The sequence below is a fragment of the Pseudophryne corroboree genome, chromosome 12 (genome assembly GCF_028390025.1).
Source record: "Pseudophryne corroboree isolate aPseCor3 chromosome 12, aPseCor3.hap2, whole genome shotgun sequence".
NCBI lineage: Eukaryota > Metazoa > Chordata > Amphibia > Anura > Myobatrachidae > Pseudophryne > Pseudophryne corroboree.
In genome coordinates, this window is record NC_086455.1 from 125,615,834 (window position 1) to 125,737,729 (window position 121,896).

The 121,896-nt window shown below is 45.7% G+C and overlaps 1 protein-coding gene and 1 long non-coding RNA gene across 2 annotated transcripts; one reads left to right on the top strand and one right to left on the bottom strand.

The window, feature by feature from the left end:
• Positions 1 to 29,542: 29,542 nt before the first annotated feature.
• CCDC198 (coiled-coil domain containing 198) lies at positions 29,543 to 114,468 on the bottom strand. The gene is made up of 6 exons (XM_063947279.1): positions 114,158 to 114,468; positions 101,747 to 101,832; positions 81,782 to 81,868; positions 61,713 to 61,811; positions 57,323 to 57,479; positions 29,543 to 30,906 (listed from the first exon to the last, which is right to left on the bottom strand). The coding sequence occupies exons 1-6, from the start codon at positions 114,360 to 114,362 to the stop codon at positions 30,662 to 30,664; spliced, it is 879 nt and encodes a 292-aa protein (XP_063803349.1). The 5' UTR covers positions 114,363 to 114,468; the 3' UTR covers positions 29,543 to 30,661.
• Positions 97,404 to 115,074, top strand: LOC134980444 (uncharacterized). The gene is made up of 2 exons (XR_010190397.1): positions 97,404 to 97,619; positions 114,180 to 115,074. It is a non-coding gene; the product is annotated as an uncharacterized LOC134980444 (long non-coding RNA).
• The last annotated feature ends 6,822 nt before the right edge of the window (positions 115,075 to 121,896 follow it).

The following is a 121,896-nucleotide window of genomic DNA, read 5'->3' on the forward strand; positions in this document are numbered from 1 at the left end:
TGAGTAAAAGTCAATGATATTTATTTATGACAAACTCCATGCATCACAGTAGCAGTAAAAAGTAACATAAAAATCAGCAGAGAAATAATAATACAGTTCCTGGGTACTACAGGGTGGCAGGGGCCACAGAGCTCTGGTGGTATGAGACAGTTCTTATTATCTGCAAGTTGGAAAGTCCTTACCAGGCTCAACTGTAGCAATGAGGAAAGCCCAGGGTCGTACCAGCTGGTGTTCCAGGGAAAGCTGGACTGCTGTAGATAAAATGCTGCTGTGGGTACTGGTTAGAACCAGACAGGTGTTGGCACGGAGTGGATACTGGCTGGAACCAGTTAAATAATAAATAAAGCTTGAGAGCGATGCAATGTAGATGAAATGTAGAATTTGAGAGCGGAGAAATAATAATACCGGTGGAGAGTGGTAAACTGCAGAAAGGACACCGGCCCTTTAAGAGAAGCTGTACACTGCTGGAAGCTGAGCTGGAAGCAGGTGATGTTGTAGCTGGAAACAGGTGAGTCCAGAATGGATCGGAGAGTCAGGCTACACCGCAGATGGAATGCTGGTGCGGGTCTCTATAGCAGAAGTCTGGAGACAGGAGCTGGAACCTGGAAGACATTCACAGAAGAGAGACAAACGAACTAGGTTTGACAACCAAAGCACTGACGCCTTCCTTGCTCAGGCACAACCTATTTATACCTGCAGCAAGGAAGGCATTGGCTAGGCAATTATGCAAATTAATAATACTGACAACGGATTGGTAGGAATGATCAGCTGACAGAATCCAAGATGGCTGCGCCCATGCAGACACTTGGAGGGAAGTTTGGATTGTAATCCATGTGGTCTGGAAAACAGTAATGGCGGCGCCGGCCACCGGAGACAGGAGACGCCAGGCTGACAGATGCACATCCGACCACGCGGACACAGCGGAGGCCGCGGCTGACGCAATCGCCACTCTGAATGCAGAAGCTCAGGGACGGCGGCGGAGGCCGCGGGAGACGCCATGCCAGATGTATAAGGCGTCACTGTGACTGCGTCCAGAGAGACAGGAGAGGATGCGGGAATGTGCACATCAGGATAACAGATGGGATCCGGTCCTGGAGCGCTGAGCCAGCCTTAGGAGGCATCTGATAGGTAAGAAATGGCGTCCAGATGCCCGGATCGTGACAGCACCCCCCCCTTTAGGAGTGGCCCCAGGACACTTCTTTGGCTTTTGAGGAAACTTGGAATGGAATCTCCGGACCAAGGCAGGAGCATGGACATCAGAAGCATTGGTCCATGAACGTTCCTCAGGGCCATAACCCTTCCAGTCAATAAGATACTGAAGTTGACCGTAACGGTGACGTGAGTCCAGGATCTTGGCTACTTCATACTCATTGCCTCGTTGAGTTTGGACTTTCGGAGATGGAGGAAGTGAGGAATGAAACCGATTCAAGATTAGCGGTTTCAACAGGGAAACATGGAATGTCCTGGGTATCTTTAAGAAGGGAGGCAACTGGAGTCTGTAAGCAACAGGATAAATGACTTGATCAATTTTAAAAGGACCGATGTAGCGAGGTGCAAACTTCATACTGGGAACTCTTAACCTCAAATTCTTCGTGGATAACCATACCCGATCACCCACCTTGAGAGCAGGAACTGCTCGACGCTTCTTATCCGCAAACTTCTTGTACCTGAACGATGCCTTGAGCAGAGCTGATCGTACGCTCTTCCAGATATTGGCAAACTGATGCAAGGTGATATCCACTGCGGGAACAGAAGTTGCTGGAAGCGGTTGGAACTCAGGGACTTTAGGGTGGAATCCAAAGTTGGTGAAGAATGGTGTTGAAGAAGATGAAGAATGATACTGGTTGTTATGACAGAACTCGGCCCAGGGAAGTAATTGAACCCAGTCATCTTGAGAGGAGGACACATAGATGCGGAGGAAGGACTCCAAGTCCTGATTCACCCTCTCAGTTTGACCATTGGTCTGAGGATGGTAAGCCGTGGAAAACTTTAGCTTGACTTGGAGGGCTTGACATAAACTTCGCCAGAATTTGGCTGTGAATTGAACTCCTCGATCTGAGATAATTTCTTCTGGATGACCGTGGAGTCGAAAGATCTCTTGTATGAATACTTGAGCCAACTTGGAAGCTGACGGAAGACCGGTGAGAGGAATGAAGTGTGCCATCTTGGTGAACCGGTCAACTACCACCCAGATGGTATTAAACTTGTTGCACATGGGCAAATCTGTAATAAAATCCATCGACAAATGGGTCCATGGTCGACGGGGAACAGATAGTGGAACCAGTTGCCCCGCAGGCGACTGGCGGGATACTTTATGTTGAGCACACTTTGGGCAAGATGCAATAAACTCCAAAACGTCCTTTTTCAGAGTTGGCCACCAATAGGACCTAGAGATAAACTCCAGGGTTTTTTGTATACCTGTATGTCCGGCAAAGCGGGAAGCATGGGCCCAATGCATGAGCTTCTTCCTTAGTGTCGGCTTCACAAAACTTTTCCCTGATGGGGGCGTAGAGTCCATCCCTACCGTGGAGAATGCCAACGGACTTATAATAGGATGCTTGTCTGAAGACTCTGACTCATTTTCTTGCTCCCATGAGCGGGAAAGGGCATCGGCCTTGCGATTCTGAGAGCCCGGACAGAACTGGAGTTTAAAGTCGAACCTGGAAAAGAAAAGTGCCCATCTGGCCTGACGAGGGTTGAGACATTGTGTGCCTTTCAGATATAGAAGGTTCTTGTGGTCTGTAAGGATGGTGATTGAATGAGAAGCTCCCTCCAACAGATATCTCCACTCCTCTAGAGCGAGCTTGATGGCTAGCAATTCCTGGTCGCCAATGGCATAGTTGCGCTCCGCTGGAGAGAACTTCCGTGAGAAGAAACTGCAAGGATGTAAATGGCCATCTTTAGCCCTCTGAGATAACACCGCTCCTACTCCAACGGAGGAGGCATCCACCTCTAGGATGAAAGGAGAGTCGATGTCAGGCTGTTTCAGGACAGGCGCAGAGATGAACCTCTGTTTTAAAAGATGAAAAGCTTGCATGGCTTCTTCAGACCACTTGGACGGGTTAGCACCCTTCTTGTTGAAAGCAGTAATATGCGCCACAATGGTGGAAAAGTCTCGTATAAACTTTCGGTAATAATTGGCGAACCCTAAGAACCTCTGGACCCCTTTGAGGGTTAAGGGTACCGGCCAATTCTGGATTGCTTGTAGTTTCTCAGGATCCATTTCTAGTCCGGAACCGGACACAATGTACCCTAGAAACGGAATGGACTTGACTTCAAAGACGCATTTCTCTAATTTGCAATAGAGATGATTGACACGGAGACGGGACAGAACCTCCTTTACCCAAAAACGATGTTCCTCTAAATTGTTGGCAAAAATGAGGATATCATCTAGATAGACCACGACATGACGGTATAGAATGTCTCTGAAGATCTCATTGACGAAATGCTGGAAGACAGCTGGAGCATTACTCAATCCGAAGGGCATGACGAGGTACTCATAATGTCCGTCACGGGTGTTAAATGCGGTCTTCCACTCGTCACCCTCACGGATCCGGATGAGATTGTATGCACCTCTCAAGTCCAGCTTTGTAAAGATGGTAGCTCCGCTAACTCTGTCAAAGAGCTCAGTAATCAGGGGTAAAGGATAGCGGTTCTTGATGGTAATGTCGTTCAAACCTCTGTAGTCGATGCACGGCCGCAGACCACCATCTTTCTTTTTTACAAAAAAGAAGCCTGCGCCGGCTGGAGAAGAAGAAGGTCGAATGAACCCCTTTGCTAGGTTCTCTTTAATGTATTCCTCCATAGAATGCGTCTCGGGCAGAGACAACGGATAAGTTCGGCCTCGAGGTGGAACCTTCCCTGGAACGAGATCAATCGGGCAGTCCCATTCTCTATGAGGAGGAAGGATATCAGCAGAAGCTTTACTGAACACATCCGTGAAATCTTGATATGGAGGAGGTGGAACATCAGACGACCTGGGGGAGGAAGAACAGACAGGCAACACTTTAAACAAACATGTCTCAGCACAGGAGGAACCCCATGCCAGGATTTGCGTAGTCGTCCAATCAATTGTAGGATTGTGAAGACGGAGCCATGGAAGGCCCAGGACCACAGGATGTGTGGCTCTTGGAATCACTAAAAGTGAAATAAGTTCGGAATGAAGAACTCCCACTCTCAGACGAACTGGTAGAGTCCTAAGAGCAATAACTGTATCAAAACTTTTACTGCCATCCACGGCAGTTAAGGAAAAGGAGGAAGGAAGTCTCTCGGTGGGTAGGGACCACCGTTTAACATAGGCTTCGGTAATAAAGTTCCCAGCTGCTCCGGAATCCAGGAGGGCAATGACGTTCTGATAACGTTGAGCAACTTGAAGCGAGACTGGGAGATTACAATCTTGAGGAGATGGAGAGGAGATCATTACTCCTAGCCGGCCCTCTCCTTGGCGAGCTAGGATTTGAAGTTTCCCGGACGTTTGGGACAGGCATGAATAGTGTGAGACGGGGCTGCACAATACAGACAGAGAGACTCAGAGAGACGTCTTCGGCGCTCAGCAGGAGTTAAACGGGAACGGACAATTTGCATGGGTTCATCTTTAGTTGGTGACAGTTGGCGAGGAGGAGGAGCAGAAGATTTTGGAGCAGATGATCTTCCACGCTCAGTTGCTCTCTCTCTGAAACGTAAGTCAACTTTTGTACAAAGTGAGATTAGCTCATCTAACTTGGAGGGTAAGTCTCTGGTAGCTAACTCATCTTTAATACGCTCGGATAAACCATGCCAGAATGCAGCATACAGGGCCTCGTTGTTCCATGCCAGTTCAGATGCCAGGATCTGGAACTGTATAAGATATTGTCCTACAGTATGTGATCCCTGGCGTAAACGGAGAATCTCAGACGAAGCTGAAGTTACCCGGCCTGGCTCGTCGAAGATGCGCCTGAATGTTGACACGAATGCAGTGTAAGAAGATAGCAGGGTGTCGGACCTCTCCCATAACGGTGATGCCCAGTCAAGGGCTGAGCCACTGAGAAGTGAGATGATGTAGGCAATTTTTGTACGGTCACTGGGAAAATTGCCAGGTTGTAGCTCAAACTGAATCTCACACTGGTTGAGAAATCCCCTGCAGAATCTTGGAGATCCGTCAAATTTTGCTGGCGTTGGAAGATGAAGACGTGGAGCAGAAATGGGTAAGGTGGGTGGGGTTATAACTGGAGTCACTGTGGTTGACGCACCAGAAGCGCCTGATCCACGGAGAGTTGTCTGAATCCCATCCAGCCGAGTAGAGAGATCCTGGAGACAGCGGATGATGTGGCCCTGTGCAGCCTCATGATGTTCTAGTCGGGCTGCCAGTTCTTGCATCGGCCTGGCCGCTTGATCCTGGTCTCCGGCTGGATTCATTAGGTCAGTGCTTACTGTCACAACTGAGGGCCTGAGCTGACGGAAGGCAGCCTCAGTTGTAGGGGCTGAGATGTACCGGAACCTGGGAGGTTGTATCAGACCCCTGGACATGTAAGTAACATGAAGAGAAACCGCCCGAAGGCGTGACCACGACAACTTGAGTAAAAGTCAATGATATTTATTTATGACAAACTCCATGCATCACAGTAGCAGTAAAAAGTAACATAAAAATCAGCAGAGAAATAATAATACAGTTCCTGGGTACTACAGGGTGGCAGGGGCCACAGAGCTCTGGTGGTATGAGACAGTTCTTATTATCTGCAAGTTGGAAAGTCCTTACCAGGCTCAACTGTAGCAATGAGGAAAGCCCAGGGTCGTACCAGCTGGTGTTCCAGGGAAAGCTGGACTGCTGTAGATAAAATGCTGCTGTGGGTACTGGTTAGAACCAGACAGGTGTTGGCACGGAGTGGATACTGGCTGGAACCAGTTAAATAATAAATAAAGCTTGAGAGCGATGCAATGTAGATGAAATGTAGAATTTGAGAGCGGAGAAATAATAATACCGGTGGAGAGTGGTAAACTGCAGAAAGGACACCGGCCCTTTAAGAGAAGCTGTACACTGCTGGAAGCTGAGCTGGAAGCAGGTGATGTTGTAGCTGGAAACAGGTGAGTCCAGAATGGATCGGAGAGTCAGGCTACACCGCAGATGGAATGCTGGTGAGGGTCTCTATGGCAGAAGTCTGGAGACAGGAGCTGGAACCTGGAAGACATTCACAGAAGAGAGACAAACTGGAACTAGGTTTGACAACCAAAGCACTGACGCCTTCCTTGCTCAGGCACAACCTATTTATACCTGCAGCAAGGAAGGCATTGGCTAGGCAATTATGCAAATTAATAATACTGACAACGGATTGGTAGGAATGATCAGCTGACAGAATCCAAGATGGCTGCGCCCATGCAGACACTTGGAGGGAAGTTTGGATTGTAATCCATGTGGTCTGGAAAACAGTAATGGCGGCGCCGGCCACCGGAGACAGGAGACGCCAGGCTGACAGATGCACATCCGACCACGCGGACACAGCGGAGGCCGCGGCTGACGCAATCGCCACTCTGAATGCAGAAGCTCAGGGACGGCGGCGGAGGCCGCGGGAGACGCCATGCCAGATGTATAAGGCGTCACTGTGACTGCGTCCAGAGAGACAGGAGAGGATGCGGGAATGTGCACATCAGGATAACAGATGGGATCCGGTCCTGGAGCGCTGAGCCAGCCTTAGGAGGCATCTGATAGGTAAGAAATGGCGTCCAGATACCCGGATCGTGACACAGGCATTAGTTTAGGGTTGGGCATACACACATGCCCGTGTAAGACCAATGTATATTATCTTCTCCTTGGTGGATGAAAAATACATCAACATGGCGGTGCAGCGTGCTAACCACTGAAGCCAAGTATCCCTGTCCCCCAGTGTCCACCATAAAGAAGTCTATGAACTCAGTTGCCAGTTCATCCGGCTGTGCCCTGGGAGAGACGGCTCAAGAGAGGAGAGAGAAAGTGAGTTGATACCTCTTTTCCACCAAACAAATAACCCGCATCAGCAATTGGTGTAAATGGGTCTCTGAAAAATAACCCAGGTCCAGTTATCCAGGTAGCTACCAAGGTCAAACCCGGAAAAGATCTGGGTGGCCTGCGGTGAAAATGGGTGACCTGAGCCATCTGACCTGGGTCACGCTGAAAGCCTACGGAGAGCCAGCTCACCGGCACTTCAAGGTGATGTCATCTCCAAGCGCCAGCAGAGGGAAGACCCAACACCAACCTGAAAAAAGAGAAAACTAGAAAAGCGCTGACAGACTGACAATGCTAAAATACAATTGATTTTTATTATAATAAAACGACTGTCCATAACCACTTATACTAGCTGGATTAAAATACAGCAATCAATGTATCCTGATTGTTCCCTGTCTTAATTCTATTGCAGGCAAGTATTAAATTACACCTCTCAAGACTTTCAATGTACGTGATTTTAACAGAAAAATAATAGTTGCAACTGGATGCAAAAAAATCAATACTTCACTGTAACAAGATGTTATTTGTACTTAATAAGCAACAAAGTATATAGACCGTTCCTTAAATGAATATACTGTTGCAATAATATGTCCTGTAACACAGATGATGATAAGCTTAAAGAATCGTCTCCACAGGATGTAATCAATGTCCCAATGGCTGGTTATTAGTTTGCCAAGCGAGAGAGATTTTTATGCATGCATAATTAAGATAGTATTGCAGGGTTATACTTAGCAATTGCTGTTGAGCATGGCCATGCTGTTATAAGCAGATATTTAACCGCGTCCTCCCTCTGGGCAGTTGGTTCCTATCTACTCCCGGCTCTGGTGCTCCACAACCTTGTCACAAGCCTTATCCGGAGATATAAAAGGTCCCAGTAATCAGGAGAAAAATCACATGGTGCATAGAAATTCCGCCAGTATGGGTCTCCTGTAGCAGTCGATAAGAGACGCGTTTCCCCGCCTTGCAGCAAATCAGCACATCGGCAGCTTCATTTGTACCTTTTCTATTTGTGTTTTCTTTACCAACACCAACCTGTTTACAGCCTACAGTGTGAATGGGTATTCAAGCCGCTGTGACACAACTTGAAACCGTGTTCAGTTACCCAGATCAGATCTAGGTTTTTGGTGGAAAAGGGTGGAGTGGTGGCCCTGGAGAGGGGAGATCAGAAGGTAGGTAGCTAGGACAGAGAGAGAGAGAGAGAGAGGGGAGGCCCATCAGAAGACATTGAGAGAGAGATCGTGCCAGGCCCCCGGGCCACCATAAGGGAGGGAGAAATAAGAACCCACACATAAAAGCTAACACGCAGACCATATTGGGTGCAGCACCTAGTTAGCTTATATTAATCCATGTGCGGCCAGCACAGTAAGTATTGCCATTTAAATGCAGTCATTGCAATTCTTGTTGTTACACGCTTGTTAATTAATCCAGTGATCTGGTGACCATAGGACTTTATTACCTATGCAGAAGGTAACAAAATTCTGGGCAAATGTCTACTGTATGACTGCGTAAATATTATACATGAGGCTGGTTTTATTATGAGAAGGGGTTGGTATATGCGGTGAATGCTGTGGGGACAATCATGCAAGCACTTTCCAGACGCCAGTTTTCCCGATAGTGGTGTTCAGGAAAATGAGCGATGTTCAACTGCCGTGATTCATGGGGAAAGTGCAAATTGCTGATGACTGAATTTCTCCCTCAATGGGGGTCATTCCGACCTGATCGCACGCTGCCGTTTTTCGCAGCGTAGAGATCAGGTCACTACTGCGTATGCACTGCAATGCACAGGCGCGTCGTACAGTTACAAAGCGGATCGTTGCTGGGTGATGGATTTAATGAAGAATCCATTCGCACAGCCGATCGCAAGAAGATTGACAGGAAGAGGGCGTTTATGGGTGTCAATTGACCCTTTTCAGGGAGTGGTTGGGGAAATGCAGGCATGTCCAAGCATTTGCAGGGCGGGTGTCTGACGTCAATTCCGGGACCGGACAGGCTGAAGTGATTGCAGCGTCTGTGTAAGTTCAGACCTACTCAGAAACTGCACAAACTATTTTTGTAGTACTCGACTGCACATGCGATTGCACATTGCAAAGCGAAAATGCACTCCACAGTGGGTGGCGACTATGAGTTTGCACGGTTGCAAAAGGTAGCTAGCGAGCGATCTACTCAGAACGACCCCCCATGTTTCTTCTCATTTTCCTGTATTTATCAAGCTGCATCATTGGAGCTTCCCTTGAAGAAGTAGAAGACGATGAAAAAGAAGAAGAGAACCAGTCAGCTGAAGAGGATGCAGTGAACACTAAACAGAATCAGGGTCTCTTCCAGGTAGTAGGGACTCTTTCCAATCCTCTTGGCCAGAAGCTGAATTTTCCTGTGGAAACTTACACGGTAAAGCTTTTCTTTGTTGTTGCTTTCTAGTAACTCTCCTTTTACACTGCACTTTGCGCCGGCTCGCTGTAGAGCCTGAACCAGCAGCGATGACGGGTTGGGATCGGGGAACTGGCGGTCGGGATCCCAGCATTCAGCATACCGACGCCGGGATCCCAGCCGCCAGAATGCGTGGACACCCACAAGTGGGAATAGTCCTGCACCCCCCCCCCCCCCTGCCGGGATCATAACTACATGCCCTGATGACATTCACTGTAACGTCTCTCAGCAATGATTCATCTAAACGGGATAGGTACGAATAAACTGTGCTCCAGGTCTCATATCCTGCAACAGTCGTCCCAGCAAGAGCAATTAGCAGAGATTTCATATAGTGAGCTAAACAGTGACATATCTTTAATGGGTGCAGGGTGTGCCATGCACATGGGCCCCTGGGTCCATGGGCCCATGTACATTCTAGCATTCATTCTAGCACCCTGCACCTTTCAAAACAAGTGCAGTTCCTCTTTCCTGCCTGGGGTGTCGCTCTCTGCTCTGGTGCTTCTCAGCACACTGGTCTGTATTTTAGTGTTGTGATACAGAGCAGAGTGTTCTGAGAAGCACCAAAGCAGAGAGTGACACCCCTGTCAGGAATGAGGAACTGCATGTGTTTTGAAAGGAGTAGGGTGCTAGAATGAACACTATATTATACTCTGCTCTCCGGAGTCCCACAGCGGCCTTGGGAAAGCAGCGCAGCAGGCATTTTCCTTGTGATTTGTGCATGCGCAGTAGAGAAATCACTGGGAACATGGCGAGGGGCGCTATGTTCCAAGAGACCTGCGGCTGTGCTGTATACTTCTGCAGAGTGCCAGAGTGTACTCAAGTAAATAAAGACCACCTTTCTGTCAAAGTGACAGGTACCACACCCCCTTTCTCCTAGGTAACGCCTCCTTTAATATTAAATTATAGTGTTTGATATCGCTTTTATATAAAATTGAATATAAAATTGATAGAGTTTGATATTAAACCGTATTAAAAGATAATGGCTTTGAAAAGAGTGTCACGTAACACCAGTCGCAGAATACGCCATAAAGCTGTATCACAAAACAGCTTGTGATGAAAAAATTCACTATTTTGACTTTACCAGCTTGTACCCTTTTGTTAACAAAATCAAAACCTTACACAGTGTTATAGTTCTCACATTCCAGCAGTTGAAACTTCATGCATGGCACATATGGTACTATTTAAAAATCATACTATGTCACACATGGTACTGGTTTAAAAAGCATATTGATTTTAATGACCGTGTCCATTTTCTTAGATGCACGGAAGCGTCACACATGGCACGGATTTAAAAAGCATATTGATTTTAATGACCATGCATGACTAATGATGACAGCGCAATTTCAAAAGCCTTAGATGTACGGACTAGCCAAGCGTGTAACAAAAGCATCTGTTTATTATTAATGTACACAACGTGTTAATCTCTGCAAAAGAACATTAGCACCACCTACGGGTCTATGTATTGACTCAAAATGACATCTTAAATTTAAGCAGTGCTGTAACAAACCAGTGTGTGATTTTATATATATATATATATATATATGTATGTATGTATGTGTATATATATATATATTTTTTTTTTTATTTAAAAGCACAATAGTTTAAATAGAAACAGCAACATGAATGTTGGGAATACAGGGCATAAGATGTTGGGGAAAAAACATGACAAACATTACACATAAGAGTTCATACTGCACATTACAACTGAACAATAGGCTCGACATATTACACATATTATGCATGTATGCCTAAAAACGAAATATATATATCTTTTTTATTTAAAAGCACAATAGTTTAAATAGAAACAGCAACATGAATGTTGGGAATACAGGGCATAAGAAGTTGGGGAAAAAACGTGACAAACATTACACATAAGAGTTCATACTGCACATTACAACTGAACAATAGGCTCGACATATTAGACATATTATGCATGTATGCCTAAAAACGAAGGCTGCAATGGAACATAATACAGCTGTGTAAATTATAAGTATTTGGTATATTTTTGAAGTGCTGAGTACAACGTTTAAGAATCCGCTAACAGATTATATTTTCATTGTAACTGAAAAGACTTATCACACTTAATAAATTATACATCCAAAGTTTATATGTTTAAAAACCCTGCCCCTGCATCTTGAAAATGTGGGACGGCATATCACAGGTTGGTGGGGGCCATTTGGCTCACATCCATGACTATAAGAATGGGACACAGCTCTGAAGTGGGACACAGCTCTGAGAAGGAATTTCAACTGAAGTTACATTGCTATACACACACACAGCATCATGGTAAGTGTTATTATTATTACGCTAACTGGGGCGTGTTGTGTGCAATGCCTTGTAATTATTATTATTATTATCATTATGGATCTAATGCTTGGGTTGTGAGGAGGTAAAATTATTATTATTATTATTATTATTATCATCATTATGGCTCTAATGATTATGTTGTGAGGGAGGCAGTGCAGATGCAATATGCTGTCTCATATTATACAAACGTTATATTTTTTATTTTACAAATATGGCTGTGAATTAGGTATAATTGTTTGTGGCTTACTGAAGGATGTTTAAATATGTGGTAATAGTGCCATCTAGCGGCACATTTTGGAAATGCATTTAAATATATATATATATATATTTTTTTTTATTAAATGCATTTCCAAAATGCGCCGGCGCTGTGTTATTTCTAGAGATGAGCGCCGGAAATTTTTCGGGTTTTGTGTTTTGGTTTTGGGTTCGGTTCCGCGGCCGTGTTTTGGGTTCGACCGCGTTTTGGCAAAACCTCACCGAATTTTTTTTGTCGGATTCGGGTGTGTTTTGGATTCGGGTGTTTTTTTAAAAAAACCCTAAAAAACAGCTTAAATCATAGAATTTGGGGGTAATTTTGATCCCAAAGTATTATTAACCTCAAAAAACATAATTTACACTCATTTTCAGCCTATTCTGAACACATCACACCTCACAATATTATTTTTAGTCCTAAAATTTGCACCGAGGTCGCTGTGTGAGTAAGATAAGCGACCCTAGTGGCCGACACAAACACCGGGCCCATCTAGGAGTGGCACTGCAGTGTCACGCAGGATGGCCCTTCCAAAAAACCCTCCCCAAACAGCACATGACGCAAAGAAAAAAAGAGGCGCAATGAGGTAGCTGACTGTGTGAGTAAGATTAGCGACCCTAGTGGCCGACACAAACACCGGGCACATCTAGGAGTGGCACTGCAGTGTCACGCAGGATGTCCCTTCCAAAAAACCCTCCCCAAACAGCACATGACGCAAAGAAAAAAAGAGGCGCAATGAGGTAGCTGTGTGAGTAAGATTAGCGACCCTAGTGGCCGACACAAACACCGGGCCCATCTAGGAGTGGCACTGCAGTGTCACGCAGGATGTCCCTTCCAAAAAACCCTCCCCAATCAGCACATGATGCAAAGAAAAAGAAAAGAAAAAAGAGGTGCAAGATGGAATTATCCTTGGGCCCTCCCACCCACCCTTATGTTGTATAAACAAAACAGGACATGCACACTTTAACCAACCCATCATTTCAGTGACAGGGTCTGCCACACGACTGTGACTGATATGACGGGTTGGTTTGGACCCCCCCCAAAAAAGAAGCAATTAATCTCTCCTTGCACAAACTGGCTCTACAGAGGCAAGATGTCCACCTCATCTTCACCCTCCGATATATCACCGTGTACATCCCCCTCCTCACAGATTATCAATTCGTCCCCACTGGAATCCACCATCTCAGCTCCCTGTGTACTTTGTGGAGGCAATTGCTGCTGGTCAATGTCTCCGCGGAGGAATTGATTATAATTAATTTTAATGAACATCATCTTCTCCACATTTTCTGGATGTAACCTCGTACGCCGATTGCTGACAAGGTGAGCGGCGGCACTAAACACTCTTTCGGAGTACACACTTGTGGGAGGGCAACTTAGGTAGAATAAAGCCAGTTTGTGCAAGGGCCTCCAAATTGCCTCTTTTTCCTGCCAGTATAAGTACGGACTGTGTGACGTGCCTACTTGGATGCGGTCACTCATATAATCCTCCACCATTCTATCAATGTTGAGAGAATCATATGCAGTGACAGTAGACGACATGTCCGTAATCGTTGTCAGGTCCTTCAGTCCGGACCAGATGTCAGCATCAGCAGTCGCTCCAGACTGCCCTGCATCACCGCCAGCGGGTGGGCTCGGAATTCTGAGCCTTTTCCTCGCACCCCCAGTTGCGGGAGAATGTGAAGGAGGAGATGTTGACAGGTCGCGTTCCGCTTGACTTGACAATTTTGTCACCAGCAGGTCTTTCAACCCCAGCAGACCTGTGTCTGCCGGAAAGAGAGATCCAAGGTAGGCTTTAAATCTAGGATCGAGCACGGTGGCCAAAATGTAGTGCTCTGATTTCAACAGATTGACCACCCGTGAATCCTTGTTAAGCGAATTAAGGGCTGCATCCACAAGTCCCACATGCCTAGCGGAATCGCTCCGTGTTAGCTCCTTCTTCAATGCCTCCAGCTTCTTCTGCAAAAGCCTGATGAGGGGAATGACCTGACTCAGGCTGGCAGTGTCTGAACTGACTTCACGTGTGGCAAGTTCAAAGGGCATCAGAACCTTGCACAACGTTGAAATCATTCTCCACTGCACTTGAGACAGGTGCATTCCATCTCCTATATCGTGCTCAATTGTATAGGCTTGAATGGCCTTTTGCTGCTCCTCCAACCTCTGAAGCATATAGAGGGTTGAATTCCACCTCGTTACCACTTCTTGCTTCAGATGATGGCAGGGCAGGTTCAGTAGTTTTTGGTGGTGCTCCAGTCTTCTGTACGTGGTGCCTGTACGCCGAAAGTGTCCCGCAATTTTTCTGGCCACCGACAGCATCTCTTGCACGCCCCTGTCGTTTTTTAAAAAATTCTGCACCACCAAATTCAAGGTATGTGCAAAACATGGGACGTGCTGGAATTTGCCCATATTTAATGCACACACAATATTGCTGGCGTTGTCCGATGCCACAAATCCACAGGAGAGTCCAATTGGGGTAAGCCATTCCGCGATGATCTTCCTCAGTTGCCGTAAGAGGTTTTCAGCTGTGTGCGTATTCTGGAAAGCGGTGATACAAAGCGTAGCCTGCCTAGGAAAGAGTTGGCGTTTGCGAGATGCTGCTACTGGTGCCGCCGCTGCTGTTCTTGCGGCGGGAGTCCATACATCTACCCAGTGGGCTGTCACAGTCATATAGTCCTGACCATGCCCTGCTCCACTTGTCCACATGTCCGTGGTTAAGTGGACATTGGGTACAACTGCATTTTTTAGGACACTGGTGAGTCTTTTTCTGACGTCCGTGTACATTCTCGGTATCGCCTGCCTAGAGAAGTGGAACCTAGATGGTATTTGGTAACGGGGGCACACTGCCTCAATAAATTGTCTAGTTCCCTGTGAACTAACGGCGGATACCGGACGCACGTCTAACACCAACATAGTTGTCAAGGACTCAGTTATCCGCTTTGCAGTAGGATGACTGCTGTGATATTTCATCTTCCTCGCAAAGGACTGTTGAACAGTCAATTGCTTACTGGAAGTAGTACAAGTGGGCTTACGACTTCCCCTCTGGGATGACCATCGACTCCCAGCGGCAACAACAGCAGCGCCAGCAGCAGTAGGCGTTACACGCAAGGATGCATCGGAGGAATCCCAGGCAGGAGAGGACTCGTCAGACTTGCCAGTGACATGGCCTGCAGGACTATTGGCATTCCTGGGGAAGGAGGAAATTGACACTGAGGGAGTTGGTGGGGTGGTTTGCGTGAGCTTGGTTACAAGAGGAAGGGATTTACTGGTCAGTGGACTGCTTCCGCTGTCACCCAAAGTTTTTGAACTTGTCACTGACTTATTATGAATGCGCTGCAGGTGACGTATAAGGGAGGATGTTCCGAGGTGGTTAACGTCCTTACCCCTACTTATTACAGCTTGACAAAGGGAACACACGGCTTGACACCTGTTGTCCGCATTTCTGGTGAAATACCTCCACACCGAAGAGCTGATTTTTTTGGTATTTTCACCTGGCATGTCAACGGCCATATTCCTCCCACGGACAACAGGTGTCTCCCCGGGTGCCTGACTTAAACAAACCACCTCACCATCAGAATCCTCCTGGTCAATTTCCTCCCCAGCGCCAGCAACACCCATATCCTCCTCATCCTGGTGTACTTCAACACTGACATCTTCAATCTGACTATCAGGAACTGGACTGCGGGTGCTCCTTCCAGCACTTGCAGGGGGCATGCAAATAGTGGAAGGCGCATGCTCTTCACGTCCAGTGTTGGGAAGGTCAGGCATCGCAAACGACACAATTGGACTCTCCTTGTGGATTTGGGATTTCAAAGAACGCACAGTTCTTTGCGGTGCTTTTGCCAGCTTGAGTCTTTTCAGTTTTCTAGCGAGAGGCTGAGTGCTTCCATCCTCATGTGAAGCTGAACCACTAGCCATGAACATAGGCCAGGGCCTCAGCCGTTCCTTGCCACTCCGTGTGGTAAATGGCATATTGGCAAGTTTACGCTTCTCCTCCGACAATTTTATTTTAGGTTTTGGAGTCCTTTTTTTCTGATATTTGGTGTTTTGGATTTGACATGCTCTGTACTATGACATTGGGCATCGGCCTTGGCAGACGACGTTGCTGGCATTTCATCGTCTCGGCCATGACTAGTGGCAGCAGCTTCAGCACGAGGTGGAAGTGGATCTTGATCTTTCCCTAATTTTGGAACCTCAACTTTTTTGTTCTCCATATTTTATAGGCAGAACTAAAAGGCACCTCAGGTAAACAATGGAGATGGATGGATTGGATACTAGTATACAATTATGGACGGACTGCCACGGTTAGGTGGTATAAAAAAACCACGGTTAGGTGGTATATATTATAATAATAATAATACAATTATGGATGGACGGACTGCCTGCCGACTGCCGACACAGAGGTAGCCACAGCCGTGAACTACCGCACTGTACACTGGTTGATAAAGAGATAGTAGTATACTCGTAACAACTAGTATGACACTATGACGACGGTATAAAGAATGAAAAAAAAACCACGGTTAGGTGGTATATATTATAATAATAATACAATTATGGATGGACGGACTGCCTGCCGACTGCCGACACAGAGGTAGCCACAGCCGTGAACTACCGCACTGTACACTGGTTGATAAAGAGATAGTAGTATACTCGTAACAACTAGTATGACACTATGACGACGGTATAAAGAATGAAAAAAAAACCACGGTTAGGTGGTATATATTATAATAATAATACAATTATGGATGGACGGACTGCCTGCCGACTGCCGACACAGAGGTAGCCACAGCCGTGAACTACCGCACTGTACACTGGTTGATAAAGAGATAGTAGTATACTCGTAACAACTAGTATGACACTATGACGACGGTATAAAGAATGAAAAAAAAACCACGGTTAGGTGGTATATATTATAATAATAATACAATTATGGATGGACGGACTGCCTGCCGACTGCCGACACAGAGGTAGCCACAGCCGTGAACTACCGCACTGTACACTGGTTGATAAAGAGATAGTAGTATACTCGTAACAATTAGGATGACACTATGACGGTATAAAGAATGAAAAAAAAACCACGGTTAGGTGGTAGGTATATAATAATAAATAATACAATTCTGGTCGGACGGACTGCCTGCCGTGTGCCGACACAGAGGTAGCCACAGCCGTGAACTACCGCACTGTACACTGGTTGATAAAGAGATAGTAGTATACTCGTAACAATTAGGATGACACTATGACGGTATAAAGAATGAAAAAAAAACCACGGTTAGGTGGTAGGTATATAATAATAAATAATACAATTCTGGTCGGACGGACTGCCTGCCGTGTGCCGACACAGAGGTAGCCACAGCCGTGAACTACCGCACTGTACACTGGTTGATAAAGAGATAGTAGTATACTCGTAACAATTAGGATGACACTATGACGGTATAAAGAATGAAAAAAAAACCACGGTTAGGTGGTAGGTATATAATAATAAATAATACAATTCTGGTCGGACGGACTGCCTGCCGTGTGCCGACACAGAGGTAGCCACAGCCGTGAACTACCGCACTGTACACTGGTTGATAAAGAGATAGTAGTATACTCGTAACAATTAGGATGACACTATGACGGTATAAAGAATGAAAAAAAAACCACGGTTAGGTGGTAGGTATATAATAATAAATAATACAATTCTGGTCGGACGGACTGCCTGCCGTGTGCCGACACAGAGGTAGCCACAGCCGTGAACTACCGCACTGTACACTGGTTGATAAAGAGATAGTAGTATACTCGTAACAATTAGGATGACACTATGACGGTATAAAGAATGAAAAAAAAACCACGGTTAGGTGGTAGGTATATAATAATAAATAATACAATTCTGGTCGGACGGACTGCCTGCCGTGTGCCGACACAGAGGTAGCCACAGCCGTGAACTACCGCACTGTACACTGGTTGATAAAGAGATAGTAGTATACTCGTAACAATTAGGATGACACTATGACGGTATAAAGAATGAAAAAAAAACCACGGTTAGGTGGTAGGTATATAATAATAAATAATACAATTCTGGTCGGACGGACTGCCTGCCGTGTGCCGACACAGAGGTAGCCACAGCCGTGAACTACCGCACTGTACTGTGTCTGCTGCTAATATAGACTGGTTGATATTTAAAGAGATATTAGTAGTATACAACAATACTATACTGGTGGTCAGGCACTGGTCACCACTCCTGCAGCAAAAGTGTGCACTGTTAATTAATATAATTGTACTCCTGGCTCCTGCTAACAACCTGCAGTGCTCCCCAGTCTCCCCCACAATTAATTATAAGCTTTTAATTTATACATTGATGACTGTGCAGCACACTGGGCTGAGCTGAGTGCACACAGACTGAGTCACACTGTGTGACTGACTGTGCTGTGTATCGTTTTTTTTTTCAGGCAGAGAACGGATATAGCAGAGAGAAGTGAACGGATATATTATATTAAATAAAAGTTAACTAGCAACTGCACTGGTCACTGACTGTGGTAAACTAACTCTGTCTGCGACTCTGCACAATCTCTCTCTATCTAATCTATCTATCTCTATTCTAATGGAGAGGACGCCAGACACGTCCTCTCCCTATCAATCTCAATGCACGAGTGAAAATGGCGGCGACGCGCGGCTCCTTATATAGAATCCGAGTCTCGCGATAGAATCCGAGCCTCGCGAGAATCCGACAGCGTCATGATGACGTTCGGGCGCGCTCGGGTTAACCGAGCAAGGCGGGAAGATCCGAGTCGCTCGGACCCGTGGAAAAAAAAGTGAAGTTCGTGCGGGTTCGGATTCAAAGAAACCGAACCCGCTCATCTCTAGTTATTTCATGTAAATAGTTTGAAGACAGATGTTATAGGCTGTCTCATATTATACAAACGTTATATTTTTTATTTTACAAATATGGCTGTGAATTAGGTATAATTGTTTGTGGCTTACGATTTAAATGCATTTCCAAAATGCGCCGGCGCTGTATTATTTCATGTAAATCATTTGAAGACAGGTGTTATAGGCTGTCTCATATTATACAAACGTTATATTTTTTATTTTACAAATATGGCTGTGAATTAGGTATAATTGTTTGTGGCTTACTGAAGGATGTTTAAATATGTGGTAATAGTGCCATCTAGCGGCGCATTTTGGAAATGCATTTATATATATATATATATTTAAATGCATTTCCAAAATGCCCCGGCGCTGTATTATTTCATGTAAATCGTTTGAAGACAGATGTTATAGGCTGTCTCATATTATACAAACGTTATATTTTAAAGCAAACACATTTAATGTGTGCGTAGTTTAAAAGAACACTGGTATTAATCGTATCTCATTTTCATTATTGGTTCAGCGACAGACAATGCAGAACATCAACAACAAAGATAACGACATGTGCACATCCGGATCCGAAGATGATGTTTTACCAAGTTATCAAATGAACCATGGTAAGCTAAGTCTATAAATACCATTGACACGTTTTTATTTATTTTTAAAAGTTTAAATAGTATGAACTTATAGCCAAGGTCTACAATTTGTTCATTTTTACTTATTTTTAAAAGTTTAAATAGTATGAGCGTACAACAGGCTGGATACAAAGTTGATAAGTAATTAATTAAACATTTTATTTCTCACAATTAAACGACAGATGTCGCAAACACAGAGAATTTTGATGATGTTGGAGGAAGTCTGTTTGGTTCAGATTACAACATCATACCAGATTTCACTAACATTTTGGAATTGGTGCCTGCCTGTGAGTAACATGTAATAGCTTATAATAATAATAATAATAATAATAAAATAATAATTCAAAAGATTTATATTTTAAAATAAAATTAAAAATAAATGATGTTAAACGCCTGTAATAATTTATTTTTATATTTTTTCACCGGCTAAAGAATTAAAAATAAACCTTGTACCGTTGTGCTGATTTGTTGTCACCTGTACACACTTTATATTCTCAATAATACAACTCTTTTTTATGTTATTCTAATTTTATACCGTATGTAATAATTATTTTTCATTTTTTCACCGGCTAAAGATTCCACAAAAATGGATGATGCGACGGCTGACAGTATTCTGCGGGACATATTGAACAAACCTGAATATTGTCACAACACTGCTATACAGACCGGCAATGCGGTTGATGAGCGACCGTTTTTTCCCCACTCGAAAGGGGGCCGGGCTCAAACATTCGAATATAAAGCAGGTGTGTAATCAAACACTGTTATATGGTATATTGTTATGCAGTGATTTAAATGCTGATTTACGTGCATCGGTGTTTATATTTATTTTATATTAAATGTATTACAGATGATGCTGTAGCAAGACGATATGATCCAATGATACCAGTAGGCCATGATACAGTCGCGCAAATACAACGGCCTAGTACAAGCAGGAAAACAACAAAACACACAACCGCCGCTGAAATGGAGAACCATCAATTCGCAACAGCAGGTGTGTAATCAAACACTGTTATATGGTATATTGTTATGCAGTGATTTAAATGCTGATTTACGTGCATCGGTGTTTATATTTATTTTATAATATATGTATTACAGATGATGCTGTAGCAAGACGATATGATCCAACGATACCAGTAGGTCATGATACAGTCGCGCAAATACACAGGCCTAGTACAAGCAGGAAAACAACAAAACACACAACCGCTGCTGAAACGGAGAACCATCAATTCGCAACAGCAGGTGTGTAATCAAACACTGTTATATGGTATATTGTTATGCAGTGATTTAAATGCTGATTTACGTGCATCTGTGTTTATATTTATTTTATAATATATATATTACAGATGATGCTGTAGCAAGACGATATGATCCAACGATACCAGTAGGCCATGATACAGTCACGCAAATACACAGGCCTAGTACAAGCAGGAAAACAACAAAACGCACAACCGCCGCTGAAACGGTGAACCATCAATTCACAACGCCATCGATCGTACATAAGTGCCTAAAGGAGAATGCTAGGCCATCTGTTATGGAGATGCATCACGGCTGTATCAACCCGAACAAACGCAGGCCGGCTCGACCAAGAACGAATGAGAGAAGCCATAATTCAGCATTTACCGATCTTAAAAGAAAATTGTCGTATTCCGAAAATGATACGCCGCAACGGAGAAGGATCGCGTTACAAACTGTATCAAGCGTAAGTAACGATGGTGCTGTAACATCAAAACACACATCATTTGACACTGCAGACCGGGATGTCGCTGGTAATACAAAGACTGTAAAGGTTAAGAGGGCATCGCGCCTCTCAAGAAGTAATGTTAAGCAATTGTCGCAATCCGCTGTAATCACAATTCCTGATACACAGGATTGCTCTGAAACAGAAACAAGACACATAGCCGGCAGTGGTGTGTTATCAAATATTGATGACATAAATGCGCAAGAGTTTATTACACCCTGTGTAGAGTCAACGACACAAGAACAGCAGAATAGTTCTGATGAAGTGTTATCAGCTGTTGCAGGAATTCCTGGTAATACTACAACGCTTGATTGGGTAACATCAGTGCCCAATATTTTTACAACGGACGCCGGGGTACACGCATCGGCAGATGCGTGTGCACCGGCGCACGGGGTAGCGCCCGACATAATTGATGGAAGTCAAAACACAGAACAAGTAGGCCAAGACGCTGAAATACAATTTTACGTGTTGTTGGGTAAGATACGGGAAGATGTTGAGAACATGGGCGTAAAAGCTGGGTTTTAACACACCCCACCCAAATCTACTCTCTCTGCACATGTTATATCTGTACCCCCCCACACCCGCAGTGCACATGGTTTTGCCCAACTGCTAACAAATTTGCTGATACGATCAAGTCTGAATTACCTCCATAGTGATAGCAAGGGTGTGATACACTTGAAAAGGAGAGCACACACAATAGCTATATGGCACACTCAGTCACAAACATAATGCAGGAATAATGTACACAACAATAATACTGCACTGGACAGGCAATTTACATACAATAGCAGATATGTGTATGCAGAGAGATATAACAATGCACAGCAGTACTGGATGTATATCACAAAATAATTGTACCACCTATTGTGTCAGTAACACACTTATTTCTTAACTAACAGTCAAAAGATAGGTAGAATACTCAAGTGTCCTGTATAAGCACGGCGTTGGAACAGGTGGCTATACAGAGGAGACAGCCCCCAGCAATACCATAGAGAGCAGCCCTTTAGCTAAAATGGTGCCAGGTCTCAGCAGGGAGTGAGGGGAAAGTGAAAGCAGCTCCAGGGCGGGAACATCTGCAGTAGATGGCGCCCGGAGCTGGGGGGAGGAGCTACAGGCAGCGCTCTATCCCCACAATGCTTGACTTCACCACCGGTAATTTAAGGAGCCTAAAAGAAATGCCTGTGCTCCGTTTACAGCCCTAGTGGATATAGTGGGGTCCCTGAGCAGTACAGTGTCCAGGCCAGCCGCGCGGTCCGTCTCCTATGGGCCGCGCATGAATTGCAATTTGTACCTGGCGGGGTCCCCCATGGGGGACCCTCTTACCGCCTCCCCGAGTCTTGCAGCCACGCGATTGTAGAGATGAGCAGCGGCGGTGTGCCAAAATACCGGTGCGTCTCCGTTGTAAGTACCCGGGAACCAGGCCGTGGGAGTATACAGCGCTGCAAAGGGGAGGTGATGGTGCCGCAGCACGGCATGTCTCCCAGACATGGAAGTGCTGCGGCTCAGTAGCATAGTAAAAGCTTTCTTCATTTCTTCAAAGTCTTCAGGGCTGCCTAAGGCAGCTCCTTCTGTTAGTGACCTGTACTGCAGGCACCAACTTTAAAACTGAGCTCCTGTGCACGGAGGAGGGGTTATATACAGGAGGTACATCCTGGGAACAGTCAAAGTTTTTAGCCTGTTGGTGCCTCGGATCAAGATCCAACTCTACACCCCTATGTTATTCCCTGTGGAATACCAGTGTACCCGCTGCAGAAAATGGAATTATCGTAAGTATAATTTGCTGTTTTGTTACCAAAGGTGGTGTCAACATTTCATGTTAATCAAGAGATCATTTTGCCATCATTTTTTCCTCAGCCAAAGAATGAGGAAGAGGAAAAGTTGCATACATTGGATCTTGTGAGAGCAATTACTATCTATTTGGAGAGAGTCAAAGAGTTCAGAAAAACAGTCTGTTTATAGTAGCTGTAGGAGCTCGGAAAGGTTGTACACCAATGAAACAGACAATTGCAAGATGGATTAGAGCAGTAATTACATGTGTGTATCAAGAAGATGACCGGGAAGTCCTAGAAAATGTTAAGGCACACTCGACTAGGGCAGTGTCCGTCTCATGGGCTAGGAAGACACAAGTGGCAGTTGACATTTGTGCAGCAGCTACGTGGTCATATATACATACCTTCTCTAAACATTATGCTTTATATATTTATTCTTAAAGCTCACTTTGGAAACCAGGTCTTGGAGCAGGCCTGGGTATAAATAAATACTTAAGCATCAGCTTGTTTGTGGTTGTTCCTTCCCGTAATTCAGCTTTAGTATATCCCATAGTGGGACTGCCATGACAGTGGCGGAAGTCTGGGAGGCAATGGAGTCGGCTGCCGCCGGGCTCCAGCAGTGAAGTGGGCACCTTCTCCATTGCCTCTAGTGACAGTGCGGCTGCCCGGCTCCCTCATGACACCCCTGTGTGCACGGCAAGCCGGCTCCCGCATGACACCCCCAGCTGCCCGGCTTCCGCATGACACGCCCGGCTCCCGCATGAAACTCCCGGCTCCCGCCCCCCCTGACAACGCAGCTGCCCAGCTCCGGCTTCTGGACCATGGCTGGCCGGCTCCCGCCACACAGTGCAGCTGCCCGACTCCAGCTCCCACAAACGGATACCACAGCTGCCCGGCACCTGGTGAGAAGAGGGAACTGATGGTGTGTGTATGTGTAAATATGGCTGTGTGTGTGTGTGCGTCTGTGTGTATTTGTATATATATATATATATATATATATTTATATATATACACATACACACACACACACACACACACAGTATGTATGTGTGTGTGTATATGTGGCTGTGAGTATGTAGATATGTGGCTATGTTTGTATAAGGCTTGTCTGTGTATATGGCTGTGTGTTTATGTGGCTGGGTGTGTACTTGTATATATGTAAGTGTGTGTATGCGTGTATATGTGGCTGTGTGTGTATACCTGAACTGGGCCGAGGAAGGGGGGGGGGGGCAATATAATCTTTCACCGCCTCCGGGCGTCTGGTATTAACTTACGCCACTGTGCCATGAAGTAAGAAAAAGAAAACAGCGAATTATACTTACGATAATTCCATTTCTTTGAAGTACTTCACGGCAGCCCATGAATTGCCCACCCTGTGGGGAGTGTATTTTTCTTCTAGGTAATAGCAGAGACACTCAAAAAGACAGGAAGGAAGAGGAGGTGCACAGTTATGTATCCAAGGTGGGCGGGACCTAGAAGAAGAAGAAGAAAAACCTCCTGTCTACATTGGGAGAATGGGTCATTAACCCATAGTGGGGATGCCATTAAGTACTTCAAAGAAATGGAATTTATCGTAAGTATAATTCGCTGTTTTTTTTCCATGCTTTAAGTTTGGAAATATATGGGTGAGCTGGACAGACATTTGCAGTCTTGGGATATATTGACTTCTTTAAATACGTACCTTATTCTGTTAGAATCTGCTCATCTGTGCAAGATATATTTAAGATTCATGTTTGAACTGTAAGAAGGCTTATTTATGTATACAACCTTCGTCCAGTATCCTGGTTAAAAGAATGCTAATGTGTTTTGTATTTCTCTATTTAAAGTGGATATTCACTAAAGTTTTTGTAGATCTTCAACCACAAGTTTAAATTGGAAGTTGCCTATGCCAAGTAGAATTGGACCTAGCTGTCCAGAATGGTAGGAGAAGTATCTAAAGTGGAATTAATCTTCTCTCTTTCTCGGAAATAGCCACCAGGTCTAGCCTAAAAACATTTGTAAGTGAGGGAATACTGCTATCCCTTCTTATAGCATTCTTCTAAAGGGACCTGGCATATGCTGCGTCACCTCAGTCTCACGCTATCAAGCTTTGGCTTTCGTTGATCCGTTCCCATCCTGCAGCTACCCCCTGCTTCTCTCCATCCAGTATGCCACCCTGATCGCCCCTTCCGTCATGCCCATACTTTCCACCTTTCTTTCCTTTTCTCTTTGCGGCATTAGGAGTGTTCCGTCTCCCTCAGTGGAAGCTGTTGGAGGGACAGCAGATGCATTGAGGAGATGGGATCGACTATAGGATATTCTTATATATTATTATTATTATTATTATTATTATTATTATTGTGTTTGCCTTTTAATACAGTGCTTGGATTTATTGTATTCTTTACTAAAGTGCAACATGCAGGTGTAATAAAATAGGTCCCATTAAAAATGTAGGACTAACAGAGCCGGCCCTAACCAATATGATGCCCTAGGCAAGATTTTGGCTGGTGCCCCCTAGCACCACCGCTAGTTCTGCCTCTGACCCTGCACCCCTTTCCCAGCACCATCACCCCCCACCCAAAGCAGTCCTTTTTTTTGCTTTCCTACCCCCTGTAATTTAAATAAGAACAGTACACACATTCGGCGCACAGCCCAAAAAGGTATATGTTTTTGCTGGCAAGGGGCATGGCCACACAATAGTACCCCCAATTCAAATTATGCCTCACAGTAATGCAACTTTATTCCCAATTTATCATGCAATTGTGTCCCTTATTCACATTACATCACACAGTAGTACCACTTTACCTTATATACATTACTCTTCACAGTAGTGCCCCTCATTCACATAACATCATACTGAATTGCTCCTTTATTCACATTACACCACACCATATTGCTCTTTATTCTCATTACACCACACCATATTGCTCCTTATTCACATTACACCACACCATATTGCTCTTTATTCACATTAGTGCCCTTTATATACGTTACGCCACAGTAGTGCACCTTATACACATAATGCCACACATTGGTAATGCATTTATACACATACCACGCAGTAATGCCCCTTACACATACGACACACATCATTAATTTCCTTATAAACATAATGCACCTTACACATTATGCCAAACCTTATTAATGCCCTTATACACATAATTCCCCTTACACATATGCCGCACATTGTTAATGCCCTTATACACATAATGACACACATAGTGCCTCTTACACATATGTTACACATTATTAATGCCCTTATACACATAATGACACATATAGTTCCAGGCGTGAGTCAACTGCCAGCTCTGCTAACGTGGGGTGCCTATTTTTTTTATGAAAATGCATTTTATTTGCATTGCTATGTGGCTAGGATGCACAAGCAGCTTCTGCTGATTAAAATTATATGCAACATGCCTATATACTGTGTGCGACTGTGGCTGTATCTGCATACGAAATGCTACACACAGAATATAGGCATGCTGCATATCATTTTAATCAGCAGGAGCTGCTTGTGCCCCTAGGTATACCAGATGCCCTAGGCAATTGCCTAGTTTGCCTATGCCTAGGGCCGACTCTGAGGACTAAACTTAAGCATTGTCATTTCTAAGCTATGTAAAAACTGAATTCCTTTGGGGGCAAGGTGAGTTCATGGAGTGTAGTTTTATGTTTCCCAGATGAGCTTATCAGAAAGTCTCGCTAACTCATTCTCTCAGTAATACGTCGTGGCAATTGCTGTTTGTGTTGTTGCCACCTGTTTGTTTACAAACTTGAGATTAGAAACCTTTACTGGAATATTGTACTTTTGGAAGTGTATATGGGATGTGTACACATTGGCACATAGTGTTGGGACATGGCGGCACAGACCCGCTTCAGCGTGGAGGGCTACAGTGTGCCACAGAGGAGCTGGAGACTGCACCCATACCTACGTAAGCCTTAGTTAGGGATGTTTGCATTATTACTCTTCCTCATCTGTACTTACAAAGAATGTGGATGGGAAGAGAAGCAACCTTTCAAAATAGGACTGTGCATCTGTTCTCCCGCCCCCCACCCCCCAATAAATAATTCCTACCATCTATCACTGCAATTTATATTGGCATTCCTTCCAAACGCAGGGCCGGAGCTTCCACTAGGCAGCTTTAGGCAGCTGCCTAGGGGCACCAGGACCTGAGGGGGCGGCCAGCTACAGCTACCTGAAAAAGGTAGTGTGGTCCTACCTTTCACAGCCACCGCAATCCCCCGACACTCGTATCTTACAGTAGATGCGACTGCTAAGCTCCCGTATTGCAGCCTCCAGCTCTGCCACCACCCGGCACAGGCAGTAACTTTGACAGCTCCTGGAGTTCTGGCTGGGGGTGACATGCGGCGCTGCTCTTCATTCCAGTCATTTTCACAGACTACTCAGTCCCAACTCTGCATTGCAGCTTGCAGGTAAGGTGGCTGCACAGTGCGCTGCCTGCATTTGATAAGGAAAGTGGGGGAGAGCAGCAATGTGTGTGTGTGTGTGGGGGGGGGGGGGGGCGAGTAGCAGGTATGCACACAGATGGTGGGAGGAATAGAACAGCAGACATTTCACAGAGATGGGGGAGGGTGTGAGAAGCAGGCACCCACACAGACTGGAAAGATGGGTAGCAGAAAGCAGCCATGCACCAGACCGGGGGTGGGGGAGACCAGCAGCATGCCATTCATCTGAAGGGTGGGTAGGGGCAGTGGGAAGAAGTTTTGCCTAGGGTGCCGAGAAACCTTGCACCGGCCCTGTCCAAACGCTTAATAAAAGCTCAGTTTTGCTGCTGGTAGGCACTATCCTCATGTCCAGTTGTTGTGGATGATGCTGCAGCTTGAAGTAGCACACTGGCTAATGCTGCAACACTACCATTAGAGAAGCAGGAGAAGCTGCAGCAGCACGTACCATGACAAAGATAAGCAGTGCAGGTTTCCAGTAACACCGCTTGCCTTCTGTGTGTAACCAGTCTTAGGATTAGGTCAGTGGTTGCGAGTGACCAACCTGAATATATCCGTCCTTTTATGTGTTTTAGCATGTCTTGGTCTGGTCCTGAATATAAAGTTAGCACATTAGATGGTTACTACACATAAATATATAGTAGCCGTCCCGCAGAAATACCTACCGATCAATAACTGCTGCAGTCGGATTTCTGTTGCATTGACCCCCCGAAATGGCCAGAGATCACCTTCAGTGTCCATAGATTAACCCCCCTTGGCATTAGCCCCTCCTCCTCTATGTAGAGCACAGGGAAGTAAGTCACAGAAGCCCTCCTGATGATCATTGCATTCAGAGCACAGAGATCAAATAATGGCCCTCATTCCGAGTTGTTCGCTCGCTAGCTGCTTTTAGCAGCATTGCACACGCTAGGCCGCCGCCCTCTGGGAGTGTATCTTAGCATAGCAGAATTGCGAACGAATGATTCGCAGAATTGCGAATAGAAATTTCTTAGCAGTTTCTGAGTAGCTCCAGACTTACTCTGCCATTGCGATCAGTTCAGTCAGTTTCGTTCCTGGTTTGACGTCACAAACACACCCAGCGTTCGCCCAGACAATCCCGCGTTTTTCCCAGAAACGCCAGCGTTTTTTCGCACACTCCCATAAAACGGCCAGTTTCCGCCCAGAAACACCCACTTCCTGTCAATCACACTCCGATCACCAGAACGATGAAAAATCCTCGTTATGCCGTGAGTAAAATACCTAACTTTTGAGTAAAATAACTAAGTGCATGCGCTCTGCGAACCTTGCGCATGCGCAGTAAGCGACTAATCGCAATATAGAGAAAATCGGCAACGAGCGAACAACTCGGAATGACCACCAATGTTCAGAGACTAACTTTACTTACCCTATTTGCCCTTAAACATTACTATACGGCACATGCACTCCAGAATGCCGATTGCACCGTTTTCTGAGTTGCAGATTTGGCAGTGATGTTGCCAATCACAGGCCTTTACATTACTGCTGGGTGGCTAAAGTAGGAGATCCATCCTGTACATGAGCAGAATGGATCTACCCTGAAATGGCAGGGTGACAGGAGCAGTGAAAGCCCAGCTGGCTTTGGTAATATTCCATACCCCACGGCAGGTAAGTTGTAAAAGTACAGTAGTGTCCATGACAGTCAAAGTCCCACTCAAATCTTTAGTGCAGTCTGAATGGAATCTAATACAGGTGAAGAATTAAACTTGGAAGTAATTTGAAAGTTTGCCGGTAACTCTCCGTTTACTTAGAGAAGCGTCTCCCCCAAATCCCAGCAACTAGCAGTAGATAGAAACAGCAGTTATTTCAAGCGCATTATTCAGATCAGTAATATATAGTCTCTATAGATACAGGGTGAGTATCCCATATCCAAAATGCTCAGGACCAGAACTATTTTGGATATCGGATTTTTCCGTGTTTTGGAATAATTGCATATCATAATAAGATATCATGGCAATGGGACCTAAGTCTAAGCACAGAATGCATTTATGTTTCATATACACCTTATACACACAGCCAGGTAGGTCATTTAATAAAACATTTTAAAAACTTTGTGTATTAAACAAAGTTTGTGTACATTGAGCCATCAGAAAACAAAAGGTTTCACTATCTCACTCTCACTCCAAAAAGTCCGTGTTTCCATATTTTGGAATATTTGGATATGGGATACTCAACCTGTATATGAAAGTCACATACTGGTTCAAATAAATAAATTTCACTGTTGAATTTTGTTGAATTTTGCACAACATATAAAAAAAAGTTTTCCGCATTTTTAATGTCATGAAGTGATTGTAAAGAATAATTAACTGATGCATAAAATAAAGTATTTTCATTTTATTACATATTTCTACAATCATGTTTCTTCTTTCAGTATCACCAGGTAAAGCATGTGATGGTAGCCAAGAGGAGAAGTCACAGCCACTCCCTAAACGTAAAGCAAACACACAAGACAGGAATCTGACCACTATATGAATAAGGAAGGCCTTGGCTAACTGGGGTTGCTTAGGAGATGCATTATAATGAACGGTAAGGTAAGTGCTATTGTATAGTGTTTAGAGTGTGCATGGCGTGATTGCTTGTATAAATGGATTCATTCATTCACAGTTACTGATATGTACAGGTTGAATATCCCATATCCAAATATTCCGAAATACGGAATATTCCGAAATACTGACTTTTTTGAGTGAGATTGAGATAGTGAAACCTTTGTTTTCTGATGGCTCAATGTACACAAACTTTGTTTAATACACAAAGTTATTAAAAATATTGTATTAAATGACCTTCAGGCTGTGTGTATAAGGTTTATATGAAACATAAATGAATTGTGTGAACGTAGACACACTTTGTTTAATGCACAAAGTTATAAAAAAATTTGGCTAAAATTACCTTCAGGCTGTGTGTATAAGGTGTATATGTAACATAAATGCATTCTGTGCTTAGATTTAGGTCCCATCACCATGATATCTCATTATGGTATGCAATTATTCCAAAATACGTAAAAATCCCATATCCAAAATACCTCTGGTCCCAAGCATTTTGGATAAGGGATACTCAACCTGTATTTGTAAATAACTAAAAAAAATTCTGTACTTTCATAGTCTAGTTATTTCAACACTTTTTGAAAGCAAAAGATGGAGAAATCCCATAGATTGGGCCTTGGTCACAGCTGAACTGAAGGTCCCAGCTCTGCAAGGCAGCAGTCCCAACCATTAATATCAAATACAGTGATAATGTGAATGACTGGAAAACACTTTGCCTTAGTACAAAATAAACATAATCATCAACTGTTTAAAAGTCATGATCAAAGAACTCATCAAATGTAGGGATTTTCTCAGTTCGTGTCCGGATTAAGGCTGGTCGTCGGCTCTTAGCATCTTTTCTGATCCAACTGTCTAGTGAGTCACAGCTCGAGCTGTCATAATTTGACTCGCTTCTATCTTGTTGGGGTTGAAACCACATCTTCAACTTACTCTCTCGCTGGTGGCAATCAGGGGTAGAACTAGGATCACCAATTATCCAATTCAATGTGTTACCTTAAACACAAAATATTGTTCTTGAATATGATCATACTTTCATAACTTGCTGCAAATCAAACCACAAACTATGCATCATATTTTAGATTGTAATTTAGGGCTAACTCAAGAGAATGGCAAATAAGACAACTGTCCCAGGTTTTCATTTAGCCTATCAGTTGTTTCAAAAGTGTACCTCCAACTTTCATAAATCAGCACGTTATTTCTCTTTCAGCAAGGCTGGGGACTGGACATGTTTGGGTGGAGGAGTTGGTACATAAACTACTGTAGCTTTAAAATATAAGCTCCGTTCCCCTGCAACCCTGGAATTTCAGTCTTCTTTATATGCCTCATGGAGTCGGGAACGTTTTCAGGTCCTGTGCAGCCCTTTTTGTAGCTAAATGATTTTTTTCTTTATTTGTAAGTCTTTCGATTCTTTTAAGTTAGGTGCTGTGTACTGCTAATAGCAGTACAGTATGAGTGCATGCAGCTGCTGGAAGCTGTATTCGGGTTGCCATGCGGGGGGTGGGGGGAGGGGGGTACGGAATGGAAGGGGGGTGCCCACACGGGTGTGGTTCGTTTTATCGACAGTATCTAGGTCGACAATGTTTAGGTCGACCACTATAGGTCGACAGTCACTAGGTCGACATGGATGGACGGTCGACAGGGTTTCTAGGTCGACATGTGCTAGGTCGACAGGTCTAAAGGTCGACATGAGGATTTTTTTTTTTTTTGGTGTCGTTTTCTTCGTAAAGTGACCGGGATCCCAAATTAGTGCACCGCGTCCCCTCGCATGGCTCGCTTCGCTCGCCATGCTTCGGGCATGGTGCCTTCGCTACGCTCGGCACACTTATTCGTTCCAATAGTAGTCCACGTGGATCGTTAAGTATAAAAAAATCCAACAAAAAAAAACGTGAAAAACTCATGTCGACCTTTAGACCTGTCGACCTAGCACATGTCGACCTAGAAACCCTGTCGACCTTCCATCCATGTCGACCTAGTGACTGTCGACCTGTAGTGGTCGACCTAAACATTGTCGACCTAGACACTGTCGATCTTCAGACCGGAACCTGCCCACACAGCAATCCAGTCTCTATGGAGTCTGACGGGACCCAGGGACAGTGCGCGCTCTGGGGTGCAGGAGCAGCAGTGTGGTCCTGTATGGGCGGCGCAATCTTTCTGGCGGCTGCATATCCCAGATGCTTTCCTCTTTATTTAAAAGGGAGTAGCACCGCAGCAGAGAGTGAATGCGCTGAGACAGGCTTGGACTGGCCCACATGGGTACAGGGGAAACCACCGGTGGGTTCCACTGCCCGGGGGCCCACCTCCTGCTCTAAGGATCAGGTTCTAGACTATGCATTTGAATTATACATTATACATATGTTGCCTTATACTGGACTATGGTGTATTTTCTACAGTGCGTTGCTGTTATTAATCTGGTACATTATCATGCATGCAGCAGCTGAATTTACTGTATATATTTATGAAGGGGCCCAGACGTTGCACTCTCTAATGGTTAGTCAAACCAATGATATGGCAGGCCACACCCCCTCAGCAGACTAGCCACACCACTAAACATGGGCCCCTACCACTGCATTCCCCCGGTGGACCCTACATGCCCCAGTCCGACACTGCGCTGAGAGAGGGGGCACAGCCTTGATTGCTGGTCTCATTTCCACATTTCAGCAGACGTGGTACAGTCATAGTTACTGCGCACCACTTCACATGCAGGAATGGACTCCTCTCATTTACAGTTACTACAGGCTACCTTGCTGCAGGGAAGAGAAAGTGAAACTGAAGATATTCTCCTCATTCCTATGGGTGTTATCAGTATATATTGCTGTTGCACTCAAAGGGTCACCGACAGCTGTGCCGGGCCCAGGTAATAGGAGGGGGTGTGGCAAGCCCCCCTCCTTAGTACATTTGAAAAAAGTGTTTGTGCAGCCACGAAGTCGGAGGGCAGCAGGACCCAGGTCCCTCCAACAGGCCCAGGTCAAATCTAACCACTTCCCCCCTTCTCTACACCAATGGGCACTCTCACCTATGAGTGTTTATGTAAGCCTAACCATGTTTATGTAAGCTACATGTTGCTATGTGTGGTTTTCAGTATGTAATACTGTGTCACTCTCGCCTATGCATGTCTGTGTACGCTATATAAATATTGCAGTGTCTCACGCTCACTTATGTTTGTTCATCAGAAGATGGCATGGTGTCCCTCTCACCTATACATATCTTGGTATGCTGTACATTGCTGTGTCTCATGCTTGCTTTTGTTGTTCATCACACTCACCTATGCGTGTATCTATATACGCTATATATTGCTGTTTCTTAAGCTCACCATGGGCACCTGTGCCATACAGTATGTCGCTGTCTCACGCTCAGTTTGGGGTGTTCATCAGTATGTAGACCGTGTTACTCAACTGTGAGTATCTGCGCTACAATTGTATTCCTGTGGTTCTCACTTACCTATGCTTGTTTTGCTGTTTCTTTCTCCTTTGTGTGTGTGTGTGTGTGTATATTTATGCATACAGTGGCTAACTCAGTGGTTTTCTGTGCGCTTTCAAGTACCGACCAGTCCCGTGCAAGTATTGAAGGACACTGTGTCAGCCATAGTACAACATACAGGGGCTCAGGCTCTCAACAAGTCAGTGTCCCACCTTATTGAATTGTACTGTGGTGCTTCTATGGGGCACTTGTTATCTTCGGTTGTTTTCCTCCTTTCAAGAGCAGTATTCCCTCCCTTGTTAGCAGTATGTAATATGCTAGGTCCTTTGCGTAGAGTGTGTGGCTTGGGGGTGGGGGGTGGGTGTTAAAAGTGATTCCACTTGCCGACATTCTTTCCTAACCTTCCTTTTGGGTGCTTTACCCTATGACAAACCTAGGCAGACTCAGTTATTTGTTGAAGATAACCTGCTCCAAAAGGCCACACAACTTCACAGTGGTGCTGATAATAGGATAGTGGCCGTACACATTGGGCCTTCACACTCCTATCCAGAATACGGTGTTTTAACATGGTATTGGCCAGACTGTCCAGTCTAACAGTCTTGTTCAACCATTACAACAAGAGCTCCGCCTTGTTCCTTGTTGGGGCTATGCAGGTTCTTCAAGCCGATATGGCACTTTTGCAATTTTGAACATTGAGTTGGCCTGGGATTCTTTTTTGTCCTTCTCTTACAATAGTCGCCAGTAAGCGCGTCTTTCCATTCAGTTTAGTGGTCTAATCTGATCGCGGTCACATCACTGTATTTAAACAATATATTTATGCAGCTTGTCTTTACTTCATGCTTTTAACGACACCTGGTCTACACAGTTCAGGTGCTACAACATTGCATCTTTCTCGCTGTTCGCCTACTGTCTGCTTCCTGAACTTTATCACTAGTGGGCTGTTACTGCCTAGTCCTTCGGTCTTGTTGGGCCAATATTTGTTGCACACGATCGTCTCCTTGTTTGTGACTGTATCATACCCCAGGTTTCCCTAACTGTTATTTCAATGGGTAATACTCCCAAGCTGATCGTGCTGCTCAGCATCTCCTTTAGTTTTATAGTTTGGACCAACCTCACTTGTGGTCATTGTGACTTCTGTCGCTAGGTTTTGAGTGCTGTGACATTGCATCTTCAGCACCAACACCTCCAGTTGTCATCATAGCCAAATCTGACAATCACTGTACTCAACCTCGCAGCCATTCTTCTAACGCTCCAGAGAGCCCAGTTTGGCTTTGCCGGCCAACCAGTTTGTTTTAGGCCATTCAGTACTATGGCAGTGGTGTAAGTATGGTATCTGTTAAGCGCCAACAGCGAGATAGAGGCGCACCAAGGTCGCTGTGTGACTAAGCTAAGCGACACAAGTGGCCGACACAAACACGTGGCCCATCTAGGAGTGGCACTGCAGTGTCAGGCAGGATGGCACTTCAAAAAAATAGTCCCCAAACAGCACATGATGCAAAGAAAAAAAGAGGCGCACCAAGGTCGCTGTGTGACTAAGCTAAGCGACACAAGTGGCCGACACAAACACCTGGCCCATCTAGGAGTGGCACTGCAGTGTCAGGCAGGATGGCACTTCAAAAAAATAGTCCCCAAACAGCACATGATGCAAAGAAAAAAAGAGGCGCACCAAGGTCGCTGTGTGACTAAGCTAAGCGACACAAGTGGCCGACACAAACACCTGGCCCATCTAGGAGTGGCACTGCAGTTTTAGGCAGGATGGCACTTCAAAAAATAGTCCCCAAACAGCACATGATGCAAAGAAAAAAAGAGGCGCACCAAGGTCGCTGTGTGACTAAGCTAAGCGACACAAGTGGCCGACACAAACACCTGGCCCATCTAGGAGTGGCACTGCAGTGTCAGGCAGGATGGCACTTCAAAAAAATAGTCCCCAAACAGCACATGATGCAAAGAAAAAAAGAGGCGCACCAAGGTCGCTGTGTGACTAAGCTAAGCGACACAAGTGGCCGACACAAACACCTGGCCCATCTAGGAGTGGCACTGCAGTGTCAGGCAGGATAGCACTTCAAAAAAATAGTCCCCAAACAACACATGATGCAAAGAAAAAAAGAGGCGCACCAAGGTTGCTGGATGGCTAAGCTAAGCGACACAAGTGGCCGACACAAACACCTGGCCCATCTAGGAGTGGCACTGCAGTGTCAGGCAGGATGGCACTTCAAAAAAATAGTCTCCAAACAGCACATGATGCAAAGAAAAAAAGAGGCGCACCAAGGTCGCTGTGTGACTAAGCTAAGCGACACAAGTGGCCGACACAAACACCTGGCCCATCTAGGAGTGGCACTGCAGTGTCAGGCAGGATGGCACTTCAAAAAAATTGTCCCCAAACAGCACATGATGCAAAGAAAAAAAGAGGCGCACCAAGGTCGCTGTTTATATATATACTGGTGGTCACTGTCAGCAAACTGCAAAACTAAAATGCACCACAGGTATAGAATGTAGATGGATAGTATACTTAATGACGACACAGAGGTAGGCACAGCAGTGGCCTTCCGTATCGTACTGCTATATATAGTATACTGGTGGACAGTGTGTCAGCAAACTGCAAAACTAAAATGCACCACAGGTATAGAATGTAGATGGATAGTATACTTAATGACGACACAGAGGTAGGCACAGCAGTGGCCTTCCGTATCGTACTTCTATATATAGTATACTGGTGGTCACTGTGTCGGCAAACTGCAAAACTAAAATGCACCACAGGTATAGAATGTAGATGGATAGTATACATAATGACGACACAGAGGTAGGCACAGCAGTGGCCTTCCGTATCGTACTGCTATATATAGTATACTGGTGGACACTGTGTCGGCAAACTGCAAAACTAAAATGCACCACAGGTATAGAATGTAGATGGATAGTATACTTAATGACGACACAGAGGTAGGCACAGCAGTGGCCTTCCGTATCGTACTGCTATATATAGTATACTGGTGGACACTGTGTCGGCAAACTGCAAAACTAAAATTCACCACAGGTATAGAATGTAGATGGATAGTATACGTAATGACGACACAGAGGTAGGCACAGCAGTGGCCTTCCGTATCGTACTGCTATATATAGTATACTGGTGGACACTGTGTCAGCAAACTGCAAAACTAAAATGCACCACAGGTATAGAATGTAGATGGATAGTATACTTAATGACGACACAGAGGTAGGCACAGCAGTGGCCTTCCGTATCGTACTGCTATATATAGTATACTGGTGGACACTGTGTCGGCAAACTGCAAAATTAAAATGCACCACAGGTATAGAATGTAGATGGATAGTATACTTAATGACGACACAGAGGTAGGCACAGCAGTGGCCTTCCGTATCGTACTGCTATATATAGTATACTGGTGGTCACTGTGTCGGCAAACTGCAAAACTAAAATGCACCCCAGGTATAGAATGTAGATGGATAGTATACGTAATGACGACACAGAGGTAGGCACAGCAGTGGCCTTCCGTATCGTACTGCTATATATAGTATACTGGTGGACACTGTGTCGGCAAACTGCAAAACTAAAATACACCACAGGTATAGAATGTAGATGGATAGTATACTTAATGACGACACAGAGGTAGGCACAGCAGTGGCCTTCCGTATTGTACTGCTATATATAGTATACTGGTGGACACTGTGTCGGCAAACTGCAAAACTAAAATGCACCACAGGTATAGAATGTAGATGGATAGTATACGTAATGACGACACAGAAGTAGGCACAGCAGTGGCCTTCCGTATCGTACTGCTATATATAGTATACTGGTGGACACTGTGTCGGCAAACTGCAAAACTAAAATGCACCACAGGTATAGAATGTAGATGGATAGTATACTTAATGATGACACAGAGGTAGGCACAGCAGTGGCCTTCCGTATCGTACTGCTATATATAGTATACTGGTGGACACTGTGTCGGCAAACTGCAAAATTAAAATGCACCACAGGTATAGAATGTAGATGGATAGTATACTTAATGACGACACAGAGGTAGGCACAGCAGTGGCCTTCCATATCGTACTGCTATATATAATATACTGGTGGTCACTGTGTCGGCAAACTGCAAAACTAAAATGCACCACAGGTATAGAATGTAGATGGATAGTATACTTAATGATGACACAGAGGTAGGCACAGCAGTGGCCTTCCGTATCGTACTTCTATATATAGTATACTGGTGGTCACTGTGTCGGCAAACTGCAAAACTAAAATGCACCACAGGTATAGAATGTAGATGGATAGTATACTTAATGACGACACAGAGGTAGGCACAGCAGTGGCCTTCCGTATCGTACTGCTATATATAGTATACTGGTGGTCACTGTGTCGGCAAACTGCAAAACTAAAATGCACCACAGGTATAGAATGTAGATGGATAGTATACTTAATGACGACACAGAGGTAGGCACAGCAGTGGCCTTCCGTATCGTACTGCTATATATAGTATACTGGTGGTCACTGTGTCAGCAAACTGCAAAACTAAAATGCACCACAGGTATAGAATGTAGATGGATAGTATACTTAATGACGACACAGAGGTAGGCACAGCAGTGGCCTTCCGTATCGTACTGCTATATATAGTATACTGGTGGTCACTGTGTCAGCAAACTGCAAAACTAAAATGCACCACAGGTATAGAATGTAGATGGATAGTATACTTAATGACGACACAGAGGTAGGCACAGCAGTGGCCTTCCGTATCGTACTGCTATATATAGTATACTGGTGGTCACTGTGTCGGCAAACTGCAAAACTAAAATGCACCACAGGTATAGAATGTAGATGGATAGTATACTTAATGACGACACAGAGGTAGGCACAGCAGTGGCCTTCCGTATCGTACTGCTATATATAGTATACTGGTGGTCACTGTGTCGGCAAACTGCAAAACTAAAATGCACCACAGGTATAGAATGTAGATGGATAGTATACTTAATGACGACACAGAGGTAGGCACAGCAGTGGCCTTCCGTATCGTACTGCTATATATAGTATACTGGTGGTCACTGTGTCGGCAAACTGCAAAACTAAAATGCACCACAGGTATAGAATGTAGATGGATAGTATACTTAATGACGACACAGAGGTAGGCACAGCAGTGGCCTTCCGTATCGTACTGCTATATATAGTATACTGGTGGTCACTCTGCACTGTACTCCTCCTATATAATATTAATTATACTGGAGGTCCCCAGTCCCCACAATTGAATAAAGCAGCACACTGAGCACAGATAATAGGATTTTGGTACTTACCAGGTAAATCCTTTTCTTTGAATCCATAGGGGGCACTGGAGTACTCTTGGGATATGGACGGCTTAGCAGAAACAAAGGCACTGAATATTTAAATTTAGAACTCTCCACCCCTCCATATCCCAGAGTACCTCAGTGTACTACCTCAGTGTTTTTTACTGAGCCGAACAGGAACTATAGAGAGGTTGACAATGGAGAATTCCTATAACATAACGGACAACAACAAAGTTGACACATAACGTTACTGACAACTAAACCGTTGACACCATAACCGATAGAACTTTATAATTTGAACCAATCGGTGAAAATGTGTTACCATAAGCTCGTCTGAGCTTAAAACAACCCAGGTAAAATTGCTCTGGGTGGGCGTCCAGTGCCCCCTATGGATTCAAAGAAAAGGATTTACCTGGTAAGTACCAAAATCCTATTTTCTTTATCATCCACTAGGGGTCACTGGAGTACTCTTGGGACGTACCAAAGCTTCCCCCGTGGGCGGGAGAGCTGTTTGACACCTGTAACACTAAGCGGCCAAAGCTAGATGCTGATGCCGCAAACGTTTCAAACTTGTAAACGCGCACAAACGTGTGCACTGAAGACCATGTAGCCGCACGGTCAAGCTGCGTCGTAGAAGCTCCACGACCAGCTGGCCATGACGTTCCCACAGAACCTGTGGGATGAGCTATTACTGATGTAGGCGACTGTAACTTAGCCTTAAGGTAAGCCTGACGTGTAGTCAGTTTTATCCATGTGGATAAGATCTGCTGAGAAGCTGGCTAACCCCACTTGGCAGCATCATAGTGAACAAACAACGTATCCGTATTACGAACTGTAGACGTCCGGGACATATAAACGCGTAATGCGCGTACCACAATCAGAATTCTAGAATGTGCTGTCAACACAGGAACCACTATTAGTTGATTGATGTGAAAAAATGACACTAGCTTTGGTAAGAAATCGGAATTCGTCCGAAGTTCCGCTCTGTCATCAGGAAACCCAAATACGGTGGCTTGAAGACAAGGCACCCAAATTTGAAAAACCCCTTTTCGAAGCTAAGGCTAGAAGAAAAAACGTTTTCCAAGTGAGAAACGTAATATCCACTTGTTGTAAGGGTTCAAAATATGAAGACTGTTAGAAATCTGAACCCAGCTTCAAGTCGCATGGCGCTGTAGGTGGGATAAATGGAGGCTGCACCCTGAGGACACCCTGCAGAAAGGTGTGTACCGACGGCAATAGAGCCAATCGTCTTTGAAAATAAATTGACAACACAGATACCTGCACCTTCAGTGTAGATAAACGCAGTTCTCCATCCAACCCCGTCTGTAAAAATAACAGAATACGGGTAACTTGAAAGATGATGTCGGAAACTTCCGAGCTTCACACCAACCTATATAGGCACGCCAAATTCTGTAATAATGAGCTGCCGTAACCGGCTGCCTAGCTCGTAACATGGTTGGTATAACCGATACTGTAATGCCCTCTCTGTTTCTTAAGAGGGCGGTCTCAACAACCACCCCGTCAACCGCAGCCGCGGTAAATAGAGGTAAAAGAATGGCCCCTGTTGTAACGGGCTGGACGTAGTATGAGCGGCCAAGGATCGTCTGCGAGTATTCCTCGGAGATTCCAGAAGTAAGCTCTCCGAGACCCATGAGATATCCCTAGTATGACTGTGACGAACTGTCTTATGATCCGTTTTAGCAACGGAGAGAGCAGCGGAAAACGGTGGAACCAGATACACGAGGCTGTACGGCCACGCGAATGTGAGAGCATCCACCGCCACTGCCCTTGGGATCTGTCGTTCTGTACACATACTGGGCGTTTGTAATTGTGGCGAGATGCCATCATGTCCACCTGAGGGAAACCCCACCTGTGGACCCACATGTGAAACACCTCTCGATTTAATGCCCAGTCTCCTGGATGAAAATCACGACGGTTGAGATCATCTGTCTCACAGATGTCCACTCCCGGAATGAACCCAGTCGACAATATCACCTTGTGGTATTCTGGGCAATTGAGGATTCGAGCTACTTCCCGCATTGCCATGCGGCTTCTCTGTCCTCCCTGGTTGTTGTGTATGCAACTACCGTTGCGTTGTCTGACTGCACTTGGACAGTCTGAGAGCGAAGCATGTAGTGCATTGTAAATTGCACGGAGTTCCAGGACATCTATAGACAGCAATCTGTCGTGATCCGTTTAGAAACCCTGTCGCTGACCATTTTAAACTACAACTCCCCAACCTCTGAGACTCTCGCCCAGAGTAGAGACACCCTCGGCCCCCTGTGGGAAACGCGAGTGAAACCCGCCGAACTGAAGCGCTTCGAAAGCACATCATTGTTCCTAATAGGCGAATACACCAATGTACCGATAGTGTGCGTGGCTTGAGCACTAATTGTACCAGATCGTATAATCTGTTCTTTCTGGTGTAGTAGGGAAATCTTTGATTTACCGTATCTGTAATCATACCTAGGAATCGAAGTCGTTGAGACGGAATTAGATGCGATTGTTTTTGAACTTGACACTGCAACCGTGGTGTACGTTAGTAGCGCAAGTAAGAGGAGCCTCTGTTGAGACGGAGCTCTTATGAGCAGATCGTCTAAGTATGGAACGATTGTCACTGCCAGGGCTCTGAGATGAGCTATCATCACAAACATCACTTTGGTGAATACCCGAGGCTCTGACAAGAGGCCAAACGGTAGAACCTGAAACGGTTAATGGTTGCGGCGTATTGCAAAACGCAAGAACCTGTGATGAAGTGACCAAACCGTAATGGGTAAATACGCATCCTGAAGATCAAGCGCAATCATGCCATCTTGTGGCTCCAAATATGCAAATACTAACCGCAGAAAATCCATTTTCAATCTGTAGTAAGTGACTTGCTGATTGAGACTGCGACGGAGCCCTCCGGCTTCGGTACCCCAAACAGAGGGGAATAATAACCCTGACTTTGTTGGTGTACCAGGCCTGGAAATAAAAACTGCTGAAACCAGCAGAGACTGAATGGCAACCTGCCAAAACGCCTAATTTCGTCCGACAGAGGCAGTCTTGTCTTTTAACCTTTAAATAGCGGATACATCCATGATTGGATGGCTGGAAACCCGGCAAATGTAACGTGTAAAGGCGCGCTTCCACAATTGGAAATTCGAGATGGCCTGAGAGGCCGTCAAGCCACTGGCTTGTTGTGACTTTAGCGCCCTGGCGTTACAAGGCGTGACTGTTTTTGTACCACAGCCTTGAAAAGACTGAAGTCTAAAGGCTTTAAACGCCGGACCAGAGTATTTCCGTCTTGATACCGGAGGAGGCAATGGCTAGACTTTACCCCTCCCCCCCGCCTTGGCCTGAAATATCAAATTTAGGACCAAACAACTTCTGGCCTTGTCGTGCTGAAACTAGCGACAATGAAAAGCGAGAATCGAGGTAACAGGCGTCAGCAGAAGCTTTACAGAGATACTCTGCAGCTTCTCATTAACGATAAGTCTAACGTCATCATTGTTTCCATACATAGAGCGCCTAGTGACCCAAATGTATCTTGGGTCTTTATAAGGTTTGACACAGACGAATTCACCAATGGCGATTCTCCCATTTAGATGTGGAAACGGGTAAATAGACTTAAATCTTAGTCAGATATTCTAAATAAGAAACTCATTGAAGATCTGTCGTTTATTAAATACGACGGATTAGATGTTAGAGTCTCCTTAGTCTCTGTAAAATTGAGACATTGACTCACTGATCATTAGCAATGTATGGTTGCCCAAACCCCGCACTATCTGACTGCTGGTCTAATGTGCCCTTCTCACTCGTAGTTATCGCTGTGAGGTTTGACATAGAATTGTCAGACTGCATTAAATTATAAGACCAGTTAAATTAACACCCTGGTACCCAAAGGGAAGTTGGACCTTTGGAAAGGCTGAGACTCCTCCGTTAGAGCTGGCGGAGTAACTTCCGAGACTCCGATCTTACCGCTCCTGTCGAGCGGAGTCAATTTGAATTGCCAATGCTTAACATAGGATCTGGGAATGAACAGGCTTCCGGAGTGGAAACCTACAAAGCAACTGAATCTGTGGTAGATTTATGTACAGACATTGTAGTAAACCTTATATTTAGTCTGTGTTGGAGCCTTACCCCTTATACACACAGACAACACAATAGCCAAAGGCCAGACACTTGCACGACCCAGTAAAATCTTTACTTAAGGTGTGTAATATATATATATATATATATATATATATATATATATATATATATATATATATTTATGTCGAAATACAGTTCACATGGGCAGCCTATGTGAAACCTGAACCAAAATTCCCACTAACACCCCTGCGCCTCCGTGTGGAGTAGAGATGTAGGGCAGGAATGTTCTGGAATTACAAACTGGAAGAAACAGGAAACATGGTTAAAATGGCCCCCATGCCATGCTTACACTGATAATCACAGGACAGAGTACAATACCTGCTGCAGTGTTAATATAGACTCAATAGACTATTATACATTGATAATCACAGTCTAGTATACAGAGATAAACACATGCAGGTTACAATACATGCCTTCAGTGTTAATATAGGCTCAATAGCCTATTATACAGTGCATAATCACAGGCAGGTCACAATCCAGTTAATATAAGCTCTGCCTGCAGTTAATTTTGTATTAACATTTCTATAGATATGGCAGCCTGCTATTCTTTCCCCTTGCAGCCGCGCTGTAATCAGCCAGGTCCCCCACCCACCCCTTCCCTGTACTCCCTGTAGCGCTGTCTCAGCGGTGAGCCGGGAAGCTCATTGCAGGGAGGCGAGGGACACATTTCAGAGCAGCGGAGGTCGGCTGGCCGGAGCGCGTAGCTGCTTCCGGCGTCGCTAGCCAAGCTGCGGCGGGTCTCCCCCTCTGGGCGCTGCACTTTCAATACAGCGCTGACGGAGCGCCTGGCGGGAGGACGGAGCGCCTGGGGCGGGCGGCCGGAGCGGGCAGACGGAGCGCTGGACGGAGCGGCTGGGGCGGCTATTATGAGCGGCAGTGAGCGGGCGCATTACCAACGGACCCCACACAGCGGGGCGGCAGTCTGCGCTGACCACCCCGTTTCCCCAGCATACCTTTTGTAGGGAGGTCTGCGACGGGCTTCTAAGCTCCGAGTTCTCCGGTCATGGCTGCGACGGGGCTTCTATCTGTAAGCTCCGTCCAGCTCTTCAGGTCATGGCTGCGACGGGGCTTCTATGTGTAAGCCCCGTCCAGCTGTTGCAGGAGACAGTGGGCTGCCTGTGGCTGTGAGGGTGCTCTTTGTGAGGACCGAAACGCCATGCGCTGCCCGTGCAGCGGCACTATCCCGGACCCATGTTTTTCCAGAAACTGGGAAGGGATGTGCTATGTGAAAAAAAATGGTAAAATGTAAAAGTAAAAATGAAAAATTTAATAAAATCTTCCACCAAGTGTGGGAACTTCCCACAAGCCTTGTTAGTGCTGTGAGCACAGAAAAAACACTGAGGTAGTACACTGAGGTACTCTGGGATATGGAGGGGTGGAGAGTTCTAAATTTAAATATTCAGTGCCTTTGTTTCTGCTAAGCCGTCCATATCCCAAGAGTACTCCAGTGCCCCCTATGGATGATAAAGAAATGGAGTGTTTTTCAGGCAGACAACGTATACTGGTGGTCACTGTCAGCAAAACTCTGCACTGTACTCCTGCTATATAATACAGCTGCTCCCCAGTCCCCACAATTAAGCAGTGTGAGCACAGATATATGCAGCACACTGAGCACAGATATGGAGCGTTTTTTTCAGGCAGAGAACGGATAAAACTGGTGGTCACTGATCAGCAAAACTCTGCACTGTACTCCTAACAGCTGCTCCCCAGTCCTCCACACAATTAAGCAATCAAGTTCAACAATAAAGTGAATAAATGGAGAGGACGCCAGCCACGTCCTCTCCCTATCATCTCCAATGCACGAGTGAAAATGGCGGCGACGCGCGGCTGCTTATATAGAATCCGAATCTCGCGAGAATCCGACAGCGGGATGATGACGTTCGGGCGCGCTCGGGTTAGCCGAGCAAGGCGGGAAGGTTCGAACCTGCCTCGGACCCGTGTAAAATGGGTGAAGTTCGGGGGGGTTCGGTTTCCGAGAAACCGAACCCGCTCATCACTAATAGGAACCAGTGGCTTTTCGCAGTGACTGTCATTACATTTATGTGAAATTCTTATAAAGGGGAATATCAAATTACTCGTAGTATATTACCGTGGGTAATGATATCGCGTGGTGCTATCCTATTAGCAGCTTATCTGGGCTTGTGTTACCTGGATCAGTGCTGGCTTTTCAGGGGTTGCGGCGGCGAAAACACACAGATTTCACTGAACCTGCGTGTCTACTGACAAAAAAAAAAAAAAAAAATTTCACGGGAGAACTAACTGGATACCCCATAATAAAATATCAGTGAAACATCGTAATAAGTCACGAAAAACACTAGTTTTTCGCTCCCCATGTAACTGAATACCACCTCTAGAGTATCTGTTTCCACCAAACCTGAGGTTGCTACCTGAAATTACCCTAGTCAGGGTTCACTGTGTGATTGTAATCCTAGTGACTCTAGACTGGCTACTCATGTCGGGGTACGGTGACATTTTTAAATTCTTGGCAAGTCTTGAGTGGCGTCTCACTGTCATCCAGATCTGCTGCAACAACGTCCATTTCTACAGCTGGATCTCCCTGGGTTGATTTTAACAGCCTGGATTTGACCCTGAGTTTTTTAAAGCTAAAGGTTTTTTTCTAACTCTATCATTTTTTTTTCCAACAGCATTTTGCCCTTCTTCAAGGGGTCCATACCAGTTTAAGGGGTGTTGGTGTATTCCACTACCGTGTTTCATCTGCCAACAGCACGGTGGGATCTTTATCTAGTCCTGTCAACTTTCAAACAGGCTTCAGTTGAGCCTTTACATTCAGCAGATCTTTAATTGATGATAGCAAAGGTATCTTCTTTAAGGCTAATGCCATAGCCCACAGCTCTGTTACCAGGTTGGGGGCTTTGTCTTGCAAGCCGTCTTGTCTCCTCTTACATGACGTAAAAGCAGTTCTCCTTACTGTTCCTACGTTCAAGCAGAAAGTTGTTTCACTTAAACCAGAAATAGTCTTTTCTCTTTCAGCCACTAGGGGACACTGGAGGCTTAAGACATTGGGGTATAGACAGGTGGTTAAGTGGAGCCGGCACTTTAAATTTTAGAATTGTCACTGGCTCCTCCCCCTCTATGCCCCCCTCCAGACCAGTTTTAGAAATGTGCCCGTGGGAGCTGGTTCCCTCTCTGGGCTTCTCCAGTTATATTGGTATTTGTATTTTTATTTAATTACATGAAGATTTTCTTCTGCTGGACAGGCAAACAGCTCTGCCCCTGTTTTCCTGCAACAAGGGAGCTGCCGGGGAGACTATCACAGCCTCTTGAGACTGGTGCCAGGGTCCCCGGCTGCAGAGAAAAAACAAGGTAACCAACGGGTTGGGAGTCGGGCGCTCACACGGGGCTGGTTCACCAATCAGCAGCTGCCAAAAAATAGGATTAGTCACTCCTACAAATAAGCATAAATCCAAAAAAAGAAGAAGAAGGCAGCGCTAAATAATAAATATGAATGGATTGTCTGTAAGGCGCACACAATTTAATAAGAATAAAATACACACATAAACACATTAAAACATTAAAAAGAATAGAAGTTGAATAAGTCACCCCAAGTTTTGTATGTGCAAATTAGGACAATATGGGCTGTACCACTTAAAATTGCAATGGACAGTTCTTACTCCTATAGAACCGAGAGCTCAGTCCAATGTACCATAAGTCCGACTGTATAACATCCTCTGGAGGGTAGTCCCAACTATGTAATAGCAATCAGGATCCTCACCAGAGCTGCGGTTGTCTTTCTTGCTTGAGTCTGTAATCGGTACGTTTTAGGAGATGGTCTGTGTAGATGAGTACAATCCAAAAAGGTGGCCGGCATGCACAGTATTTAAATGGTCCTGTAAATCGGGGTGACAGGGGGCACACCTGTCACCCCTATTTACAGGACTATTTAAATACTGTGCAAATAATGTGTTTATGTGTGCATTTTATACCTCTTAAATTGTGTGCGCCTTACAGACAATCCATTCATATTTATTACTTAGCGCTGCCTTCTTCTTCTCCGGCTGCAGAGACCACTGTCCCTGGGGTGTACCTAACGCAGCTGCATGCAGCTAACATTCCAGTCCCCGCCAGCAATACCGCCCCCGGCCCGCATGGCAGCACGTGGCTAGCGGGGAGTCCAGGAACTTAACAGGTGGTATTGTTAGGTGAGCATGTTAACCCGCTGTGCACTCTGCATTTGCGGGGGCGGAGCTTAACTCCAGACTACAGACGGTCTCTGGCTCCCAGCGGCCCATGCGCTCCCTGTGTACAGGGAGTACACATGTCAGTGGCCATTGCTGCTCACCACGCTGATCATCAGCGCTGACACCCTGCACCCAGCCACAAACGGAACTTGTGGGGAGACATTGTGTAGCATATCACACACATCTCTAGATAACTGTGTAGATATACTGTATCAGGTGCCTGAGCTATATATACATATATATTGCTAACTAGGGCGGGTGTGACTGCTCTACCTTCCCTTTTGCCTTCTTCCCCACATCAGGGTCTGTATCTATATATTTACATTTCTCCTGACTGTATTACAAGAGCTTGATGATCATTTAGCTTTAGGTTGGAAACACCCTGATAAAAATTTTTTTTCAGGTTTCCAAAAGGAACCTCGCCGCTTATCCTTTTCCAGCAGCCAATAGAGATCAATAGGAGACTCCACCTTCCAATACCATTCTTCCAATAGCGGGGGCTACCTCTCTAAAGGAACCTTCGGACCGCAAATTGAAAACGATGCTTAAATCTATTTACATTGCAGTAGCAGTACTTATCCGGCCTGCGCTGGTGGGCTCCTGGGTAAATAAGACCATGGAAGCCTGGGCAGATCAGTTATCTTCTGGTTTGCGGGAGGGGCTCCTGAAGGAGGAGCTGCTGATCATGCTGACAGAACACTTCCAGGAGTCGGCAGTCTACTTAGGTGAGACCTCCAGAGATGTGGGTACGCTGGGTTTCAGAATTTTAGCTTTAGCAGTCTCAGCTCAGGCTTTGACAATGGCAGGCGGATGCAGAATCTAAACGAGCGGTAGAGGCTCTGCCGTTTAATGATCAGGTGCGTTTTGGGCCTTTGAAAAAGTCACGTGGAGCGTGACGAAACGTGTTAGGACCCTCTTTCCTTCACACACCTCTCACCGCTTGCTCCCCGAACAGCTGAATACGGCCATCAGTTCCCTGCCTGCATCACTTTGGTCCCCTTTGCCGGCTTGGAGACCGTGTACATCTGCAACGGGACGGCCGTTTGAGTGCAACAGCCACACCATCCTCTCCCCGCTAAGCCAATAGAGTGGGCACTGCAGGAATTCACAACCGAGGACGCTCTGTGTTACCAGCCCACGGGAGAAGGTAAAGTGACTACACACAATACGATACTGACAGACGGCTGCGGGGCATATTGCTACAAACTTGTGGCATAGAAACATTGTATCCACTCTGCATTGAGAGAGTTGAACTATTCACACTACCATCATTTATACAGCAAGTACCATGGTTAAGCTACTATGATGATTTATCTATAGCCTAATTACCAACATTGTTACAGCTGCTAGACTCAGCAATATATTCCATCTGCATAAGCATTTCAGGACAGCAATTCCTAGTGGATTTTTACCAATTTGGGTGGATACTGATGATATAATCTTATATACGGTGCTATAGTGTTGCAAATTTATATATTTATATATTTCAATAGTGTGGATCTTTTTGATGCTACTTTTAAATGTATTATACTAATAAACTCTTTTAGAAACGTCAGCTCTACTCTCCTACAATTTATTCTATATTTTTTCACTCCCATGAGCGCAGCCGTTTTTCTTTTTCTTTTGTCTTTAATAAAATAACTGATAGGAGTGTACTACACTATGGGGGTCAAAAAACTAGACAGTGGAACAATGGCAGTGAGTGTTGTGGAGTGACAAATCACGGTTTACCCTTTTCAGATCAGATGGACATGTTTGGGTTTGGCAATTGCCAGGAGAACGTCTGATGCTAGAGTGTACAGCGCCTACAGTAAAGCATGGAGGTGGTGGCGTTATGCTGTGGGGCTGTTTCAGCTGGTTTGGCATGGGTCCACTAGTTTTAATGCATGGTCACATTAACTCTGAGAAGTATAAAGATGTTCTCTATAACTCTTTGTTCCCTACATTGTGGCAGTTCTGCAGAAATGACAAATGTTTTTATCAGGACAACAATGCCACCTGTTTCTAGGGCGACGCTGTACTGGTATACAGAAAACTCAATAACACGGATAGACTGGTCGGCTCAGAGTCCAGATCTTAACCCCACTGACAACCTCTGGGACAAATTCAATTGATGGGTGCGTTCTAGGCTGACTCAACCTTCTTCAGTGTGATAAACCTACCGCCTGCTGTTGTCTAGGAACTTGTGGACAGTTTGCCAAGATGGGTATCTGCAGTAATCACTGCACATGGCAGACCTACAAAGTAATGATGTCAATAAAATCTTATTGATCTACAGCAGGGGTGGGGAACCTTTGGCCCTCCAGCTATTGTTGGACTACACATACCAGCATGCCTTGCAACAGTTTTACATTTGGCCATGGTAAAACTGTTGCAGGGCATGCTGGGATGTGTATTTCAACAACAGCTGGAGGGCCAAAGGTACCCCATCCCTGATCTACAGGATTTGCTGTCAGTGTCCAATCACTTTTGTCAACATAGTGTATATAAAGTAGGTGGCGCAGGTGGATAATAAAGCGCAACAGTTTAAATCCGACTTTGACAGTTTGTTAGAAAGTCAGCTGCATTTCACCTTTAGCTGTCCTGAATTGTCATGTAGGCAGTAACTTGTCCCTCCCCTCCTCTCTGTTTTCCAAGGGTTCTAGGGTCCTCTTAACCCCCCAAAGCCAGGCTTTGATACACCATGGAGGAATTGTATGAGTGGGTGAATCAATCACCGACACTGAGGCTTGTTATTGGTCGTACTGCACCCACCTCGCTAAATTTTAAAGTGGCAGCGTAGATGTGCTACCAATTAGGTGGTAGTGATACTGATAATAGGATCCCTGTAGTATACAGTATGCTCTTCTAGAATACTACACACCCCTATTTCTGTGAACGAATGTACTGAGAACATCTATTTAATTCCTCCCAATTGTACGTTGTAAATTTGGGTTTGTCCCACTCTCCTGACACTCAGGTATTTTATACCTTCTGCCAATGTAGCCTATAGTGGCAATTCCCCCATGTATGTAGCACTCTCACGTTCCATAGGGTTACAGGTTTTTCTAAGTGTTTCTTTTAAACAGGTTTTGTAGCATTGCATCACTTACTACTAAATACTTAAAACTAGTGATGAGCGGGTTCGGTTTTTCGGAAACCGAAGCCCCCCGAACTTCACCCATTTTACACGGGTCCGAGGCAGGTTCGAACCTTCCCGCCTTGCTCGGCTAACCCGAGCGCGCCCGAACGTCATCATCCCGCTGTCGGATTCTCGCGAGATTCGGATTCTATATAAGCAGCCGCGCGTCGCCGCCATTTTCACTCGTGCATTGGAGATGATAGGGAGTGGCTGGCGTCCTCTCCGTTTATTGTTGAACTTGATTGCTTTATTGCTTAATTGTGGGGAGGACTGGGGAGCAGCTGTTAGGAGTACAGTGCAGAGTTTTGCTGATCAGTGACCACCAGTTTTATCCGTTCTCTGCCTGAAAAAAACGCTCCATATCTGTGCTCAGTGTGCTGCATAATATATCTGTGCTCACACTGCTTAATTGTGGGGACTGGGGAGCAGCTGTATTATATAGCAGGAGTACAGTGCAGAGTTTTGCTGACAGTGACCACCAGTATACGTTGTCTGCCTGAAAAACACTCCATATCTGTGCTCAGTGTGCTGCTTTATTGTGGGGACTGGGGACCACCAGTATAATTAATATTATATAGGAGGAGTACAGTGCAGAGTTTTGCTGACTAGTGACCACCAGTATACTATATATAGCAGTACGATACGGAAGGCCACTGCTGTGCCTACCTCTGTGTCGTCATAAAGTATACTATCCATCTACATTCTATACCTGTGGTGCATTTTAGTTTTGCAGTTTGCCGACACAGTGACCACCAGTATACTATATATAGCAGTACGATACGGAAGGCCACTGCTGTGCCTACCTCTGTGTCGTCATAAAGTATACTATCCATCTACATTCTACACCTGTGGTGCATTTTAGTTTTGCAGTTTGCTGACACAGTGACCACCAGTATACTATATATAGCAGTACGATACGGAAGGCCACTGCTGTGCCTACCTCTGTGTCGTCATTAAGTATACTATCCATCTACATTCTACACCTGTGGTGCATTTTAGTTTTGCAGTTTGCTGACACAGTGACCACCAGTATACTATATATAGCAGTACGATATGGAAGGCCACTGCTGTGCCTACCTCTGTGTCGTCATTAAGTATACTATCCATCTACATTCTATACCTGTGGTGCATTTTAGTTTTGCAGTTTGCCGACACAGTGACCACCAGTATACTATATATAGCAGTACGATACGGAAGGCCACTGCTGTGCCTACCTCTGTGTCGTCATAAAGTATACTATCCATCTACATTCTACACCTGTGGTGCATTTTAGTTTTGCAGTTTGCTGACACAGTGACCACCAGTATACTATATATAGCAGTACGATACGGAAGGCCACTGCTGTGCCTACCTCTGTGTCGTCATTAAGTATACTATCCATCTACATTCTATACCTGTGGTGCATTTTAGTTTTGCAGTTTGCCGACACAGTGACCACCAGTATACTATATATAGCAGTACGATACGGAAGGCCACTGCTGTGCCTACCTCTGTGTCGTCATTAAGTATACTATCCATCTACATTCTATACCTGTGGTGCATTTTAGTTTTGCAGTTTGCTGACACAGTGACCACCAGTATACTATATATAGCAGTACGATACGGAAGGCCACTGCTGTGCCTACCTCTGTGTCGTCATTAAGTATACTATCCATCTGCATTCTATACCTGTGGTGCATTTTAATTTTGCAGTTTGCTGACACAGTGACCACCAGTATACTATATATAGCAGTACGATACGGAAGGCCACTGCTGTGCCTACCTCTGTGTCATAGTAACATAGTAACATAGTATCTGAGGTTGAAAAAAGACAATTGTCCATCGAGTTCAACCTATTTGTGGTCTCCTATGCATGATGATTTGACTAAAATTTCTAACTGATGCTGCTGTCAGCCGTTGCATCGTCTCCATGCCCTTAATTAGTTTGGTCGCCCTCCTCTGTACCTTTTCAAGCTCTAGGATATCCTTTTTGTAGTACGGTGCCCAGAATTGTACACAGTATTCAAGGTGTGGCCTCACTAGTGATTTATATAACGGGAGTATAATACTCTCGTCCCTAGCATCAATACCCCGTTTTATGCATGCTAATATCTTATTAGCCTTCTTTGCTGCAGTCCTACTTTGGGTACTACTGCTTAGCTTGCTATCTATGAGGACACCTAAGTCCTTTTCCAGTACAGAATCCCCTAATTTTACCCCATTTAGTAGGTAGGTGTAATTTTTGTTCTTGTTACCACAGTGCATTACCTTACACTTGTCTGTGTTGAAGCGCATTCTCCATTTGGCTGCCCATGCTTCTAATTTAACTAAGTCGTTCTGAAGAGACTCGGCATCCTCCTCTGTATTTATAGCCTTACACAATTTGGTATCATCTGCAAAAATTGATACCATGCTCTCTAGACCTTCTGTTAGGTCGTTAATGAAAATATTGAACAATAGCGGTCCTAATACTGAGCCTTGCGGCACACCACTTAGCACTTCAGTCCAAGTTGAAAAAGATCCATTAACCACAACGCGCTGCTTCCTATTATCTAACCAGTTTTTGGCATATTGTGCTTAATAGCCCTGATTCTTGTAGCTTGTAGATAAGTCTCATGTGTGGTACAGTATCGAACGCTTTGGCAAAGTCTACAAAGATTACATCCACGTCTTTACCCTGATCTAGGTTTGCGCTTACTGTTTCATAAAAGCCAAGTAAGTTGGTTTGACAGGATCTGTCCTTCATAAACCCATGTTGATTCCTTTTAATGACCTTATTGGTTTCAAGGAACTTCTGAATACTATCTCTTAGAATACCTTCCAATACTTTCCCCACTATAGATGTAAGACTAACTGGTCTATAATTACCTGGTTCAGCTTTACTTCCCTTTTTGAATATAGGCACTACTTCCGCTATACGCCAGTCTTTGGGAACCATACCTGATATAACTGAATCCTTAAAGATCAATGATAGCGGTTTGCCAGTTCAGAGTGAAGCTCCATTAGAACCCTTGGATGAATGCCATCGGGCCCTGGTGATTTATTAATCTTTAAATGTTTTAATCGGTCACAGACTACTTCCTCGCTTAAATAAGTACCTATCAGTGTGATATTCTTATTATTGAGATTGTGTGTCAGTCCCTGAATTGGGTCCTCTCTAGTGAATACTGTTGAAAAAAAACTCATTTAGTGTGTCCGCTATGTCATTATCATTTTTGCTTAAGACTCCGAACTTGTCTTTTAAAGGGCCTATACTCTCCAAATTTAATCTCTTGCTATTAATGTATTTAAATAATTTTTGGGGATTCGCTTTGCTTTCCTTTGCTACTAGTTTTTCAGTTTCTACTTTAGCCGCTCTTATTTCCTTTTTGCAAATTTTGTTACATTCCTTATAGTGCTGAAATGACTCTGCTTCCCCGTCAGATTTGTATTTTTTAAATGCTCGCCTTTTTTTGCCCATAAGTTCCTTAATCTTTTTGTTAAGCCACATCGGTTTATGATTTTTATTCCTTTTTTTGCTACTCATAGGAATACATTTGAGTGTATTTTTAGCTAGCAGTAATTTTAGTACCTCCCATTTCTCCGTAGTATTTTTTCCTAAAAACAAACCTTCCCATTCAATATCCCTGAAAAATACTCTCATCTTTTCAAAATTTGCTTTGCTAAAGTTTAAAGTCCTAGTTGAGCCAGTATAGGGCTGTTTATAGAAACTGATATTGAATGTGACCATATTGTGGTCGCTGTTTCCTATGGGTTCCCCTACTATAATACCTGATACCAAATCCCCATTGTTTGTTAATACCAGGTCTAAGATTGCATTGTACCTAGTTGGTTCCTCAATTAGTTGGACTAAGTAGTTATCATTAAGTGTGTTTAAAAACATATTGCCCCTAGCAGTATCACATAAGTCGTTTTTCCAGTTTATCTCTGGATAGTTAAAATCTCCCATCACTACTATGTCTCCTACTCCTGCTGCTCTTTCAATTTGCTTTAGTAACAATTCATCATCAGATGCGTTGATACCAGGCGGCCTATAGCATACACCCAATACTAACTTTTTTATTCCTTTTTCCCCGCATGCAATTTCTACCCATAATGTCTCGACAGTGTCTACAGTCCCCTCCTGAATATCTTCCCATATATTAGGTTTTAAAAACGGCTTTACGTAAAGACACACCCCTCCACCCTTTTTATTTAGTCTGTCTCTCCTAAACAGTGTATAGCCCTCTAGATTGACTGTCCAATCATGAGATTCATCCCACCAAGTTTCAGTAATGCCTATAATATCATACTGTTTGCTTGTTGCAAGTATTTCTAGTTCACCCTTTTTACCAGTAATGCTTCTGGCGTTTACATACATACAACTAAGATAAGTATTTTCCCTTGCGTTAGGGACATCTTTCACCTTATGTAGCAAGGATGACCTGTAATCGTCATTGGTTAGTGCTTTGGTAAAATCCCTTTTAGTACCCATGTTAGTAACCTTACCGCCTGCTCTTACCCTCCCCCCAACTTCTCCCCCATTTCGTTTACTACCGCCATCCCCACTATTCTCACTGCATGACCCGTAGTTTCTAGCTAAACCCTCCCCCCAGGCTCCTAGTTTAAAATCTCCTCCAACCTTCTAACCATCCTTCCCCCCAGCACCGCTGCCCCCTCCTCAGTCAGGTGCAATCCGTCACGACAATGTCGTCATTAAGTATACTATCCATCTACATTCTATACCTGTGGTGCATTTTAGTTTTGCAGTTTGCTGACACAGTGACCACCAGTATACTATATATAGCAGTACGATACGGAAGGCCACTGCTGTGCCTACCTCTGTGTCGTCATTAAGTATACTATCCATCTACATTCTACACCTGTGGTGCATTTTAGTTTTGCAGTTTGCTGACACAGTGACCACCAGTATACTATATATAGCAGTACGATACGGAAGGCCACTGCTGTGCCTACCTCTGTATCGTCATTAAGTATACTATCCATCTACATTCTATACCTGTGGTGCGCCTCTTTTTTTCTTTGCATCATGTGCTGTTTGGGGACAATTTTTTTGAAGTGCCATCCTGTCTTGACACTGCAGTGCCACTCCGAGATGGGCCAGGTGTTTGTGTCGGCCACTTGTGTCGCTTAGCTTAGTCACACAGCGACCTTGGTGCGCCTCTTTTTTTCTTTGCATCATGTGCTGTTTGGGGACAATTTTTTTGAAGTGCCATCCTGTCTTGACACTGCAGTGCCACTCCTAGATGGGCCAGGTGTTTGTGTCGGCCACTTGTGTCGCTTAGCTTAGTCACACAGCGACCTTGGTGCGCCTCTTTTTTTCTTTGCATCATGTGCTGTTTGGGGACAATTTTTTTGAAGTGCCATCCTGCCTGACACTGCAGTGCCACTCCTAGATGGGCCAGGTGTTTGTGTCGGCCACTTGTGTCGCTTAGCTTAGCCATCCAGCGACCTTGGTGCGCCTCTTTTTTTCTTTGCATCATGTGCTGTTTGGGGACAATTTTTTTGAAGTGCCATCCTGCCTGACACTGCAGTCCCACTCCTAGATGGGCCAGGTGTTTGTGTCGGCCACTTGTGTCGCTTAGCTTAGTCACACAGCGACCTTGGTGCGCCTCTTTTTTTCTTTGCATCATGTGCTGTTTGGGGACAATTTTTTTGAAGTGCCATCCTGCCTGACACTGCAGTGCCACTCCTAGATGGGCCAGGTGTTTGTGTCGGCCACTTGTGTCGCTTAGCTTAGCCATCCAGCGACCTTGGTGCGCCTCTTTTTTTCTTTGCATCATGTGCTGTTTGGGGACTATTTTTTTAAGTGCCATCCTGCCCGACACTGCAGTGCCACTCCTAGATGGGCCAGGTGTTTGTGTCGGCCACTTGTGTTTCTTAGCTTAGTCACACAGCGACCTTGGTGCGCCTCTTTTTTTCTTTGCATCATGTGCTGTTTGGGGACAATTTTTTTGAAGTGCCATCCTGCCTGACACTGCAGTGCCACTCCTAGATGGGCCAGGTGTTTGTGTCGGCCACTTGTGTCGCTTAGCTTAGTCACACAGCGACCTTGGTGCGCCTCTTTTTTTCTTTGCATCATGTGCTGTTTGGGGACAATTTTTTTGAAGTGCCATCCTGCCTGACACTGCAGTGCCACTCCTAGATGGGCCAGGTGTTTGTGTCGGCCACTTGTGTCGCTTAGCTTAGCCATCCAGCGACCTCGATGCAAATTGTAGGCTAAAAATAATATAGTGAGGTGTGAGGTGTTCAGAATAGACTGGAAATTAGTGGAAATTATGGTAATTGAGGTTAATAATTCTATGGGATCAAAATGACCCCCAAATTCTATGATTTAAGCTGTTTTTTAGGGTTTTTTGAAAAAAACACCCGAATCCAAAACACACCCGAATCCGACAAAAAATTTTCGGTGAAGTTTTGCCAAAACGCGTCCGAATCCAAAACACGGCCGCGGAACCGAATCCAAAACCAAAACACAAAACCCGAAAAATGTCCGGTGCACATCACTACTTAAAACATCACAATATCACTAGTTCTGGATTTTCCAATGGGGGAGATTTACAAAACCTCTGAGATAGATAAAGTGAAGAAAGATAAAGTACCAACCAATTGGCTCCTGTCATTTTTCACAGCCTGGAAAATGATAGAAGCTGATTATTTGGTATAGAGATGTCCACATACATCTAGCCTCAATACTCCATGCTGCACAAGATACCTGGCATGAGTGAGCTGCCAGGTGAGTCGGGAGCTTTTTTGCTGAAAATGCATTGTAGTCGAAATACAACTAGGACACACCAGGAGACTGTGCTCATTAATTTGATAGGCAACACTTGTATATCTGTGTGTTATAGAGTCTGTATACAGAGTACAACGGAACTTGGCATGGAAATAAGCTGTGGCCTCTGCTTCGCAGCACTTTGTATACAGACTCAGAGACTCAGTCGCACACATATATACAATGTTGCATATCAAATTAATCAGCACAGTCTCCTTGTGTGTAATAGTTGCATCGCATTGCAAGTTAAGACGCATTTATGGAAAAAGACATCCAGCACTAGCGCTGAATGGGGCTGTTTAGTGCGACTTTATCTCTCTCCAAACTTTGGTACATCTTCCCCAATAGGAGTTGCACTGACTGCATAGATATTACTCATGTATAACACCGGAGCTATAAGAAGTGGGAAAAGTACAGTATATATGTCTTTCCTTTCTGTGCTGATCTAAAACGGTTCTTAATCTTAGTTTTCCAATATATTTATGATGTAAATCTCACCATGATCCACATTAAAAGTTTCATCATGTTCCACAGGAAGGAAATCTCCATCTTCCTGACATCTCATTGCTTTTTCTCTCACTTTCTTAGCCTTGATTTCCCTCATTTTCTGTTTATTGATCTTGGCTTCCCTGTGGATGTTCCTCTTTATTTCTGCCTGTGAAAACAAAAGATTTATCTGCGCAAGTTACAGAAACTAATGGATATCTTTACATGAAACACTACAGCACAAGGAAGAGCTGACATCTATGGCACATGGGAGTGTTTATGTGCAATACAAATGCTCTAAGGGTCATTTGTGAATACTCCTTTATGGGCAGAAGTTCACCTACTTGTCAGGGCCATCTTAATGTATACATTGGGCAGCTGCCCATGGCCCCACAATTCGGGGGGCCTTCGAGCAAGGGTGGGTGGTGATCACAGCATCCGAGCTGTGAGAAAGTATTCTCTACCTGCCTCATCCCAGCCTGCAGCCAGACAGTGAATGGCTGTCAACATGCTGATTGGTGGATTGCTGGAGCTATCCACAAATCAGAGTACTGACAGCCATTCACTGTATGGAAGCATGTGGAGAGATGACGCAGGACTGCACAAGGGACATGTTATTATTTTTGTTTTACTTGGTTCCAGTGAATGGGTGTGTAGGGACCCCAGTGCATTACCATACCCAGGGCTCACAATGCTGTTCAGACTGCCCTACTACTTGTATGCCTAGCATAGGGCAGTGGAAAATCTAGCGGGAGGCTGGTAGGGCATGAGCCTTGGGCACCGAATGTGGTGTGGGTATGTGAGGGGAGCTAGATTACCCATTATGTGCCCTGGTGACCTTACACCTACTACCGGCATATTGCCCCAAGCGGGAGGATGGGGCATGATGGCATATTTCACATCAGCAGCTGGCAGCAGAACTGTTTATGTGAGTGACTGTGAGAACGTCAGATCAGCAGAGAGGATGCACCAAGTGTCGGCACTCTCATAGGTGCCCAACTTTATTCTAAACACTGCATTCTGCACTTCCTGGGCAGGAGCTACACTAGCTGGCACATCACTACTACTAACCTGGGACATCTGGAGAGACCCCATCTGTGCCTGGTTTATTAGCTGTCAGTCACACTTAGGCTGGGTACATGCTGTACGATGTCTAGTAGGCGCGAGATCGCAAACGATATATCGTCAGTGCATACAGACTGTACGATGTATCGTCTGTGACCGAATCCACCCACATCCCGGAGTATCAAGGCCTGTCACATATCTTCTGCTCTCAAGTGCAGAACAAAAGATATGTGACGTCATATACGACCCGCGGGAGCGTGCATAGTATACAATTTCGCCCGTACACACTGTCCAATGTGACGACATATCGTACGAGCCGGCGGCTTGTACGATATATCGGGTGCACATCAGATAGTGTGTACCCAGCTTTAGCAGCAGCGATAACACAGAATTGGGTGAGATCTGATGGCATTACATTTAATATTGAATTTTGTAATCATTTTTGTTTTATTAATCACAATGTTTTTATAAAGTTTAACAGATTTTAGTGTTCCTTGCCCCTGAATCACAAGGTTCTGATTGTGGGGACTAAGGGGCTAATTCAGGTTGGATCGCAAATCATAATCCAACCGCAATTTTTACGATCGCCCCGCGGACGCATGCACAGTGCCCATACTGCGCATGCGCCCGCATTTTCTGTGGGGGGAGTGCAGAAAATGCGATCGCCTCTGTTTGTCAATCAGGCAGAGGCGGGGCGGGGGCGGCAATGCTCCATTTCCAGGGCGGAGACGAAGCATTGCAGGGGCGGTGCGAACCGGGGGACTAAGATGACTAAACGGGGGCGTGATCACGGCGGCTGCGTGTCGTCACGATCATTAGCCGCTGCGATCAAGAACATGGCGGTGGCCTCCTGCAAGCGCAGCTAAGCTGCGCAGGCAGGAGGCTTCCTAAGTTTCTGCTAACAAGCAGAAATTGCTATGCCTTCGCAATTTCTGCTTGTTGAACGGAAAGGGGGGGGGGGGGGGGAGGAGCCGGTCAGCAGAATTTGCAATCCTTACTGAATTAGGCCCTAAATGCATAGTGCCAGTTGGAAAATACAGTATTATTATTATTATTACGTTTCTTATATAGCGCATCAAATTCCGCTGCGCTTTACAACTGGACACAATTAGAAGACAAAACTGGCTAAAAACAGTCATAGAGGGAGGAGGATTAAACACACCTTCCCTTTTACTGACAACCTACCACCATAAATCAATGTACAAAAATTGTATCATAATCCAGTATTACATTTTGAGCATTGCACCTGCTGCAGTTTGGTTGAAAGATTATTTTGCTATTTCCCCGTCATTGTTAGTCTGTTCCTGAAAACCCTTACCTAGCTGAATGAACATGTCCATTTTTTATTAAGTACACACACATGCCTTCAGTCAAGCTTAGTCACATTCCAGAGCTTTGCAAAAGAATTCAGTACAGTAGGCAAATGAGACGGGTAAAACTGTGAACGTTTAAAGACTAATGTCGAGCATACATTATGCAATTATTGGCATCCATAGATTATCGGCGGATTAGCCCAAGGGGTAGAGAGGAGAGACAGAGGAGGGAGAAGGGAGAGAGATAGAAAGAATAGGGTAGATGGGAGAGAGAGAGGAAGAATAGGGGGACAAGGGAGAGAGATGAAAACTAGGAGCAGATGGGAGAGAGAGGAGGAGGAATAGGGGGAAATGAGAGAGTGGGGGAGGGGGTCAAAGGTACACATGAGAAGTGGAGGAGGGACAGGTGTAAACACGGAGTGTGGAATAGAATGCAGGGGCACATGAGGGGAGGGGGACAGGCACTCATGGGGAGGGCCTCACACCTCATGGAGGTGTGAGACAGAATGTTGTGGAAAAGGGAGACAGACATTCAAGCAGATCCCAGAGATCTGAGATCCCAGTACTTTTGTATTTACTGTGCTGGGTCTGCTGCATTCTTCCTTGGCTGTGTGGGTGGCTGCTCCCCCTTGATGGCGGCTCTGACTGTAAGGCCGGGTACACACTACAGCGATGTGTACCAGCACAATATGCCGGCCAATGGGCGGTACACATCAGAACTATGTAATGAAGGACAGAACGATTCCTCGTTCTGTTCTTCATTATACTGCACGGCGCCGCATGCAATATCATTTGGTTGGCTAGCTGGAAGATAACGCATGTGACCACGGGAGCATGCAGATTGGGCGTACACACTGAACGACCCGGACGATATGATGTTCCGATTCTAGCGGGAATCATGTATCGGTCTGAGATCACTCTAGTGTGTACCCGGATTAAGTCAGCCGCATCTGGCAGACTGACAATTCCCCAATTCCATCATGGGGGAGGAACGAGGAAATGTCTCCTCCCCAGGGGAGGAAAGCAGATGTCGTCTGGAATTCAAGTGTTGCTACGCTCGGGCGCGCACAGACGCCGGCGCTGAAATTACTGTCAAGTTACTGTTACTGTTCCATCATTTTGATTGGCTGGTAACTAGTAATACTACTAAAAGTAGATTACAGGAGTTTACAGGAGTCAAAAATAGAGTTGGGAGTGTGTGTGTGTGTGTGTGTGTGTGTGGGGGGGGGGGGGGGGGACACAACATGGCCCACTTGGAGTCCACCGCATGCTAATCTTAAAATGGATGTCTCCTTACACAAGAGTAGTAAACTCTGTCCATATGTCATCAGTAAAGCTCTATCGAAGAGCTTATATAACATCTAATGTACTACAGAGCTATAGTACTGTATAACCGGATTGTGCAGTCCAATGTCAGGAGCACCAAGACAACTCAATTCCTGGCAGCAGGTAACCATGGTCCTCTATTTGCTTAATGTGAAGGTTAAAGTTGATTTGCAGATCAGTTGGGGTATCAAAAGCATCTTTATTACAGACACTAGAATGCACTGAGAATGCAAACCTCTCTGATGACTGCAGGGTGAAATACTGAAACAGCTGCTGATTCTTCTGGGAATCAGTACGATTTACCGGCGGTCGGTATGCTGGCTGTCCACATCCCAAGAGCAGCATCCTGAATGCCAGATTGCCAGCAGCGGGGCAAGCGCAAAGAGTCCCCTTGCGGGCTCACCAAGCTGCAGGCTCGGTAGCTCACTGCACTCGCTACAGGATCTATTCCCACTCTATGTGTGTCGTGGACACCCACGAGTGGGAATAGTCCTGTTTTGCCGGGATTCCGGCTGTCGGCACTGTTGGCTGTCGGGATTCCGGTGTCGGTTTCCTAACCGCCGGGATTTTGACAGCTGGCAAATTGAACGCATCCCTTCTTCAGGTAGTTTTGTCAGTTAGTATAATAATACATCTATGCAAATACATATTAAGTACTATTGTAAATTAATATAATATTTCACTTATTGTTTCTCTACCTCATCTTGCTTCCGCCTTATTTCCTGCATTTGCATCTTGTGAATGTGCTGCCTCCTTGCTGAAGAGTGTTTGGCTGCAGCCACTTTATTTTCCAGCTCCTGTTGTTGAGAGAAGAGGAAAACTATCTTACTGTGTTTATTCTATAATACAGCTGTCATCCAGGATCATACATCCCACCATTCAGAAGCAGAACTATGACATATAATGATATCCCATCTTCCACATATACAGTATCAATAAAAATATATTTATCGTCCTGCCCCACTGTTATACTTTGCTTTAATAGAGGATATTGGGCCTAATTCAGCTTGGATCGCTATTGAGACAGAAATTGCGATTTTCTCAATTCTGCTTCTGCTAAAAATCGCATGTGAAGAGCCGCCCAGAAAGGTATAAGACACCCACCGATGCACACGCAAGTACAATCCACAACTGCGGTTGTTCCAGGGCTTCTCAGAATAATGAAAATGCAGTCGCACTGGCGCCATGTTTTTAGTCGCAATACATTGCAACTGACGTCAGAGACGCCCTGAAAATGGCCATGATACGCCTGCGTTTTTCCAACCTCTCCACACAAACGCCAGGTTAACACTCTCAATTGATCACTTCCTGTCAATCAAATCGCGATCACATTTCACTAAACTGCGATTGCAATTTAGCCTTCGCTCACCCGCCATGCGTTTGCAGCGCATGCACAGTCTGCGATAATCGGGGGTCAGTTGTTCGCTCGTTAGTTTTTTTTCGCTAAGGAGCGATTAGTCGCAAACTGCGCATGCGCAATGTTCTCAGTGCGCCTGCGCCAAGTAAATTAGCACAGAAGTTTGGTATTTTACTCACGGCTTAACGAAGATTTTTTATCGTTCTGGTGATCGTAATGTGATTGACAGGAAGTGGGTGTTTCTGGGCGGAAACTGGCCGTTTTATGGGAGTGTGCGGAAAAACGCTGACGTTTCTGGGAAAAACGCGGGAGTGGCTGGAGAAACGGGGGAGTGTCTGGGCGAATGCTGGGTGTGTTTTTGACGTCAAACCAGGAACGAAACTGACTGAACTGATCGCAGTGTAGGAGTAAGTCTGGAGCTACTCAGAAACTGCTAAGAAACTTCTATTCGCAATTCTGCAAATCTTTCGTTCGCAATTCTGCTAAGCTAAGATACACTCCCAGAGGGCGGCAGCCTAGCGTGTGCAATGCTGCTAAAAGCAGCTAGCGAGCGAACAACTCGGAATGACCCCCATTGTCCGATCTGCAATTTTGCAACTGAAGCTTAATCAGGCTATTTGTTTTGTTCCATAAGTTTGTAATCATGGGTTCCTTCTTTCTAGCACTTCCATTACCATTATCTAAAGCTTTCTATATATATATATATATATATATTATCTATCTATCTTTAGTAGCGGCGACTGCAGCCCTTACTACATAGTGCATGTGGGGGGGGGGGGGGGGGTGCTTACCACATATTAACATACATGCTGGGTTTCACAGGAGTCTGGGGGTAGGCTTTAAAGGACTGTGAAGCAAAATGGGTTGTGGATGTAGCGGCGGCTGTGATAGACACATCGCTGCTGATCCATGGGTACTTGCAGCTAGCACATGTGTTACATACGTCTCTGCATGTATTTGTGCTAAGCTACTCCCCCCTGCGCTATGTTGTGTGAGCTGCAGCCACAACTGGGGGTCATTCCGAGTTGATCGCTCGTTATTTTTTTTCCGCAACGGAGCGATTAGTCGCTAATGCGCATGCGCAATGTCCGCAGTGCGACTGCGCCAAGTAAATTTGCTATGCAGTTAGGTTTTTTACTCACGGCATTACGAGGTTTTTTCTTCGTTCTGGTGATCGTAATGTGATTGACAGGAAGTGGGTGTTTCTGGGCGGAAACTGGCCGTTTTATGGGAGTGTGTGAAAAAACGCTACAGTTTCTGGGAAAAACGCGGGAGTGGCTGGAGAAACGGAGGAGTATCTGGGCGAACGCTGGGTGTGTTTGTGACGTCAAACCAGGAACGACAAGCACTGAACTGATCGCACTGGAAGAGTAAGTCTCGAGCTACTCAGAAACTGCACAGAGAAGTCTTTTCGCAATATTGCGAATCTTTCGGTCGCAATTTTGATAAGCTAAGATTCACTCCCAGTAGGCGGCGGCTTAGCGTGTGCAAAGCTGCTAAAAGCAGCTTGCGAGCGAACAACTCGGAATGAGGGCCACTGTTCACTAGTGATTGTGGCAATTTTTTATTGCAGCTTGTCCTCTAGTTATATGCTATACACCAGTGGTTCCCAAACACGGCCCTCAAGGCATCCCAACAGTCCTAGTTTTAAGCATATCCATGCTTAGGCATAGGTTACTTAGGGGGGTAATTCAGATCTGATCGCTGCTGTGCGTTTTTACACAGCGAGTGATCAGGTACTAAATACGCATGCGTATGCACCGTAATGTGCACGTGCGTCGGACAACAACAAAGGGCATCACTGGTCAGCGGCGGGATGGTGTGAAAAATCTGTTCACACGGGCATTTGCAAGGTGATTGACAGGAGGAAGCCATTTGTGGGTGGTAACTGACCGTTGACTGGGAGTGTTTCAGGGAGGGTGTCTGACGTCAGCTCCGGCCCCGATCAGCCTGTTCTCATCGCATTGGAAGAGTAAGTCCTGGGCTGCGCACACACTGAATTCTAGCAACTGCATGCATACACATAGCATCAGCGTACACATAGCATCAGCGTACACATAGCATCAACGTACAGACAGCATCGCACACTTGCACAGCGAAAATACACTGCCCCTGGAGGCAGCAACTATCTGAACGCAAGACAGCAAAAATCGCAGCCCAGCAATCACATCTGAATAACCCCCTTAATTAGTACCTCAGTCAGTTTGATTACACCACCTGTGCAAAAGCAGGGACATCCCTAAAACCTGGACTGTTGGGTTGCCTTGCGGACTGCCTTTGGGAACCACTGTCACACAGCATTTTTTTATACATTGTTAGTGTACCATAGACTGTTTTGTTGTTAGTGTGTGCACATTTGGGGTCATTCCGAGTTGATCGCTAGCTGCCGTTCACAGCGTAGCGATCAGGCTAAAAATCGGCATTTCTGCACATGCGTACGGGCCGCAGTATGCACGAGCAAAGTACTTTCACACAAAACTATGCAGTTTTATACAAAGTCGAGCAACGCTTTTCAGTCGCTCTGCTGATCGGTGAGTGATTGACAGGAAGTGGGTGTTTCTGGGTGGTAACTGAGCGTTTTCTGGGAGTGTGCTAAAAAAACGCAGGCGTGTCAGGTAAAAACGCAGGCGTGCCTGGGGAAACAGGGGAGTGGCTGGCCGAACGCAGGGCGTGTTTGTGAGGTCAAAGCAGGAACTAAACAGACTGAAATGATCGCAAGGTAGGAGTAGGGTTGGAGCTACTCAGAAACGGCATGAAAATTTTTCCGAGCAGTTCTGCTAAGCTAAGATACACTCCCAGAGGGCGGCGGCTTAGCGTGTGCACTGCTGCTAAAAGCAGCTAGCGAGCGATCAACTCGGAATGAGGGCCATTGTGTTGAGAGAAAATTTAGCTTCTAGCTACTGAATAGCACCAACATATTTACAGTATTTATGTGTAATAACTGCATTGAAGGTGTTTAATGCATTGCTATAATTACATTTACTTTTTAATAATGGTTCTAAGGATTTAGGAAATCGGCAGTGGTGTAACTACTGTGGGTGCAGAGGACGCAGCTGCTATGGGGTCCGGGCAGCCATCGAGGCTCACCACTCTACCTGCACCCAGTCACACATGGATTGTGCAGCTGGGAACTAGGGACAACAAACTTACACCCCTGACGAAGTCCGGCACGATTGGCCAGGTGAAGCGTGTTGGCCACGCCCCCCTGCTTATGGACCCCAGAAGCATAGGAACTGCTCTGACTCCCGCTTTCCTACACTGCCGCACTGGCAAGCTGCCAGGCTCCTCCTTAGTAGTGTTGCCAATTTTGCTTATAACAAGTGGAATTGGACTTGTTGTGTTTTTTCAAGCAGTTTTTTTTGGTGGTCGCAGGTTGCTTTTTTTTATGTTGCTCAGCTCAACTTCCAGTTACCACCACAGGTGTGTTGTAAGTGGCCCGGAATGAATATCAGTTATGAGGCAGGGACACAGCAGCCGTCCGGCACCACTCTGCGGCGTATAATAACACAGGGAGAATCCGCTCTGTGTGTGCACAGAATGTGCTGCACAAGCCAGACACTAGATATGCAACCAGCTTCCAAATCCAAATTACAGCTTCCAAATTACAATGCAATTTGCAGGGCTGCAGCCTCACAGCTCGCTACTGGGAGGTGTGTGTGTGCTAGAGACTGTCATGATCCTGACTTTGTCCCTCTTGTCCTAGTAGCTTATCATGACTAACCTCTGCCAGTATGCGGTTAGCATACCGCTCGTTGGGATCCCGGCTGTCTTAATAACAACGCCAGGATCCCGAAAGGGTCACCATACTGCCACCGGAATACCGGCGAGGTAGGTGATTCCCCCTCTCTGGGTGTCCATGAGGGAGAATAGAACCTATGGCAAGCAACGCTCACCACTAAACTCGCAAGGGGCTTCACTGCGCTCGCCCACCTGCCAGCATTCTGCGACACGGGATACTGACATTTGGCATCCCGTGCGGCGGGATCACATACTGATCCCCGCCTGCAGTCCAATGTTTCCTGCTTACTGGGATTAGACCAGCTTTCCAGTTCTAATATATTTTATTTGGCTGTGTTCACTGTCTGTGCAGTTTGCTCAGCATACAAGCTGCAGTCTGTGTTGCTACCTGCTGATTAGCCACCTGTGTGAGCTCTCCTGTGTGTGACCAGTCCTCAGCCAATCTGAGCTAACCAGCCGTTCAGTTGATCACAGCAGCCAATACCTGCTTCCCAGTAGGTGTAAAAGGGGCAGTCCATGAAGTGTCCAGCTGTCAGTGCAGTGTTGTCCACAGCCTTGCTGTGTGTTATCCAGTGAGCTCCTGCAAATACGTTTTTCAGAGTCTCTCAGTACGTTTACCATCTTGCTGCACCACTGGCTACACCATCGGTTCCAGCCAATGTTCCTGCTCCATCGGTTTCAGACAATATTCATGCTCCATCGGTTCCAGACGATATACATGCTCCATCAGTTCCAGGCAATATTCCTGCTACGACATCGGCCCCAGACGATTCTACTAAAGCATTGATTCTAGTTATTTCACCCATATCATCAGTGCCAACCATCAGTGTCATCTGTTTCAGCTGACTAATCTTCCAGATGACATTATCATCTCTCCCATCCAGCTGCAAGCCAAATCTGGTTTTAGGAAACCCAGTCAGAGAGCCGTGACCTTCACGTCTGGAGCAGCCAAGTACTGCAGGACATATAGCAAAAAGAGCCTTATGGCTGTGTTCATAGGCATCAGACATGCATTTTAAGAATAGACTGGTCTCTTTGCCGTATCAAGGTTCTCTTTTTGGTAACAAATTTAAGGTGATTATACAGAAAATGACAGGAGGTAAATCCACACGGTTATCTCAAGATAGGAGGAACAGATATCTTATTACATCCTCCAAGTAACAGTTTAGAGAAGTTAGAAGTTATAGACCAGGACGTCAATATGGAAACAGATATTCTTCAGGAATGATGAGATTATCCTTTCAACAACCCCGTAGAAGAGGTGGTCGAAAACAATGACTATTGCAAGACTTCCGCATCTGTGGCAGTAGGGGGCAGACTTCTAAAATGTATTATTCATTGGCAAGAATCGTTTCAAGACAGATGGGTTCTGGAGGTGATATCTCAGGGGTATCAATAAGAATTCTTAAAGGTCCCAAGTAGTGATGAGCGGGTTCGGATCCTCGGGATCCAAACCCACCCAAACTTCACCTTTTTTTGCACGGGTCCGAGCAACTCGGATCCTCCCGCCTTGCTCAGTTAACCCGAGTGCCCCCGAACGTCATCATCCCGCGGTCGGATTCTCGCGAGATTCGTATTCTATATAAGGGGCCGCGTGTCGCCGCCATTTTTCACTCGTGCATTGGAGATGATCGTGAGAGGACGTGGCTGGCTACCTCTCAGTTTCTATGTTCAGTGGGCTGCAAATTGTGCTGCAAATATCTGTGCTCGGTGTGCTGCAAATATCTGTGCTCAGTGTGCTGCAAGTGCAAATATCTACGTTCTCTGCCTGAAAAACGCTCCATATCTGACTGTGCTCAGTGTGCTGCAAATATCTGTGCTCAGTGTGCTAATTGCTTTAGTGTGGGGACTGGGGACCAGCAGTACTATATAGTAGGAGGACAGTGCAGAGTTTTGCTGACCAGTGACCACCAGTATTATACGTTCTCTGCCTGGAAAACGCTCCATATCTGTGCTGCATTGTAGTATATACTAGTAGGAGTACAGTGGAGAATTTTGCTGACCACCAGTATAACTATATATATAGCAGTAAGGTACAGTAGTCCACTGCTCTACCTACCTCTGTGTCGTCAAGTATACTATCCATCCATACCTGTGGTGCATTTCAGTTTTGCACAGTTTGCTGACCACCAGTATATACTATATAGCAGTACGGTACACAAGGCCACTGCTCTACCTACCTCTGTGTCGTCAAGTATACTATCCATCCATACCTGTGGTGCATTTCAGGTTTGCACAGTTTGCTGACCACCAGTATATACTATATAGCAGTACGGTACAGAAGGCCACTGCTCTACCTACCTCTGTGTCGTCAAGTATACTATCCATCCATACCTGTGGTGCATTTCAGTTTTGCACAGTTTGCTGACCACCAGTATAACTATATATATAGCAGTACAGTACAGTAGTCCACTGCTCTACCTACCTCTGTGTCGTCAAGTATACTATCCATCCATACCTGTGGTGCATTTCAGTTTTGCACAGTTTGCTGATCACCAGTATATACTATATAGCAGTACGGTACAGTAGGCCACTGCTCTACCTACCTCTGTGTCGTCAAGTATACTATCCATCCATACCTGTGGTGCATTTCAGTTGTGCGCAGTATATATAGTAGTAGGCCATTGCTATTGATATATTACTGGCATATAATTCCACACATTAAAAAATGGAGAACAAAAATGTGGAGAAATAACAAGATCCACTTCCACCTCGTGCTGAAGCTGCTGCCACTAGTCATGGCCGAGACGATGAAATGCCATCAACGTCATCTGCCAAGGTCGATGCCCAATGTCATAGTAGAGATCATGTAAAAGGAATTGTTTGGGGGTGTAGAAACACTCCCACTCCTGGCGCACCTTGATTGAACAAATTGAAAGGCTACACAACGGCTGCACGCACTGGGGGACTGCTGATTCCCCCAAAAAGCAGAGATAGAAAATATATACAAGTGCTGCGCTTGAAGTGAGCTTAGTGAATAGATACTAAAAAATTTAAATATAAATAAAGGTGTCTGCTCCAATCAACCAACAACTCACACGGAACTTGCTAGTAAACAAATTTAATAAGCACATAAAAATGAAAATAAAAAGACAATAATAAAAACAGATACTGAAATAAGCTCAAGCACACTGAAACATTTACTGAGTGGATCACTTAGATAAAAGTTAGTAGATAGTGTCACTTTAGTGTTGCCACAATAGACCAAATTGTGGTCTCTTTGTATCAATTGGAGATAAAAAGTAGCAATAAATACAGCCTGTTGGAGAATGAATAGAACAATAGTCTTGTGCCTCTGAACTACTGGCGTCCCAGTGCAGAGGAGAAGCCGCCGGTTATAATTACCCGTCCTGCGGGAAATGCAATGGCGCGGCACAAGAGATACCGGAGCAGCTGCCGTGCGTCCGCCGATGGCACTAGCAAAGTGCAGAGAATCTTGGCGAGCCGGTCGTGATGCTGCAGTGACACGCTGGGCTGGCGTTCCGGATAAATGTTCTCCACAGCTGATCAAGCAGATTGTAAAAACACCGCTGCGGGTGACGGTAACTGGCAACACTCAGTGCGTCCGTGAGCAATGTGAAGGAGTGACGTCAACGCGTTTCGTCCCGTATCCCGGGACTTCCTCAAGACGATCAGACGCCAGTAGTTCAGAGGCACAAGACTATTGTTCTATTCATTCTCCAACAGGCTGTATTTATTGCTACTTTTTATCTCCAATTGATACAAAGAGACCACAATTTGGTCTATTGTGGCAACACTAAAGTGACACTATCTACTAACTTTTATCTAAGTGATCCACTCAGTAAATGTTTCAGTGTGCTTGAGCTTATTTCAGTATCTGTTTTTATTATTGTCTTTTTATTTTCATTTTTATGTGCTTATTAAATTTGTTTACTAGCAAGTTCCGTGTGAGTTGTTGGTTGATTGGAGCAGACACCTTTATTTATATTTAAATTTTTTAGTATCTATTCACTAAGCTCACTTCAAGCGCAGCACTGAGATCATGTAAAATCCAAAAAAATAAAGCTCAGTAAAATGACCCAAAAATCTAAATCAAAATCGTCTGAGGAGAAGCGTAAACTTGCCAATATGCCATTTACGACACGGAGTGGCAAGGAACGGCTGAGGCCCTGGCCTATGTTCAAGGCTGGTGGTTCAGCTTCACCTGAGGATGGAAGCACTCATCCTCCTGCTAGAAAATTTAAAAGAGTTAAGATGGCAAAAGCACAGCAAAGAACTGTGCGTTCTTCTAAATCACAAATCCCCAAGGAGAGTCCAATTGTGTCGGTTGCGATGCCTGACCTTCCCAACACTGGACGGGAAGAGGTTACGCCTTCCACCATTTGCATGCCCCCTGCAAGTGCTGGAAGGAGCACCCGCAGTCCAGTTCCTGATAGTCAAATTGAAGATGTCACTGTTGAAGTACACCAGGATGAGGATATGGGTGTTGCTGGCGCTGGGGAGGAAATTGACAAGGAGGATTCTGATGGTGAGGTGGTTTGTTTAAGTCAGGCACCTCTTTTTTTCTTTGCATCATGTGCTGTTTGGGGACTATTTTTTAAATCTGCCATCCTGTCTGACACTGCAGTGCCACTCCTAGATGGGCCAGGTGTTTGTGTCGGCAACTTGGGTCGCTTAGCTTAGCCATCCAGCTACCTCATTGCACCTCTTTTTTTCTTTGCATCATGTGCTGTTTGGGGACTATTTTTTGAAGTGCCATCCTGTCTGACACTGCAGTGCCACTCCTAGATGGGCCAGGTGTTTGTGTCGGCCACTTGGGTCGCTTAGCTTAGCCATCCAGCTACCTCATTGCACCTCTTTTTTTCTTTGCATCATGTGCTGTTTGGGGACTATTTTTTGAAGTGCCATCCTCTCTGACACTGCAGTGCCACTCCTAGATGGGCCAGGTGTTTGTGTCGGCCACTTGGGTCGCTTAGCTTAGTCACACAGCTACCTCATTGCACCTCTTTTTTTCTTTGCATCATGTGCTGTTTGGGGACTATTTTTTGAAGTGCCATCCTGTCTGACACTGCAGTGCCACTCCTAGATGGGCCAGGTGTTTGTGTCGGCCACTTGGGTCGCTTAGCTTAGTCACACAGCTACCTCATTGCACCTCTTTTTTTCTTTGCATCATGTGCTGTTTGGGGACTATTTTTTGAAGTGCCATCCTGTCTGACACTGCAGTGCCACTCCTAGATGGGCCAAGTGTTTGTGTCGGCCACTTGGGTCGCTTAGCTTAGTCATCCAGCGACCTTGGTGCAAATTTTAGGACTAAAAATAATATTGTGAGTTGTGAGGTGTTCAGAATAGACTGGAAATGAGTGGAAAATAAGAATTTACTTACCGATAATTCTATTTCTCGTAGTCCGTAGTGGATGCTGGGAACTCCGTAAGGACCATGGGGAATAGCGGCTCCGCAGGAGACTGGGCACAAAAAGAAAAGCTTTAGGACTACCTGGTGTGCACTGGCTCCTCCCCCTATGACCCTCCTCCAAGCCTCAGTTAGGATACTGTGCCCGGACGAGCGTACACAATAAGGAAGGATTTTGAATCCCGGGTAAGACTCATACCAGCCACACCAATCACACCGTACAACTTGTGATATAAACCCAGTTAACAGCATGATAACAGAGGAGCCTCTGGATAGATGGCTCACAACAACAATAACCCGATTTGTTAACAATAACTATGTACAAGTATTGCAGATAATCCGCACTTGGGATGGGCGCCCAGCATCCACTACGGACTACGAGAAATAGAATTATCGGTAAGTAAATTCTTATTTTCTCTGACGTCCTAGTGGATGCTGGGAACTCCGTAAGGACCATGGAGATTATACCAAAGCTCCCAAACGGGCGGGAGAGTGCGGATGACTCTGCAGCACCGAGTGAGAAAACTCCAGGTCCTCCTCAGCCAGAGTGTCAAATTTGTAAAATTTTACAAAAGTATTTGACCCTGACCAAGTAGCAGCTCGGCAGAGCTGTAAAGCCGAGACCCCTCGGGCAGCCGCCCAAGAAGAGCCCACCTTCCTTGTGGAGTGGGCTTTTACAGATTTTGGCTGTGGCAGGCCTGCCACAGAATGCGCCAGCTGAATTGTACTACACATCCAGCGAGCAATAGTCTGCTTAGAAGCAGGAGCACCCAGCTTGTTGGGTGCGTACAGGATAAAATAGCGAGTCAGATTTTCTGACTCCAGCCGTCCTGGAAACATATATTTTCAGGGCCCTGACAACGTCCAGCAACTTGGAGTCCTCCAAGTCCTTAGTAGCCGCAGGTACCACAATAGGCTGGTTCAGATGAAACGCTGAAACCACCTTTGGGAGAAATTGAGGACGAGTCCTCAATTCTGCCCTGTCCGTATGAAAAATCAGGTAAGGGCTTTTACAGGATAAAGCCGCCAATTCGGACACACGCCTGGCTGAAGCCAGGGCCAACAACATGACCACTTTCCATGTGAGATATTTTAATTCCACAGTGTTGAGTGGTTCAAACCAATGTGATTTTAGGAAATCCAAAACAACATTCAGATCCCAGGGTGCCACTGGAGGCACAAAAGGAGGCTGTATATGTAGCACTCCCTTAACAAACGTCTGGACTTCAGGCACTGAAGCCAGTTCTCTCTGAAAGAAAATCGACAGGGCCGAAATCTGGACCTTAATGGATCCTAATTTTAGGCCCATGGACACTCCTGCTTGCAGGAAATGCAGGAATCGACCCAATTGAAATTCCTCCGTCGGGGCCTTTTTGGCCTCGCACCACGCAACATATTTCCGCCAGATGCGGTGATAATGCTTTGCGGTTACATCCTTTCTGGCTTTTATCAAAGTAGGGATGACTTCGTCTGGAATGCCTTTTTCCTTTAGGATTCGGCGTTCAACCGCCATGCCGTCAAACGCAGCCGCGGTAAGTCTTGGAACAGACAGGGTCCCTGCTGGAGCAGGTCCCTTCTCAGAGGTAGAGGCCACCTTTTGACCTGGCGCAATACCTGTCCAGTTTTTTGTTGAGGCGGGACGCCATCATGTCCACCTTTGGTTTTTCCCAACGGTTTACAATCATGTGGAAGACTTCTGGGTGAAGTCCCCACTCTCCCGGGTGGAGGTCGTGCCTGCTGAGGAAGTCTGCTTCCCAGTTGTCCACTCCCGGAATGAACACTGCCGACAGTGCTATCACATGATTTTCCGCCCAGCGAAGAATCCTTGCAGCTACTGCCATTGCCCTCCTGCTTCTTGTGCCGCCCTGTCTGTTTACGTGGGCGACTGCCGTGATGTTGTCCGACTGGATCAGCACCGGCTGACCTTGAAGCAGAGGTCTTGCTTGGCTTAGAGCATTGTAAATGGCTCTTAACTCCAGGATATTTATGTGAAGCGATGTCTCCAGGCTTGACCACAAGCCCTGGAAGTTTCTTCCCTGTGTGACTGCTCCCCAGCCTCGCAGGCTGGCATCCGTGGTCACCAGAACCCAGACCTGAATGCCGAATCTGCGGCCCTCTAGAAGATGAGCACTCTGCAACCACCACAGGAGAGACACCCTTGTCCTCGGGGACAGGGTTATTCGCCGATGCATCTGAAGATGCGATCCGGACCATTTGTCTAGCAGGTCCCACTGGAATGTTCTTGCGTGGAATCTGCCGAATGGGATTGCTTCGTAGGAAGCTACCATTTTTCCCAGGACCCTTGTGCATTGGTGCACTGATACTTGGCCTGGTTTTAGGAGGTTTCTGACTAGCTCGGATAACTCTCTGGCTTTCTCTTCCGGGAGAAACACCTTTTTCTGGACTGTGTCCAGGATTATCCCTAGGAACAGAAGACGTGTCGTCGGGATCAGCTGAGATTTTGGGATATTGAGAATCCAACCGTGCTGCCGCAGCACTACTTGAGATAGTGCTACTCCGACTACCAACTGTTCCTTGGATCTTGCCCTTATCAGGAGATCGTCCAAGTAAGGGATAATTAAAATTCCCTTCCTTCGAAGGAGTATCATCATTTCGGCCATTACTTTGGTAAAGACCCGGGGCGCCGTGGACAATCCAAACGGCAGCGTCTGAAACTGATAGTGGCTGTTCTGTACCACAAACCTGAGGTACCCTTGGTGAGAAGGGTAAATTGGGACATGGAGGTAAGCATCCTTGATGTCCAGAGACACCATATAGTCCCCTTCTTCCAGGTTCGCGATCACCGCTCTGAGCGACTCCATCTTGAATTTGAACCTCTGTATGTAAGTGTTCAAAGATTTTAGATTTAAAATAGGTCTCACCGAGCCATCCGGCTTCGGTACCACAAACAGCGTGGAATAATACCCCTTTCCCTGTTGCAGGAGGGGTACCTTGATTATCACCTGCTATGAATACAGCTTGTGAATGGCTTCCAATACCGCCTCCCTGTCGGAGGGAGACGTCGGTAAGGCAGACTTTAGGAAACGGCGAGGGGGAGACGTCTCGAATTTCAATTTGTACCCCTGAGATACCACCTGAAGGATCCAGGGGTCCACTTGTGAGTGAGCCCACTGCGCGCTGAAATTCTTGAGACGGGCCCCCACCGTGCCTGAGTCCGCTTGTAGAGCCCCAGCGTCATGCTGAGGACTTGGCAGAAGCGGGAGAGGGCTTCTGTTCCTGGGAACTGGCTGTTTGCTGCAGCCTTTTTCCTCTCCCTCTGCCACGGGGCAGAAATGAGGAGCCTTTCGCCCGCTTGCCCTTATGGGGCCGAAAGGACTGCACCTGATAATATGGCGTCTTTTTATGTTGAGAGGCTACCTGGGGTAAAAATGTGGATTTCCCAGCAGTTGCCGTGGATACCAGGTCCGATAGACCTACCCCAAATAACTCCTCCCCTTTATAAGGCAATACTTCCATATGCCTTTTGGAATCAGCATCACCTGACCACTGCCGCGTCCATAACCCTCTTCTGGCAGATATGGACAGCGCACTTACTCTTGATGCCAGTCGGCAAATATTCCTCTGTGCATCACGCATATATAAAAATGCATCTTTTAAATGCTCTATAGTCAGTAATATACTGTCCCTATCCAGGGTATCAATATTTTCAGTCAGGGAATCAGACCAAGCCACCCCAGCACTGCACATCCAGGCTGAGGCGATTGCTGGTCGCAGTATAACACCCGTGTGAGTGTATATACATTTTAGGATATTCTCCTGCTTTCTGTCAGCAGGTTCCTTAAGGGCGGCCGTATCAGGAGACGGTAGTGCCACCTGTTTAGACAAGCGTGTGAGCGCTTTATCCACCCTAGGAGGTGTTTCCCAACGTGCCCTATCCTCTGGCGGGAAAGGGTATGATGCCAATAACTTTTTAGGAATTATCAGTTTTTTATCGGGAGAAACCCACGCTTCATCACACACTTCATTTAATTCCTCAGATGCAGGAAAAACTACAGGTAGTTTTTTCTCACCAAACATAATACCCTTTTTAGTGGTACTTGTACTATCAGAAATGTGTAAAACATTTTTCATTGCCTCAATCATGTAACGTGTGGCCCTACTGGAAGTCACATTCGTCTCTTCATCGTCGACACTGGAGTCAGTATCCGTGTCGGCGTCTGTATCTGCCATCTGAGGTAGCGGGCGTTTTAGAGCCCCTGATGGTCTTTGAGACGCCTGGACAGGCACCAGCTGAGTAGCCGGCTGTCTCATGTCATCAACCGTCTTTTGTAAAGAGCTGACACTTTCACGTAAATCCTTCCATAAACTCATCCACTCAGCTGTCGACTCCCTAGGGGGTGACATCACCATTACAGGCAATTGCTCCGCCTCCACATAATTTTCCTCTTCATACATGTCGACACAGTCGTACCGACACACATCACACACACAGGGAATGCTCTGATAGAGGACAGGACCCCACTAGCCCTTTGGGGAGACAGAGGGAGAGTATGCCAGCACACACCAGAGCGCTATATATATGTTGGGATAACACCAAACAGAGTGTTTTTCCCTTTATAGCTGCTGTGTATATTATACTGCGCCTAATTAGTGCCCCCCCCCCCCTCTTGTTTTACCCTTTTCTGTAGTGCAGGACTGCAGGGGAGAGTCAGGGAGACGTCCTTCCAGCGGAGCTGTGAGGGAAAATGGCGCCAGTGTGCTGAGGAGATAGGCTCCGCCCCCTTCTCGGCTGACTTTTCTCCCGCATTTTTCAGGAATCTGGCAGGGGTTAATATACATCCACATAGCCCTGGGGGTTATATGTGATGTAATTTAGCCAGCCAAGGTGTTTATATTGCTGCTCAGGGCGCCCCCCCCCCCAGCGCCCTGCACCCATCAGTGACCGGAGCGTGTGGTGCATGAGGAGCAATGGCGCACAGCTGCAGTGCTGTGCGCTACCTTGGTGAAGACTGATGTCTTCTGCCGCCGATTTTCTGGACCTCTTCTTGCTTCTGGCTCTGTAAGGGGGCCGGCGGCGCGGCTCTGGGACCGGACTCCGAGGCTGGGCCTGTGTTCGGTCCCTCTGGAGCTAATGGTGTCCAGTAGCCTAAGAAGCCCAAGCTGGCTGCAAGCAGGCAGGTTCGCTTCTTCTCCCCTTAGTCCCTCGATGCAGTGAGCCTGTTGCCAGCAGGTCTCACTGAAAATAAAAAACCTAAAACTAACTTTTCCTAAGAAGCTCAGGAGAGCCTCCTAGATTGCACCCAGCTCGGTCGGGCACAAAATCTAACTGAGGCTTGGAGGAGGGTCATAGGGGGAGGAGCCAGTGCACACCAGGTAGTCCTAAAGCTTTTCTTTTTGTGCCCAGTCTCCTGCGGAGCCGCTATTCCCCATGGTCCTTACAGAGTTCCCAGCATCCACTAGGACGTCAGAGAAATTATGGTTATTGAGGTTAATAATACTATGGGATCAAAATGACCCCCAAATTCTATGATTTAAGCTGTTTTTGAGGGGTTTTTGTAAAAAAACACCCGAATCCAAAACACACCCGAATCCGACAAAAAAATTTCAGGGAGGTTTTGCCAAAACGCGTCCGAATCCAAAACACGGCCGCGGAACCGAATCCAAAACCAAAACACAAAAGCCAAAAAATTTCCGGTGCACATCACTAGTCCCAAGTATGGACAATTTTGTGAAGTCAGATGATCCAGTTGCAGCTTTGGAGAGAGAGATCAAGACAGTCTTCTAAATTGAATCAAATTAAAGGCTATGGAAGTTGTCCCATTATCAGAAATAAACAAGGTTTTTTTTAATTCTCAAATATTTTTTGATAAAAAGGTCACAATGGGCTTCGGTGTATAGATTCAGATACAGCATATACAGTTTTTGAGAGTATGGGTGGACCATAGGTGCTTTAAGAGAGAAGGGGACCTGTGTGCAGTTTCTGATTGGAGACCCTCCTTTCCGGTGGCGCAGTAGGCTCTTGCATTGCAGGTCTCCAGGAACATTGCCCCCAAGCCAGCTTCCAGGCACATCTTTATTGTGCATGGAAAATCACCAAGAAATAGCAAAGGTGGACATTTTCCAGGTGTGCAGTGTGTGTTTTCCCTGGACCTTTGGCCCTCGTGTGCACTGTATGCCTTGTACCCATTATAGATATGCCAGTAGGGTGGACACTTGTCAATATGTAATCGCTCTGTCAGAAGAAAAGTGCAAAAAAAATTGAGAGGTAGCCAGCTCTGCAGTGGCGTGCGACAAAAAAAAAAAAGTTTCATTGGGAATGTGCCTTCTTGGAATGATGTCTTCCGCTACAGATATAATTCCTTGAGCAAGGTGGAGGATGAGAAAATTGCAAAGGAACTCCCGTCTTACTGAGTAAAGTTACACCAAGGTTACAAAACATTCTCTTTCATGGTGGACAAGGTTAGATCTGAGTTCAGATCGATGTCATTGTCAAATTTTAACAGAATGGGGAGCTCATCTATTGCAACAAAGTTGTCAAGGCCTATGAAGCACTTAGGAGAAGAAATTGTCTTCAAACCAGCGTGAAATGAGGGCAGTTTGGAATGCAATAAAGTACTTTCAGAGTCAGATAACAAGAAGTCATCTAAGGATATTCAAGTGTACCTAGAAGTATTGATGCTGTTTTGAAGGTAAAGGGTGGTCACACCAAATATTGATATGATTTAATTTCTCTTCTGTTCATTCCCTTTGCATTTTGTTAATTTATAAGAATAAACTGTTAACACCTCTATTTTTGAGAGCATTCTTACTTTGCAGCATTTTTTCCACACCTGCCTAAAACCTTTGCACAGTGCTGTACTGTATATCTAAATTTAAGGCATCTTCATTTAATGGCATGGAATTTGAACGGGAGTTATTAAGGCAAAAAGGATTGTCTGAACAAGTTATTTCTCTTCTTATGCAGGCGAGAAAGAAGGCGTTGTCGAAAATTTATTATAGGGTTTGAAAAACCCTCATCTCCTGGGCTGAATCTAAATTCAGTATAAGGAAAGCTGAGAGATCCCAGTAGTTACAGTTTCTACATGATGAGTTTGAAAAAGGTCTGGCAGTATCTGCCATCAATCACAGATTAAGATTAAGCCTTAAGTGTATTGCTGGACAGATAATTATCGGAAGGCAATCTTGTAAAAATGTTTTGCCAGGCAATAAAAAGAGTATGGTCTCGAATCAGGTCAGCCCTAGCCTCATGGAATTTGAATGTAATACTGAATGCATTGATGTTACCTCCTTTTAAACCATTGCAAGAGATTTCTGTAAAGATACTGATGTGGAAAGTGGTTTTTCTAACTGCCATTACTTTAGCTCGAAGGGTCAGTGAATTGCAGGCTCTGTGGGCAGAAGGGGTCAGGGACTCCAGGTCGACAACAAAAAGGTCGACACACCTTAGGTCGACGTGGACAAAAGGTCGACAGGAACAAGGTCGACATGGAAAAAGGTCGACATTAGTTTTTTTATGTTTTTTTGGTGTAGTTTTCTTCGTAGAGTGACCGGGAACCCCAATTAGTGCACCGCGTCCCCTCGCATGGCTCACTTCGCTCGCCATGCTTCGGGCATGGTGCCTTCGCTCGGCACAGATTACCGTTCCAATTGTAGTCCACGTGGATCGTTAAGTATGAAAAGGTTCCAAAAAAGAAAACAATTGTGAAAAACTCATGTCGACCTTTTCCACGTCGACCTTGTTCCTGTCGACCTTTTGTCCATGTCGACCTTTTGTCCATGTCGACCTAAGGTGTGTCGACCAATTGGCGGTGACCTAAGGTGTGTTGACCTGGAGTCCGGATACCGGGCAGAAGAGCCCTATTTAAATATCCTTCCTGAAAGGGTTGTTTTAAGAACAAATCCAGGTTTCCTACCAAAAATGGTGGCAGCATTTCACTTGAATCAAGAAATTGTATTGCTTCTTTTTTCCCCACAACCAAAGAATGAGAAACAGGAAGCATTGCATATGTTAGATCTATTGTGGGCAATTTCTATTTATCTGGAGAGAGTAAAGGAATTTTGGAAAACAAAGCATTTATTTGTTCTGCATTTGGGCATGAAGAAAAGCGAAGCACACACAAAGCAAACTATCTCCAGGTGGATCAAGGAAATGATTATGTTTGTGTATGAGAAAAATGGTCAATAAGTTCCAGAAAATCTGATGGCACACTCGACCGGGGAGGTCACAACTTCTTGGGCTAAGAAGGCTCAGGTATCGATGAAAGACATACAGATGGAGCCATGCTCATTGAGCGTGTCTGCATCACAGATGGGGGCGCGCGGCTTGCCTAGGCGCGCGTGCGCCTGGCCTCGCCAGCGAGCGTAAAGAGACGCTCCCATTCACTTTGAATGGGGCATGTGCGCATCTATGACGCACGCACGTCCCATTCGTTCCCAGAAGTGCGCCTGACCGTACACTGAGTCGCAGACAGAGCCACAATTAGCGTGGCTCCATATGTAAGTGCAGCAGCCATCTGTTCACACTTTCTCTAGTCACTATGCTCTGGATGTGGCTGGTGTCCACTTTGGAAATCATGGCCCTGAAGGGAATAAAGTTGAGTCATTAAAAATGAATTTCAGTCTGTTGAACTATTTGTCACCCTCCCTATAAAATTATGCGTTGGTATATCCCAGAGTAACAACTGCCATGAAGTATCTTGAGGAAATGAAATTATCGGTAAGCACTGTAATAATTTGCTATTTTTTTTACATATTCATTGACTGCATAAGGCCACACCCATGCTAGATAAGCCAGGCCACATTTCTAACCCTTTGAAAAGCTCAAGCGGTAAACCGTGCAGTATCACCCTCTGGAGGGTTCAAGGTAAATCATTATAATATATTTGTAAGGATACCAACATATATAAATGTAAAGTGTAAACCAATCAGAAAGGAGCAATTTAACTCTTATTATACTCAGGTGATTTTGCTGCACTTACTGTAATTCATGTATTATTGTGTTATACTGTTTGTACTGTGCATAGTTGGATGATGCATTATAAACAGTCACATAAACAAAACCTTGATACATAGTTACACTACGGTTGTCAAGTTTATTAAAAAAGGCAAATCCATTAAACCTTACATTTTACTCCTTACACACTGTTCACTGAGAGGAATCTAAGCTGTAAATATTAAGTTAATAATGCAATTTAAAGTCATGTATTTGTGGGCAACTACATAGGTTTCTGTGTATGGATTAGTGTGTACATAGGTGTCTGTGTATACTAACATGTACGTAGGTGTTTGAGTATGGATTTGTGCAGTGGTGAACTGAGACATGAAGGGCCCACTGGGGAAATGTTGTGGTAAGGGCCCATGTTTATGGGTGTGGCCACTCTCCTAACCATTAGAGTGTCCATGGGCTGTATGCACTGTAGAAAACACACCATAGTTATGTGCAGTATGAGGTAACATAATGTATAACTCAAGTGCTCAGTCTAGAACCTGATATCTAGAAGAGGAGGTGGGCCCCATGACAGTGGGGCCCACAGGAGGGGAGGTTCCCCTGTATCCCACGTGGGCTAGTCCAACTCTGGATTTGTGTGTACATACTGTAGTTGTCTGTGTATGGATTTGTGTGTACTTAGGTATCTGTATATTCCCATGTGCATAGATGCCTGTGTATGTATTTCCTTGTGCATAGGTGTCTGTTTATGCATTCCAGTGTACGTAGTTGACTGTACATGGATTTGTGTGTACAAAGTTGTCTGTATATGGATTTGTGTGTACATAGGGCCTAATACAGACCTGATCGCAGCAGCAAATTTGTTAGCGAATTGGCAAAACCATGTGCACTGCAGGTGGGGCAGATATAACATGTGCAGAGAGAGTTAGATTTGGGTGGGTTATATTGTTTCTGTGCAGGGTAAATACTGGCTGCTTTATTTTTACACTGCAATTTAGATTTCAGTTTGAACACACCCCACCCAAATCTAACTCTCTCTGCACATGTTATATCTGCCCCCCCCCCCCCCTGCAGTGCACATGGTTTTGCCCATTAGCTAACAAATTTGCTGCTTCGATCAGATCTGAATTAGGCCCATAGTTGTTTGTGTGTGGATTTTTGTGTACATAAGTGTCTGTGTATGTGTTCCTGTGTATAGCAGAAATATTGCAATGAATAGGTTAGATGCTTTCTTGCACACTGTAGCTGAGGTAACATGTAATAAATGTAGTGTACTGTAATATGTAAATGGAGGTCCGTGGTCAATAATACGTTGTTGTACAACATGGTCTATAATCCAACAAAAAGGCTGCTCCCCATCTTGCAAAGAAGTATTGTTAGTTATATTACCCACCTCTCCTCTCCTTGCGGCAGCAGCGTCTTGCATACCCATAATCCTCTCAGCAGACAGTATTGATGGCAGTATCACAGGTTCTAATTTCTGCAGATCAATAATTTTGAGGGAAAAAAGTCACATAAGGCAAATTTTAACCAATTAAAGCTGAAAATGTAATTAATATCCTGATAAAGAAAAGGCAACTACAAGGGAATTAAGGTGTGTACACATGGTGAGATCCCTGCTATGCCTGGTTTTGACTATGTGATTTCCCTTGAACTCCCTCAGAGCCCATATAGGACAGATTTTGACTATCTGTACTTTTGATTTTGTCTATGTGCGATTTTGATTAAGTGCCAATTTTGACTATACTGTGTACTATATAGTACACTAGTCTAGATTGACTTGCCTGCACAGTCTATCTAGCCTTGCCATACCGACCCCACAGGAGTGCGCATCGGAATCAAATCTGTATCGCAAGCTGCCTAATGGTACCCATACACTTGTGCGATGCCCCGCACCTGAATTGCCAAAGTGATTACTATGCGATCATGCGATAGATCGCATGGTAATCACATGATGGGCACGTCACCGCTGAGTAGGGGCGGCCTCTGGCTGCTCCCAGCGGGTGCCCATCGCAGTGCGCTATATTGCATGTGTTAAAAAAAAAACACATGCGATCGCGCTGTGATGTGAGAAATATTATGTGCATCACATACTATCATGAGACGTGACATTTGAGCGGCGTGCCCGCGCATCGCGTCTCATGGTACCTTAAATGTGCATACAATCTTTCCATTTCTCTCACAGATGCGGTAGAAATCGAACGATAGCATCTAATATCTCACAAGTGTATGGGCACCATAACACCTTGAGATGTGCACTAACTTTTCTTAAGAATTTGACTATATAGTCAAAATCTTACAGATTTACCTCACCATGTGTACAGACCTTTACACTAGCACAGTGAAACTGCTCTGCTTATTTTTTTAAATACTTTTTTAGTATAAAATTTAAAATAGTTTAACTACAAACAAAATGTATGAAAAAAGAGGCAAAGTGCCAGGCGGTTATGTGACAGTATCGGGCAAAGTGCCAGGCGGTTATGTGACAGTATCGGGCAAAGTGCCAGGCGGTTATGTGACACTATCGGGCAAAGTGCCAGGCGGTTATGTGACACTATCGGGCAAAGTGCCAGGCGGTTATGTGACACTATCTGGCACAGTGCCGGGCAATTATGTGACACTATCTGGCAAAGTGCCGGGCAATTATGTTACACTATCAGGCAAAGTGGCAGCAATTATGTGACACTATTGGGCAGTTATGTGACACTATCAGGGAAAGTGCTGGCAGTTATGTGACACTATCGGACAAAGAGCTCAGCAGTTATGTGACACCATCGGGCAAAGTACGTAGGAAAGGGTTCTTCACAGTAAGGGCAATAAAGATTTGGAACTCCCTGCCGGAGAAGGTAATAATGGCGGACTCTGTAAATGCATTTTAAAATGGATTGGACAAATTTCTAACTGAAAAAGTATCCAAGGCTATATCATTTAATATATTGACAGTAAATATCTGGGAGTGATACGAATTATAGTTATTAACTGGTACTAAACCATCACTTCAGCAGGTACATTATAAGGTGCACAGCTTAATACAGAATACAGGTTGAACCCGATGGGCATTTTGCCTCTTTTCAACCTCATTAACTATGTTACTATGTTATGGGACACTATCGGGCAAAAAAACTCTTTATTATGCAGAATTTTGGGTCTTACCTGAGCTTCCTATAAAATCTAATAGCAAGATTTGTTGTAAACTAGACATGACCAAGTGCAACCTCTAAAACAGCACATCAGTAACAAGGGAGAAAATACTCTATTATCAATGAGATGTGGTACCATAAGTGATGGCCATTGACAGTCGATGGTTTGCCACCATAGTTTGGTCATGACTCATAACTGTTTCTGCCATCAATGTGGGAGTACCAATGATGTCAACATTTGTGGCGAAAGACCAATGTCAGAGGTGTATGCATGTAAGACTGATGGCTTTTAACTAGCGATGGCATGTGCTTAAAAACAACCCTAGCTGCCACAGATTAAAACAGTGAGCATGTTTCTGAGTGGGTTGCCTTTGTTGATATTCAGGCAAATGGTCCATGTTTTTTCATCTGCGCATGTGTCTAAGAAGTGGCACAGCCCATGCGCCCCATGGTGTTAGCATACAAGGAGCAGGACTGATTTAGATGCACAGTATCAGAAATGTATAGGCTGTTCCTGGGAGGTGACTGTGAGGTGGTGCACAGAGTAGTGTTTTATGGGAGTGGCGCATAACTGGTTGCAAACTCGGACGCTCAGCCTGGAAACCATACCCTGGTGATCAAGCCCATTGGCGAAACGTACGTTCAGCTGAGCTGCTGTGATCTGTAAACAGCTCCTCACTGCAGGAGGACGTTGTATCTGACAGCATGTGAACTGAGACCAGAGATTTGGGAAGGTGTACCAGGCAGTGCGTCAACCACGGTCGGTGATCCGGTATTATTCCTACTCCCCTTTTCTCCCCCTCTATTTCTTTTATAGCTAGACTGGGCAGTGTGTACACCACGATCTGCGGCTTTGAAAACCTATACCCGGCATCACGTGTAACCGCGATCAGCGGCAAGGTCCGGCATTATGACTCCCACTTTCTCTCTCTCATAGCCAGACAGGGCAGTGTATACACTGCGATCGGCGGCTTTGAAAACTTACACTTGGCAGCATATGTAACCGCGATTGGCGGCTTGGTCCGGCAATGTGATTTTCACCCTCTCTTTCTGTCTCCTTTAGTATAACTGGGTTTCACATTTACCATGAGTAACGGTTAGAAAATTTATACCCGGTGATATATGAAACCGCGGATAGCGGCTTGGTATTTTCAGTTTGCTCTCTCCCTCTTTACCTTCTTTCACAGGTGTTCTCCCGGTCTCTGCAGCGCATTTGAGCCCTCTAATGTCTAAGGCAACAGGGTTCATCTAACACCGTATACGGAGGGACACCGTGGCTATATTTCTGTCAGCATAACAATGCCCCCACTCTCACCCGTCTTCCGCTCTATTGATGAGGAGGGGCAGCAGATGGGGGTGTTTGTGTCTCATGCTGTACTACTTTCTATGATCTCACACAAGTCTTGATATGTTCCTCAGAGCTGTATAAACATTCTTGGCAACAGGAACACCTATGGTTAAAAATGAAAAAGCAATGGTGGTCATTCCGAGTTGATCGCTAGCTGCTTTTGTTCGCAGTGCAGCGATCAGGCAAAAAAACGTCACTTCTGCACATGCGTAAGCGGAACAATGCGCACGCGCGATGTACTTTCACAACAGCCGAAGTAGTTTCACACAAGGTCTAGCGAAGCATTTCAGTCGCACTGCAGACCGCAGAGTGATTGACAGGAAGTGGGTGTTTCTGGGTGTCAACTGACCATTTTCAGGGAGTGTGTGAAAAAACGCAGGCGTGCCAGATAAAAACGCAGGCGTGACTGGGGAAATGTAGGCGTGGCTGGCCGAACGCAGGGCGTGTTCGTGACGTCAAAACAGGAACTAAATAGTCTGCAGTGATCGCAAGCTAGGAGTAGGTCTGGAGCTACTCTGAAGCTGCACAAAATTACTTTGTAGCCGCTGTGGGATCTTTTCGTTCGCACTTCTGCTAAGCTAAGATACACTCCCAGAGGGCGGCCGCTTAGCGTTTGCAAGGCTGCTAAAAACTGCTAGCGAGCGATCAACTCGGAATGAGGGCCAATAAGAGATTGATCACATTTAGTGAGACGGTGATGAGAGAGGAGACCATTTGTCCTTCACTGTACACCATATGTGACTATCCCATTAACATTTGCATTTAATTGAACTTACTATCTATGTTCCCATCAGAGAACAAGGCAATATGGAATAGGTATTTAAGAATGAGAATTTATTGTCTGTGAATAAGATGCATGATGTCCACAGATGCATTTCTCAGATCAAATGTGATATCATTTCATGAGCTAATAAGCCTCTCTGTTTACTTATGGGATCAGTACGAAATCCCGCCAGACGGGATCCCGGCGGTCGGAATACCGACACCGGGATCCCGACTGGCACAATTCCGACAGGGGGGCGAGCGCAACGCAGCCCCTTGCGGGCACGGTGCCTCGCTACGCCCAGCACACTAATTTATTCTCCCTCTATGGGTGTCGTGGACACCCGCAGAGGGAGAATATGTTGGGATTGTGTCGGTCGGGATCCTGGTGTCGGTATTTCGACTGCCGGGATTCCGTCCGGCGGGATCTTGACCGCATCCCTTACTTATGCATAAAAACAAATGTGTAGTGTCCAGTGGGACATAGGTGTTTAAATGATGACATATTCATGATTCAATGTATTTTTTTTTTATCTATAGAGGCTAATAGAGACATGCTTATTTATGCTATGTGAGCATGATATTCAGTGCTCTTTGTGTATGATATACATAATTTATGATCTCTGCAAGCGCTTATGAGGATCAAATTTGAGGCTGGGTGAGATATAAGTGGTACACACCAGGAAACAATCAAGGAAAGAAAAATGTCTCTGTTTTTCCTGAGGAAATATTGTTTATATCATAGTGGCAGAGATGTAGCCACATTGTAACATTTTTGCTGAATTGATTTAGTGGCAACAAACTGTTCAAAGTATCTATACTGAATTTACAGAGGGCTATAGATTACTTGTAAATCTGTACCACTAGGAGAGGGAAACATCGTGATTTTATTGAGAGCCATTAATCATCTGCCTATAGGACTGTGTGAACAGGTGATAAGCTAACACTGCCAGAATTAATTTATGTTTATCCTATAAAAACACAACCTTTTAATTCACAAAGGGGTGACAGTTTCACCTTTACAATCAACAAGTAATAATTGTATACATCTCTGTTATTGTCTTCTTTTCCCCTTTATATTATATAGGAAAGTATTAAAAGTTATGTTTTAATTGTATACATCATACAAATGATAAAAATTATATACATTATAAAAGAGTGCTCCTAAAAGGAATTGTCTTCAGTGCAAGTCCCCCCCAAAAAAGTCTTTATCTGTAAAGTTCTCCCATAATTTCTGGAGCACCTCCAGCTCTTTTTGATGAACATATAGGATCTACTATTGGATTAACAATGGCAGTTTTTTTTTTGTTTTTTTTTTTGCTAAATGGTTAAATATTGAGTGTTTGTCTGGTGCAGGATTTAATTGTGGTTTTAGAAGTTGGAAACCATACCCTAACAGAGATCTGCAGGTGTCATGGGGCTGGTGCAGTTTTGGATGGAACAACTGATGGTTGCATCTAAAGACGCACCAAGCAGCATTTGCTTATCCCAGTCCATGCACATCAGAAGCATGGCTGTAACCAGCATAGGTGAGCGCGGGGGGGGGGGGGGGGGGGGGGGTGCCTGGTGCGCACAGGCACCCCTTAATGTCTGGCACCCCGATTTCACATGCCTGATGCAGCGATCGCCGAGCAGGCTGATTACTGTCCCCTCTGCGCTGCACCCTGTAGGACTGCATTACTGACCGGACGCCTGGGTTAATCAAGGGTGCCACTGCCACCGGCTTTCAAACTGGTTTGGTGCACACCACAACATGTGACAATGTATCTGCTTTATTAGGATTGGTACAAGGGTGGATATTTTAGATTGCGTTGACCGTCAATAGATGGTGCTAGACACGCCCAAAAAGCGGTGCTAGACTCACCCCTCCGATGGTGCACCCCCTAATAAAATGTGCTGCGCACGCCTATGGTAACCAGGGATGGGCTTGAAGCACTGTTAGCACAAAGCTGCATCCAATTCAGAATCCGCCACTTAACTGAGCTTTTGCCAATAACTTACAGTACCAAATATCTGCTTAGCACAGAGCTCATAGCTGCCTCCTATTCACCAACACAAGAGAGTGCAGCAAACCTGTTATAGTAGATTTATAGATGTGCTAAACTGTGCCGCTTGTGACAGAACAAGATGTGCTAAACTGTGCCGCATGTGACAGAACAAGATGTGCTAAACTGTGCCGCATGTGACAGAACAAGATGTGCTAAACTGTGCCGCATGTGACAGAACAAGATGTGCTAAACTGTGCCGCATGTGACAGAACAAGATGTGCTTAACTGTGCCACATGTGACAGAACAAGATGTGCTAAACTGTGCCGCATGTGACAGAACAAGATGTGCTAAACTGTGCCGCATGTGACAGAACAAGATGTGCTAAACTGTGCAGCATGTGACAGAACAAGATGTGCTAAACTGTGCCGCATGTGACAGAACAAGATGTGCTAAACTGTGCCGCATGTGACAGAACAAGATGTGCTAAACTGTGCCGCATGTGACAGAACAAGATGTGCTAAACTGTGCCGCATGTGACAGAACAAGATGTGCTAAACTGTGCCGCATGTGACAGAACAAGATGTGCTAAACTGTGCCGCATGTGACAGAACAAGATGTGCTAAACTGTGCCGCATGTGACAGAACAAGATGTGCTAAACTGTGCCGCATGTGACAGAACAAGATGTGCTAAACTGTGCCGCATGTGACAGAACAAGATGTGCTAAACTGTGCCGCATGTGACAGAACAAGATGTGCTAAACTGTGCCGCATGTGACAGAACAAGATGTGCTAAACTGTGCCGCATGTGACAGAACAAGATGTGCTAAACTGTGCCGCATGTGACAGAACAAGATGTGCTAAACTGTGCCGCATGTGACAGAACAAGATGTGCTAAACTGTGCCGCATGTGACAGAACAAGATGTGCTAAACTGTGCCACATGTGACAGAACAAGATGTGCTAAACTGTGCCACATGTGACAGAACAAGATGTGCTAAACTTCGCCGCATGTGACAGAACAAGATGTGCTAAACTGTGCCGCATGTGACAGAACAGGATTGCTAAACTGTGCCGCATGTGACAGAACAAGATTGCTAAACTGCGCCGCATGTGACAGAACAAGATGTGCTAAACTGTGCCGCATGTGACAGAACAAGATGTGCTAAACTGTGCCACATGTGACAGAACAAGATGTGCTAAACTGTGCCACATGTGACAGAACAAGATGTGCTAAACTGTGCCACATGTGACAGAACAAGATGTGCTAAACTGTGCCACATGTGACAGAACAAGATGTGCTAAACTGTGCCACATGACAGAACAAGATGTACTAAACTGTGCCACATGTGACAGAACAAGATGTGCTAAACTGTGCCGCATGTGACAGAACAAGATGTGCTAAACTGTGCCGCATGTGACAGAACAAATTGTTTATCACTTATACAAAATTACACAGGTCTCAGAAGACAACAAACACATTTTCTGTTGATGTAAAATCATGCTATGGTAAGTTACATTCTTCTTGAAAAAGACAATTGTGTTTCTGTATGTTCATTTTAATTAACTCCCAAACAAAATGATTGATTTTGATTACTGAATCTTTATAGCACGGTACCAGTGTCAAATAGAATGTGTTATTTAATCGACTCCATGTAGTCTTTGGACTTCACGCAGGAATCTCAATGATCTAAAAAAAAAACCTGGCCAGTTGTAATTTAATTAATGAAACGTTTTATGCTGTATGTTTATGCTGCTAGTGGGACATCAATGCACACTTTACACACCACTAGATAAACCTCAGGGCATTACTCCACTGAGCTGAAAATTTCACAAGGGCTATCAAATGAACAACAGTTAATCTCTGGCTTCCGTACACCTCAATAAACATCCCTGTGGCTTCTACTGAGAGTTCCACATATTTCCACTAGATGGCAGTCACTAGCATCTCAGGAAATACAACTTAACGAGATCGACATTCATGCCCTGATTGAACCACAGTAAGAAAGAAAGAAAGAAAGAAAGAAAGAAAGAAAGAAAGAAAGAAAGAAAGAAAGAAAGAAAGAAAGAAAGAAAGAAGGAAAGAAAGAAAGAAAGGAAAAATGACAAAGTAAATCTATTGTAAAAGACAAATATGCAAACATACAAAAGAGACATTAATGGTCATTAACTACTTAAATGGCTAATATTTTATCAGAAACTGTTGGTGGTTTTATGATTGAATTAGGTTAAGAACATTTATTTATGTCCCTACTGAGATAATGACATATGTACTATACACACACAGCACCTCCAGGCCGCCTCCTTCATCCACAGCCTCCTGCACCTGCCCCTCCACCACCAGCAGCATCTACAGACCCCATCCACACCCCCTCACGCCCCCCCCACCCCTGGCACCCCACCCGCAGCATCCTCACACCCGCCCCTTCCCCACCGCCGCACCCTCTCCCCTGCCCCTCCCCGCCGCAGCTGCACCAACCGCCCTACACCAACTGTGGTATCCCTGCACCAGCACCCTCCCCCAACCACCGCAGCAGCACACCTGGCCCACCACAACCGCCGTAACCCCGCACCCACCCCTCACTCATCCACAGCGCCCACGGACCCCCTCCCCCATCCGTGCCATCCCCGCACCCGCCCCTCCCCTGGCTACCGCACATCCACATCACCTACCCCATCCAGATCACGTACCCCACCCGCAACACCCCCGCCACTCCCACAACCACAGCACCTACCCGCCCGCATTATCTACAGACACCCTCCACATCTGTGGACCTCCCACACCTGCCCCTCCCCCACCCGCAACACCTCTGGACCCCCACCCGAACCACCTCCGGACTCCCTCCCCCATCCACAGCTCCCCCGCATCTACCCCTCCCCCATCCACAACATCTACATCCCCCATCCGTGCCATCCCACACCTCCCCCACCCACAGCACTTCTGAAACCCATCACCTAAGCTCACCCCCCCTGCACCTCCAAACGCACACCCCTACATCGCCCCTCCCACACACACATCACCTCCATACCCCCTCCTTCATCCACAGTCCCCCTCCCCCACCCCTCCCCCACCAACAGCAACTACACTCCCCATCCGCGCCCCCTCTACACCTACCCCTCCCCCACCCACAGCACCTCTGCACCCTTTACGCCATCCGTGCCCCTGCACCCACCCCTCCGCCACCCACAACACCTCTGGACCCCCTCCCACACCCACCCCTCCACCACACGTAGCACCTCGGACACCATCCACAGCCGCTACAAGTGATTCCCTGAATCGGGCTGATCAGCCGCATGGATAGGAACCTCGCTGAACCCACCCCCTTTCCAAACCCCTCAAACTTTTGTGAGTATAGTTGCTACCAATGGACATTGGATTAATTAGAAACACTAATACTGTGGCCATTATGTGTATAAGCAACACTGCTACCTGTGCCCATTGTGTATAAGTGGCGCTGCTACCTGTGCACACTGTGTGTATAAGCGGCTCTGCTACCTGTGGGCACTGTGTGTATAAGCGGCTTTGCTACCTGTGGGTATTGTGTGTATACGCCGCTCTGCTACCTGTGGGTATTGTGTGTACACGTGGCTCTGCTACCTGTGCCCATTGTGTGTATAAGCACCTCTGCTACCTGTGGGCACTGTGTATAAGCGCCTCTGCTACCTGGGGGTATTGTGTGTATAAGCGGCTCTGCTAGCTGTGGGCACTGTGTGTATAAGCGTCTCTGCCCCCTGTGGGTATTGTGTGTATAAGCGGTTCTGCTACCTGTGGGTAATGTGTGTACATGTGGCTCTGCTACCTGTGCCCATTGTGTGTATAAGCCCCTCTGCTACATGTGGGCACTGTGTGTATAAGCGCCTCTGCCCCCTGTGGGTATTGTGTGTATAAGCGGTTCTGCTACCTGTGGGTAATGTGTGTATAAGCGGCTCTGCTACCTGTGGGTATTGTGTGTATAAGCAGTTCTGCTATCTGTGGGTAATGTGTGTATAAGCGGCTCTGCTACCTGTGGGTATTGTGTGTATAAGCAGTTCTGCTACCTGTGGGTAATGTGTGTATAAGCGCCTCTGCTACCTGTGGGTATTGTGTGTATAAGTGGCTCTGCTACCTGTGGCCATTGTGTGTATAAGCGGCTCTGCTACCTGTGGGTATTGTGTGTATAAGCGCCTCTGCTACCTGTGGGCACTGTGTGTATAAGCCCCTCTTCTACCTGTGGGCACTGTGTGTATAAGTGCCTCTGCCTCCTGTGGGTATTGTGTGTATAAGCGGCTCTGCTACTTGTGGGCACTGTGTGTATAAGCGCCTCTGCCCCCTGTGGGTATTGTGTGTATAAGTGGTTCTGCTACCTGTGGGTATTGTGTGTATAAGCGGTTCTGCTACCTGTGGGTATTGTGTGTATAAGCGGCTCTGCTATCTGTGGGCACTGTGTGTATAAGCGCCTCTGCCCCCTGTGGGCACTGTGTGTATAAGCGGCTCTGCTACCTGTGGCCATTGTGTGTATAAGCGGTTCTGCTACCTGTGGGCGCTGTGTGTATAAGCGGCTCTGCTACCATTGGGTATTGTGTGTATAAGCTGCCCTGCTACCTCTGGCCACTGTGTGGATACGTGGCTCTGATACCTGTGGCCACTGTGTGTATAAGCTGCGCTGCTACCTGTGGGTGCTGTGTGTATAAGCGCCTCTGCCCCCTGTGGGTATTGTGTGTATAAGCGGCTCTGCTACTTGTGGGCACTGTGTGTATAAGCGCCTCTGCCCCCTGTGGGTATTGTGTGTATAAGTGGTTCTGCTACCTGTGGGTATTGTGTGTATAAGCGGCTCTGCTACCTGTGGCCATTGTGTGTATAAGCGGCTCTGCTACCTGTGGGTATTGTGTGTATAAGCGCCTCTGCTACCTGTGGGCACTGTGTGTATAAGCCCCTCTGCTACCTGTGGGCACGGTGTGTATAAGCGCCTCTGCCCCCTGTGGGTATTGTGTGTATAAGCGGCTCTGCTACTTGTGGGCACTGTGTGTATAAGCGCCTCTGCCCCCTGTGGGTATTGTGTGTATAAGCGGCTCTGCTACTTGTGGGCACTGTGTGTATAAGCGCCTCTGCCCCCTGTGGGTATTGTGTGTATAAGTGGTTCTGCTACCTGTGGGTATTGTGTGTATAAGCGGTTCTGCTACCTGTGGGTATTGTGTGTATAAGCGGCTCTGCTATCTGTGGGCACTGTGTGTATAAGCGCCTCTGCCCCCTGTGGGCACTGTGTGTATAAGCGGCTCTGCTACCTGTGGCCATTGTGTGTATAAGCAGTTCTGCTACCTGTGGGCGCTGTGTGTATAAGCGGCTCTGCTACCATTGGGTATTGTATGTATAAGCTGCCCTGCTACCTCTGGCCACTGTGTGGATACGTGGCTCTGATACCTGTGGCCACTGTGTGTATAAGCTGCGCTGCTACCTGTGGGCGCTGTGTGTATAAGCTGCGCTGCTACCTGTGGGTATTGTGTGTATAAGCGGTTCTGCTACCTGTGGGTATTGAGTGTATAAGCGGCTCTGCTACCTGTGGCCATTGTGTGTATAAGCGGCTCTGCTACCTGTGGCCACAGCACCTTGGTATCTTATCTACAGTGCATTGCTGTTACTCATCTGGTACTTCATAATGCAGACACTAGCAATATATACTACACTCTACACTATGTTATTCATTGTGCCCTGCGGCCACTCTGCACGCCCTCACAAAGGCCTACGCCCCCTTACAATATTTACCCACTGCCATAAAAAAAAAAATCAGGTAATACTCCATCTAAAAACAATTATAGCACAGCTGAAGCCCGTGCAGGGGATAACGGGTCGTAGCCTCTTGCAACGGTATTTTCTCTCTAACCCCTTGCCTCTCTTTATCCTCTCCCTACCACCCTGACTCTCCCTATCCTTTACCCATCGCACAGCGTTTCTGCACATTCCCTTTCTCCCCCCCTACGCATCTCTATCTTATCTCAACTGGACACCATTTCTGTATGCCCTCTATACTGCCCTGCGTTTCTGATTCTGTTATCTACCGCCCTGCGTATGTTCAAAGGCGTGCAGAGGTTAACCCAGAGGTAGCCCCTAACGACGGTGTGAAGAGCGCCCGTAGGGCGCGATGAATCACCTATCTATAAATATATATATTTATAAATAATATATACAATATATATAATATTTATGTTATTATCTCAGTAGGGGACCCAAAAATGTGGGATTTTGAATTTTGGATAAGGGATACTCAACCTGTATATCCAATACAATTAAAAAAACAATAAAAAAAATTATAAACATAAGTACAGTACAAACATCAATGGCCGGTATATTGGACCATCGATGATCAGACCATCATGACTCTATATTTTCCAAGAAGCTGCTCCTCTCTGCAACCATCGGGTGGCCACACAGAAGGTGAGGGGCTGCTCTCTTTTTTTTTTACATTTCCCCAGCTCCTTCTAATATCTACAGCCACACAGTGTGGGGTGCTGTCGGGCTGACGATCCATAGTGATTGGCTACACGGCAGCCACTGTGGGGAGGGAACCAGCAGCGGCTCCTACTTACATAAAGTAGGGCAGCTGCCACTATCCACGTACTCGGAGAGGAGACAGCCAGCACCAGGTTCTGGCTCCTGCGCAACAAACCTGGGGGCATTTAAAAGGCATAGTTTTGCTTTGTAAATGATTGCCGCTTTAAAAAACTGTCTGACATCAGCCGGCATCCCGCACCTCCGGCAAACTCGGACCCTATTACATATGCCCCGCTGGGTATGTAATGTAGCCAACACATGCTGAACAGCTTTATATTTACACTGTAAAACTGGGTTTGAATTTCAAAATTAGTGACTTAAGGATCTCCATTCATACAGGCTTCACATCAAAGTGTTTCCTTCTGTGGACACAGATAATGTCACATGGTGATTGTTCTGTGCAAATCCAATCAGAAGGGTGCTAAACCATCACCATTCCAAAATCTGTTATTTTTATTACACACCTCCTCCAGCACATTATTTGGTCACAAAATAATAAAATATATATGTATATACAGTACGTCTGCCTGTCTTATTTAGCACAGCCAAGCATCTCTTTACTATATCACCACTCTGCATCCCTTTACACGAGCGAAGTGAGCCATTCCAGGGGACACACTACACTAATTGGGGTTCCCGGTCACTTTACAAAGAAAACGACACAAAAAAAAATATTTAAAAAAACTCATGCCACCCTTTTTACATGTCGACCTAATGACCATATCAACCTATTTTAGGTGTTGACCTAGTTACTGTCGACGCTATGATCCACACCCATGACCACCAGTTAATAGCCAGAGTAACCGTCTTGTGCAGCACAGACAGCAGCTAGATGGGCTGAACTGTAATTTTAGACATACGTCTGGTAGCCCCCAGGTTCATTTTGATGGTGAGCTGCTCCACTGTAGCGTGTCGGTCAGCCGATATGCACCTTCATAGCAGCCGTTCACCTCTCACATCAATGTCACATGGTACCATGCTCAGCAGGTTCCACGTCAGTTAGTCACAATGGTGCTATTTGTCCAGACACGATACACCTTGACCACAGCAGCACTTGAACAGTTCACAAACTGCGCTGTTTCAGAAATACTGTCACCCTTGGCCTGAAAGCCGATAATCATTCCTTTTTGCAACTCTGATATATCGCCCCTTTTACCCATGACACCAACGAGTGATGTGTGTGCAAACGGCCTATCACACACCTTATATATCCACCAAGCAGGGCTGACGTCAAATGTTGGAGATGGTCATAATAATGTTACTCGACCTTGTATATCACTGCTCTGCATATCTTTAGCACAGCTTCGCATCTATTTATCATAGCTCTGCGCCTCTTTATCACACTACAGATGTAGCCACGCCATGCAGCGTAAACAGATGCTCCCATTCATGTGAATAGGGTGCGTGCACATCTATAACACGCGCGTCCCAGACGCTCCTAATGTTGTGCTGTGTACGGCGCGAATATAGCCACAGTGAGCATGGCCTTATCAGTATGCATTTATCACAGCTCTGTAACTCTTTATTACTGCTCTATATCTATCACTGCTCTGCATCTCTTTATAACTGCTCTGCATCTCTTTATCACTGCTCTGCATCTCTTTATCACTGCTCTGCATCTCTTTATAACTGCTCTGCATCTCTTTATCACTGCTCTGCATCTCTTTATCACTGCTCTGCATCTCTTTATCATAGATCTGCATCTCTTTATCACTGCTCTACATCTCTTTATTAATAACTGCTCTGCATCTCTTTATCGTAGCTCTGCATCTCTTTATCGTAGCTCTGCATCTCTTTATCATAGCTCTGCATCTTTATTTATCACTGCCCTCACACCTCTACAGTTCCTCCCCCATAGGCGTGCGCAGCACATTTTATTAGGGGGTGCACCATTGGAGGGGTGTGTCTAGAACCGCCTTTTGGGTGTGTCTAGCACCATCTATTGACAACGCAATATTAAATATCCACCCTTGTACCAATCCTAATAAAGCAGATACATTGTCAGATGTTGTGGTGTGAACCGAACAAACACCCCTGATGGCACTCACTGCAATTACACTGCTCCTCCTCAGCCTGGTCTGGCTCCCCCTCACTTTCCCCTGCAAGCTGCAGCAGCTTACTTACAAGTCAGTCACTCACTGACACTGACAGTCGCAGACTAGTACTGCCGCTGCTGGAAAAACAAGTGACGTGTCAATGTTGCTGCCAACCACCTGCCAGTATTGAATTTGTCTTCCTAAGAGGAATGCTGGCTGCATGCTGATCGTCATCAGTGGCTGGCGTTGGCATAGCATAGAAGGAGAGAGGTGGGCGTATGGCGGGTGGGCGTGTGATCAGCATGATGTCATCACGTCACATCACGCTGTTTTTGTACATGGAGGTGGAGCCAGGAATTTGAAAGCCGGTGGCAGTGTCACCCTTGATTGACCCATTGCGTCCGGTCAGTAATGCAGTCCTGACGGTGCAGCGCAGAGGGGACAGTAATCAGGCTGCTCGCGCAATCGCTGCATCAGGCATGTGAGATCGGGGGTGCCAGACATTAGGGGGTGCCTGTGCACACCAGGCACCCCCCCTGCGCACACCTATGTCCTCCCCTCAAACTTTGGAGCTCTTCTGCTCCCTCGGCCCTCCCTCAGTTCAGGCTTTTTCCTGTTATGAGGTTCCCAACTTCCTTTTTAGCTCTGCAATGACCCCATCCCTTTAGTGGCTGCTGTGGGTTTATGTATGTTGGGTACTCTCCATCTCTTTAGTCATAATGTGGGGCCCCAATTTCTCTGATAGGGCAAATCACATAGAGTTGTATCACTCAGCTCATCTCTGCACTAACAGATCATACACGGATCTCTGTATCACGCAGCCCACTGTCATAGGGGGATGTTACATAATAATCTGCAAAACATTTCTAAATGCCAAATTTAAGGTGCCTGTGGCATTGCAGTCCGACAAATCTATTCATTGAGAATTCTAACAATGTGAAGCTTACCTTGTATTTTGTGAAAAAAAATATCAGCATTGCAGCTGAGCAGATTTATGTAGTGTGTGGCTGCAAGGGACTGAATGTGTGGCTGCACACTACATACTCTGCTCAGTTGCAATGATTATTTTTTTTACAAAGTATCAGTAGCTTCCAGGGGCGTCGGAATGGGGGGGGGGGCAAGGGGGCAGCTCGCCCCCCGCAAAAATGTGCGAGGCGCCTAGAATTGCAGCAGAGGAGCGGCAGACGGTCAGGTAAAATACAGCTGCCGGCTGCTTCACTTCCTGCTTCCTCAGCGTCTGGCGGTCACGGACACCTCCATTCATTGTGCCACCTCCTCCCCTACAGTGGATCTGCCCCCTCCTACAGTGGCTCCACCTTGAAACCCCCTGCAGCCAGCGCCGGCCCGACAATTACGCGCTGCGGGCTACGGCGTCCGCGTAGAGCGCAGGATAGGATCAGATCACTTCATCGAGCACTGCCGCTGGGGAGCTGTGTAAGTATCCAGGGGAGTATCCGTGATGGGCTGTCAGCGGGGAGGGAGAGATCATTGCCAGCTCCCCTGCTCGAAGCTGCTGCTGCTCCCGCACTGACAGAAGACTGTCAGCCCTCCTACCTACCCTGCTGCCGTTACCCCCGGGCATAGTGACACTGTGCAGGGCTGACAGCCTCCTGCCTACCCTGCTGCTGCTCCCAGACAGAGGGAGTGAGAGCACTGAGATAGCTGCTGGTGCTGCAGTTATCTATCTATATAAATCTGTCTGCATAGGAGGGGCAAATCTTTTTAATGCATAAATAAATGAATAATAAGTGACCCCCATATCCACTGTTTATGCTCCCCAGCGGCAGAGGTCACTGCAGGGAGCTGATCCGGTCAGGTGCTCCGGAAACTTGTCCATTCCGGGTTTCACCAAAACCCTGCCACTGCCGCCCGCCTTGGATACAGGCTGCTCTCTCTCCCTTGTGAGTAACGGACGCTGCTGTGCTGTGTAATGTGACTAGCGGATTACGCTGTGCTGTGTAATGTGACTAGCGGATGACGCTGTGCTGTGTAATGTGACTAGCGGATGACGCTGTGCTGTGTAATGTGACTAGCGGACGCCGCTCTGAGGTGTAATGTGACTAGCGTATGCCGCTGTGCTGTGTAATGTGACTAGCGTATGCCGCTGTGAGGTGTAATGTGACTAGCGGACGCCGCTGTGCTGTGTAATGTGACTAGAGGATACTGCTGTGAGATGTAATGTGACTAGCGGATAGTGCTGTGAGGTGTAATGTGACTAGTGGACGCTGCTGTGAAGGGTAATGTGACTAGCGTATGCCACTGTGAGGTGTAATGTGACTAGCGGATGCCGCTGTGAGGTGTAATGTGACTAGCGTATGCCGCTGTGAGGTGTAATGTGACTAGCGTATGCCGCTGTGAGGTGTAATGTGACTAGCGTATGCCGCTGTGAGATGTAATGTGACTAGCGGACGCTGCTGTGAGGTGTAATGTGACTAGCGGACGCCGCTGTTCTGTGTAATGTGACTAGCGGATACTGCTGTGAGATGTAATGTGACTAGCGGACGCCGCTGTGAGGTGTAATGTGACTAGCGGATACTGCTGTGAGGTGTAATGTGACTAGTGGACGCTGCTGTGAAGGGTAATGTGACTAGCGTATGCCACTGTGAGGTGTAATGTGACTAGCGGATGCCGCTGTGAGGTGTAATGTGACTAGCGTATGCCGCTGTGAGGTGTAATGTGACTAGCGGATGCCGCTGTTCTGTGTAATGTGACTAGAGGATACTGCTGTGAGGTGTAATGTGACTAGCGGACGCCGCTGTGAGGTGTAATGTGACTAGCGGATACTGCTGTGAGGTGTAATGTGACTAGTGGACGCTGCTGTGAAGGGTAATGTGACTAGCGTATGCCACTGTGAGGTGTAATGTGACTAGCGGATGCCGCTGTGAGGTGTAATGTGACTAGCGGATGCTGCTGTGAGGTGTAATGTGACTAGCGGATGCCGCTGTGAGGTGTAATGTGACTAGTGGACGCTGCTGTGAAGGGTAATGTGACTAGCGTATGCCGCTGTGAGGTGTAATGTGACTAGCGGATGCCGCTGTGAGGTGTAATGTGACTAGCGGATGCCGCTGTGAGGTGTAATGTGACTAGCGGATGCCGCTGTGAGGTGTAATGTGACTAGCGTATGCCGCTGTGAGATGTAATGTGACTAGCGGACGCTGCTGTGAGGTGTAATGTGACTAGCGGACGCCGCTGTGCTGTGTAATGTGACTAGAGGACGCCGCTGTGAGGTGTAATGTGACTAGGGGATACTGCTGTGAGGTGTAATGTGACTAGCGTACGCTGCTGTGAGGTGTAATGTGACTAGCGTACGCTGCTGTGAGGTGTAACGTGCATAATTGATGCTGCTGTGCGGTGTAATGTGACTAGCGGATACTGCTGTGAGGTGTAATGTGACTAGCGGATGCTGCTGTGAGGTGTAACGTGCGTAATTGATGCTACTGTGAGATGTAATGTGAATTGGTACTATTCTGTGGCCACGTCTCTTCCCCATGAAACCACGCTCCGATAAATTCCACTAAGGGGCGCCAAAATATATTTTCGCTTTCCAAAAAAAGTAGGCTCGGGCCGACCCTGCCCGCAGCCACGCAGTATGTAACGGGAGAGGGGGGGACCAGCCTGGCACGGTCTACTCTGCCACTAACTAACCTGCCCTGGCAGGCTCCCGGTGGCAGTGCCGCAATTTACGGGTATTTAGGGAGCGGGCCTAATGCCGTGAAGTGCCAGCCCCAATAAGAGACCTGTGCTGTAGACTATAAAGGTAGTGTCTCTGGCTGCCCCACCTGCTCTCCCTCCCTCCCGCCCTCTCCCTCTGACACTCTCCCTCTCAACTCTCTCCCTGACACGGACTCTCTGTCCCCTCCCTACACTCTCTCTCTTTGACATCATCTCCCTCATTCTCTTCCTGACATACACTCTCTCCTCACTTTCTTCCTGACACTGTCTCTCTCTCCCTGGCACTCTATCTCTCTCTGTGACAATGTCTCTCCCTGATGCTGTCTAGCTCTCTCTCTCTCTCCCTGCTGGCACTGTCTCTCTCTCTCTCCCTGACACTGTCGGTCTCTCTCTTTTTGACACTGTCTCTTCCTCACTCCCTAACACTGTCTCTCCCCCTGACAGTCTCTCTCTCTACCTCAGTCTGTCGCTCTTTCTGACCCGCTCTCCCTCTGACACACTCTCTCTTTCTCTCTCTCTGTCCCTGACACTTTTTCTCCCTTAAGGGGGGGTACACACTAGGCGATTTTAGCCTAAAAAGTAAACGACAAAGTCTTAATAGTTTATTTTTAGACTTATATCATCCAGTGTGTATGTGGGCAATATTGGTGACCGATAAATGATGCGCGCTCCTGCACGCCATTCAGCAATCATCAATATTGAGCTGACATGTAGCTTAACCCGTCAATGTTGGGCTGAGATGCATGGTCGGGAATGCCGGCAGTGACGACACTGATCGTTATCGTTGAACGATAACGATATGTGTATACGCACTAAATCGTTGATCGCTATATCGTTCATGGCCAGCATTTCCCCATCACCTAGTGTGTACCCGCCTCTCTTTCTCTATACCCCTGATACCTGCTTTGTCTTTCACTCTCGCCGTCTCTCTTGCTCCCCTAAGGGGCATTGAAGTGACAATGGCGGGGTACAGGGGAGGCCCTGTCAAGAGTTTTCTATGGGAACCACAAAGTTGTAGTTACGCCCTGCCTTACACCATCCTACATCATCCGCCTTGTCACTGCCTATCCTTCCCTCCTCCTCCCTACATCCCCCCCTTCCCCCCAAGGCCACCAAATTTTTGCTGGACCACTGCCTACATGTGAGTGATGCCCTGAGAGCCCACTAGAGCCCCTGCAGAACCTCTGCCTGGCCGGAGAGACCTTGCAACCTCCTCCCGAAGACCTCCAGGTAACTGCTCTCCTGGGCACACATTCTGCTGATGATGATATACCTCTCTCTCTCTCTCTCTCTCTCTCTCTCTCTCTCTCTCTCTCTCTCCATCCATGTGTCTCTCTCCCCATCTCTCTCTCTCTCCATGTGTCTCTGTCTCCAGGTCCCTCTTTCTCTCCATGTCTCTCTCTCGCCATGTCTCTCTCCATTTTTGTTATTAGGTATAACAGAGGGGGCGACATTTAGATATTTAGGGGCGCCAAACTGAAATTATATCTTGCCCCCCCCAACCAAAAAACGTTCTGACGCCACTGGTAGCTTCATATAGTGTACATAGTTTTTATGCAGGATCAAATAGATCAATGAGTAGGGGGTGTTTGACTGGAATGCAACAGGTAATAGGTTTGAATGCTGGGTGTGGCAGAATGTGGTATAAAGAGAATTGTTGTCCAAATCCAATTTCTTGCAGTGATCTATAAATATGTATTTTTTATTATATATGGGAGGAAGGGGAGGGGGGGTATGGGTGAGGGCACCAAAAAGGCTAGTTACGTGGCTCTGCCTATTATATCTTTCAGACAGAATATCACTAATTGATCAGCATAGTTTTACATTGAAGTTTTGCTGTTACCATAAATCCAAGCAACTCCTTATGATGCCTGTTAAATTCATCTTACTTGCAGTCTTCGAGGAGGGTGTTTCTGAATAATGCTACTTGTGTCTCCTTTGTCCAGTGGAACATCAAAAGATATGGGACTGGATACTTAAAGCAAACAAAAAAACAAATGGGGATTTAATTATCAAACTGAAATACACCCCAATTTCCTCCACACATATCTACAATTCTCACCACATGACCAACTTTTCATTATTTCAGTGTCATCATGCTGTAGTTGAGTTCCTTGTGTGTCAGTTTCCCCGGGACTGTGTTTTCAATGCCAGGTAATACAAAGACAACTTGCAGCCATTGCCACCATGCATCTAGCTCCAGGAAACATACCGTAATTTACAGGATTGATTGATTGATTGATTGATTGATTGATTGATTGCTACCTTTCTGGCATCTTATGGACAGCATCTGTGGCTAAACCTCTTTTTGTTATGACATACAGTGAGTCTGCGTATATGAATTGTACATATCTTTAGACCTATCACAGTGGCATAACAGGGCGACAGAGCACCCCGGGTTGGCTCCTTCTCCTAAACACATGACATCAAACCTAGGAGGCAGAGCTGCTGGGAAGTAGGACACTGCGTGGAACGTCCTAAGAATACCCTAGGTAGCTCCACATCTGCAAAATGCCTACCTGGGGCATCCCTTGGGCCTGTTGGGTGGTTTGGCAGTAGCGCTACTTGTTGAAGAGTGCCATTACAGGTACGGCTGCAAGCCACATACAGGTGCTGTGAGGCAGCAATGGTGCCGCTCCCATACCAATTGCTGCTTGACCTGGGTGTTATTGTATTATATAGTACTATTGTTGACCTTCACTTCACTGTTGTTGAAAATGATTTCTTGCATCCTGCCTTAGTGTTTGTTTTGACTGTGAATTTTCACCTGATAAATTTGCACCACTTTTATCTATTTCTGTTTGACTGGATGCCTGTCCTCACTTGGCCTGTGATTGGTTGCGTAGGGTAACACTACAGACACTAGAGTTAGGTGCTTCAGATTTATAAAGAGACCTTTCAGGGTTAATTTTCATTTTCCCTGTCATGAAATCTACAGTTACATGAAAAAAAAGCAATTATTAATACAATAGGTATTAATCATTAACAAAGCTCGTCTATTTATACTGCACCACTTCATGTGCTCTGACTGGAATTCTTTTCATGCCTAAGAGTTAATAATTGTGATTAACCACTGTTAATAATTTAACAAGAATTGGACACTAAGCAACTGAGAAATACACAAGCATTTCAGAAATATTTTCTCACTCACAGTTGTTTAGATGTACTAAGCAGTGTAGAGTGATAAAATGGAAAGGGATACAGGACCAACCACTTACCTCCTAATCAGAGGCATCACTCACCTCTTTTATACCCGGTGCGGCCGATGCCGCGAACGGGGCGGGCTTTGGGTGAGGGGCGCGGCTAAGAAAGTGCCCCTCTGGGGGGGCGTGGCTTCATGCGAGGGGACGTGGCTTTGCGCCTCGACTTGCATTTTCTCACTCCGGGGGTCCGGGAAGTGCGGGCTGCCCCTGGAGACTAGAGTGTCTCTGTTGCCTTCTCCTACACAGTGACAGAAGCCGGGTTGCTGCACGTAATGTTACAGTGCAGCACCCTACTCCTGTCACTGAACAGGAGCTGGCACTTTGGTGTCACCCCTCAGCGGGTGACACCTGGGTGTGGGCCTCGCCCCCGCACCCACCTTGTGACGCCAGTGCTCCTAATTGTTATTTTTTTTAAACACAGGCAGCTAGGAACTGATTAGCTGGTACTTTATCTCTCGCCAAGGCTTAGTACATCTCACCCAGAGTGTGTTATGATTTTGTAAAAAGGTAAAAATAGGCTTTTAAGTTGTGTGCCCACCATATAGATGCACCATTCCTTCAGAGGTATCAGAATAATTTATATACTTGATGGACCCCCAAAACTTTGTTCAGATCTCAAAATTTTAGTTGATACGCACATGACTAGCATTTTTTTTTTTTTTTTTGGTACAGTATTTTCAGAACATACCCCCAGACATTCCGGGAATAATTGCCTATACCTCTGGTCTGCTATGGCCATGCCTGATCCATGGGTCAGATGGATCTCTTTGCATGGACGCAAATCGTGAGTGTTAGCATACAGCACATGTGCAAACGTGAATTTATGTCATTTTGCGCATCTCTATCCTATTCTGAGCTGGGATGAGCTATTACTATCGCGTAATAGGTATATTAATCAATCAATCAATCAATCAATCAATCAAAAAGTCAGTATGGGTTGATTCTACATAAAAAGGCTTCACTTCAAGTACACAAGTATATTGGTTAATCTTCTCATATGGGCATATTCATCAATATGACCATCTACCCTTTATTGGTTATGTATCTGTCCCACCGTAAGTTACGGTGGCGGAAACTAAACTATCAGAGAAGCCCAATATTCCAAAAAGCAGCTGACTCTGCAATCTCTTAGACTGCTGGACATACTGCTAGTAGATATCTGCAAGTTTGGATTTACTCAGTTCTTTTTGCCAAACTAGTGTGTGTTCGGATTTATCCGGATTTACTGTATCTTATTGGCTATCCAAAACAGTGAGAGCCAATAGTCAATGAGATGCCATTTTTTGAGATCCTAGTATAACCGAGTAAATCCAAACTCCACATCTTTACTAATTAGTAGCGGCAGAATTTTACACTGCCAGGTTTGACCGGACAGTGTTACTGCACACGTGGGAACTGACCAGAAAGGGCACAAGGCTGGAGAGAGATGAGGTATCCAAACATACCACTCTTCACAGCCCAAACTTTCTTCCACTGGGAAGAAGTAAGGCTCCGAGAACCAAACACCATCTACGGATGGCATGAGTTCCCACAATCAAACTCTCGGAGCATGATTAGTGAAGGACCCTGTAGTAGTGTATGGAGACTACAACATCGGGGCTTCGAGGTAATTAGCAGCTATCAATTATATCTCCTGCTTTAGCTATGTAATGAATGGCCCTGTACTTCATTCCTACAAAGTAGGTGAAAATTATTTTGTTCACCTGCTTTAACCACTTGCCTGGTGTGGTCAGATTAGATGTGACCACACCAGGCTGGGCTTTACATGACATGGTCACATCAGCTGCCTACTGGGCGGCCGCCAGAAGATAATTTTTTAGCAGCTGCCAATCTCAGAGGGACCTTCCAGGCCCTACTGCAATGTGTATACTTCTACAGTATCTGCTATGTAGCCAATCACTGTTGATTGGGCAGCCCGCTGGCACTCCCTACCCCACGGCTGCAGAGAGGAACAACCGCCGGGAAATGTAGAGCTGCGATGGTCAGATATAATAGCAGACGATATTCATTAAAAATAAAAATTAATTATTAATGTGATGTGTTTCATAAAATACCTTATTTTTTATTTTAATAAAACCGTGTTGGAAAAGTTTTAAATAGATGTACTTAAACTAATTCAATCATAAAAAGACTGACAATTTCTAAGTTTTTTTTTTTTTTTTTTAAATATTAACCGGTTAAGAAATGATGACTGGGCCCAATGCTGATATTTGAGACACTAAGGGGGTCATTCCGAGTTGATCGCTTGCTGACGTTTTTCGCAGCACATCGATCAGTTGAAAAAAATGAAAATCTGCGCATGCGTATGCACCGCAATGCGTACGCACGACGTAAGGGTACAACGAGCATTGTGGTTTTGCACAGGTTCTAGCGACGCTTTCAGTCGCACTAGCGGTTGCAAGAAGATTGACAGGAAGTGGGAGTTTCTGTTTGGCAACTGACCATTTTCTGGGAGTGTTTGGAAAAATGCAGGCGTGGCCAGGCGTTTGCTGGGCGGGTATCTGACATCATTACCGTGTCACTCATCACAGCAATCATCGCACAGGATAAGTAACTACAGGGCTGGTCTTGTTTTGCACAAAATGTGTTTGCAGGCGCACTGCTGCACAGGCGTTCGCACTCCTGCAAAGTGAAAATACACTCCCCTGTGGGCGGCGACTATGCGTTTGCACAGCTGCTAAAAACTGCTAGCGAACGATCAACTCGGAATGACCCCCTAAAACCTGCATCTTTCTTATGGTCTCTGATAGTTGCCATTTTAAGGCTGACAGTCTCCATGTGAGAGTCTTTTAATAAGCTAGTGTACAACTGGTAAAACGCTTCCTCCATTTTTCCAAACATATCTGAAATATTTTTTGCCTGAAAAGTTCCTGTGAACTTTATATAAACCTAATGAAAGCACTCCAGTACTATAGTATTCTTTTATGTGTATTCTCCACGTAAATCAGTTTAAAGGCATCTGATAATAAAATATAACAATGTAACTTATTTGCCCTATGGGTTATGCTACATTTGTAGTTGCACTGTGGGAAATAGATTAATCTAGTAATAGTGATGGCTTTTTCTGTAACTGTTCCCAATGAGCTATGCAACACAATTGACTTGTAATTGCTGTGCAGTGGGAAAACTGTTTCAATTACTCAGTTTTACAATTTAATCTCATGTTTTCAGCTACAGGAAATTATTCTCGTCCATTGATTTTAGTGGGACAGACGATTTATTGCTGATCTCAAGAGATATCAGGCAATTCTGGACAGGAAATGCTCATTTAAAATATAGAATGTAGAAGTTTTCTTGGGGGTGATTACGTTTATGTGATTAAACTCAGAAAATTACATTTAAGGTGTGATTAGAGTCGCATGCAGACATTGGGGGTAATTCCAAGTTGATCGCAGCAGGAATATTTTTAGCAGTTGGGCAAAACCATGTGCACTGCAGGGGAGGCAGATATAACATTTGCAGAGAGAGTTAGATTTGGGTGTGGTGAGTTCAATCTGCAATCTAAATTGCAGTGTAAAAATAAAGCAGCCAGTATTTACCCTGCACAGAAACAAAATAACCCACCCAAATCTAACTCTCTCTGCAAATGTTATATCTGCCTCCCCCCCCCCCCCCCCCCCCCCCCTGCAGTGCACATTGTTTTGCCCAACTGCTAAAAAAAAGCAAATTATACTTACCGATAATTTCATTTCTTCAAGATACTTCATGGCAGCCATTACTCTGGGGATTGTATCCATCCTCCTATAATTAGACAGGTAGGTTTTTTTTTTCAGCAGCTAAGTACCCGCCCACTCTGGGTATAAAGCGACCCCCCTCTTCCTCCTCCCTAGTCTTTTGAATGTCTCCTTACTGACACCTTCTGTGAAAAGAAAACTTAAGGGAGGGAATATCATAGGCTGCCATGAAGTATCTTGAAGAAATGAAATTATCGGTAAGTATAATTTGCTTTTTTCTTCTGCGTTCCTTCATGGCAGCCATTACTCTGGGATATACCAACGCTCAATACAGGGAGGGTAACAAATTAGAAAGACCACGGTTTAATGCTGAATAGTAATAACTATTTATTTCATAACCCTTTCAAGGACTTGTTTCCCAAAGTGGGAGTCTCCAACATGCAGCACATAATGACTAGAGAACGTATGTATAGATGACCAGGTAGCTGCTGCGCATATGTTTTTTGCAGACACTTGAGCCTTCCTAACCCAGGAAGCTGCCACCGCCCTTATAGAGTGTGCCTTTAGTCCTCCTGGAACCTCCCGATCACTTTCCTCATACACAAATGTTAGCAGTTCTCTAATCCATCTGGAAATGGTTTGCTTAGTAGGCATGTCACCTCTCTTTGGTCCTGAATGCAGCACAAACAGGTGTTTGGTCTTCCGAAACTCCTACACGCTCTCCAGATAAAATTAGATTGCTCAGGTTAAATCTAAATTGTGCATCCTTTCTTCCTCCCTGTTCTGTGGTTCCGGATAAAAGGACGGCAAGACAATTTCCTGACCCGAATGAAATTCTGAAGAATTTCTAGGTAAGAAAACTCGGATTAGTTCTAAGAACCACTCTATCCGGAAGGAAATTTAAATAAGGTTCTTCTGACCACAGGGCTTGTAGCTCTCCAACTCTCCTGGTCGACATAATAGCCACTAGAAAAGCCACTTTCCATGTAACAACTTTATTGAGATCTCCTGTATTGGCTCAAAGGGTGGTGCCATTAAGGCATCCAACACCAAATTCAGGTCCCATGGTGCAAGGATTATCCTAACTCTAGGGCGTATCCTCTTTATTGACCGACAAAACTTTTTTGTTAAATCGGCCTTCGACAACCTTTGGTCAAGGAACACGCTGAGTGCTGCTATTTGGACTTTGATAGTTGACACTGCCAGACCTCTCTCGAAGCCCTCGAACAGGAACTGTAACATGTGAGACGTATCTGCTTTCTGAGTGCCAAAATCTGAACTGGCCCAGGAAATAAAATTTCTCCAGACTCTATAATATGCACTTGAAGACCCCTTCTTCTTTGCCTGAATTAGCAAATCGAGGGCCTGCTCGGACAGGCCCTTTTTCCTAAGTAACTGCCGTTCAACTTCCATGCCGTCAAATGAAGCTGCTGAAGGTTCAGATGTAGCAGCGGCCCCTGGTGTAGCAGATCTCTCCTTAGAGGTAGTCTCCAAGGTCCTTGTTCCGCCATCCTCATTACTGAGGGAAACCAAACTCTCTTTGGCCATAAGGGAAGAATTATTATGGACTTGTACCTTCTCTTCCCTGATCTTCTTTATTACACGGGCAATCATTGGAAACGGGGGAAACACATAAGCCAGTCTGAAATTCCATGGAAGAGAGAAGGCATCTACTCCCCCTGTTCCTAGTAGATGATAACGGGAAAAAACCAGGGACATCTTCACATTGATACGTATGGCCATCAGGTCTACTTGAGGCTGTCCGAACCTTTGAACAATGTCCCAGAACATTGCCTCGTTTAATTCCCATTCTCCTGCTAGCACTTGTTGTCTGCTGAGGAAGTCTGCTACCAGATTTCTTTTGCCTGGAACATGCAGGGCTGACAAGGACCAAAGGTGGCTTTCCGCCCACTGAAGTATCCTTGACACTTTCACCATTAGTGCTTGACTCTTGGTGCCTCCTTGCCGATTCAGATAGGCCACCACCGTTACATTGTCTGAAAACACTTTGAGATGGTTCCCACATAATTGATTCCGGAAAAATATTATCGCATTCCAAACTGCCCTAATTTCTCTGTGATTTGAAGATAGTCTCTTCTCTCTCTGATTCCATTGGCCTTGGCAACTTTGCTGCAGCAGATTTTCTCCCCAACCTACTGCGCTTGCGTCTATTGTTAACACTAGACACTGATGTCCAGCCAAAGACGTGCTTCTTTCTATCAGCTCCGCTTCCAACCACCAATCTAGGGACCGCCTTGTCTCTTGACGCAACCCTAACTGATAGTTTAGAGAATAACCTTTTCAACTGAACCGGAGAATGTCCATCTGTAGTTTCCTCATTCTCCATCTCGCCCAAGGGACTATATCTATGGTGGACGACATCATTCCTAATAGACTCATCGCTTGACGTAACGTCACTGTGCTGCACCCTCTTACCAGAACTGCCAGCTCCTGTATTTTTCTGCATCTCTCTTCCGACAGACTTATTACATAGCTGCAAGTATCCAGTTGTACTCCCAGAAACTGAATTTTTTGTTCTGGTTCTAACTGGCTCTTCTCCCAGTTTATCAGCCAGCCATGATTCTGAAGAATCTGTAATGTCTTGTCCAATGCCACCATCACCTCTGCTTCCGATCCCTAACATATTAGCAGATCGTCCAGATATGACCAAATTGCCACCTGTTGATTTCTTATGACCGGCAGGAGTGATGTAAGGACTTTCGTGAACACCCTTGGTGATGTCTTTAGACCAAACGGAAGGCAAGTAAACTGAAAATGCTTTCCGAGCACGCAGATTCTTAGATACTTTCTGTGATAACTGGCTACAGGTACCTGAAAATAGGCATCCTTTAGGTCTATGGACCCCATAAAATCTTTTCTCCTTACCCCTATCAGAATTGACTTTAGGGTTTCCATATAAAATTTTCTTGTTTTTATGAATCTGTTTAGGCGTCTGAGGTCTAGAATAGTTCTGAACTCCCCAGGGTTTTTTTTTTTTATTAGCAATATTCTTGAGTAGAATCTGCTTCTTATCTGGAACTTTGGGACAACCTCCACTGCCTTTGCTCTGATCAATTTCTTTAAACTGTCCCTTAGGGCTTCTAATTCTGGAGCCAGAGAAGGTGTTTCTGATACCAGAAAATTGTTGTCATCTGGAACTACCGAAAACTCTATTCTGTAACCATTGGCTATGACATCCAACACCCACGTATCTTGAATTGACTCTCTCCAATGACTGCTAAATTCCCGAAGTCTGCCCCCTACTGGAATGGAGTCCAGAACTCCACAATAGTTATTGTCTGCAACCTCTTCTGTAGGACTGACGAAAGGATTGACGATTTGTCCCTGACTAATACCTGCCAATGTAACCATGACCTGGCCTATATCTCCTGGCCTCTTTAAACTGTTGCCTGGAGTAGGGAACAGGAAATCTATTCCTTCTATCTTGAGGTTATTTTGCTGATTTACCTCCTGATATTTTCTGTATAATGGCTTACAATTTATTGCCAAATAACAATGATCCTTCAAATGGTAAAGACACCAGTCTATTCTTGGAAAGGATATCTGCTGCCCACGGTCTAAGCCACAGAGCTCTCCTTGCCATTATTCCTGCTGCCATAGACTTTGCAGCAAAATTTATAACATCTAAGGATGCCTCACACAGATATTTTACTCCTTTCATATAAAAAATTTTCAACAGACATTATCTTGACATTTTCTCCTCTAAGTCTGTAGACATTGCTGACCCCAGACTCTTAATGCTCTGGATACTGAAGCAACTGCTACACCTGACTTTAATGACACCGCTCAGGAAATATGTAGCTTTTTTAGGGCACTTTCCATCCGTTTATCCATACCGTCCCTTAGAACTGCACCATCCTCCAACAAAATAGTAGTCTTTGAAACTACCTCAGCAACTGCAGCATCAATTTTAGGTACCATACACCAGTTTAAAACCTGCTCATCCTCAATAGGAAACATACGGTCAGTCTTTTTAATATTACCAAGCCTTTTATCAATATTTTGCCACTCTTAACTGACAATGGCCCTCATTCCGAGTTGATCGGTCGCAAGGCGAATTTAGCAGAGTTACACACGCTAAGCCGCCGCCTACTGGGAGTGAATCTTAGCTTCTTAAAATTGCGACCGATGTATTCGCAATATTGCGATTACTAACTACTTAGCAGTTTCAGAGTAGCTTCAGACTTACTCTGCCTGTGCGATCATTTCAGTGCTTGTCGTTCCTGGTTGACGTCACAAACACACCCAGCGTTCGCCCAGGCACTCCCACCGTTTCCCCGGCCACTCCTGCGTTTTTTCCGGAAACGGTAGCGTTTTCAGCCACACGCCCCTGAAACGCCGTGTTTCCGCCCAGTAACACCCATTTCCTGTCAATCACATTACGATCGCCGGAGCGAAGAAAAAGCCGTGAGTAAAATTACTTTCTTCATAGTAAAGTTACTTGGCGCAGTCGCAGTGCGAACATTGCGCATGCGTACTAAGCGGATTTTCACTGCGATGCGATGAAAAATACCGAGCGAACAACTCGGAATGAGGGCCAATGTCTTTAATGCTTTGTGAACTAGAAACTCCTATTTTTTTTATTATTTTTTTTTTTTTGAACACTCTGCAAACAGTACATCTTCATCACCACATTTTCCTTCAGGCTCTTTATAATTCATAGTCTTATAAATATTCTTTAACAGACTGTCCACCAATTCAAATGTGAATTTCCTATACTCCTCCTGATACTCGTCATCATAACTACAATCATGTGAGACTGAATCCTTCTCTGAATCAATGCTAGTCAAAGACCTAGACCTTTAACTTCCCTGCAACTCAGACAGCTGCTGCTTGGTAACAAACGAGCTCTTCATTCACTCTTTCAGATTCTGTATTTGTCTGGACTGATTAGAGTCACTGGCCTCATTTCTAGTGCAATCTTCACAGAATTTAGTATTCTCCACAGAAGAGAAGATTTTATCACAGGCAGCACACTGAATTTCCTTGTGCTTCTTTTTAGTTTTATACATCCTCTTCTTAGTTGGAGGCACACTATAATACTGGTATCATAACCTACTCTAACACTATATAATATAATATAATATATATATGCCCTCTATGAGGACTTACCTCTTTAGGGCAACAGTTGGCTTTGGGGAAGAAGGCTGCTCCATGATATTGCTGCTGGTATGCACAGGAACCTGCCCAGCCATTCAGGGAGACACTGCAGTCTCAATCTCTGTGTGCGGTGCCATTTTTTTTTTTTTTAAACAGCTCCTTATCATAGAGCTGCAGCACTTGTGCAGAGCTTCCCTCTAATCCTCCAGGGATGCCTGCCACCCAGCACTTCCGCCCGCCAGCCGCCACTGTGGAGCGCTCCCTTCCGCCCGCCAGTGCGTCCCTTCCCCTAGCCGCACTTCCACCCACACCACGGAATGGGGAGAACGCAAGCACAGGGGAAAAGAGGTATGTGCACTATGATGCGGCGATGCAGAGAGGCCTCTATACAAAAGCAGGCTGCGGGCAGACACCTTAAGCTGTTTAGTGGGGACTTACTCATACTGCCCCTAGCACACTTTGCCACTCTTCCCAGGGAGCCACCCTCTTCCAGTATAAAGCAATAACCGCAAACTGGGAATATTAGAGGTAAGCCTAAAAAAATAAAATAAAAATAAAACAACAAACACTACTCTGCTCTAATAGGAGACAGGAAAAAAGACTAGGGAGGAGGAAGAGGAGGGTCGCTTTATACCCAGAGTGGGCGGTACTTAGCTGCTGGAAAAAAAAAACTACCTGTCTAATTATAGGAGGATGGATACAATCCCCAGAGTAATGGCTGCCATGAAGGAACGCAGAAGAAAATTTGCTGCTGCGATCAACTTGGAATTACCCCCATTGACGTGGCTTTATGCTAATGCAGCGGCCAATTTCTACAAAACTGAGACACCCGCTTACAGCTTCTGGTGGCGCTTCAAATCCATCTTAGGTGGTCATTCCGAATTGTTCGCTCGCAAGCTGCTTTTAGCAGCTTTGCACACGCTAAGCCGCCGCCTACTGGGAGTGAATCTTAGCATAGCAAAATTGCGAATGAAAGATTAGCAAAATTGCGAATAGACACTTCTTTGCAGTTTCTGAGTAGCTCCAGACTTACTCGGCATCTGCGATCAGTTCAGTGCTTGTCGTTCCTGGTTTGACGTCACAAACACACCCAGCGTTCGCCCAGACACTCCTCCGTTTCTCCAGCCACTCCCGCGTTTTTCCCAGAAACGGCAGCGTTTTTTCGCACACACCCAGAAAACGGCCAGTTTCCGCCCAGTAACACCCACTTCCTGTCAATCACATTACGATCACCAGAACGAAGAAAAAACCTCGTAATGCTGTGAGTAAATTACCTAACTGCATAGCAAATTTACTTGGCGCAGTCGCACTGCGGACATTGCGCATGCGCATTAGCGACTAATCGCTCGGTTGCGAAAGAAAAATAACGAGCGAACAACTCGGAATGACCCCCTTAGTGCGATGTTAGATGAACCATCGGTGCCCTATAGGACGCACCATAGAAGTGTGGTGTCATCACAGTTCCTGGTTCTTAGTTTTGATCACTGTGGGGTCTATTCATGAAGCAGTGAAAAGTGTGGAGAAGTGAGCCAGTGGAGAAGTTGCCCATGGCAACCAATCAGCATTGAAGTAACATTTACAATTTGCATACTATAAAATTATACAAAGCAGCTGATTGGTTGCCATGGGCAACTTCTCCACAAGCTCACTTCTCTACTGCTTCATGAAGAGACCCCTGTGTGAGCAGTTCATCTGTTTACTTACATTACATTAAACTGCACATCTGAGCATCACTGTGTAGAGTAGACTCTGAGCTAGTGGTTAATCGCTAGAGTTCATGCAATCTGTTATCCTGCATAACACAAGCAGTGTAAGAGTTCCTGGCACATATGTATTCCGCTGCTACAGGTAGTGATCACAGACTTAGTGCTAGTGTGTCAATAATTTATGTGTGCAGGCAATTACACTATATACCTTGATCGATATGTTTTTCCTCCATTCATCAATACGACTCTAGTCTTAAAATGACTGAGCTATAGCATGATTAGGGTAAATGTATGAAGCCGTGATAAGAGTGGAGAAGTGAGCCAGTGGAGAAGTTGCCCATGGCAACCAATCAGCTGCTCCGTACAATTGTGTAGTATGCAAATTATAAATGTTACTTCAATGCTGATTGGTTGCCATGGGCAACTTCTCCATTGGATCACTTATCTACTCTTATCACTGCTTCATACATTTACCCAGATGTTCAGCTGGCCACTTACCTGGAAGAGGATACTAAGAATTCAACAGTTGAAGATAGAAACATTGCAGTGAACTAATGCTGCTATGCAGCCATGCACCCATCACCCTCACCCTTTACCTATTGCACCTCTTCCATACAGGGTCTCTCTCAATGGTGGCAGTTGTCGCTCCCATGTTGGACTCCTCGGATCCAAACTCCCAAACTGACAGATGCTGTGCAGTCCGTTAACACCTGGTGCTGTCGGGGATACAAAAACGTCCTTGCTTTCAAGAGGCACCACCTTTCTGACCTTGTGGTTGAACTTAGAACTCGGCAGCCCCATCTCAGGAAAATATCCAAGCCAAAAAATAAGTAGTTCGTAAGGGTTATGAAATGATTATTCCATGTTAAAAAAAAAAAAAAAAAAATGTTTTTGACCTTCACTTTCTCAGTCCTCAGACATAGATGGGAAGTTCCCTAATGCCTGAAATACCAGTTACCTTGCTAGACAAAAACATCTATTATGCACTATAGTTAAACATTGACATGGCACAGTAACTCAGTGAGGGGGGAGCAGAAATTGAATATTAAACTGTATGTTCAGCAGCCCAGGAAGCAGGTCCTATAGCTGGACAGTGGCCTGTGTGTTTAGAATAGCACTCATCAGACTACTGGTAGAACTGGTATGGGACACCATTGCATCCATCTATTGAGAACTAAAGTCTCTCCATTATACAAAAATGAACCATTTTATCCATATTGTACATATGTTTTACAGGGAGAATTAGTAGGCTTTGTATAGCTTATTATCAGTTCTAAAACTGACATTGTGTGTAATTTCTTCTGTCTAGGGATGGCCATTGGAGAGGTAACTATTGTTGGTCACTATCGATTTTAGCATTGGTGGTTGATCTCGATACTATAAACCCATTCATGTGGGAACCACTCATGGTTTTACCCACCGAAGGTCATACCTGCTCTGCTATCCACTCTGTCAGTCTCTTCGCTGGTTACCTGTATTCTACAGTATTCAATAAAAAAATATTTTACTTACACACCAGGCTATGACCCAAACTGCAACAACATACATCTCTTTGCTTATCTCAAAATATCTCCCCACCCCTCACTCTGCACACGATCTGAGACTCCACCCTCTATGTGGAATGCCCTCCTGCACACAATGAGACTCTCCTCCAGTCTCCAAACCTTCAAGCATTCCCAGAAAAATCACCTCTTTAGGCAAGTGTCACACAGTAGCACAATCATATTCACATTACACCACACGTAGTGTGCCTTATTCATGCTACAACACACAGTAGTACCTCTTATTCATGTTACATTACACAGTAGTGCCCCTTATTCACGTTATGCTACACAGTAGTGCCCGTTATACACAATACCCACAGTATTGCTCCTTATACACATAATGTTCACAGTAGTAGTGCCCCTTATACACATAATGCCCACAGTAGTGCCCCTTACACATAATGCCCACAGTAGTAGTGCCCCTTACACAAAATCACCACAGTAGTAATGCCAGTTATACACGTAATGCCCACAGTAGAATGCCCCTTACACATATTGCACACAGTAGTAGTGCCTCTTACACATGATGCCCACAGTAGTAGTGCCCCTTATATACACATAATGACCACAATAGTAGTACACATATGTACATACACATTACACACAATGCCAACAGTAGTAGTGCCCCTTATATACATAATGCCCACAGTAGTAGTGCCCCATACATATGATGTCCACAGTAGTAATGCCTCTTACACATAATGCCCACAGTAGTAGTGCCCTTACATGTAATGCCCACAGTAGTAGTGCCCCTTACACAAAATCACCACAGTAGTAATGCCACTTATACACATAATGCCCACAGTAGAATGCCTTTTACACATAATGCCCATAGTAGTAGTGCCACTTATACACATAATGGACACAGTAGTAGTGCCCCTTACACATAATGTTCACAGTAGTAGTGCCCTTACACAAAATGTCCACAGTAAAAGTGCCCCTTATACACATAATAACCACAGTAGTAGTGCTGCATATGCACATAATGCCCACTGTAGTAGTGTCCCTTATACACATAGTGCCCACAGTAGTAGTGCCCCTTACACAAAATCACCACAGTAGTAATTGTTATGCACACCAGTGCCTGCAGGAATGTACTGGTGTTTGAACTGTTATGCACACCAGTGCCTGCAGGAATGTACTGGTGTCTGAACAGAGAGGGATGCAAAACAAATGAACTCACAGACAGACTGGGAAATATGACATAACGTACACAGAAGGTGATAGGGTAACAAAACCAACACAGAGTGAACAGAGAAGCCCAGAGGCTAAGAAACTGGGTGTCTCCCTAGTATTAGAAATGCTCAGATGGAAAAAGCAAGATGTTGTGTTTTAATACGTAGAGAACCCGAAATGCTGTTGCTAAGGGCAACAGCAAAACCCTAAAGGGTTACCAACGGGTGTGGCAGTAAACTCCTTGGTCAGAGATGGAATAATAGACACAAGGAGAGTCTCCACAATCCTAATTCTCACTTGCAGGGCCCAGGTACAGCTTACTGCCACTAAACTGACACATGGACACCCTGCACAGTGAGAGAGGATTAAGCAGGCAGGTCTGAAAGTACAGCCACAAACCTGCTGGGTTCACAGAATATCAAAAGAACCTCAGCAGGCTAAACGACTGACTCCAGTCTTACTGCTAGGTCTGGATTGGCAGAGTGTAGTACCAAATCCCCAGGCCTATTTGCAGTAAGCAACAACAAATACAAAGCTACACAGTACTGGCTAACTTTCAGGAACTGACTAACCAACAAAGATTCAGCAGCATCTGCTTAACCTGAGAAGAGGCCTTATAAAGCAGGTGCTGTCCACGCCCCCCTCAGACCTCACAGACTGTGAGCACAAAAACCAGCACCGGATCCCCTGCCTGTAACCACTGCACAGCAAAAGACCCGAACCGGAGTATCAGCTGCGCTCAGGTTACTGCGCTAGCACTTGTCTCCCGGTTGCCATGACGACGTGGCAGCACAGGGCAGGAGACCCTAACAGTACCCCCCCTCTGACGAGGGGTCAAAGAACCCCTACCACCGGGTTTATCAGGGAACTGCGAGAAGAAAGAGCGTATCAGTCTGGGGGCATGAAGATCACAACTGCGCACCCACGACCGCTCCTCCGGGCCATACCCCTTCCAGTGCACCAAAAATGACAGCCGACCCCGAACCATCTTGGAGTCAAGAATCCTTTCAACAACAAACTCCCTCTGGCCACGTATCAGAAGAGGGGAAGGTCTTCCTCTGGAAGAAGGATTACTAATCGCCCATTTTAAAAGGGAACAATGAAATGTTTTATTGATACCCAAAGAACGGGGCAGATCTAACTGAAATGCCACCGGATTGATAACCCTGGTGATCTTATAAGGGCCGATGAACCGGGGGCCTAACTTATGAGATGGCTGTCTCAACTTCAAATTCTTGGTAGACAACCAGACGAAGTCTCCTAATTTGAAGCTGCAGGGTCTTTTCCGCTTATCAAAAACCCTTTTGGTCACTAATGACACAGACACAAGGGCTTTCTTCACTTTCCTCCAAATACCTCTAAGGACCGAAACGACAGAGGAACCACCAGGCGTGGAGTCCAGGGGGTCAAAAGAATTGGCCTTAGGATGATGCCCATACACACAAAGGAAGGGAGAGATCCCTGTAGCAGAGTGAGCCGCGTTGTTATAGGCAAACTCCGCCATTGACAGATGAGCAACCCAGTCAGTCTGACACTTGGAGACATAACACCTGAGGAACTGCTCCAAGGACTGGTTCACCCTTTCAGTCTGCCCATTAGACTGCGGATGGTAGCCTGACGACAAGCTGACAGAAATCTGGAGATCGGAACAAAATGCCCTCCAGAATTTGGCCACAAACTGGGATCCGCGGTCAGAGACCACATCAAGTGGCAACCCGTGGAGACGCACAACATGCACATAAATAATTCAGACAGGCGTCTGGCCGATGGCAGCCCAACCAGTGGAACGAAGTGCGCCATCTTCGAAAACCTGTCAACGACAACCCAGATGGCTGTCATCCCCGAGGATTTGGGCAAGTCCACAACAAAATCCATTGAAATGTGGGTCCATGGCTTAGATGGAATAGAGAGTGGATGTAATGGGCCAACAGGAACCCCTCTAGGAGTCTTATTTCGGGCACAGATGTCACATGCCCGAACCCACTGATCCACATCCTTAGCCACCGAGGGCCACCACACCGCCCTAGATAGCAACTCCCGAGTTCTGGCAATACCCGGGTGACCTGCCGACTTCTTGGCATGGAATTCCAGGAACACTCGCTGTCTTAACCTAGGAGGCACAAACAAAAGACCTACCGGAAGGTCTGGAGGAGCCTGCTCCTGTGCTCTAAGGACTAATGACAAGAGGTCCTGGGTAATGCCCACTTTAATACATGATGGGGACACAATGGGCAACGGCTCCTCGGTGGTCTCCTGGATTGGAGCAAAACTCCGCGAGAGCGCATCAGCCTTGATGTTTTTTGACCCAGGGCGATATGTTATCAAAAAATTAAAGCGAGCAAAAAACAAAGCCCATCGTGCCTGCCTGGCATTGAGACGCTTCGCTGACTCTAAATATGCCAAATTCTTATGGTCGGTGAGAATTGAGACCACAAACTTAGCCCCCTCAAGCCAGTGTCTCCACTCCTCGAGTGCATCCTTAATAGCCAACAATTCCCGGTTACCCACGTCATAATTCATCTCGGCAGGCGAAAATTTACTGGAAAAGTAAGCACAGGGATGAAGGCGATTATCAGACACTCCCATCTGAGAGAGCACTGCCCCAATACCCATCTCAGAGGCATCCACCTCCACCACAAAAGGACGCTCTGGATCTGGGTGTCGCAGCACCTTGGCCGAGACAAATGCCCTTTTGAGACGGGCAAAAGCCGCTTTGGCCTCACGAGACCAGTGAGCAACATCCGCCCCTTTCTTAGTGAGTGCCACCAAGGGCGCCACTATAGACGAAAATCCAGCGATAAATCGTCTATAAAAATTTGCAAAGCCCAGGAAACGCTGAAGCGCCTTCAAACTAGTGGGCTGCACCCAATCCAGGACTGCCTGTACCTTGGAACCCTCCATTTGGAAACCTTCTGGGGAGATAATATATCCTAGAAATGCGATTTGCTGAACTTCAAATTCGCACTTCTCCAGCTTCGCCCCAAGCCGGTGGTCTCTGAGTTTCTGGAGGACTAAGCGTACATGCTTCCGATGTTCCTCCAGGGAATGGGAGAAGATTAGGATGTCATCTAAGTATACAACTAAGAATCTATCCAAATATTCCCTGAGCACATCGTTCATGAAATCCTGGAAGACTGCCGGGGCATTACAGAGCCCAAAAGGCATCACCAAATATTCATAATGCCCTGAGTGGGTATTAAAGGCAGTCTTCCATTCATCCCCCTCTCTTATCCGGATTAGATTGTACGCACCGCGTAGGTCAATCTTAGAAAAAATGGTGGCAGTACGAAGCTGGTCAAACAAGACCGAAATGAGAGGCAGTGGGTATGAGTTTTTAATCGTGATACAGTTCAATTCCCTGAAGTCGATGCAGGGTCGCAATGAACCGTCCTTTTTACCCACGAAGAAGAACCCCGACCCAACTGGAGACTATGAAGGTCTGATAAATCCCTTAGCCAAGTTCTCCTGAATGTACTCTGCCATAGCCTGAGTCTCAGGACGTGACAGGGAGTACAACCTGCTCTTGGGAAGCTTAGCATTCGGCAACAAATCAATGGCACAGTCATAGGGGCGATGGGGAGGTAGTACCTCTGTAACTTTTTTGGAGAACACGTCCGCAAAATCTGCATAACACCCTGGCAATCCTGGCAAACTTAGCTGCGAGAGCCTGACTGGAAGGCTCAAGCAACTCCTGAAACAATCAGTACCCCAACTAAGAATCTCCCCAGAGACCCAGTCAAATTGAGGATTGTGGGCCCTTAACCAGGGTAACCCCAACACCAATGGGGCAAAAGTACAGACAGTCACATAAAAGGACAATTTTTCAGAGTGTGTGGCTCCAATAAACAAAGAAATCTGGCTAGTGCAAGAGGTAATTTTACCCTGGGATAATGGTTCCCCGTTTAACCCACAAATCTCAATTTCCGACGCCAAGGGTACTAAGGTGTTTGTGTGAGTGTTTCAGGGCGAATTGGCGGTCCATAAAAACCCCGTCGGCCCCACTGTCCACAAAGGCCCCAGTCTTGACAGTTTGACCGAGGATCTTCAAGGTCACCGGAATGATAAAAGTCTTCTTGGGAAATTCTGACTTCTGGCCTGACAGGATATTTCCCATCACCCTCAGGCCCTGAAGTTTTCCGGCTTTTCTGGGCATGATACTACCACATGACCCTTATTCTCACAGTACAAACACAACCCCTGCTGTCTCCTCCGCGTCTTCTCACGCGAGGAGAGGCGGGTAGCCCCAATCTGCATAGGCTCCTCGGAAAATTCCTCAGAGTCTGAGGTTCCCTTGGGAAAGAAGGAAACCTCGGTCTCCCTTTCAAGCCTACGCTCTCTCAGCCGTCTATCCACCCGGATGGATAACTGCATGAGCTGATCCAAGCTATCAGGCAAGGGATATTGTACCAGTTGGTATTTTATCTGGTTAGAAAGACCTCTTCGGTACTGGTGTCTCAGGGCTGGGTCATTCCACTGGGTATCATGGGCCAACCTCCGAAACTCCGTACAGTAAACCTCAACTGGCCTTCGCCCTTGCTTAAGGATCGAAATCTGAGCCTCGGCTGAGGCCGTCTTGTCAGGGTCATCATACAACATGCCCAGTGCCGTAAAAAAAGCATCAACACTTTTAAGCGACGGACAGTCAGGCTGCAACCCATATGCCCAGACCTGTGGGTCTCCTTGTAGCAAGGAAATCACTATGCCCACCCGCTGAATCTCTGACCCAGAAGACTGAGGCCTAAGCTGGAAATATAACTTGCAGCTCTCCTTGAAACAAAAGAACTGCGAGCGATCTCCAGAAAAACGATCCGGAAGATTTACTTTCGGCTCCTTAACCCCTGAAGGTGCTGCTGCTGCGGGAGCTCCGCCAGCGGCCTGGGAGGTGTGCATTTTAATGGACAAATCATTAAATTGACGAGTCAGGACCTGCACCTGATCGACCACCTGTTGCAACGTATTTTGAGGGGTATGCTCCATATTCCCACAAAATTTCAACAGGAGTATTGGGCTGCTGAATATGTTATGCACACCAGTGCCTGCAGGAATGTACTGGTGTTTGAACTGTTATGCACACCAGTGCCTGCAGGAATGACCACAATAGTAGTACACATATGTACATACACATTACACACAATGCCAACAGTAGTAGTGCCCCTTATATACATAATGCCCACAGTAGTAGTGCCCCATACATATGATGTCCACAGTAGTAATGCCTCTTACACATAATGCCCACAGTAGTAGTGCCCTTACATGTAATGCCCACAGTAGTAGTGCCCCTTACACAAAATCACCACAGTAGTAATGCCACTTATACACATAATGCCCACAGTAGAATGCCTTTTACACATAATGCCCATAGTAGTAGTGCCACTTATACACATAATGGACACAGTAGTAGTGCCCCTTACACATAATGTTCACAGTAGTAGTGCCCTTACACAAAATGTCCACAGTAAAAGTGCCCCTTATACACATAATAACCACAGTAGTAGTGCTGCATATGCACATAATGCCCACTGTAGTAGTGTCCCTTATACACATAGTGCCCACAGTAGTAGTGCCCCTTACACAAAATCACCACAGTAGTAATTGTTATGCACACCAGTGCCTGC

Coding starts and splice junctions, on each gene's coding strand:
- CCDC198 (XM_063947279.1), bottom strand. CDS start 114,362: ATGGGGCTGCCGAGTTCTAAGTTCAACCACAAGGTCAGAAAGGTGGTG. Junction 81,869..101,746: donor ACCCTCCTCGAAGACTGCAA/GTAAGATGAATT, acceptor ATTGATCTGCAG/AAATTAGAACCTGTGATACT. Junction 30,907..57,322: donor AACTTTTAATGTGGATCATG/GTGAGATTTACA, acceptor TTTGTGTTTAAG/GTAACACATTGAATTGGATA.